Below are 144179 nucleotides of genomic sequence, written 5' to 3'. Positions count from 1 at the left end.
GACTATGTCCTGTGTGCAGCCTGGTGTCTTTAACAAGGTGAAGCTAACCTGAGGTGTGACAGGCAGATACTCACATTGAGTCACATAGGAGAGAGGAAGATGGATTTTTCCATCCTCCTTATATCGCCACTGATAGGTCATCAGTATGGGACACTGGCCTTTGCAATAACCCTCACATGGTTATGACTCAGCCATTACCACACCCGCTTAGGTATGGCATCATGACATTCTCAGTCATACCCAGGTGCTATCAATATACCACGTGTTCACCAAACAGTATTTTATTCTATGATTAGAAATGCTTTGCCATTTCTAACATCAACTTATATAGAGCTTCTAGGTCTATCACCAATGATAAGGAGTAGGTGAGTGATTAATTCAATACTCATATTAAATCATTTCTAACATTTTTTACCATTTTTATTTTCCCTTTCCTTTTTATGCTGCAAGAGACACACATGGCTACTCATTTGAAAGCAGATTTGTTGTCGAGGCATTTGTCAACAAGGTTAGGTGACGGGTCAAGATCCACGTTGACCAAACAAAGCCAAAAAAACAACAATGGAAACAAAATACATGGCTCTTGTTGTTAAGTTCCGCCAAGTCCAACGTATGGTGGTCCCATGAATGAGAGACCTCCAAGTCACCATGTTGCTTTCTGCGTGTCTTCTCTTGCTATTTTGGTTGTCTTTTTCCACTCTGGATCTCACAACCAATCCATTCGTCATCATGTCCTTTTCCTGTGGCAAAATCGCATCTTTACTTTGATGATGGGTATCGCAAAACTTGACATCAAATTAGTCACCCATCACTTACTCCTTACCGCCGGCTAACTCGACCTGCTTGGAGTTTTGATTAATTTCCCTCCTCGTTGCTGCAAGAAGTCGACAGGATTCTTGAATTAATTTGCGTGAAGACTGGTCCGTCCATCAGTTCCATTAAAGTTCGAATTAAACAGGGACTGGCTGTTCTGCCAAGAGGGAAGCCAACAGTTGGCATCTACTGGCTTAGTTCATTGGTGGTCTTGCTTCCAGACACAAACCAGGAGAGTCATCGAAGCCATTCTGCAAACCAAGCCGTGATGGATTGGCTGCCGTCTTCCCGCTGCTAAATAGCCAACTGCGTTCCTGACCCGGAGAACTTCCGAGATGCTAAATAAACTCGCAATCAAGCAAACATGGGATGCTGTGGGTGAAACAGAAGTTAATTTTAAACTAATTGACCTTAACAGTTTGCCAAAAGTGCCTGGAGAGGAATCGGGGAAACGGGGGGGAAGAAGCCCCGTAACCCTTTGTAGGAAGCCCATCGTGTCTCGGGCTTCCTCCTTCTCACCTCGCAGCACTACTTTCACGTTATTAATGTCAAGGTTCCGAAACAAAATTTGTCTTGGTCAATTAAATCAGACAGGGCTGTTTGTAATGTTCCTGCAAGTTGCATTCGGCACGAGAAGAGGAAAGGAATGGTGCAGAGCTAAGAAGACAACGAGCGCATCCGTACTGAAGAATGAATGCAGTTTGACACCGCTTTGACTGCCATGGAATCCAAAATATAAGGCACCCTTATCTTTTGATTCATTAATCTCAACCATCGGATCTGCCTTTCTCACTTGTTTGTGAGAGTTACAATTCAATATTTTTTTCTCCATCTTAAATTTACACCTGCAAAAAAGCTCAAAGGTCTGGAGAGGTATAATTATATTTTCTATATTTTTCCCCACGCACAAAGAGCCTTAAACACTGCTAATGAGACGGGATCGTAACCTCCCTCCATAATTACTTCAAAGGCATGCTGTCCATTCCTTTGGAGCCTCTACACACCGCAGGCTTTCGGCTTCAATGGCGGGTCAGTGGATCAAAGACAAAACGCCAATCTGCCCCATGACATGTATGAGATCGCGTGACCCCCGTTGAGATATGAAAACAGATTTTGGTTCAAACCTTTGGGAGAAATCTCACCACGCTCCTGGTTTCTCAATTAGCAAATGACCTCCTTCTTCCTGCCATCTTTTGACCAGAAAAAAAACACCTCAGTTGGTTTGTATTGACATCCCTCCACTTTCATAGTGAGTTAGGGATACTCGGCCTCCATCTATATATGGAAATAACACTGTGTAATGTGACATTTGTTCCTGGGTTATAGATATCATTTCCTAACTGGTTCTATCACAAAAAGGTTAGCAGTTCAAATTTGAGAGATGGGGTGAGCTCCTGCTGCCAGCCCTAGCTCCTGCCAACCTAGCAGTTCAAAAACATGCAAATGTGGGTAGATAAATAGGTACTGCTTCGGCGGGAAAAGGCAAAGAGACACTCCAAACAATCTTGCCAGCCACACAACCAAGAGGTGTTTACGACAATGCAGGCTCCTCGGCTTGGAAATGGAGAAAAACGCCTCCCTCGGAGCCAGAGATGAGCACCAGCTCTAGAGCCGGCAATGAAAGAAGAAGCCTTTGCCTTTGTTTGTGTATTTGTGTTTCACTGTATTTCCATTTGTAACAAGGCATTGAATGTTTGCCTCTGTTTGTGTATATGTTGTAATGCGGTCTGAGACTTCTTGCAGAGAAGGGCAGAATATAAATAAAGTGATGCTGGTAATAATAATAATAATAATAATAATAATAATAATAATAATAATAATAATAATAATAATCTGAAAATACATCACACAGTCCTAAACACTTGGGAAGTGTTCAACTTGCGATTTTGTGATACGAAATCCAGCATATCTATCTTGTTTGCTGTGTCATACAATGTCGTTGTGTCAATAATAATAATAATAATAGTAATTTAAACAGGGATAACACTTTCAAACCAGAAACAAAAAGTTTGTCAAACTTTGTTACATGGTATAAAGCTCTGGATTCTCAATCGTGATCCATGCTCACCAAATGCTAACCATAGAATTGTACTGGAGGACCTTCAATTGCATAGTAAAGTATTTTCTTTAAGGAACTTGGTCCTCTTATGCAAAAATATAAACTTCCACCAGATATTGATCCTAGAATTTCAGTGGAGGATTTACAAATGCCAAGAGAAACTGCTACGTCCTCCAGCACTATTCTCCAGTCAACCTTCAGTAGAAGTTGACCATGCTGAAGAAACTTGGGACAACTGGAGGGAATATATTATTAACAAACTCTGCAAAAGTTAAATCTGTAAACAGGGTTACATCAGCTGGCAGTCTGCATGTATGGATTTGCAACCAGGAGTATATCTGTAAACCAGAGTAAAATTATTCATGGCTCTCCATGGGTCATGTTAGGCCCATCATCAGTGGTTTCCAACCTTTGGTCCTCCAGGTGTTTTGGACCTCAACTCCCAGCAATCCCAGTCATCTTACCAGCCGTTAGGAATTGTGGGAGCTGAAATCCAAAATACCTGGAGGACCAAAGGTTGGGAACCACGGCATTAGATGTATGTGTTTTTCCAATGGGATATGATCTGGAAGTTCCTAGTGATCCCACAAATAGGTCAAGAGACACCAAGATGTATCTTCTCAACTTCTTTTGAAGCAGACACCTGGAGGACCAAAGGTTGGGAACCACGGCATTAGATGTATGTGTTTTTCCAATGGGATGTGATCTGGAAGTTCCTCGTGGTCCCACAAACAGGTCAAGAGACACCAAGATGTATCTTCTCCACTTCTGTGGAAGCAGACACCCGGAGGACCAAAGGTTGAGAACCACGGCATTAGATGTATGCGTTTTTCCAATGGGATGTGATCTGGAAGTTACTCATGGTCCCACAAATAGGTCAAGAGACACCAAGATGTATCTTCTCCACTTCTTTTGAAGCAGACACCTGGAGGACCAAAGGTTGGGAACCACGGCATTAGTTGCATGTGTTTTTCCAATGGGATATGATCTGGAAGTTCCTCGTGGTCCCACAAATAGGTCAAGAGACACCAAGATGTATCTTCTCCACTTCTGTGGAAACAGACACCCGGAGGACCAAAGGTGGGGAACCACGGCATTAGATGTATGTGTTTTTCCAATGGGATATGATCTGGAAGTTCCTCGTGGTCCCACAAATAGGTCAAGAGACACCAAGATGTATCTTCTCAACTTCTGTGGAAACAGACACCTGGAGGACCAAAGGTTGGGAACCACGGCATTAGATGTATGTGTTTTTCCAATGGGATGTGATCTGGAAGTTCCTCGTGGTCCCACAAATAGGTCAAGAGACACCAAGATGTATCTTCTCAACTTCTGTGGAAACAGACACCTGGAAGACCAAAGGTTGGGAACCACGGCATTAGATGTATGTGTTTTTCCAATGGGATGTGATCTGGAAGTTCCTAGTGATCCCACAAATAGGTCAAGGGATACCAAGATATATTTTCTCCACTTCTGTGCAAGCAGACAGTAGGCCAAGCGTCCTTCAAGAGATCAATCACCATTTTATCTCTCCGTTTCAAGTCCTCATTTCTTTCATCCTGCGCAGCCTGATAAAAAATCATCGCCACAGACATAAGCAAGGAGAAAGAGATAGAGCTTTATTGCATTAGCCTTTCTCCATTTTCCCCCTGCAAAAAAAAATTAAATTAAACTAAAGGCAACCCAAGACTTGAAACTGTACAGCAGCATTCTTTCACGGCCTGGACGCCCAAAGTCCCTCGATGCCTCTTTCCAATTCACAACAACAGGCAACAAAATTAATTATGTGATATTTCAGCTCCATGTTGCGTTAATGGCGCCGGATCGCCGGTGACATTTCCAACTTGTTAATCTATTTCTCTCGCTGATTGTTATCTCTGTTGCTCTGAAAAATGGTCTCGGGGTTCTGCATGATCCCCTCCCATTTTCCTCCTCCTAAATTTCTCTTTCATTTACTCATTTGAAAGAATAGGAAGAATATTAAAAGTCAATGAACAACAGGTCTGTTTGGATCAAACTTGGCACGGATACTCAATATGCCCAAATGTGAACACTGGTGAAGTTTGGGGGAAAATAGACCTTGACATTTGGGAGTTGTAGTTGCTGGGATTTATAGTTCATCTACAATCAAAGGGTCCCTTGCACCCCGCCAATGATAAAATTGGGCCAAACAAGAGGAGAGATCTTCAGTCTTCTCTGCCAAAGGGGTTCCTAAGACTGTCAGAAATATGTGTTTTCTGGAGACCCCCCTGACACCTCTTCACGACCCCACCCCAGGGGTCCCGACCCCCAGGTTGAGAAACGCTTGTGTAGATACACCCCAGAAATACTAAACAACAAAGGATGGTAAACAAGCCATAGCAGCACTTTTCCTGTTTGTTTTGACATTTGAAATATGTGTTTTCTGATAGTCTTTGGAGACCCTTCTGACGCCCCCAGGGGTCCCGACCCCCAGGTTGAGAAATGCTTGTGTAGATACACCCCAAAAATACTAAACAACAAAGAATCATAAACAAGCCATAGAAGCACATTTCCTGTTCGTTTTGACACTTGAAATATGTGTTTTTTGATGGTCCTTGGAGACCCCTCTGATACCTCCTTGTGACCCCCCCAGGGGTCCCGACCCCCAGGTTGAGAAACACTTGTGTAGATGCACCCAAAAAATACTAAACAACCAAGGATGGTAAACAGGCCATAGAAGCAATTTCCTGTTTGTTTTGACATTTGAAATATGTGTTTTCTGATGGTCCTTGGAGACCCCTCTTGTGACCCCCCCCCCAGGGGTTCCGACCCCCAGGTTGAGAAACACTCGTGTAGATGCACCCCAGAAATACTAAACAACAAAGGATGGTAAACAAGCCATAGCAGCACTTTCCCTGTTCGTTTTGACACTTGAAATACGTGTTTTTGATGGTCCTTGGAGACCCCTCTGATACCTCCTTGTGACCCCCCAGGGGTCCTGACCCCCAGGTTGAGAAACGCTGGTGTAGATGCACCCCAGAAATACTAAACAACAAAGGATGGTAAACAAGCCATAGCAGCATTTTTCCTGTTTGTTTTGACATATAAAATATGTGTTTTCTGATAGTTTTTGGGGACCCCTCTGACACGTCCTCGTGACACCCCCCCCCCGGGGTCCCGACGCCCAGTTTGAGAAACGCTGGTGTAGATGCACCCCAAAAATACTAAACAACCAAGGATGGTAAACAAGCTATAGCAGCACTTTTTCCTGTTTGTTTTGACATTCGCTCCTGATTAATACATTTTAATTTATTTCTCTCTTCTCCTGCGCTAGCCTTTTGTCCCCTGGTAACAGCTACCTTGCCTCACGCCGGGTGGGGAGTGCGTCCGGATGAAATACCGGGCCGTATTTCCTCATATCTCAAAACACACAATAGATCACCCCAATGCAGGCTGTGTGTGTGTCATTAACATGACGAATGGGCTCTGGCCACATATTTAAATGCATTCATCCCACATTAGTGTAAAATGAATATTAATATCATGGGGAAATGGGTCCTGTGATGAGCTTTCCGTGGTGTCTTTCGGAAGACGCTCCGGGCCGGATTTATGGTCAGCGTATACAATGGGAAGAGTCTCACATATATCTGCAAGGCAGTGTAGTGGTTAGTGCAAGCGTCGGGAAACCTTGAGCACTAAGGATGAAACATCCTTAGTTGGGAGCTTTAAATTTGGAGCTGAAACTGGAATCTGGGATTGTGTTGTCAAGTTTCGTGGTTCTGGGTCGTGTAGTTTCGTTGCCTACTTCTAGGTAAAAAGTCCAGAACATTTTTATCTATATATATAAAAGAGTGATGGCATCAGAGCAGCGGACAAAACAACAAAACTACAGGCCCCCCAAACTCGAAATTTGACAACACAACCCATCATTCACGGCTCTAGGTTGATACAACAAAAAAGAAAAGAAAAATAAAGTCCTAATTACAGGGAGAGGAATAATAGTTTTTATCCAATTGCTGCCAGTTTGAAGGCTAAGCTCCGCCCACTTGGTTTCCTAGCAACCTCCTCAGCCCAGGGGACAAGCAGAGTTAGGCCTCACTTAGGCCTCTTCCACAGATTATCAGATTTTAACTGGATTATATGGCAGTGTAGACTCAAGGCCCTTCCACACAGCTATATAACCCATTTAGAATCTCATATTATCCGCTTTGAACTGGATTATCTTGACTCCACACTGCCATATAATCCACTTCAGTGTGCATACTAAACATAAAGACAACCATACAACAGACATTCAATACCACCACTACATCAACAATTTCTCACCAACACCACTAGACAACGCCACAGCAACGCGTGGCCGGGCACAGCTAGTATATATATATATATAGATTGTTATTGTTATTCTTTTTGCTTCATATTTTAACCTGTTTATAACCTGTTTTTCTTTTAGGCCTGGCCCCATGTTAGCTGCCCCAAGTCCCTCCGGAGAGATGGTGGCGGATTACAAAAATAAATTATTATTATTATTTTATTGTATGACACAGCAAACAAGATAGATATGCTGGATTTCGTATCACAAAATCACAAGTCGACACACTTCCCAAGCGTCTAGGACTGTGTGATGTATTTTCGGATGATGCGTGCAGATCCCAGTCGGGTGGCCTTTTGCAGTTGGCTGATCGTAATTTTGTCAATGGCTATTGTTTCCAAATGCTGGCTGAGGTCTTTTGGCACGGCACCCAATGCGCCGATCACCATCAGGACCACCTGCACTGGTTTCTGCCAGAGTCTTTGAAGTTCAATCTTGAGGTCCTGATAGCAGCTGAGTTTTTCCTGTTGTTTTTCGTCAATGCGACTGTCACCTGGGATGGCAACATCAATGATCTAAACCTTTTTCTTTTCCATAACTGTGATGTCTGGTGTGTTGTGTTCCAGAACTTTGTCAGTCTGGATTCGGAAGTCCCACAGGATCTTTGTGTGCTCATTTTCCACGACCTTTGCAGGTTTGTGATCCCACCAGTTCTTTGCTGCTGGGAGGTGGTACTTGAGACATACGTTCCAATGAATCATTTGGGCCACAGAGTTGTGCCTCTGTTTGTAGTCTGTCTGTGCAATTTTCTTACAGCAGCTGGGGATATGATCAATGGTTTCATCGGTTTCCTTGCACAGTCTGCATTTTGGGTCATCAGCTGATTTTTCGATCTTGGCCTTAATTGCCTTTGTCCTGCTGTCTTGCTCCTGGGCTGCAAGGATCAGGCCTTCTGTCTCCTTCTTCAGGGTCCCATTCGTGAGCCAGAACCAGGTCTTCTCCTTATCAGCTTTTCCTTCAATTTTGTCAAGGAACTTTCCATACAATGTTTTGTTGTGCCAACTGTCAGCTCTAGTTTGTAGTGTGGTTTTCTTGTACTGATTCTTTGTCTGCTGTGCTTTGAGGAGTTTCTGATTTTTGACTTCAATCAAAGCAGGTTCTTCACTTTGCTTTACATATTCTGCCAGAGCATTTTCTTCTTTGACTGTTAGTTTTACTTGTAAGAGTCCTCTGCCCCCTGATCTTCTAGGCAGATATAGCCGGTCAACATCACTGTGAGGGTGCAGTGAGTGATGAATGGTCATGAGTTTTCTTGTTTTTCTGTCCAAATTGTCCAGTTTATGATGCCAGCAGTATATCTTATGACAGGTATGGCCCAGGTGTTTATGACCTTGATGGTGTTGCCTCCATTGAGCTTGCTTTTGAGAATTATTATTATTATTATTATTATTATTATTATTATTACAGAACAGGTAGATACTCACACTGAGTCACACAGGAGAAAGAAAGATGGATTGGTTATAACTCAACCATTACCACACTGATGGTGGTAATGGTGGCTTCCATATTTCCTCACAAGGGAGACAGAGTTCCTCAAACATTAGAAAGAACCTTTTGACTATAAGCTGTGTTTGAGAGTAGAATAGACAGCCTTGGACGGTGATGGACTCCTCTTCTTTGGAGGTCTTGAAAGAGAGCTTGGATGGCAATTTCATAGAGGTGGATTTTTGCCAGACAGGGAGTTGTACTCAATGAGCTTTGCTTCTCCTTGTAGTATGATTCTATGTTGCTATGAACAGAGAAAGGTGTAAAAAAATGGAGATTGATACATCAGACTTGGCGTTGCTGCTACTGTGATAGGTAAGCCACCTTTTGATGGCAGCAGAATTTCTACCTCCTTTCTGTGATTTGTGCTGATGCTTCCGATCTATCAAGTTGAACGTTTGAACCATATCATAACATGTGAAATGGAAAAAGGGAGGGCGGGTGGGGAAAGAAGTCTGCCAAAATTATCCTCGCAGCAATTTGGATGACCTTTCCGAAGCTGGGAAGAGCTGCTTTTTCTTGACACAGAAGGCAAAGGATGAAAAAGTTCTCCAAACCCAACGTTCATTTCCTGGCATTTGTAGCAACTGCCATCAAGAGGAGGAAAAAATACACACACAAAAAGACATTCGGCACGTTATTTCCTCCCATCAAACACGATATTCCCAGATAATGGCAGAACAATAAAAAAAATTACATAGTGGTAAAGTGTGCAGGGGAAGGGGGAGAGAAAAAGAAGAACACAAGGAGAAGTGTGGGAGGGGAGAGGACGAAAGGTTATTATAAATGTGTCGAGCTTGTTTATGGTGCTTTATCAGTAAGGGAGAGGGAAAGAGGGAAGTGCCGTTAGCAGGCTCTCAAAAATGGCTTGGCAGCTTGGCCCGGGGATGTAAATAATCTTTATATGCTCAAATTTGGGTTTCTAGGCACACACGCAGAGAGCAGAGCAGACTGAAGTGTCTCCATGAAGATATTGGCTGGAAGTCATGAAGACAGTTCTGAATACGCAACCTAGTTACATTCACAACTGATTTCCGGAAAACATAGGGATGGTGAAAGGCCCCCAGTCTCAATTTACTGGGCTGCAGCTTCTGTGAGCAATAGGGATTTTTCTTCCCAGAGATGAGGAAACCGTAGCCTGACTTTCCAGCTTCCAAACTTCCTGTAAGCAATCTCTGGGCCAAGATTGTGACTTAGAGTGTTCATGGAAGGAAGGAAACATCTGTCCGCAGCTTCCCAATTGAAGGAGGAACAGACCCTTCCTGCTCACAGCAGCTGCTACCCAGTTAGTTGGGATAGATAACAAACACTACAATCATCACATGGGGAAAATTCCCCCGTCATAGAACACTTTGCCCATGCAACCAGCATGGAATCCACTGGATCTCATCACACGACACATATCTACTTCTGGTGGGGATCCGTGACAGCTGTGTTGGAAGTGTGCTGCAAGGAAGAAATCTGAACACAGGGACTACCAATGTTCAGATAGGAAATCATGGGGACAGAGCAATGGATTTGCTCCATTTTCCCACAATTTGTCCTGCTGTCCCTTGCATCAAAGACATCCATGTGATTTTTATTGTGTCAGAAGCGACTTGAAAACATACGGCAAGTTGCTTCTGGTGTGAGAGAATTGGCCATCTACAGAGGTTGCCCAGGGGACACCCAGATGTGATACCATCCTGCTGGGAGGCTTCTCTCGTGTCCCCGCAAGCTAGAGCTGACCGACAGGAGCTCACACCATCTCACGGATTTGAACTGGCAACCTTCAGGCCAGCAAACCAATTCTCAAGTCAGCAGTTCAGGTGGTACAAGGGTTTAACCATTGCGCCACCACGGCTCCATGTGATGAGGTTCTAAGAGCCCCGTATCTGTAGAGGATACATTCCTGGCCAACTACAGTCACATTGAACCATAGATATGACCTAACACCATTGAATTACCTCACTTCAGATGCCAGCATACCTTATAGTTGCATTGAAAGACCTAGAGATTCTCAGGAACTCATCTCAAAAGATTTGCAGGATTTTTCTGAGGCAACGCTGATGGAAACGCTCCAGGAGTTGAGTGTGACGTCTGTAGACCGTCCACGTTTTGCAGGCGTAGAGCAGGGTTGGGAGAAGAATGACTTCATAAACAAACACCTTAGTATCTCTATGGATGTCCTGATCAGCAAACACTCTTTGCTTTATTCGGAAAAATGCTGCACTCGCAGAGCTCAGTCGGTGTTGTATTTCAGTGTCAAAACACTCTCTGCTTCATTCAGAAAAATGCTGCACTCGCAGAGCTCCGATGGTATTGTATTTCAGTGTCAAAACACTCTCTGCTTCATTCAGAAAAATGCTGCACTCACAGAGCTCAGACGGTGTTGTATTTCAGTGTCAAAACACTCTGCTTCATTCGGAAAAATGCTGCACTCACAGAGCTCAGACAGTGTTGTATTTCAGTGTCAAAACACTCTGCTTCATTCAGAAAAATGCTGCACTTGCAGTGCTCAGACGGTGTTGTATTTCAGTGTCAAAACACTCTCTGCTTCATTCGGAAAAATGCTGCACTCACAGAGCTCAGACGGTGTTGTATTTCAGTGTCAAAACACTCTGCTTCATTCGGAAAAATGCTGCACTCACAGAACTCAGACGGTGTTGTATTTCAGTGTCAAAACACTCTCTGCTTCATTTGGAAAAATGCTGCACTCGCAGAGCTCAGACGGTGTTGTATTTCAGTGTCAAAACACTCTCTGCTTCATTCGGAAAAATGCTGCACTTGCAGAGCTCAGGCGGTGTTGTATTTCAGTGTCGATGTTGACTTTTGTGGAGATGTGGCTGCCAAGGTAGCGGAAATGGTCAAAGTTTTCTAATGTTATACCACTAAGCTGTATTCCTGGCATTGCAGAGGGAGTAGCTGGTGCCGCTTGGAATTGAAGGTTGTTGTGATGTTGCCTTTCCAGGTTGGCTCCATAGTCCTAATCCAAGCAGTATGGACACTCCACCTGCTCCTGGACCACAAATGACATTCCTGAAACCAGTGGTGGACAGATGTGGAAGCGATCAAAATTCATGCAATGGCAAAACTGAATGTAATATGTGAAATACGTTACCAAGCTAAAGGTGATTTCCATTCCTAATCCTTGAAGGAGCTTATTGGCCACCTTGGAGCAAGACAGGCTGCCTTATCCAGGTTCCCTCCCTTTCCTGCCTTCCTTCTTTCTTCGCTTTCTCCTTCCTCGCTTCTTATTTCTTTTTTTACTGAGTGGCAAAGCTCGGGAGACGTAAATAGCAGCATCCTCCCAGATAAAACGAAACAGTGCTACATATAGGAGCGGGGGGGAGAGATAAAGGCACAGTGACCCAGACTCGTGAAGTGAGGAAAATCAGCCTTCTTTTAGGATTAATTTTTGAGGCTGTTTTCAAAGCTTCTTCCCTTTGGGGAATGAAAGATGCCGTTCTGTGTTTTTCAATGAGATGCTAAACATCTCTCACCCGCCTCTCTCTCTCTCTTTTTCGCTTCCCTACCTCCCTTCCGCTCATGCTTTTTCTTTGCTCTCGTTCTCTCTCTCTCTCTCTCTGTGCACTTCATTGGAACGATCACTTCGGAGATGTTCCAAATGGGAACCAAGCACTCACTTTCCCTTGACAACTTGTTTTCTCCTGCCAAACGTCTTTCGGATGTGTTGGACTGCAATGACCATTATCCTTACACTGGGGATGAGACAATTTGTGAATCAGGTCAAGAAATGACTTCAATGACATTGAGGAAAAGCGGATTCAGATTGTCCTAAATAAGAAATGGGAATCATGCGTTATTGGATTACTGTATATACTCGAGTATAAGCCTAGTTTTTCAGCCCTTTTTTTAAGACTGAAAAAGCCCCCCTCGGCTTATACTCGGGTGAGGGTCCTGGTTGGCTTATATTTGGGTCAGCTTATGGTACATTTATTATTATTTTTCTATTATTATTGGTATTATTACATTTATTATTTTTCTCTATTATTGTTGCTACTATTACATTTATTTCACTCTATTTTTATTATTATTAATACATTTATAATTCTTTGGAGGCTTTTAAGCAGAGGCTGGATGGCCATCTGTAGGGGATGCTTTGAATGCGATTTCCTGCATCTTGGCAGGAGGTTGGACTGGATGGCCCATGAGGTCTCTTCCTACTCTACTATTCTATGATTCTATTATTTATTATTTCACTCTGATCTTATTATTATTATTATTGCATTTATTATTTTACTGTATTTATTTTACTTGTATTATTTTCCTGTATAATTATTATTATTGTTATTATTATTATTACATGTATTATTTAGCTCAATTAGTATTAAAAGGATACATAAGCACATTTACATTGAAGAAGATGTGAATATTGATTTGATCAGAGTTGGACAGTCTTATCTTAAATTTGAGCTTTATGTAAATATTCAAAAACATTTAACCTACCGATGCCTCAATTAATGTAATTTTATTGGTATCTATTTTTATTTCTGAAATTTACCGTCCTCGGCTTCATATATGGCATTATTGTTTAAACTTTTTTTTTTCGTATCAGGAGCGGCTTTAGAAACTGCAAGTCACTTCTGGTGTGAGAGAATTGGCCGTCTGCAAGGACGTTGCCCAGGGGATGCCGGGATGTGTTACCATCCAGTGGGAAGCATCTCTCTTGTCCCCTCGTGGGAAGCTGGAGCTGACAGATGGGAGCTCACCCCACTCCCGGTCAGCAATCTTGCCGCCATAAGGTTTTTACCCATTGCACTACCAAGGATTCTGTGAAGAATTGAATTCAGTGGCTGAGAATATGCAATTTGCCCAGGGACACCCATAATGCATCTACACTGTAGATTTAATACAGTTTGATACCACTTCAACTGCCATTGCTCCATGCTGTGGAATTCCTGGCACTGTAGTTTTACAAGATCTTGAAAACCAAATGACTATTCCTATGATTCCATTGCATTAAACCATGGCAGTTAAGATGTCAAATTGCATGGATTTCAGGGTAAATGCAACCCTAGCATCAGTGTCTTACTCTCTGCAATGCTCGAAATGTGAGAAGTCATATTTTACGAGGTGCGCACTGAATCCGTACTTGGTGGCACGACGCTCTCCTTTTGCCCCCCGGTAGCTACACCTCTTTTTCGAAGCCAAATCAAACAAATAAACAAATGAATACATGCAGGATCATTAAAAAGCAGAGTCAACAGCCGTCCGTGTTATCTCTCTCCCAGCAGAGTGGGATGAGCCTTGTTCGCTGCAGGTGAAACGCACTTGTCTAGAAAGACAACACAAAAAGCCATGGCAGCTGGGATGAGATTTCGGATGAGAGCAAAGGGGGGAAAAAGAACAACAGTCAGGACAGTCTGAAGCTGCTGGCGCTAATCACGTATCATTTTACAAGCGCTGTTTTCTTGTCTTACTCATAGCAGCCGGGCGCTTTGCATAGCAAACACAAAATTAAATGCCTCTTGAGAGAAAAGGAGGCCCCTATCTTTTCCTCCCAGGGGAGCAAAGGTATCCTGGAGGTGAAGACAAAGCTAAGAGGCGAAAATACACAACTATATATCATCCCTTGCCTTGACTCCCGCAATCTTACCTGAACTCGCAGCAGCTGCATGAAGCAACAGAGGTTTGTTCTGCTGGCCATTTGGGATCAGCGGGATGACATGTCTAGTCCCTTCCTACCAGAATTGTGCAATGCAACAAGGAGTTGTGACATGAGTCCTTATGTGCTTGCCAAAAGGACAGGGGCCAGAAGAGCCGTCTTGCTATGTTCTGATCACCAGTAGAACAGACCACCACCACTCACTGCAGCTGCTGGCTATTATAGTAAACTGAAGAGGGCATGGTGGTTATGTCAGTGTGGGGGTCAGGGTGCATGCCGGGTGGGTTTCTTCAAACTTAAGATCATCAGATGAGGCCCTGCTCGCGGTCCCGTCAGTCTCACAGGTGCGGCTGGCGGGAAAGAGAGACAGGGCCTTTTCAGTGGTGGCTCCCCGCCTATGGAACGCCCTCCCCATTGAAGTCAGGCAGGCTCCCTCCCTCCTGTCTTTCCGAAAGAGAACAAAGACGTGGTTATGGGACCAGGCATTCGAGCATGAGTAGCAGAAGAAATGAGATATGAATATATGACCTACTGACAGACCCCACCTGGACATGGAAAGCGCCTTAAATGTATATTTAAATGTATAATTATGTGTATTTTAATGTATATTCTTAATTTTGTTGTAATTTTTAATCTTGATGGATTTTTAAATTTGATGAAAACTGTTTTTTGATGTGTGTGTTTATATTGTAAGCCGCCCTGAGTCCCCTGATGGGTGAGAAGGGCGGGGTAGAAGTGATGTAATATAATATATATATATATATATATATATATATATATATATATATATACACATCAATCATCTTCTCCAGCACCCTGATGAATTGGTTGCAATCGTCTGCCTCACCAATTCCTCTGTTCAAATGTCAGACTCAAAGACATCCATAGTCTGAAGTCCAAACATTTATTCAATATCTATAATACATATTTACAAAGCATAGCAAAAGCCATCGCTCTGAGCTGGCATTCTCTTCAGCCTCTTCGCTTGGCAAGCACCAGCTCAACACACACAGAGAGAAAAAAGCACATTCCTCAGTCCGAAGGAAGTTCCGACCTCCAAAGCCAGAAACCATGCCTGATAGGTCATAGCAATCACAACAGGCTGTCAGTCAAAACTAGCCTGGTTATGTCAGTGTTGGGGTCAGGGTGCGTGCTGGGTGGGTTTCTTCAAACTCCATCAATCATCTTCTCCAGCATCTGGATGAACTGGTTGCAATCGTCTGCCTCACCAATTCCTCTGTTCAAATGTCAGACTCGAACACATCCGTAGTCTGAAGTCCAAACATTTATTCAATATCTATAATACATATTTACAAAGCATAGCAAAAGCCATCGCTCTGAGCTGGCATTCTCTTCAGCCTCTTCGCTCGGCAAGCACCAGCTCAACACACACAGAGAGAAAAAAGCACATTCCTCAGTCCGAAGGAAGTTCCGACCTCCAAAGCCCGATAGGTCATAGCAATCACAATAGGCTGTCAGTCAAAACTAGCCTGCTGTTAACTGTTTCATTACTGAAACACACACTCTTGCAAAACAGCAGAAACACTTGATTTACAATTCATACACATACAACCATAATCCAACAGGTTATATTGCCATGCTTGTAAACATGGACAATAAGCAGTTATAAATGCATACATATAGCCCAGTGGTTCCCAAACTTATTTGGCCTGCCGCCCCCTTTCCAGAAAAAATATGACTCAGTGCCCCCTGGAAAGGGGGCGTGGCTTAGAGGAGTGGGCGTGGCTCCTGCTCACTCACTAAACATTGTAACCAAGGCATGATTCTGTCTTTGGCTGTTCTTCTCTCCCTCCGTGTCAACTGGTATGAAAGAAAGGGTGCAAAGACTGGGAATTAATTCATCAAGCAACCTTTTGGTCTAAAACTCTCCACGAGATCTAAGCCTGGGTGCTAAAATGAACCGAAAGCCAAGAAGCAGAATCTCTTCTGTCAATGCTTTCGTTCACGGCATCCCATGAAGCACTGAAATAACGCCATCATTTTGATGCATGCTCTACCCAGAGTCACAAATTTCCAATCCAAGGTGCCGGGCTTTTGAAAGAAAGTTACATTTAGCCGCAGATAGCTCATATTTACTGCAACGCTCGCCAGAGACTCGTGGACGGAAAGGGGCCGTGCCACGCTCGAGCGGGAGAAGTAAGTGGCAATTGCAGGCAGCCAGAGGAAAAAGCCGTCGCAATTCATGCATCACGCAAATGGTTGTATATATTAAAGCAACGAGGACAAGGGGTATTGATTTAGCACAAACACCAACTGTCCCAGGTGCTAAAACCTGGGGAAAATAGAAATCTGCGGCGGGCGGAATAACAACAGAACGGAAAATGATAAAAGGATACGAGTGTTGGGAAAGACACGTTGGACGCGCCATAAATTCTAATAATCCATATTTCTCGAAAGCCGCAGCTATTGACTCCAAAACAAAAGAGCAAGCATTGTAATGTAACAAATGTCAAATGGGATAGCAACAGGAATTCAATTTGCTCCGGCCATATATCAACCGGAAGCTTAACGTAATGGCACGTAGTTAAGGTTGCACCCTTGCTTAATAGCTATTACCAATCTTTGGGTGGATTTTTTTCCCCCGGCTGCAAAAACATAGAGCGGTGAATAATTGGCATTGCAACACCAGCATTACAACGGAAGGGGAGAAAAATAGGAAATGCCATTCACTAAATACGGGTTGGACCATTTTGGTAGATTGGGGGAGCAAATTTCCACCCTTGGGATCATCCTGGACTATCCAAATCAGGAAAAACAGAACAAGATAGGCCACGTCTGTCATTTGCCTAGTGATTTTCGAAGGTCCATAGGGCTTCAACCGTATGGAGAAACCAGAAACACTGTCCTGTTTTGTCTTTCAGGAATCGTAGAGTTGGAAGAGACTTCGCGGGCCAACCCCCCTGCCTTAAGACACTGTTGTAAGTAAATGAAAAGTGCTTTACTTCAGCAAAACATAAAGTACAGCACACTCCGTGGAAGAATGCAAAAGGGAGCAAGGTATTCTTAGGACAAATGCAGTTCTTAGTCTCTGATACAGTCCCAAATCAAATAACAGTCTTACTTCAGACAAAGAAACAGCAATAAATCCAGATGCAGACTCAGAGCAGGCACAAGGGGAGCAAAGGCTTTGGCATTAGAGTCAGTTTGTTACCAGCAAGAGCTGGCTGCACCTGCTTCTGCTTTATAGCTCTGGGTCCTCTCACAGCTGCTAGGGCAGTTCCTAATTACTCCTAATTACTCAGCTGCATTTCTGGCAACTATTCTAGCTGAATGTTATCTCTGATCTGTTTCTTTTCGCCTCTCCTGAAATGTGGGAACTTGCAAAATCTCTTCCTCAGATTCCAAATCACCCTCAGATTCATGAACACTTTCCTGCTCCCCTTCCTCTTGCCTAACAAACACAACGGCAAATATGATCCCGACTTTAATGATGAACTAAACTCTTCAGCCGATCACACAAGCCTGTGTGGGGAGGACTGGGGATTCGAGGCCCCAGTCATTGCGTTCTCTGAGCTCGCCGTGCGGAGATGCACCTCCTGCTGAGAAATCAAATTGAGCAAATTGGACGTAAGAAGGAATAATATTCGGAGAACACAGCCCTCCTTTCCCTCCCCCTTCGGTAATAATTGCAAAGCTCCCTTTTCACTTGAGTGGCCCTGTAACTGGGACAGCGTGGCATAGGGCAGGACGCAGGGGATCCGAGGGTAATCCAAATCCATGCGCCGAAACGGACAGTAATCCGGCAATAGGCCAACGCGGCTTAAGGCAAGGACTCCCACATCTGAGAGAAGGCGCTAAAGAGAGGTTTCCTGCCCAGCTTTGCATGTTATGGGGAAACTGGAGCACTTGCCGCTTGAAGCACAGAAACAGAGGAATCTTGCCTTGCATTCTGTGGATGTCGAACCGGGGAACCAATGAATCCGTTCTGTCTTCGAACGTGCGTCCACGGGGCTGTCGAATGGATGCAGTTTGGCACCACTTTCGCTGCCATGGCTCAATGTTACGGAATGATGGGAGCTGTGGTTTTACACATTCGTTAGCCTTCTCTTTAGCCAATGACATCGCAGAGGGCCACTTCATATAGCAATAGCCAATCTAATGACATCGCAGAGGGCCACTTCACCCAGCAACAGCCAATGCATCACCTAGCAACAGCCAATTCAGTGACATCACAACAGGCCACCTTACCTAGCAAAAGGCAATCCAATAGCATCGCAGAGGGCCACTTCACCTAGCAACAACCAACCCCTCACCTAGCAACAGCCAATCCAATGGCACTGAAGAGAGCCACCTCACCTAGCAATAGCCAATCCAATAGCATCGCAGTGGGCCACCTCACCTAGCAACAGCCAATCCAATGACATCGCAGTGGGCCACCTCACCTAGCAACAGCCAATCCAATGGCATCTCAGAGGGCCACCTCACCTAGCAACAGCCAATCTAGTGACATCACAGAGGGCCCACTCACCTATCAATAGCCAATCCATCACCTAGCAACAGCCAATTCACTGACATCACAGCAGGCTACCTTACCTAGCAACAGCCAATTCAACAGCATCACGGAGGACCACTTCACCTAGCAGCAGCCAATCCAGTGACATTGCAGAGGGCCACTTCACCTAGCAACAGCCAACCCCTCACTTAGCAACAGCCAACCCAATGGCATCACAGAGGGCCACCTCACCTAGCCACAGCCAATCCAATGACATTGCAGAGGGCCACCTCACCTAGCAACAGCCAATCCAATGGTATCGCAGAGGGGCACTTCACCTAGCAACAGCCAATCTAGTGACATTGCAGAGAGCCACCTCACCTAGCAACAACCAATCCAATGGCATCGCAGAGGGCCACTTCACCTAGCAACAGCCTATGTGGTGTACACAGGCAAACATATATACATGCATACCTTGACTTTGACTACCAAACCATGGCACCCTGCTCCATCCCTTCCCTGTTCACTAGAGGATGTTTTCCAAAGGCTCGTCATGTCATCCCATTGCACCCCTTGAAAACCTTATTTCCCAGTCCAAACAGAAAGCCTCTGTGTGTAAAGCACAGGGTTGTTCCATCAGGATTCTATCCCTCAGGTCTTTCAAGATTTTTTTCTAGCCCTCATGGCCATTCTTCTTCTCCCACGCCGGCTGACTAATCTCATATCAGCCATAAAGTCGGAGATGAATCAGAACTTGTAATCTCAGAGCACCCGTCTGCCTTTTTCCAAGAGACTGAAAAGCTTTCGGGGAGAAAGGGGAAATGGGTGCCTTTCTAAGCATGCTTTGCATAGCACCGGGGTACAAAATAACCAAGGCCACGGCAGCCCTCTAATTTTGCCTCCTTTTACCCCTTTGCATCACCTTCCTCCCATTTCTTCCTCGCTTTCAAGGGCATCCGCAAGAGTTCAGTCCAGCCTGGAAGGGAAGCCGGATTGACAGCCAACGGGAAAAGGTTCTGAGCTTCTGTTTATGGCCCATAAAGTTTTTTATGCGTTGCATTTAGCCCCATGTCTCTGCATTCGCGGCGGGAAATATATAACATTCTGCATCCAGTGCCACCATGGCTGCGAGCGGGAATATTTAAGCCTAATAAATAATAAGTATTAAGGCTTTCTTTCCACTGAGATGGGTTTTGGAAAAGAGAAATAAAGGACCACAGGGAGAGAGAGGAAAAGGATGTTTTCTGAAGTCCAGTGCTATCTATGTTTGCTGTGGAATCTGCTCCCAGCTTTCTGGAAATTTGCCCCGTTAAAAAGGAAAGCGAGACACCACCACATTTATTTGTTTGTTTGTTTGTTTACAGTATTTATATTCCGTCCATCTCACCCCGAAGGGAACTCAGGGCGGATCACAATGCACATATACATGGCAATCATTCAATGCCGTTAGACCTACGACGTATAGACAGACACAGAGACAATTTAACATTTTCCAGCTTCCAGCTTTATGAGGGTGTGCTTGATTCTGGCCACAAGGGAGAGCTGCTGCTTCATCGTCCACTGTGACACCGAGTCCTTGATGGAGTACTTCCTCATTCTTTTCCACACACTGCTGGAAGTTTTTATGGTTTTGATCAAAGTGTGCTTATTGTTTTATTGGTATATGTGATTTTATTTGTTTATGATTTGTTTTTATTGTTGAGTTTTATATTGCTTGTTGCCTGGGCTTGGCCCCATCTAAGCCGGCCCGGGTCCCCTCGGGGAGATGGGGCGGGGTATAAAAATAAAATTATTATTATTATTATTATTATTATTATTATTATTATTATTATTATTATTATTATTATGATGATGACACAGCAAACAAAGATAGATATGCTGGATTTCATATCACAAAATCACAAGTCGAACACTTCCCAAGTGTCTAGGACTGTGTGATGTATTTTCAGATGATGCGCACAGATCACAGCAAGGTGGCCTTTTGCAGTTGGCAGATCGTAATTTTGTCAATGTCTCTTGTTTCCAAATGCCAACTGAGATTTTTTGGCACAGCACCCAGTGTGCCCATCACCACCGGGACCACCTGCACTGGTTTCTGCCAGAGTCTTTGAAGTTCAATCTTGAGGTCCTGATAGCGGCTGAGTTTTTCCTGTTGTTTTTCGTCAATGCGACTGTCACCTGGGATGGCGACATCAATGATCCAAACCTTTTTCTTTTCCACAACTGTGATGTCTGGTGTGTTGTGTTCCAGAACTTTGTCAGTCTGGATTCGGAAGTCCCACAGTATCTTTGCGTGCTCATTTTCCAATACTTTTGAAGGTTGGTGATCCCACCAGTTCTTTGCTGCTGGGTTATTATTATTATTTATATTATTATTATTATTATTATTATTATTATTATTATTATTATTGTGTCACAAATTAGTTAAATTATCCTCCCCGCATAAAGCGGTACCTAAATTTCCTACTTGACAGATGCAACTGTCTTTCGGGTTGCTTAGGTCAACAACGAGCTAGGCTATTAATGGCTGGGAGCTCAATCCGACCTGGGCTGGCTTTGAACTCATGATCTCTCAGTCAGTTGTGATTTATTGCAGCTGGCTACTAACAAGCTGTACCACAGCCCGGCCTCGTTTGGGAATTTAATAATACTTGGCCATTATATACAAATCAAGATCCTATATAGGAGTTGGAACGTTACAATCGCAGGTATAAATGCGTAACCAAGAATTGCATATCTGCAGCTCATTCATAGAAAGATAGAGTTGGAAGAGACTCCAAAGGCCATCCAGTCCAACCCCCTTCTGCAAGGCAGGAAGACACCATCCAAGCCCTCCTGATAGAAACGTTACTTTAATAAAAACAAGGAAAATTCAATGGAAATGTAAGCACTCAAAGATTTGTAAGCACTCAATTTTCACTCTCTTGCTTCCACGGATGGGCGTGAGACATCCCATAGCAATTTGCCTCCGCTTTGCTACTATTTCTCTTAAGAGGAGGATATGATTGCATCCACTATGACCTGATTGCCTTTTATCCTCCCAGAAGCTGTATATAAGGAAGGGTCAGGGATGTGGGAGAAATGAAAGGAGAATGACTATATTAGTGACTAGTTGTGCCCGGCCACGCATTGCTGTGGCAAAGTGGTGGTGGTATTGGTTAAAAATAGTTGTGTAATTTTTATTTGACGTTATTTGTATTTTTAATTAATTTTATTGTAAGTTATCTTTTTATTTATTATATTTTATTATTTTCTTGTATTATTTTTAGTTATTTTCTGTTATTATAGTATTTTATTGTATTAATCTTTTAGTGTTTTTAAATTTTTTCAGTATTTTTTATTGGGTTGCTAGGAGACCAAATTGGAGGAGCTTAGCCTTCTAACTGGCAGCAATTGGATAAAAGCAATTATTCCTCTCCCTCTAATTAGGACTTTATTTTTCTTTTCTTTTTGTTGTATCAACCTAGAGGCATGGATGATGGGTTGTGTTGTCAAATTTCGAGGTTGGGGGGCCTGTAGTTTTGTTGTTTTGTCAGTCGCCGTGATGCCATCACTCTTTTATATATATAGATTATTAGCACATGAATGGCGAGCGAGCGAGGCATTTGCTCTGACATTTCAATCATAACATTCAACTTTTTTTATCATCACACGACACTGATTTTGCACCGTCCAGCTCAGCTCCCCCGGTCCTTTGAACCCCAAATATTCTTTAAAGTGTGCTTTTTCTTGTACCTTCTCTCCATTCCCCCCACCAGGCCGCTTTCGCCTTCTTCTTCTCTTGTTCGAATCTCTTAATCAAAGTGACAATCTGTCTTTCCCAGAAAGGGAAACGGGAGCCTTTGAACAGCGCTGCGGCTCCGATCCGCTCTCCGCTTTGATGTGGGATTTAAACTTGCGCCTTCAGCAATCTCCAATGCCTTGTGCGTGCGCATGTGTATACCCATTAGGATGTGGTTTTTTCCCCCATTCATATCTCTCACCAGAAAGAGCGGACTCGTGTAGAAGCTTGGCCCAATGAGTTTCCACAACTGGTTAGGAAGAAGACCTGCGGAGGTCAACTCTGTTGTGGTAATTTCTGAGCGGTTAGACTCAATTTAACCCTCTCTGAGGGAGATTCCACCAAAAACAGCAGAGTAGCAAAAGCAAAGCTTTCACATGCAACAGTTACTTACACAGAGTGAGCAAGAGAAGCCTTTGTCTATTTAGGATTGCAAGGGCTGCAGAGTCTCAATAAAAGTTCGAAAAGTATTTATTCATGTTAAAAGAACTCCATTGTAGATAGAAAGGCTTGGGAGCTGTCTAGTCTACTCTAGACTGGTTTCTAAGGGAAACTAAGAAAGGAAAAATAACAAACATCTACATAGTTACATCTTGCCAGGAGGGACAGCAAGATGCTGCTTGTTAGGTAGAAGAACAAAGAGAGAGAGAAAAAACCAAAATGGTTCCGACCTCATGGTCTAGTTTATTGGGGCCATGAAAGACATTCTGACCAATGAGAAGTTAGTGTCCCTGGAGAGTCACATTTCTACTAACTTCAAAGAAAGGGATGTGACGTAAACAGGATAGAGTGAAACACAGTAAAGCCTATCTAGGCATGCTTTGGAAACAGGGAAAGGATTCCCTCAATCTAACTCTATCATCTATCTAACTACATTTAGACTTGAGTAGTCCAGGATGATTTCCCAACAAACTCTAGGTCTTGCTCAACAATGAGAAGTCCATTTCCCCCCGCATATTCAAGATTATCTCCCACCCCACTATTAAAACCCATCTCTATCTTTTCTAGTACAATGTCATACCTTGAGATGAACAATCCACAAGCTTGAACTCTACCGAGAAGCCAAGATGACTCAACGGAAGTTATCATTCATTGGACATATCACAAAAAGACATGACACGCTAGAAAAGACCATAGTTGCTGGTTAAATTGAGGGAAAGTGGACACTGATCATAGAATTACAATGGAGGACCTACAAAATCCTCTCTCTAGGAATCTCTAGGTCTTCCAGTACGAATCAATGGTCAACTTCTGGAGGACCTACAAAAGCCTCTCTCTAGGAATCTCTAGGTCCTCCAGTACGAATCAATGGTCAACGTCTGGTGCCCTCAACTTCTGGAGGACCTACAAAAGCCTCTCTCTAGGAATCTCTAGGTCCTCCAGTACGAATCAATGGTCAACTTCTGGAGGACCTACAAAAGCCTCTCTCTAGGAATCTCTAGGTCCTCCAGTACGAATCAATGGTCAACTTCTGGAGGACCTACAAAAGCCTCTCTCTAGGAATCTCTAGGTCCTCCAGTATGAATCAATGGTCAACGTCTGGTGCCCTCAACTTCTGGAGGACCTACAAAAGCCTCTCTCTAGTAATCTCTAGGTCCTCCAGTACGAATCAATGGTCAACTTCTGGTGCCCTCAACTTCTGGAGGACCTACAACAGCCTCTCTCTAGGAATCCCTAGGTCCTCCAGTACAACTCAATGGTCAACGTCTGGTGCCCTCAACTTCTGGAGGACCTACAAAAGCCTCTAGAATTCTCTAGGTCCTCTAGTTCCAATCGATGGTCAACTTCTGATGGAAGTTGATCATAGAGTCATGCTGAGGACCTAGAGACTCCTATAGAGAATTTATTGATCCAATCTGTGAATAATCAAACCCACAAAAGTCAAGCCCACAAATATGGAGGACTATGGTGAAAGAAACCATAGGAGACGTTTCTGCTCCTTCATCCACCAGTTTCCACAAGGTCGAAGAAGGCTTTTTTAAGCCAAGGAGTAGCTTTTAAAGTCAGAAGATGATGAGATTGTGTTACTAGCCTCTCTTCTGCAGATAAAGCCTCTGTCATTTGCCTTCAACTGGTGAGTCTTATCTTTTGGGAACATTGGTGGTTAGCCATCCTCACCAGGCCAGACCCTCAGTATCCATGGTTCTTAGAACTCTAAATTCCGATACCAATTGCTCCTCTTTGTAGACCAGAAGTTGGAATCACTAAGTCCTCCAGATGTTGTTGGATAGCAAGTCCAATGCTCACCAGGTCAGGACTGCTGGGAGATGCAATCCATCTATATCCAGAGGGCAACACAAGTGTCGTAGACATGCTCTCATTTGCAACCAAGGCTATCATTGGTATCTAAGGCAGGAAAGGAAAGTCTGTTTACTACTGAGTCGCCGCATCGAGGTAAACATCATCTCACCACCATTGAGTTCACTCCCAGGATGAATGATCAGAGGCTTGAAAACCGAGACAAGCTGTTTTAGCAACCGGAATAACAAGAAGGCATCAAATCCCGGCACAGGCGGTAAAGCGATCCCATAGGCGACGTAGATCAAAGTTGTAGCCACTGTTAGCACCAGAAATTAAATACTATGAGCAAACAGCAGGCAAGGCATATTTGCAAGGCATATTTGCACAGCCCGGAAAGAACAATCAAAATAACTGCAGCCAAAGAGAGGAAATTGCGGGACCTTCTCATTACTCAGGCAAGGAATAAAAATCCATCGGCATGTTGGCCAAGATCCTCCATCATGTATAGTGTATATCTGCAATGTAGGGGGCGTCTACACTGTAGAATTAACACAGTTTGGCACTGCTTTCACTACCATGGGATCCTGGGAGATGTTTTGGTGCCCTCTGACAGGGAAGGCTAAAGACTTTCCGTATAAACTACTGTATATACTCAAGTATAAGCCGACCCGAATATAAGCTGAGGCACCTAATTTTACTACAATATAGTGGTATAGTAAAACATAGTAATATATAATGCTTATATTGTGCTATACTAACAATATACCATATATACTCAAGTATAAGCTGACCCGAATATAAGCCGAGGCACCTAATTTTACTACAATATAGTGGTATAGTAAAACATAGTAATATATAATGCTTATATTGTGCTATACTAACAATATACCATATATACTCAAGTATAAGCTGACCCGAATATAAGCCGAGGCACCTAATTTTACCACAATATAGTCATATAGTACAATATAGTAATATATAAGGGTTATATTGTGCTATACTAACAATATACCGTATATACCCAAGTATAAGCTGACCCGAATATAAGCCGAGGCACCTAATTTTACCACAATATAGTCGTATAGTACAATATAGTAATATATAATGCTTATATTGTGCTATACTAACAATATACCATATATACTCAAGTATAAGCTGACCCGAATATAAGCCGAGGCACCTAATTTTACTACAATATAGTGGTATAGTAAAACATAGTAATATATAATGCTTATATTGTGCTATACTAACAATATACCATATATACTCAAGTATAAGCTGACCCGAATATAAGCTGAGGCACCTAATTTTACTACAATATAGTGGTATAGTAAAACATAGTAATATATAATGCTTATATTGTGCTATACTAACAATATACCATATATACTCAAGTATAAGCTGACCCGAATATAAGCCAAGGCACCTAATTTTACCACAATATAGTCGTATAGTACAATATAGTAATATATAAGGGTTATATTGTGCTATACTAACAATATACCGTATATACCCAAGTATAAGCTGACCCGAATATAAGCCGAGGCACCTAATTTTACCACAATATAGTCGTATAGTACAATATAGTAATATATAAGGCTTATATTGTGCTATACTAACAAGATACCGTATATACCCGAGTATAAGCCGACCCGAATATAAGCCGAGGCACCTAATTTTACCACAAAAAAACTGGGAAAACATTGACTCCAGTATAAGCCAAGGGTGGGAAATTTCAGTAATAAAAATAGATACCTATAAAACTACATTAATTGAGGCATCAGTAGGTTAAATGTTTTTGAATATTTACATCAAGCTCAAATTTGAGATAAGACTGTCCAACTCTGATCAAATCATGATTCTCATCTTCTTCAATGTAAATGTGCTTATGGATCCTTTGACTAATCATAGAGTAAAATAATACATGTAATAATAATAATAATAATAATAATAATAATAATAATAATAATAATAAATAGAGTAAAATAATACATGTAATAATAAATAGAGTAAAATAATAAATGCAAAAATAATAATAAATACAGGAAAATAATACAAGTAATAATAAATAGAGTAAAATAATAAATGCAATAATGATAATAAGATCAGAGTGAAATAATAAATGTAATAATAATAATAATTTTTGTATTTTACTCTATTATTATTATTATTATTATTATTATTATTATTATTATTTATGACACAGCAAACAAGATAGATATGCTGGATTTCATATCACAAAATCACAACTTGGGAAGTGTTCGACCTGTGATTTTGTGATATGAAATCCAGCATATCTATCTTGTTTGCTGTGTCATAATAAATAATAAAAAAAATAGAGTAAAATAAATGTAATAGTAGCAAAAATAATAGAGAAAAATAATAAATGCAATAATACCAATAATAATAGAGAAAAATAATAAATGTACCATATATTCTCGAGTATAAACTGACCCAAATATAAGCCAACCAGGACCCTCACCCGAGTATAAACCTAATAATAATAAAGTAAAATAAATGTAATAGTAGCAACAATAATAGAGAAAAATAATAAATGCAATAATACCAATAATAATAGAGAAAAATAATAAATGCAATAATACCAATAATAATAGAGAAAAATAATAAATGTACCATATAATCTCGAGTATAAGTTGACCCAAATATAAGCCAACCAGGACCCTCACCCGAGTATAAACCTAATAATAATAAAGTAAAATAAATGTAATAGTAGCAACAATAATAGAGAAAAATAATAAATGCAATAATACCAATAATAATAGAGAAAAATAATAAATGTACCATATATTCTCGAGTATAAGCTGACCCAAATATAAGCCAACCAGGACCTTCACCCGAGTATAAGCCGAGGGGGGCTTTTTCAGTCTTAAAAAGAGGACTGAAAAACTAGGCTTATACTCGAGTATATACAGTATACCTCCCATATCTGATCTGATATGTCAATGAAGGCAGAGATAGAAATGGGTCATAAATACGGCAAGCAGCTCACGCTTCAGTTTCTTTGGCATCCACTACAAATCGGTAAAAAGGCTTCTTGTGTTCTGAAGGTTTGTCTAAAAGCCTGACAACATCTCTGTATTGAATCCCAACTGGACATTCCTCCTCTTATAAGCTTGCAGAGCAGGTTATCCCCGATGGCGGTGAGCTTTTATCTAGCAAAAAGCCCATCGCCTTGGGGAAGCCTCACCTTTTTACCTTTTTGTGTATGTTTGGGATTACGAAGGCTAACATTCTTCCTCCTTCTCCCCCGCGGCTGCTGTGAGTCTCAACCTGAGCCTGAAAATGTACCAAACACGCAACCTTTTGCTGGATATCTTCCAGCAAAAAGTCACTCCCAGTGGCACACTGTGTACATTTCGAGTCATGTCCAAATTACCATATATACTTGAGTATAAGCCGACCCGAATGTAAGCCGAGGCATCTAATTTCACCACAAAAAACTGGGATAACTTATTGACTCGAGTATAAGCCGAGGGTGGGAAATGCAGCAGCTAGGGGTAAATTTCAAAATAAAAATAGATACAGTAGAGTCTCGCTTATCCAACGTAAACGGGCCAGCAGAACGTTGGATAAGATAATATGTTGGATAATAAGGTGTGATGACTCATGGGCCATGTAGTCCCGTTCCCAGTACTATTGTGGCAGATGAAGAGGAAAACTTGGGTTTCCCGCCGTTTCAGCCAGAAGTGGAGCCCTTGCACCTGCAAGATGTTTGCCCACCAGAAGTCAGCCAAACAAGCCTTCAGCAGAAATCTCCCCCATTTTCTCGCCGGGATTATTATAATCAAGATAGAGGCGCTAGGGAGGCGACTCGCAGGAGCGCCAGGATAGCTGCCAGACAATTAGCTGATTAGGTCTGTTTCCCTTGGGAAACTTTAAGGAGTCATGCATCTGGACACAGTATGGGTTTCGTTTCTTGTTCTCCAGGGAAAGTGTTCCTTGGCGGGAAAACAAGATCCTATATAGGTGTTTGCCCACAAAGAAATCCTTGCGGAGTCAATTCGTCAACTTCGGGAGTGAGATCGTGTGTAGACTACGCTACTCCAGTTTCCAGGACCTTGTTCTCGTCCCAGCCTTGCCTTGCTCCCCGGACCTCGCCACGGAATTCGCCACGGACCCTATTCTTGTTCCTTGCTTTTGTTGCCTTGAATCAAGCCTTGTTGTCAAGAATCTAGTTTGCTTCCAGCTTTGTTTGTCAAGTTCCATGGACTAAAGGACCTTGTCATTTCCCCTCACTTTGCTTGGCAAAGTGTGTGTTTCGGTTACTGGATTACAACTTTGGACCTTAATATCTCATATTGGACATTGATTTCTTGGACTATATTTGACCTTCCCTGGAAGGTCTACTTTGGAACTATATTCTTCACTTGTTTTTACTGACTTTATATATTCCTTTAATAAAGATATTAGATAGATTCTGGCCTCTGCGCATGGTTATTGGTGTTCTGCAGCCCGGGTCCTGACATAAGGAGAGATTAAGGAATAACCTATTAAACATCAAATTAGGTTATGATTTTACAAATTAAGCACCAAAGCATCATGTTATACAACACATTTTACAGAAAAAGTAGTTCAATACACATTAATGCTATGTAGTAATTACTGTATTTATGAATTTAGCACCAAAATATCACGATGTATTGAAAACATTGACTACACAAATGCGTTGGATAATCCAGAACGTTGGATAAGTGAGTGTTGGATAAATGAGACTCTACTGTACCAATAAAATTTCATTAATCACGGCATCAGTAGGTTAAATGTTTTTGAATATTTACCGTATTTCAAAGAAAAACAATAAACTAGCTCTGTAAATGGAAAAGTAGGGGCAACAAAAACAATATGGTATCAACAATAACCTAATAATAATAATAATAATAATAATAATAATAATAATAATAATGTGATTTTTGATACGAAATCCAGCATATCTATCTTGTTTGCTGTGTCATAATCAAATAATAATAATTTTTAAAAACTTCATTTGGATCCCACCCTATCTCCCCATGGGGACTCAGGCCGGCTTCTAACATAGTAACAGGCAAACATTCAATGCTTATATAAACAATGCAGAGCTAGATATAGATCTATAATTATAGATACTAATTTCACATATGCATTTCCCCCTGAAACGTTTGCAATCCCCTCTGTGTGTGTGCATGCATTTCCCCTACAATATTTGCAAGCCATATATATATATATATACACACACACACACATATATATATATATACATAAATATACATATCTATCTAGACATGTCTATATATATATTTGTGTGTTCATTTCCCCCCCCCCCCCCGTAATATTTGCAAGCCCTATATATAGGTAGGTAAGAATATATTCATATCTATCCAGACATCTCTCTTTATATAGATAATTATATCTATATAGGATTTGCACCCAAAGTCCATTTCCAAGCTCTGAGACATTTCCAGTCTCCGAAGAGGGACGACGGATATCATCTGCTCTCGTTCTGGAGGAAAATCCACTCTCTAGATCAAATCTCTCAATTATGCAGATAAAGCACAATAGCACAGTCCCCCCTTCACTCCCAAATAATAAAGTCTCGTAAACACAGGCATGGTGGGAAGGGTAAAAATTAAAAAGGAACAATCCCACAACCAGGAGCATTAATTATGTGTAACGACGGACAGACAACTCCCCGAAGCGTTTGCATAATTACGCATGCTAATGGCTCCATCGCTTCTTCTCTCTTTTTTCGCCCATCGCATCTCACCGAGAAAAATTAATTGGAAATTCAAATGCCCGGGGTAAAACTAGTCTGGAATCGATGGAGGGAATGGAGGTCAATGAGTCAAGAGAAGGACTTTGGGTGCAGATGGATGTCCACAAACGCACACCTTTTAGCCCTACGTTGCCAAGATGAAAGCTGGTTTCTGAACGCTTCCATGTGGCTGCTGTTGTTATCCAAAGGGTAAGGTTATTATCACAGTCTAATGAGGTTTAATGGAAAGAGGAAGCATTCAAGTGAGTAAGCCTTTAGGACAAGTAGAATAGGTTCGCCACTCTTTCCAAGCTTGTTTTCCTGCAGCATTGGCCTCCATGCGGAGTGATCTTTATTGGTTGAGTGACCTTTATGGTTAGAGGAGGAGAATTTGTTGTTTTCCCTAGAATCCTAGTTCTCTGCCCGGTCGATCGCAAGTCAAAGCACACAAATCCAAGTCTCAAGCTTTACTCACAAGCCAAAAGTCCCAAGTTTTGCTCACAAGTCAACGTCCCAAGTTATACTTGCAAGTCAAAGAATGCAAGTCAATGATCCCAAGTTTTATTCACAACTCACAGCATAACTCACAGCACACAACTCAATATCCCTAGGTTTTATTCTCAAGTCAATGAGCCCAAGTTTTACTCAAAAGTCAAAAGTCTTAAATTATACTCACAAGTCAAAGAGCACTAGTCAATGATCCCAAGTTTTATTTGCAAGTCAAAGTTCCCAAATTTTGCTTGCAAGTTATACTCAAGACTCAAAGCACACAAATCAATGATCCGAAGCTTTTTTCACATATCAAAGGTCCCAGTTTTTACTTACATGTCAATACATGGACGTATTGGTTTTTGTAATGGGAGGGCCCTTACCGTTACGGTCTCCCAAAGTACTGAAGGTACTGAAAAAATGGAGGAAACGAAATCCATGCACAACCCTACTCTATAGTATACTGGGACCAATCTCAAGGTGGTTTTCGTAATGGGACTGCTCTTACCGTTACGGTCTCCCAAAGTGCCGAAGGTACCGAAGGAAACGGAGGAAACGAAATCTATGCACAACCCCACTCTATAGTATACTGGGACCAATCTCAGGCTGGTTTTCGTAATGGGAATGCCCTTACCATTACGGTCTCCCAAAGTATTGAAAGTACCAAAGAAATGGAGGAAACAAAATCCATGCACAACCCTACTCTATAGTATACTGGGACCAATCTCAAGGTGGTTTTCGTAATGGGAATTCTCTTACCGTTACGGTCTCCCAAAGTACTGAAGGTACCGAAGGAAACGGAGGAAACGAAATCCATGCACAGCCCTCCTCTATAGTATACTGGGACCAATCTCAGGCTGGTTTTCGTACCATTACGGTCTCCCAAAGTACTGAAGGTACCGAAGGAAATGGAGGAAACGAAATCCATACACAACCCTACTCTATAGTATACTGGGACCAGAGGTCATAATACGTAACAGCGTTAGGTTGTATCCCTGGTTTCTTGAAACCATAACTTGACCAGAACTAGCAAAGCCATCCTTGAGTTTTCCTTGCCTAAGAAAACCCTATGAAATGTATGGGGTCAACATAAGTTGACAGGCAACTTGAAGACATATACACACACATTGTGTAGGTATTCCGTCAAGCGCCTAACGGTCACAAACTCCTGCTTTAGAGAAGGAATACCGAAGGAGAAACATACACAGAAGAAAAGCTATTTCTCCTCAAGTTCTACCCACAACCTTCCTGATCCGTTTCATGTTTTCCCAACTCCATTGGAATGATGCATACCGGCCAAGGAATTTGGGGACGTTTGGTTTGTCATGGATAATTATAGCTCTGTGCATTTGGTTGAGTGGTCTTTATTGTTAGAGGAGGTGGAGGGGAATTTGTTGTTTTCCCTATAATCCTAGTCCTCTGCCCGGTCAATCAAAGATAATGCCTACTTCCACTCTGGCAGATAAGAATAACTCACAGCAGTCTAGAAGCTTACAAGAAAGCAATCCATGTTGTGGATAATTGCCCATTTGTATCCATTGTTCCTCCGTCAATGGCCCGGTCATTTGAGAGCCAAGAAGAGAACCATACGCACTGAATAATAGCACCGAGTTGCTCATAGGAACAGCACTGATCTTGCTCTTCGTCCAGGGTTTTTTGGTTTCGCTTATATAACAGCAAAGCTTTAACAACGTGCTTCAGAGCGGAACAGTCTTCTGAAAAACCATGCCCTCCAACCTTGTGCAAATTAAAAAGGAACTACGCATGCACGCCACAACCCAGTATGTCAGTACCAAAGATCGTTATCCAAAGCCTTGTACCTATCACGGATATGACATGCTCAGTGAAAGCCTTACACCCTGTTGCGTGTTTTTGTCATGATCGGCTTTGTAATAATGACATATTCCCCATTGACTCAAAAGCCAGGAGGGCATTCTTTTGATTAGAGGCAGATTTGGGAGGAAAGTGGTGCTTGTGTTAGGATTTGTTATCTAACAGCAGGTCTGAAGGCATCTCAGATGACTTAGAGATGTCAGGCTGAACTCAATGAGATGCCTTAAAGTTCAGGCATATACATGTCTTGCAGGTTTTGGAATCCATACATTGCTAGACTGCAACTCCCAGTATATCTCACCACTGACTATGCTAGCTAGGGCTGATGGGAGTTGTGGTCCAACCCTTCTGGAGACCCAAATGATTCCCATCACACTTTCCATAGCAAATTACAGGGACAACTTCCTCAGAACTGGGGTCTACATTTCAGGATGGCCAAATGCTTCTGGACCACTCTCTAATTTTTTAAATCATCATCATCACCATCATCACCATCATCATCATCATCATCATCATCATCATCATCATCATCTTTTTATAATGACTGGACCAGGTCTCACAATAATATTCCAATTTAACTCTTTTCTGCGTGTTAATGAATTAATGTGCCCCAGATGTCCACCTTTCACGGGAAATATTTATTTGCCTGCTCTAAAAAAAATAAGACACCCCCAAACCACTAAAATCTAATTCCGATAATAAAATTCCTTAATATTGAAAAGCAAAATCACCCTAATTATTTGAAACTCGTTAAAGTTTATGTTTCATTTACTAAATGAAGATGTCTTTAATTAACAAGATATTGGTTTCATAATATAACATCATTAATATTTTTAATGGTAGTTTATTATAAAAAAAAGTATCAATGTCATGATATCGGCTAAGGGAGGTGAGATGGACATCAACTACTAACTATGGTGGACTTTCCCATTGACTTTGCAATGTTTTAAGCAAGTTGTCACCAATTCGTGGTGGCAAACTGCAATGCCATGGTTTGAGGAGCATTGAAGGCACCTGATGGAGATACTTGGGACCACATATAGTCCAAGAACCACAATCTCACAGTAGTAACTATATCTAGGAGAGTCAATTTGTTCTACTCCGATATATCAGCTCTATCTTCATGGTAGACCACCATATCTGCTTGGAGAAAATACTTGAAACCTAGGAGAGATTTTTGACATAATTGTGGACTCTACTGATAGATTAATGGTCCAAATGACTATCAGGCTCCTCCTGAAGCCTAAAGAAAGTGTGTGGAAACATCAACCTCCATCAGATCCAACCACTATGGGAAAAGGATGAGGGTGATGATAGCTGAAGTCCAGAGGGTCATAGCTTTCCAAGTCTTGACTTGGGCACTTGATAGGTCCTTGACCATTGACGTCTTCCAATGCTTATGTGGCACTTCGGAGAAGGGATACTCAATACCTGAAACCTAGGAGAGATTTCTGACATCAGTGTGGACTCTATTGATAGATTAATGGTCCAAATGACTATCAGGCTCCTCCTGAAGCCTAAAGAAAGTGTGTGGAAACATCAACCTCCATCAGGTCCAACCACCACGGCAAAAGGATGAAGGTGATGATAGCTGAAGTCCAGAAGGCCATAGCTTTCCAAGTCTTGACTTGGGCACTTGATTGATCCTTGGCCATTAACATCTTCTAATGTTTAGGTGGCACTTTGGAGAAGGGATACCCAACCTGGAGTAGGATTTCAGCCTGTGCAAAACAGTTACACTTCTGGACCACTATTTGTGCATCCATAAACTGAAGATGACCATGTCACCATGGTCAAAAAAGAGATCTTGAACATGTATATGACACAAAGAATACAAAGAATCATCACACTTTCCTTTGTCTTGACCTCAGGACTCACAACAAATGTTAAATCATTCAACAAGGGACCCCGGGAAGTTTATTCGCCACCTTTGCAGTCTCTGGATCAATAATATATAAGAGTAATAATATTGTCCTTTGAGCAAAGCAATGTTTTATTAGCCGGGCAATTGTTCTCTTTCCCAAACAGAGGCAGCCTTATCAAGGTTATATTTACACTATGTATAAGATGTATATGCGTTCTTTATTTATTCAAAATGTTGTTGGAAAAAGCCCATCTCACAGAATTGGAATTGATTATGGATGCGCTAGCTGCTTCAAGGGGAAGAGTAGTTACAAAACACAGTAAAAATAAATAAATCCAAAATATAACCCTCTCTTAGCTTTGGTCATTCCGCCCTTCTGTCCGATTCTGTTTACAAACCAGAGTGACTCCATTTTATCCTGTCAACTCAGAAATCCCCATCCACCCCTGATATAATTTTCTGGAGAGATGTATCAGAGTGTGGAGACTGACTGATATACTATTTTTTTTTTTCTCGGCTTGATATCTTGACATCTTCCGGATTTAAACTGACATTGACATCTTCCGCGATTCCATTAGAGAGATACGTTTGCGTCGCACGGTTACTGCTTGCCTCCGGCGCCCGAAAGTTATGCAACACATCCACGTAGACACCAATCCTTCGGCATCCATGGAAACATTGATATGATGTCTGTAAACTATCTAATTATGGATCACTTGGTAAATAGTCACTCCATTGGGACCCAATAAATGACAACCGTGTCAGGAACGGGGCTTGAAGGTAGAGACAGTGACAGTTATAACATGGGTGACTTCCGCAAATGTGACCAAACTAGCCGTTGTAGTCTTCTAAGATCATGATCATGGTTTGTACTGTATATTAGACATGTCCAAAAAGTCGTTTTGAATCGTATATCGGAATTATTTCGGATTGTTCTCGCTTTTTGATACACATTCTGAGACATTGTCTCACAGCGCAACCAGCAATGTAATTCGAACCATTGTTGGCCCATTCTCTAATTGTTTCTTAATGTTTTATTAATTTCCCCCCCCCCAAAATTTTTAATATATTTTTTAAAATATTTTTTAAAAATTTTTTGTTTCTGAAACCTACCTTGAATGGGAGCTTAGCGCAGCCTAACATGGCTGCCGCTCCCCAGCCAATCAGAAGCTTCCACGATGGACACAAAGGTGGGGGCTAGTGTTGATGAGGATAGCTCAAGAAATGAGGGCGGGAGAGCCCTGTAAAAGTCCCCCCCCCCCGTTCCTTTTTTTTTTGGCGATTGCACATGCGCATCCGCCAATTTAGAAACATTTAGAATCATTACGAATTTTCGGAAATATCCGAAATTTTTGGGTGAAAATATTGGAAATACTTTCTATATCAAAGTGCCAGCGCCCCCTACTTTAGAAACGAGAATTGAAACATTTTTTTCATCGATCGGACATGCCTACTGTATATACTCGAGTTTAAGCCGACCTGAATATAAGCCGAGCCACCTAATTTTACCACAAAAAAAAACTGGGAAAACATTGACTCCAGTATAAGCCGAGGGTGGTAAATTTCAGAAATAAAAATAGATACCAATAAAATTACATTAACTGAGGCATCAGTAGGTTAAATGTTTTTGAATACAGTAGAGTCTCACTTATCCAAGCTAAATGGGCCTGCAGAAGCTTGGATAAGTGAATATCTTGGATAATAAGGAGTTGTAGTTCTGCTCTCAATTAGAGTTGTAGTTTGGACCTCAATGGGAGTTGTAGTTCTGTCCTCAAAGAGAGTCGTAGTTCGGTCTTCAATGGGAGTTATAGTTCAGCCCTCAATAGTGGTCGTAGTCCGGCCCTCAATGGGAATTGTAGTTCGATCCTCAATGGGAGTAATAGTTCAACCCCCAATGGGAGTTGTAGTTTGACCCTCAATGTAGTTTGGCCCTCAGTGGGAGTTGTAGTTCGGTCCTTAATTGAGAGTTGTAGTTTGGCTCACAATGGGAGTTGTACTTCAGCTCTCAATGGGAATTGTACTTCAGCTCTCAATGGGAGTTGTACTTCAGCCCAATTGAGGGCAGAACTTGTAGTTCTGCCCTCAATGGGAGCTGTAGTTTAGCACTCGATGGGAGTCATAGTTCGGCTCTCAATGGGAGCTGTAGTTTAGCACTCGATGGGAGTCATAGTTCGGCTCTCAATGGGAGCTCTAGTTTGGCACAACTAGAGCTCACAGGAGTCCCTAGCATTGAGCCCTGGCAATGAAAGTGGTGTCAAACTACATTAATTTTACAGTGTGGATGCACCCTTGGGGTCTCCATAGGTCAAGAAACCACCCAAAGGACACCAACTCCGTAGCGTATCCGAAGCCTACCGCGATATCGGGCTTGCTTATCAAAATTGCATGTTTAAAAAAGACTTCTGGGTTTATCTGAGTGACTGTTTTGAACTCCAAATGACTTCTCTCATGAATAATTTTATAATATATCATCTGAATTGCGATTTGTTATCCTCCCGACAAAGGTTTCTGCAGGCAATTGATATTTTTATGAAACTTCCTTCTCTAATTCGGCGTCGGTTTGAGGCTCGGCTCCGTTTTGAACTGAGGTTCTTGTCCGGGGGGTGGGCGTCTGACTCTTGTTCCTTTTGTCTCCTTGGCATCATTCCTCCTCAAATGAGCTCAAAACATCTGGAGGGTCTCGATTGTGGTGTTAAACGTGGTGGAGATTTCCAGACTGCTTTCCGAGTATTTTGATGTTTCTAAATTCATCATGGAAGACTTGAAGGTTTCTAGTGATGTCTTCTCCAGGTTTAATTCCCTCAGTAAATTTGAAGGATGGACCATATTGAGATCTTGCAGATCTGTGTTTCCTCCACAACGAAGAAAAATATGCACATTCCCGAATCCTTTTCTTCAGCCGTTTCACAGCCAGCACATATTTGCTTGAGAAATTCCCCGAGTTCTTTACTTCTTCAAAACGATCACGTCCAGCCTCTCCCTTTTGCAGAAACGGGCACAAAGGCATTGTTCTCACTCCAAACAAAACCTCCAAACGACAACAACAAACACACCCAGTCTCCCTTGTTCTTCATTTTCATGCATCGGAGCTCCCATTCCTCATGCAAATCCAATTTCATGCTTGCCTCCGTCGGCTTTAAGGTAACCATCCTCCAAGCAGCAACATCGATACAGTCCCAACCACTGGAAGAGATTACTCCTAGGAAAGGAAAGATGCATCTACACCATAGTATTAATTCATTCTGACTCCACTTTAATAGCTAAGCATCGATTCTATGGAGCTGTAGTTTGGTGAGGCACCAACACTCTTTGGAAGAGAAGACTACAGACCTTGCAAAGCTTCAACTCTTTTGGTACCATGGCATTGAGCCATGGCACTTCAAGTGGGACCAAAGTGCATTAATTCCACAGTGTAGAACAGGGGTTCCCAAACTAAGGCCCGCGGGCCGGATGCGGCCCTCTAAGGTCATTGACCTGGCCCCTGTCCTAAACCTAAGTCTACCTGGTCTTTGGACGTTTCTCTGCTTACTTACAGCCTTATGAGATCATCTAGATGGTCTTTGAAGATCTCCTTGCTTAGCTACGGTCTTATGAGACCATCTAGATGGCTTTTGGAGGTCACTGTCCTTGCCTATGGTCCTAGGAGACTGTCTAGATGGCCTTTGAGGGTACCTTTCCTTACCTATGGTTTTATGAGATTGTCTAGATGACCTTTGGGGGCCCTTTCCTTACTTATGGTCTTATGAAACCATCTAGATGGCCTTTGAGGGTCCCTTTCCTTACCTATGGTTTTATAAGATTGTCTAGATGGCCTTTGGGGGTCCCTTTCCTTACCTATGGTCTTATGAAACCATCTAGATGGTCTTTGATGGTTGCTTTCCTTATCTATGGTCTTCTGATGGCCTGATGAGATCATCTAGATGGTCTTTGGAGGTCTCTTTGCTTACCTGTGGTCTTATGAGATTGTCTAGACCAGGGGTCCCCAAACTAAGGCCCATGGGCCAAATGCAGCCCTCCAAGGTCATTGACCTGGCCACTGTCCTAAACTCAGACTTAGGTCAAACGAATTGAAGGCACTCAACAACATCAATCCTAATTTTGGACTATTTCATCATAGTCCGGGCCCCCAACAGTCTGAGGGACTGTGAATTGGTCCTCCACTTAAAAAGTTTGAGGGTCCCTGGTGTAGAAGCACCCCGAGTTGAGATACAATAAGACTAAAGTCTGAACGTGCCCTATCATATCATCAGATACCAAAATATTCTCTGTCTACAAGGAATATATCACAATATCAACTAACTGGGTCCACTGATGAACCATAAGCTTGCACCAAACACCTCTTCCTAAAGCAAGTCTACATTAAACACTTAAGCCAGTGGTTCTCAACCTGTGGGTCCCCAGGTGTTTTGGCCTACAACTACCAGAAATCCCAGCCAATTCACCAGCTGTTGGGATTTCTGGGAGTTGAAGGCCAAAACATCTAGGGACCCCGGGTTGAGAACCACTGGTCTAGGTCCTTCAATGCTATTGAACATCTAGGTCCTCCAATGCAATTCTATTATCAGCTTCCCATGGAGATCAACCACAGAGTCATGCTGGAAGACCCAGAAGTTCCTAAAGGAAACACTTCTCTAAGAACATATAGGTCAGGGGTTCTCAGCCTGTGAGTCCCCAGGTGTTTTGGCCTACAACTCCCAGAAATCCCAGCCAATTTAACAGCTGTTAGGATTTCTGGGAGTTGAAGGTCAAAAACATCTGGGGACCCCAGGTTGAGAACCACTGACCTAGGCTATGATGTTATAATATTATAATATAATATTATTATATTGTGCCGAAATAGACTTTGCTACCTAGCCACTGACTTGTTATGGGATGCTTCTCCTCCTTGTGTGTATGTGTGTGGACCACAGCTACATGAGCGCACACGGTCCGTTGGATTCTCACTGATGGTTTCATACGTTTTTCATGCGACCGAGCTTTAATATTCTATAACCGTGAGAGCAAAGTGGGAATATAATAAGGCCCACGGAGCCTAGTCCGGATGCATGTAAATATATGCTCAGAGATGCCAAGGCAGTGGAGATGGGGCAGCATGCTGAACGGTTCATTTGCTTTCCACAATGTGCACATTTATTCCTCAACCTGACGGAAAAAACTGGCAATTTGAAAACAAATCAAATGGGGGAGAAAGGGAAATTGACATATTCATCCAACCAGGCCAAAGGTTTTGATTGCTAAGCACAAATGTTCAGCTCAGTTTTACTGGTGTTGAATGAGGTTCACTAACACTTTTGTTCTGACAGGCTGCTCATCTCCACGGCAGACAAGTACAAGTACATTCGGTTTGGGATTTCGGAAAAGACGTGCAAAATCCGCTTCCAATTGTCCTAATTTGGCAGGAAGCGTCCCAATCGATCCGTCGTCGTCCCACTTGTAAACATCCCAGTTTCCTGCTTTCCCCTTTATTCTAAGGTGCATCTCATTGTCTTCAAAATGTTGGCCTTTCAGATGTTTAGGACTTCAGTTCCCGACATTCCTGACTATTTTCCAAGGTGGGTGGCACTTCTGGGAGTTGAAGTTCAAAACAGCTGGAGGACCCAAGTTTGGGAAACCATGATCTACACTTTTGTTTCGATGCTGGGTTGAACAGGATTGGTCTAATTTGAATTGGATGCAAGTCAGCAGTAGTGTCGCACCTCAGGTTAGCTTCACCTTGCTAAATACACCAGGCTGAACACAGGTTGAAGTCTTTTGTAGTTTATTAGGAAATAGGAAAATAATAGTTCTTAAAAAGCAAAAGTAAAGTTCCAAAAGATGGTTGCAAAACAAGGCTATAAAGAATAATCCAAGAAAAGTTTAGGCATAAAACAAGGTTCCATTAATGCATGACATAATCCCATGAACATGAACACACAAAGGCTGCAAGATAATCCGGGAAAGCAAGTGCTTGCTTCTTGACTCAAACGAGAAGTTGCTTTGACAAAGGTTCCTCTCTCAGCACACTCTTTTAATACCCTTTGCACAGGATGAATGCATTTCTTTGGCCTCTGACCTCCCTCTTGTTTGCTATTCTAACACTTCTGCGAATCCTGAATTCCAAACGGCCAGCTCGATCCAAAGATTCTGTTTCATCAAGGCCAGACAGCTCGTTAGCATTAGCATCTGTCTGCCTCCTTTCAACCCTGGAACATGTGATGAGCTCCTTGCCTCTCCATGCTTGAAAAGAGGTTGAAGTGTCCTATGAGGGGGAAATTTCTCAATGTCATAAGCTGGTAAGGATCTATTTAAACTGCTATATAATGCAGGAGAATCATATAGTGCAGTTCAGTGCAGTTAAACTACATTATATGGAAGCCATAGCGGACATCTAATGTGGGCAGTCTAAGGTAGAAAAGGGAAAAGCAAGAAAATATTGTCCTGAAGGTCACGGATCTACAAAATCAGAGATGGTAAGATTCTATTCAAAAATTTGAAGCTGTTGCCAGTAGTGAGATGATTTATTGCCAACCGTTTCTCAGCCCAGCTGCCCTCATTTGCTCAGTGTTTTCCATTTAAATTGGGACAGGGCCTTGCCTGACCTTTTGCTCTGGATGCTTTAAATTCGTCTTCTTTGTGTGAAATGCTTCTGCTTCCTCATCTTCCTCCTCTAAAGGGTTCACAATGGATTGGGCCCTTCTTTTGCATTACAGGTTGCATTACAGGTAGACAGACTCTATCGAGGAAGCCAAGTTCCTGGGTCTGCAAGACATGAACGGAATAGGTGATGCCTGGAGGCAACGTTAACAGAAGTCAATGATGAGTTGGTGGAAATTAATAACAAACAACTATGCAAGAACCGTCTCGGCCAAAATCTTCTTTACTTAACCTCCAAGGTTCCCCAACTGAAAATACGGCCGTGCTTTCAGGGTTGCAGTCCTCCTAATAAGGATTTTCGGTCTGTTTTCCTTCTGGCTCTTACATGTAGCAGAAGCGTGTGGTTTTTTTTTTCCCCTCCTTTTTTTCCTGCTGGATGCTGAATTAATTTACTGAGCAATAATCTACTCTCTGCTGAGTTAAAAGCCAAGAGGGTATTTGTTCTTTTGGTTCAAATATACTGGAGTAAGCAACAAGCCAAACACAAGATTGCTCTGCAAGATGTTATCAGCAGTTCAAAGTATCCTTCGGCAGCTGCAGGGTTTTGCGAAATGGCAGGCAGAGCCTCTCCGGGTGGAGATGGACGCATCTGTCTCTTTTCCTTCCCTGTACATCTCGTGTTATGAAAAGCTCCATTCCGTTTATGGAAAAGAATATTATGGATTTCATACCCGCTGATGTTTCACAGGGAAGTGGTGTTGTGGCTCAGCTGGAGCCTCAGAGTGACTCTGATGGGGATGATGGGATTCAGGTTCAAGATGATGGGATTCAGGTTCAAGATGATGGGATTCAGGTTCAAGATGATGGGATTCAGGTTCAGGATGACTCTGATGGGAATTATGGGATTCAGGTTCAAGATGATGGGATTCAGGTTCAAGATGACTCTGATGGGAATTATGGGATTCAGGTTCAAGATGATGGGATTCAGGTTCAAGATGACTCTGATGGGAATTATGGGATTCAGGTTCAAGATGATGGGATTCAGGTGCAAGATGACTCTGATGGGGATTATGGGATTCAGGTTCAAGATGATGGGATTCAGGTTCAAGATGACTCTGATGGGAATTATGGGATTCAGGTTCAAGATGATGGGATTCAGGTTCAAGATGACTCTGATGGGGATTATGGGATTCAGGTTCAAGATGATGGGATTCAGGTTCAAGATGACTCTGATGGGGATTATGGGATTCAGGTTCAAGATGATGGGATTCAGGTTTAAGATGACTCTGATGGGAATTATGGGATTCAGGTTCAAGATGATGGGATTCAGGTTCAAGATGATGGGATTCAGGTTCAAGATGACTCTGATGGGAATTATGGGATTCAGGTTCAAGATGATGGGATTCAGGTTCAAGATGACTCTGATGGGAATTATGGGATTCAGGTTCAAGATGATGGGATTCAGGTTCAAGATGACTCTGATGGGAATTATGGGATTCAGGTTCAAGATGATGGGATTCAGGTGCAAGATGACTCTGATGGGGATTATGGGATTCAGGTTCAAGATGATGGGATTCAGGTTCAAGATGACTCTGATGGGAATTATGGGATTCAGGTTCAAGATGATGGGATTCAGGTTCAAGATGACTCTGATGGGGATTATGGGATTCAGGTTCAAGATGATGGGATTCAGGTTCAAGATGACTCTGATGGGGATTATGGGATTCAGGTTCAAGATGATGGGATTCAGGTTTAAGATGACTCTGATGGGAATTATGGGATTCAGGTTCAAGATGATGGGATTCAGGTTCAAGATGATGGGATTCAGGTTCAAGATGACTCTGATGGGAATTATGGGATTCAGGTTCAAGATGATGGGATTCAGGTTCAAGATGACTCTGATGGGAATTATGGGATTCAGGTTCAAGATGATGGGATTCAGGTTCAAGATGGCTCTGATGGGAATTATGGGATTCAGGTTCAAGATGATGGGATTCAGGTTCAAGATGGCTCTGATGGAAATTATGGGATTCAGGTTCAGAGTGTTCCTGCTGTGGAAAATGAGGAACAGGGAGGCTTTCCCATGGCAGGGAATGGTGTTGATGATACTGAAGCTAGCCAGGTGCAAATTGACTCAGAAAGGGAGGACAGCTCTCAGTCTGATAGCATTCAGACAGACGCTAATGCTAATGAGCTGGCCAGCCTTGACAAAACTGAATCTTTAGATCGAGCTGGCCGTTTGGAATTCAGGATTCGCAGGAGTGTTAGAATAGCAAACAAGAGGGAGGTCAGAGGCCAAAGAAATGCTTTCATGCTATGCAAAGGGTATTAAAACGGTGTGCTGAGAGAGAAACCTTTGTCAAAGCAACTTCTCGCTCAAGTCAAGAAGCCTGTTCTTGCTTTCCTGGATTATCTTACAACCTTGTGTGTTCATATTCATGTGACTTTGTCATGTATTAATGGAACCTTGTTTATGCTTTATGTTTTCTTGGATTATTCTTTTAAGACTTGTTTTGCAACAATCTTTTGGAACTTTACTTTTGCTTTTTAAGAACTATTTATTTCCTATTTCCTAATAAACTACAAAAGACTTCAAGCTGTGTACATCCTGGGGTATTTAGCAAGGTGAAGCTAACTTGACGTGTGACAAGTAGTTGTCCAAGATGGGGAGAAACGACAAGTAAGTTTGTAAATATACCAGCTAAGAAAGGCTGCAGCAGCTTGCTTTTGCGGAAGCCTCCTGGGAAGGGCAAAATGCGTTCTGAACTCAATTTGCAGAAATAAAGGTAAGTCTAAGGGTGAGTCTACACCAGGAATGGGCAAACTTTGACCCTCCAGGTGTTTTGGACTTCAACTCCCACAATTCCTGGCCTCAGTCTGAGTCTGTTGTGGTTTGTAACGACACCAAGATGCATGGGCTAACTGGAAAAGTACGTGTAAGAAGCCGGTTGGCTGAGCCTATGAAGAGCTGGGAATCTGATTGGTTACTTTCTCTGCCACGCTGCTGGGGAACCGATTTGAGCAGGTTTAGCCCAGAGTGAATGTGTGTATGCTGACTGGAAACAGCCTGGAGAGAAGATGGCTGCTGACTCTCTGAAGCCTTGTTATTTCTAAGGCACTGAGGCAAATTTATGGACTTTAAAAGGACTATTTATTCCTACTGTTCTCTGTAAGCAATCAGAGAGACTATTGTAAATATCATTGCTCTGTTTGATCTTTTGAAGTTAGTAAAGTTCCTGTTCCTTGTTCTGCAAACCTGAGTGGCACGTCATTCCCGTGCAGGGTGACTTTGGGATCCCAGGTACACGTAAGAACTTCCTTTTAACATCATCTACAATCCGCAACAGAGTCAATAAAGATAAGGTTCCATGTTCGCGTTGGATCTGTTGACTGAACCAGGTTTGCTGTTATGATTTGATGATATCACTGTGTAATGTGGCAAGACAATAAAAGTGCAAAAGAGGACAGAGACGTACCTCATCTTTGGGTAGTTGAAGGAAAGGCGGGAAATAAGTGACACTAATTAATAATAATAATAATAATAATAATAATAATAATAATAATAATCTTTATTTATACCCCGCCACCATCTCCCCAACGGGGACTCGGGGTGGCTTACATGGGGCCATGCCCAGAACAATACAATATAACAGAATATAAATAGAACAACAAATCATAACACATTGAACAATACAATAAATGATAATATACACTATATTGCGCAAAATCAGAAGAACAATAAAACAAGGGTGGGCCACATGAACACTAAGTTAAAACTCAGGGTGAGAAAAGGAATAAGAGTAAAAACCACAGAGAACAGGGTCATAAAGTAGTGGTGCAATCTGGCGAATGAAATGGAAAATCCCAGGAAGATAGGAAGATAGGAAGATTGTTTTGTACCATCCAGGCTGTTTCCAGTCAGCATACCCATTGTCTTCCAAGTTGGGTTTCTGTAGGCTTTCCAAAAGGATTCTTTCCCAACCCAACTTGGAAGACACTGTTTTCCCTTGGTGGTCTCTCATTCCAGGAGAAATCCTGGAAACAGACAAGTTGTGTTGTCGGTGATATTCATATCAGAGACTCAGACCTTTCAAAAGTGCCAAGAATTAATCCAGGACCCCCCGAACCAAGCTTGAGACAACAAAACCAGAAAACACAGGGAGGCAAGCGTCTCCTGGCCTTGTTTCTGCTTTGAAAAGCAGATGGACCTAAAAGACCGAGCGCGGGAACGTTTGGCTGCCAGGATGACGCAAGCTCTCCTCTCGAATGCACAAGAGCCAGCCTGGAAGAATCAAGGTGTCAGTTTTAAGCACCTGCCGCCTTTTCTTTAAGCGGCTCAGGAAATTGTTTCTGCCATGAGCCGCTCTACCTTGAGAAAGGGCAGTGAGCGATATCCCCCTAAATCTTGAAATGTAATGAAGCGCCTTTTTAACATCACCTGTAATAATCCCACCGCAGTCGCCGCGGCACTCCATTTTTTCCTTAGTACGTCATCCATTCAGCACTCTTCTAAAACAGTGGGCACAGCGGGAGTCCTTCCGGTGGATTTGATCTCATTTTCATGTGGGTGGCTCCTCCATTTCCTTCCTCCGGTTTCTTATCTTTCAGATTTAATCACATCCTTTGCTCTCCGTACACTTTCTCTGCTCGTCTCTCCTTCCTACTTCTCCTTTCCTGTAAGTCTGGTGCCAAAGAATACGCCGTGTAAGGTTATGCAAGGGGCTGCGCATGCGCACCCGGTTAAACCACCAAACTGCAGAACTTGGCAGTTCAAATCTGCGGGACAGGGTGAGCTCCCGTTGTTAGCCCCAGCTTCTGCCAACCTAGCAGTTCGGAAACATGGAAATGTGAGTAGATCAATAGGTACTGCTTCAACGGGAAGGTAACGGTGAGATTATTTATTTATTTATTTATTTATTTATTTGCAGTACAGTAGAGTCTCACTTATCCAACATAAACGGGCCGGCAGAACGTTGGATAAGCGAATATGTTGGATAATAAGGTGGCACTAAGGTTAAACCGTCAAGCTGCAGAACTTGGCAGTTCAAATCTGTGGGACAGGGTGAGCTCCCGTTGTTAGCCCCAGCTTCTGCCAACCCAGCAGTTCGAAAACATGGAAATGTGAGTAGATCAATAGGTACTGCTTCAACGGGAAGGTAACGGTGAGATAATTTATTTGTTTATTTATTTGCAGTACAGTAGAGTCTCACTTATCCAACATAAACGGGCCGGCAGAACGTTGGATAAGCGAATATGTTGGATAATAAGGTGGCACTAAGGTTAAACCGCCAAGCTGCAGAACATGGCAGTTCAAATCTGTGGGACAGGGTGAGCTCCCGTTGTTAGCCCCAGCTTCTGCCAACCTAGCAGTTCGAAAACATGGAAATGTGAGTAGATCAATAGGTACTGCTTCAACAGGAAGGTAATGGTGAGATTATTTATTTATTTATTTATTTGCAGTACAGCAGAGTCTCACGTATCCAACATAAACAGGCTGGCAGAATGTTGGATAAGCGAATATGTTGGATAATAAGGAGGGATTAAGGAAAAGCCTATTAAACATCAAATTAGGTAATCATTATACAAATTAAGCACCAAAACATCATGTTATGCAACAAATTGGACAGAAAAAGTAGTTCAATACGCATTAATGCTATGTAGTAATTACTGTATTTACGAATTTAGCACCAAAATATCACGATGTATTGAAAACATTGACTACAAAAAATGTGTTGGATAATCCAGAATGTTGGATAAGCGAGACTCTACTGTAGTTCGAAAACATGGAAATGTGAGTAGATCAATAGGTACTGCTTCAACGGGAAGTTAATGATGAGAGAATTTATTTATTAATAATAATAATAATAATAATAATAATAATTTTATTTTTATACCCTGCCCCATCTCCCCGAAGGGACTCGGGGCGGCTTACATGGGACCAAGCCCAGACATCAGACAATATAAAAACAAAGCAATAAAACAAATCAATCAACAATAAAACAAATCATAAAAGATCACATACAATAAATATAAGGATAAAATCTTGGGTTGGCTCCAAAAGAAACTGGGCCAAAAGTGCAAGTTGTGTCCGTATCATCAGGGAGGGGTAGATACCAAAACTATTGTACCCATATTTACAGTATTTATATTCCACCCTTCTTTCTCACCCCGAAGGGGACTCAGGGCGGATCACATTGTACACATATAAGGCAAACATTTAATGCCATATAAACATAGAACAGAGACAGAGACAGACGCAGAGGCAATTTAAACCTTCTCCAGCTTCCAGCTTCCTGAGGGTATGCTTGATTCCGGCCACAGCAAGAGCAGCTGCTTCATCATCCACTGCGACGGCAACTTCCTCATTCCAATGGCGGCTGGATGATTTTTATGGTGTCGTAAATTAGCCTCCCCACATATAAGTGGTACCTAAATTTCCTACTTGATAGATGCAACTATCTTTCGGGTTGCTTAGGTCAACAACAAGCAGGGGCTATTTTTTATTTTAATTGTCGGGTGCTCACCCCGACATGGGCTTGCCTTGAACTCATGACCTCTTGATCAGAGTGATTTATTGCAGCTGGCTATTAACCAGAGTGTGGCATAGCCCGGCCCCAGAATTGGCTGTCTACAGAGACGCTACCCGGATGTGTTACCATCCTGCTGGGAGGCTTCTCTCATGTCCCCGCAAGCTAGAGCTGACAGACGGGAGTTCACCCCGTCTCACGGATTCGAACAGGCAACCTTGAGGTCAGGGACACAACCTTCAGGTCAGCAGTTCAGCCGGCACAAGAGTTTAACCCATTGCGCCACCAAAGCTACTAAGCACACAGAGAAGCTGTGGCACAGCTGGCTAGTAACCAGCTGCTATAAATCACTACTGACCGAGAGGTCATGAGTTCGAAGCCCGGGTCGGGTTAAGCCTCCGACCATAAAAAAAAAAAAAATAGCCCCGGCTTGCTGTTGACCTAGCAGCCCCGAAAGACAGTTGCATCTGTCAAGTAAGGAAAATTTAAGGTACGCTTTATGCGGGAGGCTAATTTAACTAATCTACAACACCATAAAACTGCTCACGAGGAAAAGAAGAGGAAGAACAGCCACCAATGGACGGTGAAGCAACAGCTCCCCCTGTGGCCGGAATCGTGAAGCTGGAAAGATGTTAAAAATGCCTCTGTGTCTGTCTAAAACTGAATGTTGTTTGTCTGTTGGCATTGAATGTTTGCCATATATGTGTTCATTGTAATCCGCCCTGAGTCCCCTTCGGGGTGAGAAAGAAGGGCGGAATATAAATACTGTAAATAAATAAATAAAACTCATTCAAGTTGAAAAAAGGAGCATGATATATCAGAATTTCCAAAATAGACCAGGAATGGTCAAATTAGACATAATACGGATGTCCAAAAGGCAGTCAAAGGGGTGTTGTTGTCTCTTAGATCCCTTTCCAAGACTTTTGGGTTCTCCGGCCTGTCTCCATCCCTGGTCTGATCCGGTACGAAGGCTTATGTAAATGTCTGTCGCTCATATGTGTCTCTGAGGAAAAGACACACTGGAGAGCATCCTCCGAGGTCAGGAACATATGAACAACTTAACCACAGCTTCATGAACATCTGCCAGATGGCACGCAGAGAACCTCAGGGGACTCGTGACAATAGCGCTGCAGCAGGAGACATGGTTTGCCTGCACTGTATCCAAATGTTATGGTTCCTATAAATCCCGTCATACCTGATGGTTCGTTGCACAAGGAAAGGACACATCTCTGGCATGGAAAAGATGCCCAGAAGTTGAAGCATCCCTTTTCTTTGGACATCTATGAAGTCTACTCCATCTCATATGGCATCTAACTAAACAGCCCGGCTCAAGCTGTCAACCATTTGTCAACGTGACACTGAGTGACGGATCCGAACCGACGCCTGGTTGACGAGGCTGGGACATCTTGAAGGCCCGTCCTGTCTCCGACGGCCTGCCGGTTTCGCTGTGCGGCATTAATCTCCTGTGACAGAGAGCGCGAGTGTGAAGAAGCCAGCTGTGCGGGGCCAGCTAAATAGGACAATGTGTCATGCGCTCCAAAGAGAGCATGAAGTTCGGCGCAGGAGAAAACGCCTCAAAAGAGACTCTAGCGATGATGGGAAAAGGTCATGGACACGTTCCTGAAACACGAAAGATGGAGTCAAGAGGTTCTGTTGGGTTGGAGAAAAGAAGGAAGACCAGAGATTGGACAGCCAATGCAAACCCAAACGCAAGACAACCAAGAAGACTTGTTTCCATGATCTCCAGACCCATCATCCAATCCTCATTGTCCACCAATCCCCAATCAACAATGACAGTGGCCTTTGAAAAGAGAGTAGTGAGTCTCATACTACTCGAAAAACAATGGAGTTAATTTCATCAATGAGTTATTTGGAAGCTCTATTGCAGTGACCATCAGGAGCTTTGAGCATTTGAAGGAAAGTTCATCTTGTCACTGGCTCTCCAAAAACACACAGATCTCCAACAACAAAGAATCCCATGACACCTGGAAGACAACCACGTTTTGCTTTGACGCAGACTTTCATGGGCTGCATCCCATCTGCTACACACATCTGGCATCCCATTGGTCAGTCCCAACTAGATTAGGCCCGTTCAATTAATAATGGAATAATGAGTCGAGCTCTGTGTTCATTGTGTTATTATAGGGCGCCAATTTAAGTCAGCGCCAATTTATGGGGACCTTATTCTGGGAGGAGAGAGCATAATGTGCCCAACGCAGGATTCCATAGTGGGGATTCAAACTACAATGTCCGAATTTATTTATTTATTTATTTATTTATTTTCTTCTTCTTTGTTCACATAGTCATTTCCGACTCTTCATGGCCTCATGGACCAGTCCAGGCCAGAGCTCCCTGTCGGCCATCACCGCCCCCAGTTCCTTCAAGGTCGAGCCAGTCACTTCAAGGATACCGTCCATCCATCTCGCCCTGGGTCGGCCTCTCTTCCTTTTTCCTTCCATTTTCCCCAGCATCGTGATCTTCTCCAAGCTTTCCTGTCTCCTCAGGATGTGGCCAAAATACTTCAACTTTGCCTCTAATATCCTTCCCTCCAGGGAGCAGCCACTGGGCATTATTTCCTGGAGGATGGACTGGTTGGATCTTCTTGCCAAGGTCCAAGGCACTCTCAGGATTTTCCTCCAGCACCAGAGTTCAAAAGCGTCTTTCTTCGCTTAGCCTTCCTTATGGTCCAGTTCTCACATCCATAGGTCACTATGGGGAATACCATTGCTTTGACTCTGTGGACAACGCGTTGCCAGTGTGATGTCTCTGCTCTTCACTATTTTGTCAAGGTTGGCCATTGCTCTCCTCCCAAGAAGGAAACGTCTTCTGATGTCCTGGCCCCAGTCTGCATCTGCAGTCATCTTCACGCCTAGAAATATAAAGTCTGTCACTGCCTCCACGTTTTCTCCCCCTATTTGCCAGTTATCAATAGGTGTCGTTGCCATGATCTTGGTTTTCTTGATGTTTAACTGCAACCCAGCTTTTGCACTTTCTTCTTTCCCCTTGGTGTTAAGGCTCCTCAACTCCTCCTCACTTTCGGCCATCAGAGTGGTATCATCTGCATATCTGAGGTTGTTAATGTTTCTTCCAGCAATTTTAACTCCGGCCTTGGATTCCTCAAGCCCCGCCTGTTGCATGATGTGTTCTGTATACAAGTTGAATAGGGAGGGTGAGAGGATGCAGCCCTGGTGTCCGCACTCCTTTCCCAATCTTGAACCCATCTCCTGTTCCATGGTTTGTTCTGACTGTGGCTACTTGGTCTTTATACAGATTTCTCAGGAGACAGACAAGGGGACTTGGTATCCCCAGACCACCAAGAACATGCCATAGTTTATTATGATCCACACAGTCAAAAGCTTTGGAATAGTTAATAAAGCAGAAGTAGATGTTTTTCTGAAACTCCCTGGCTTCCTCCATTATCCAGTGGATATTGGCAATTTGGTCTCTGTTTCCTCTGCCTTTTCTGAACCCAGCTTGGACCTCTGGCAACTCTCGCTCTTGCTGGAGACTTGCAGGATCTTGAGCATGACCTTCCTGGCATGGGAAATAAGGGCCACTGTATGGAAGTTTGAGCATTCTTTAGCGTTTATCTTTTTTGGTATGGGGATATGAACTATTATATAGTGCCTAATTGATTGCAAGGAGTGACTCTGCTTGTGGTGATTTCAACTCGCATTGTTGCTGAGTATACCAACTCCTGAAGAAGGGGATTTTCTCCCCGAAACAGGGTACAAAAATACCCGGGAACCCCTGTAGACTTGGGACTTTATTTGGACTTTACTTACGAAGACTTTCTTGAGAGCGGTGCTCCATCTTTATTTTCTTCATTCCAGTAGACAGCAACATGACCAACCGTCTGTTTACTTTGTTTGGAAGATATTTTCATTGACTATGTATCCCTGAAGCCTATATACATTGGAACCAATATCAGACTTGGATAACTTTTGTGTTAGAGCTGTTGCTCCTTTTCATTTTGTCTGGTACTGCCAAATTGAGCTTTGTACGAGGAACTTTAATAATACTATATGCTATTTGGACATATTTGTGCATAGACCATCTTGTGTTTGTGTAGATACAAGTATTCTGGGATTTTGTATAGTACTAACCAGCTATGCCACAGCCCGGCTCTTAGTCCAAACACTCTATCAAATTGTCCAAACACTACCAATTGACCCCAAACCTGATGTAAATCCCACTGATTCCATGGGCCTGCTTTATCTGGGTCTACTCTTGTCTTCCAAGATCCAGAGGATGGGCTATTCTTAAGTCCACTCCCAGGGTTGCATATTATCAGGCACGACGGAGGCAAAAGCATCTCCACGGCTGTACCGAAAGCCTCCCTTCCTCCTTGGAGGCTCCCAAAGCCAAGACATGGCTGCCGTGTCCCAAGGCCTTGCAATTATCTGCCAGCTGTTCCCCCTTTTCCCCTCTCTGAGGATTGACAACATTCATTCGTGTCTGGCCCAGTGACTCCCTTTGATTTACACTTCAAATGCTTCCCGGCCATTCTGTTCCTCCGCCATCCCTTGTGGCACAGTCACCCTTTGCTCCCTCTTGCGCTCGCTGAATATCCATGAATCACCCTCCGAATAATAAGCACATTTATGAGCGAAAGGCAAACTCGGAGAAGCAAAGTACAAAGCTCTCCAAAGCTGATTTGGGTCCTCGGCGGGGCTTCCTATTAGGGTTTCCGTCCCCGTTGCAACCATCCTAGAGCATCCAAGGTGATTGATAGGAGCCGATTCAAATGAGTCAATGAGCCAATCCATTAGTAAGCCCTACCCAAAGCTTGGACTATTGCCATCCAGCCGATTTCCATCCTATTGTTTCCTTGTTCTATATCCATCGAGGCAGTGAATTCAGACAGGTTTTAATTTGGTATGTCATGGAGCTTCCCAAATTGGATTCAGTACCTTGGAAAGCTCCTTCGAAGCCTTAGATCAGGGATCCCCAAACTAAGGCCCGGATGTGGCCCTCCAAGCTCCTTGACCTGGCCCCTTAGGGTTGACCTAAGTCTACCCAGTCTTTGGAGGACACTTTGCTTACCTATGGCATTATGAGATTGTCTACCTGGTCTTTGAAGGTCTCTTTGCTTAGCTACGGCCTTATGAGACCATCTAGATGGCTTTTGGTGGTCGCTTCCTTACCTATGGCCTTATGAAACCATTTAGATGGCCTTTGGGGGCCCCTTTCCTTACCTATGGTCTTATGAAACCATCTAGATGGTCTTTGGAGGTCTCTTTCCTTACCTATGGTCTTAGGAGATTGTCTAGATCAGGGGTCCCCAAACTAAGGCCCATGGACCTCCTCATTGACCTGGCCTCTGTCCTAAACTTTAGACTTTGGATTGACCTAAGTCTGAAATGACTTGAAGGCACACAACAACAACAATCCTAATTTTGGACTATTTCATCCCAGTCCGGCCCCGCAACAGTCTGAGGGAACATGAACCGGCCCTCCACTAGATGATCTCATCAGGCGATCAGAAGACCATAGATAAGGAAGGGGACCTCAAAGACCATCTAGATGATCTCATCAGGCCATCAGAAGACCATAGATAAGGAAGGGGACTTCAAAGACCATCTAGATGGTTTCATAAGACCATAAGTAAGGAAAGGGACCCTCTAAGGCCATCTAGACGGTCTCATAGGACCATAGGTAAGGAAAGCGACCTCCAAAAGCCATCTAGATGGTCTCATAAGGCCGTAGCTAAGCAAAGAGACCTTCAAAGACCATCTAGATGATCTCATAAGGCCATGGGTAAGCAAAGAGACCTCCAAAGACCAGGTAGACTTAGGTCAACCCTATGTCTAAAGTTTAGGACAGGGGCCAGGTTGATGGCCTTGGAGGGCCGCATTCGGCCCGCGGGCCTTAGTTTGGGAACTCCTGGTCTAGATGCACAACAACGATAGGATTCCGGATCCTCTTCCTGATGATAAGATTTCCAAGTACCTCCTGCCCTTTGAAGAGAAGAGATTGTGAGGCAATTACTGTGTTTCTATCCCCGAGATGCCTGATCTAATAATCTACCATGTGTTTGATTAATCAGCTTAGACACACAGCCATTGTATACTCTCAAAATCCCTCGATTGCCATGATATTTTGAAGGGATTTTTTCCCCCTCCCGTTTCCACTCCACCACCCGCCTTATTGCAAACTCTTCTTTGTTTGCTAACCCTCTTAACCAACACATGCTTGGGTGGAAACATACTTGGAAGAGGACGGGAGAAGACCTGTTATGGTTGGAACATCTTTCCATCTCCTGGGCTTAAGGTCTCCAACAGAATCCTGGGATCACTACATCTTTCCAAATATTTTGCGAAACGACAACTCTTAGGAAGTGGAAAGTTGGAGCCATGGTAGTTAAAGTGGTATCAAACCACTACAAAAAAATGCAATGTGATATATATATATCCTGGAGAAAAGGTGCCATCGACAAAAAGTAGGACGTTATTGAGATTTCCTCACTGCTCCGGAATATTTGCATAGCCAAATAAGTGTTTTATTTCTCGTCTCAATCCCATCATAACAGCTGTTTTCTACTGAGGATCAAAAGCGGAGATTATCTGGTCTACTCCCATGTAGGATGGGAAACATCTGCTCCTCCAAGATGTTGGTAAGCCATTAAACCCAGCCATCTTCTGCTCCTGCAGCGGAGAATCCCCGCGTCTGAATGAACATAATTATTAGGAAATCTCTCAAGGCCAAGACTGATAGAACTTAATTATTAGGAAATATTTCAAAGCCAAGTCGGAACGAATATAATTATCAGGAAATGTCTCAAGTCCAAGTCTGTAGCTAAGGTCCTACAAAAGGAAAGCACGTCATGAACCTTCACATCCATGGATAGTGTGGTGAAAACTTTTACCGATGTGTTGTTGAACACTTTCATGGCTGGAATCATTGGTTGTTGTGAGTTTCCGGGCTGTATGGCCATGCATTCCCCAAGTTGGATTTGAATGTGGACATAAGTGGTGTGCATTTGGGACTTATCTTGTCCAGTTTCATGTTCCGGCTTTTGTCTGACTTTCCAAAATCGGAAGGTCAGACGTTTGTTTTGTTTTGTCTTCTGGGCTGAAAGGTCTGTTTTGTGCCGCCTACACACCCGGGCTTCGCAGGGCCTACAGCCGAGCGCCGAGTAAGGCCTGGGTGTATAGCCCAAAGCCTGTACCCGTAGGTCCAAGAGGTTTAAGCCTATGGGTGTAGGCTTTGGGTCTACATACCCAGGCCTCGCAGGGCCTACAGCCAAGCACTGAGTAAGGAGCATTTATTACTTGGCAATTGGCTGCAGGCCCTGTGAGGCCCAGCTGCGTAGGCACAAAGACCGCACCCGTAGGTCCAAGAGGTTTGAGCCTACATACCCGGGCTTCGCAGGGCCTACAGCCGAGTGCCTTACTCTGCAATCGGCTGCAGGCCCTGTGAGGCCCAGGTGTGTAGGCACAAAGACCGCACCCGTAGGTCCAAGAGCTTTGGGTCTACGGGTGCAGGCTTAGGGCCTACATACCCAGGCCTCGCAGGGCCTACAGCCGAGCGCCAAGTAAACAGTGACCCTTACTCGGCAATCGGCTGCAGGCCCTGTGAGGCCCAGGTGTGTAGGCACAAAGACCGCACCCGTAGGTCCAAGAGCTTTGGGTCTACGGGTGCAGGTTTAGGGCCTACATACCCAGGCCTCGCAGGGCCTACAGCCGAGCGCCAAGTAAACAGTGACCCTTACTCGGCAATCGGCTGCAGGCCCTGTGAGGCCCAGGTGTGTAGGCACAAAGACCGCACCCGTAGGTCCAAGAGCTTTGGGTCTACGGGTGCAGGCTTAGGGCCTACATACCCAGGCCTCGCAGGGCCTACAGCCGAGCGCCAAGTAAACAGTGACCCTTACTCGGCAATCGGCTGCAGGCCCTGTGAGGCCTGGGTACGTAGGACCAAAGCCTGCACCTGTAGGTCCAGGAGCTTTGGGCCTACAGCTGTAGGCTTTAGGCCTACATACCCAGGCCTCGTAGGACCTACAGCTGAGCGCTGAGTAAGGAGCACTCCTTACTCGGCAATCAGCTGAAGGCCCTGTAAGGCTTTGGGCCTACACACCCGGGCCTCACAGGGCTTGCAGCCGATCAATCTGAAAAGCATGCTTGGAGCCGATACCAGCTTCTGCTTTTTGTTTCGAATGCATTTTTGTTTTGGGGGCCTTTCTGTTTCGTGCCATCCGAATGGACAGCGTGAAAAGGAAATACAAATGAAACAAATGCAACAAATACCGTGCGCATCCCTAGTGGACATGCTTCGTCGGACCAAAAATGTCCAACTGTTTGCCTTGCAGAACTTAAACTTGCATACAAAACACTCGCGGGCCTCCCGCTGAGCTTTGGAGCCGAAGCCTCAACTTGACTAATGGCACCAATTTGCCCCGAGCAGGAGAGCCAACAACAACAACAAGAAGCCTGTGGACCTTTTGTTTGCTCTCTTTCTCTCCCAATGAGGCAAAAGAAGAAAGAAAAGAACCTCCCTCCCCTCTTGTGTGGCTTGGTTTCAACAATAAAGCAAGCGCTGGAGACAATGCAAAGCAGGAACGGGCGGAGGGGAAGGAGGCGGAGTGCAATGGCAGAACAATGAAATTAAAAGGTTTTCTGACTGGATGATTCAGGCACCCGGTTCGGGTGTCAGGCCTACAATTAGTCCGCTTGACGTTCTCTGCCGGTTGTGCATGACAGACAGATCAATCTGCAGCCTGTTCTAAGCGGACATCTACGAAACGAGGCAGCCAGGTTCCTTATGCCATCGCTTTCAACAGCCAAGAATATATATCTTGGCTTATCTAAATTTGACCAATGGCTGAGGATCTTCCTCACCTTCCACACCCACTTAGCACAAGTGATACCAATGACCTAACTTGTTTACTCTGAGCTTTCTTCTCTCCTTGGAACTTCCTGGAGAAAGGCACCAGCTCACAGGAAGGGAGAGGCAAAGCCACATAGGCAAAAGTTTACTATTTTCTGGCTTATGGTCCCTTCACAGGAACTTTAGTCAAAACGTCAGCTCCAAACAACTGGGACAACTTATCCATGAGTCAGTGTGAAAGGATGTTTTATGGGCAGTAAATAAAGAGCAACACTAAAAAAGAAGAAGAAGAAGAAGAAGAAGAAGAAGAAGAAGAAGAAGAATTCCAGACAGGAAACAATCAGGGCCAGCTAACACCTCCCAACAAAGGATTCCCCCAGGCAGGAAGCAGCCAGGCTTTGAAGCTGGAAAAAACCATTCAGTTAATCAAGGTGGCCAATTGCAACATTCACACTTGCCTCCAACAGACAAAGAGTCCTTCTCCAACCGTGGACATTCCACAGATATATAAATCCCACTTCTGAGGATGCCTGTCGTAGACGTGGGTGAAACATCAGGAGAGAATGCTACTGGAACATGGCCAGACAGCCTGGAAAACTCACAGCAACCCTGAACATTATTCCACAGATCTATAAACCCCACTTGCTCAGTTTCCAACAGACCTCACAACCTCTGAGGATGCCTGCCGTTGATGTGGGCAAAATGTCAGGAGAGAATGCTTCTGGAACATGGCCAGACAGCCCGGAAAACTCACAGCAACCCTGAACATTATTCCACAGATCTATAAACCCCACTTGCTCAGTTTCCAACAGACCTCACAACCTCTGAGGATGCCTGCCGTTGATGTGGGCAAAATGTCAGGAGAGAATGCTTCTGGAACATGGCCAGACAGCCCGGAAAACTCACAGCAACCCTGAACATTATTCCACAGATCTATAAACCCCACTTGCTCAGTTTCCAACAGACCTCACAACCTCTGAGGATGCCTGCCGTCGATGTGGGCAAAATGTCAGGAGAGAATGCTTCTGGAACATGGCCAGACAGCCTGGAAATCTCACAGCGACCCTGAACATTATTCCACAGATCTCTAAACCCCATTTGCCCAGTTTCCAACAGACCTCACAACCTCTGAGGATGCCTGCCATAGATGTGGGAAAAATGTCAGGAGAGAATGCTACTGGAACATGGCCAGACAGCCCGGAAAACTCACAGCGACCCTGAACATTATTCCACAGATCTATAAACCCCACTTGCTCAGTTTCCAACAGACCTCACAACCTCTGAGGATGCCTGCCGCAGATGTGGGCGAAATGTCAGGAGAGAATGCTTCCGGAACATGGCATCCTCAGGGGGAAAAGGAAAGGGAATTGTGGGAGTCGAAACCCAAAACACCTGGAGGGCCGAAGTTTGCCCATGCCTGCTATAGCGAGAGTTCTTGCATTGAGCAGGAGGTTGGATTGGATGACCTCTGGGAACCCAAAGCTGGATGTTTGCAACCGTGTTGTTCCTTCTTCGACAACGGATCCCGCTCTGCGCCTTTTTTCGGCTTTTCGGGATCGTGTTTTGGAAAAAGACACTCCAAATAAGGCCCCTCGTTTTGCAATCAGAGCGCGGGATGCCAATGAAGGCAAGGGATGCAACTCGGCCCCATTTGCATAATGTGTTCTTATCACAGGAACTGCTTTTTTATTTATTTTTAGTGCGGCGTTCTATCTCGGCTCGTTCTGAAACGTTGTCAGGTAAGGAGCCGTTCTCAGGTTACCTGAGGCTTCTTGATGACAGCCCTCTTGGGAGGGGAGCAAAACAGGAACATGAAATGGAGTCGCACTGAATATATATATATCGCGGCCCTATGAGATTCCAGGTAAAAGTGGTACCTATTTATCTACTCGCATGTCTACTTTCAATCTGCTAGGTGAGCAGGTGAGCTGAGGCTGATAGTGGGTGCTCACCCCAACCTGGGCTCGAACTGTCGATCATTCGATAAGTTACACATCCCAAGATTCCAGGTAAAAGCAGTACCTATTTATCTACTCGCATGTCTGCTTTCACTCTGCTAGGTGGGCAGGTGAGCTGGGGCTGATAGCGGGTGCTCGCCCCAACCCGGGCTCAAACTGTCGATCATTCGATAAGTTACACAACCCCAGAATCCAGGTAAAAGCAGTACCTATTTATCTACTCGCATGTCTGCTTTCACTCCGCTAGGTGGGCAGGTGAGCTGGGGCTGATAGCGGGTGCTCACCCCAACCCAGGCTCGAACTGCCGACCTTTGGATAAGTTACACATCCCAAAATTCCAGGTAAAAGCAGTACCTATTTATCTACTCGCATGTCTTCTTTCTATCTGCTAGGTGGGCAGGTGAGCTGGGGCTGATGGCGGGTGCTCACCCCGACCCGGGCTTGAACTGCTGACCTTTTGATAAGTTACACATCCCAAAATTCCAGGTAAAAGCGGTACCTATTTATCTACTCGCATGTCTGATTTCAATCTGCTAGGTGAGCAGGTGAGCTGGGGCTGATGGCAGGTGCTCACCCCGACCCAGGCTCAAACTGAAGTTACACATCCCAAGATTCCGTTGCATTGAGCCACGGCAGTTAAAGAAGAATCAAACTGCATTAAACCTACAGTGTAGATGCATCTTCCATTTCAAATGGCTCCCAATGTTAGGTAAAAGCGGTACCTATTTATCTACTCGCATTTCTGTTTTTGATCTGCTAGGTGAGCAGGTGAACTGGGGCTGGTGGCAGGTGCTCACTCCAACCTGGGCTCGAACTGCCGATCTTTCGATAAGTTACACAACTCAAGACTCCATTGCATTGAGCAGAGTCAAACTGCATTAAACCGACAGTGTAGACGCACCTTCCTTTTCAAATGGCTCCCAATCTCATTTTGCTCAGTCTCATTTAAAAACCATTCTGACTGTAATGAAAAGAACAATTAAATAGAAGGGGAAATATTATTCCGCCCTTACAGATCAGGCTAAATAATCTGTCTGAAATGACTACCAATCGTAATAGAAAATTATTACATCGTTAGGGATCTTAATGCTCAAAAAAAACCATAAACTGTTTCCAGTTACTCAAAGAAATCCTTCAAAAACCGCATTAGTGTGGCAATTGAACAATCCATCCTCCCGTTGTTGAGGCTTCAATCCGTTTCTGAGTTGGAACAAGTACCGTATATACTCGTATATAAGCCAACCCGAATATAAGCCGAGGCACCTAATTTTACCACAAAAAAACTGGGAAAACATTGACTCCAGTATAAGCCGAGGGTGGTAAATTTCAGAAATAAAAATAGATACCAATAAAATTACATTAATTGAGGCATCCGTAGGTTAAATGTTTTTGAATATTTACACAAAGCTCAAATTTAAGATAAGACTGTCCAACGCTGATCAAATCATTATTCTCATCTTCTTCAATGTAAATGTGCTTATATATCCTTTTAATAATAATAGAGTGAAATAATACATGTAATAATAATAATAATAATAACAACAACAACAACAAATAATACAGGAAAATAATACATGTAGTAATAAATAGAGTAAAATAATAAATATAATAATAATAAGATCAGAGTGAAATAATAAATCTATTAATAATAATAAAAATAGAGTAAAATAAATGTAATAGTAGCAACAATAATAGAGAAAAATAATAAATGTATCAATACCAATAATAATAGAGAAAAATAACAAATGTACCATATATTCTCGAGTATGAGCTGACCCAAATATAAGCCAACCAGGACCCTCACCAGAGTATAAGCCGTGGGGGGCTTTTTCAGTCTTAAAAAAGGGATGAAAAACTAGGCTTTTACTTGAGTATCTAAAGTAATATTTTTGCTGCTGTTGTCACGTATGAAGAAGCCCTTGTTGATTTCTTATTTATTCTTACCTTCTATTTCTTTTTTTATGTCATTTTGATTGTATATTAGATTCTTAGTGTCAAAGCGTAACTGCAATATACCCAATGTGGTTTTGATTATATGCAGATGGCTTTGAATACCATAGAGTCATGCGGAAGGACCTAGTAAATGCCTAGAGAAATGCCTCCTTGAAGTCTCCAGCACAGCTCTGTGGTCAACATAAGACACAAGACTATGAAATAAAAACAGGACATTTTAAAGAAGATGCATGACCCTTCTATCAATCTGCAGCTCTAAACAACTGATCCAGAGATTGGATGATATCTTTCATCAAGCCTTTCCTCTGTGAGTTCTTCCAAATGGAAACCTGAGAAATTGCAGACTGGAGCCTTGCAATGGTGCCCAACAGCGCCCTCTGCTGGAGCCTTTGAGATTCAACTTGTTGGGAGAAAAATGGTGCATTAAAGCTTGGAGTAGAGAAGGAATCACTGGGCAAAAGCACACCTAGGGAGGAAGAAGCTTTGCTCTTTCATGGCCTTGTTCCAGAATCATTCTCTCCTGACATTTCACCCACATCTATGGCAGGTATCCTCCGAGGTTGTGAGGTCTGTTGGAAACTAGACAAGTGGATTTTATATATATATATCTATATATATAAAAGAGTGATGGCATCAGGGCAGCGGACAAAACAACAAAACTACAGGCTCCCCAACCTCGAAATTTGACAACACAACCCATCATTCACGGCTCTAGGTTGATACAACAAAAAGAAAAGAAAAATAAAGTCCTAATTAGAGGGAGATGAATAATTGTTTTTATCCAATTGCTGCCAGTTTGAAGGTTAAGTTCCACCCACTAGCAACCTACTCAGCCCAGGGGACAGGCACAGTTAGGCCTCACTTAGGCCTCTTCCACAGATTATCAGATTTTAACTGGATTATATGGCAGTGTAGACTCAAGGCCCTTCCACACAGCTGTATAACCCATTTAGAATCTTATATTATCTGCTTTGAACTGGATTATCTTGACTTCACACTGCCAGATAATTCACTACAGCTGTGTAGAAGGGGCCTCAGATAATCCAGTTCTAAACAGATAATATAAGATTATAAATATACAGTAGAGTCTTACTTATCCAGTCCAACCCAATTCTGCCATGCAGGACACAATCCAAGCACTCCCAACAGATGGCCACCCAGCCTCTCAATACTGCTACTACTACTAATAATAATAATAACAACAACAACAACAGCAACATCATACAATCCTAAGGTTTGGAGTGACCCCTAAGGATCATCCAGATCAACTTCCTTCTACCATGCAGGAGGACACAATCCAAACACTCCTGACAGATGGCCATCCAGCCTCTACATAATAATGATGATGATGAAGATGATGATAATAATAACAATAACAATAATAATAATAATAATAGAAGCATAGAATCCAAGAGTTTGGAGAGACCCCTAAGGGCCATCCAGTCCAACCCTTTCTACTATACAGCAGGACACAATCCAAGCATTCACAACACATGGACAACGTATAAATACTATACAATACTACACAGGGACATAGACCCCCTCTATCACAGTACACAAACAACCAAATGCATACTAAACATAAAGACAACCATACAACAGACATTCAATACTACCACTACCTCAACAATTTCTCACCAACACCACCAGACAACACTACAGCAACATGTGGCCGGGCACAGCTAGTATATATATATAATGTGTGCAATAATGTCCAGGGTGAGCCGGGCTGTGGTGCAGCTGGTTAGTAGCTAACATTACATTGTAATATTATATAATACTAATAATACAGTATAATAATATTAATTATATATTATTTATTACATGTAATATTACTAATATTGATATAGTACAATACAGTAATTTAATGCCAGTATTGTGCTATGTTAATAATATAATATCGTATGTAAATTTAATTTATAAGCCACTTTGAGTCCCCTTTGGGGTGAGCAGGGCAGGATATAAATGTAGCAAATAAATAAATAAATCACTACTGACCGAGAGGTCATGAGTTCGAAGCCAGCCCACATCAGGGTGAGCGCCCGACCATTAAAATAAATAGCCCAGCTCACTGTTGAACTAAGCAACCCAAAAGATAGTTGCATTTTCCTATCAAGTAGGAAAATTTGGGTACCGCTTATGCGGGGAGGCTAATTTAACTAATTTACAACACTATAAAAATATCCAGCAGCATGAGGAAGAATGAGGAAGTACTCCATCAAGGACTCAGTGTCACAAGTGGACGATGAAGTGGTAGCTCCCCCTGTGGTCGGAATCAAGCATACCCTCATGAAGCCGGAAGCTGGAAAGTGTTACATTGCCTCTGTGTCTGTGTCTGTATGTTGTATAGAATCATAGAATCATAGAATAGTAGAGTTGGAAGAGACCACATGGGCCATCCAGTCCAACCCCCTGCTAAGAAGCAGGAAATCGCATTCAAAGCACCCCCGACAGATGGCCATCCAGCCTCTGCTTAAAAGCCTCCAAGGAAGGAGCCTCCACCACGGCCCCGGGGAGAGAGTTCCACTGTCGAACAGCCTTTCTCACAGTGAGGAAGTTCTTCCTGATGTTCAGGTGGAATCTCCTTTCCTGTAGTTTGAAGCCATTGTTACGTGTCCTAGTCTCCAGGGCAGCAGAAAACAAGCTTGCTCCCTCCTCCCTGTGACTTCCCTTCACGTATTTGTACATGGCTATCATGTCTCCTCTCCGCCTTCTCTTCTGCAGGCTAAACATGCCCAGCTCTTTAAGCCGCTCCTCATAGGGCTTGTTCTCCAGACCCTTCATCATTTTAGTCGCCCTCCTCTGGACGCTTTCCAGCTTGTCAACATCTCCCTTCAACTGTGGTGCCCAGAATTGGACACAGTGTGATTCCAGGTGTGGTCTGACCAAGGCAGAATAGAATAAGGGGGAGCATAACTTCCCTGGATCTAGACGCTATTCCCCTATTGATGCAGGACAGAATCCCATTGGCTTTTTTTGCTGCCGCATCACATTGTTGGCTCATGTTTAACTTGTTGTCCACGAGGACTCCAAGGTCTTTTTCGCACACACTGCTGTCAAGCCAGGCCTCGTCCCCCATTCTGTCTCTTTGATTTCCATTTTTTCTGCCGAAGTGAAGTATCTTGCATTTGTCCCTGTTGAACTTCATTTTGTTAGTTTTGGCCAATCATCTCTCTAGTCTGTCAAGATCGTTTTGAATTCTGCTCCTGTCTTCTGGAGTGTTGGCTCTCCCTCCCAGTTTTGTGTCGTCTGCAAACTTGATGATCGTGCCTTCTAACCCTTCGTCTAAGTCGTTAATAAAGATCCTGAACAGAACCGGGCCCAGGACGGAGCCCTGCTTGTGGCACTCCACTTGTCACTTCTTTCCATGATGAAGACGACGCATTGGTGAGAATCACCCTTTGGGTTCGTTCACTTAGCCAATTACAGATCCACCTAACCGTAGTTTTGTCTAGCCCACATTTTACTAGTTTGTTTGCCAGAAGGTCGTGGGGGACTTTGTCGAAGGCCTTACTGAAATCCAGGTAGGCTACATCCACAGCATTCCCTGTATCGACCCAACTCGTAACTCTATCGAAATGGGATTGTCTAATGGGATTGAATATATATAAATACTGTAAATAAATATATATAAATATATATATAAAAATACTGTAAATAAATAAATAAATAAATAAATAAGAACTCTTGTCTGTTTGAGGCAAGTATCAATGTTGCAATCGACCACCTTGATTAGCTTTGAATAGCCTTGCAGCTTCAACGCTTGGCTGCTTCCTGTTCTTTGCCCTTTCTATAGAATCCCTAGAGGACAATGACAAAGAAGAGACAATAATAGCAAACGATCTCTGAAAGGACAATATATTGTGATGGTGGTTTCTGCAACCTAGCACCCTTCTTGAAGAGCAGGACCTCCATCCAGGCTTGGAAGGAGCTCTCCAAGGTGCTGAACTCTGTTTCTAGCTACGTCAGTGGTTCCCAAACATATTTGGCCTGCCGTCCCCTTTCCAGAAGAAATATGACTCAGCGCCTCCTGGAAAGGGGGGTGTGGCTTAGAGGGGTGGGCGTGGCTCCTGCTCAAGAGGGTGGGGCTGAGCCTCTCCCCTAATCCAAGATGCAGGGCTGGGAGGGGGAGGTGGGCGGGGCCACAAATGGGAGGCCAGGGCTGGGATGGGCGGAGTTACGAGCTCTGAGGCAGGGCTGAGCTTCTATCCCTGTCCTGCGGCGCCTGCCAGGATACAGGGGGCGGGGCTAGAGGAGGGGGCGGGGCCTCTTCCCAAGTGTTCTAAAAGCGCCTCAGGGGAGGTATACAGAGGCTCAGCCCTGTCTCGGGCTCTTGGGAAGAGGCCCCTCCCCTAGCCTCGCCCTTTAGTCCTAAAAGGCCTCTCAGGACAGATATAGAGGCTCAGCCCTATCCAAGGCTTGGAAGGAGGCTCCGCCCCCTTCCCTAGCTCTGCCCTCTGTGTCCCAACAAGCGCCTCAGGAGAGGTATAGATTCTCAGCCCTGTCTCGGGCTCTTGGGAAGAGGCCCCGCCCCCGCCTCTAGCCCCGCCCTTTAGTCCTGAAAGGCCTCTCAGGAGAGATATAGAGGCTCAGCCCTATCTCAGGCTCTTGGAAGGAAGCTCCGCCCCCTTCCCTAGCTCTGCCCTCTGTGTCCCAACAAGTGCCTCAGGAGAGGTATAGATTCTCAGCCCTGTCTCGGGCTTTTGGGAAGAGGCCCCGCCCCCACCACTAGCCCCGCCCTTTAGTCCTAAAAGGCCTCTCAGGACAGATATAGAGGCTCAGCCCTATCTCAGGCTTGGAAGGAGGCTCCGCCCCCTTCCCTAGCTCTGCCCTCTGTGTCCCAACAAGCGCCTCAGGAGACGTATAGATTCTCAGCCCTGTCTCGGGCTCTTGGGAAGAGGCCCCGCCCCCACCACTAGCCCCGCCCTTTAGTCCTAAAAGGCCTCTCAGGACAGATATAGAGGCTCAGCCCTATCTCAGGCTTGGAAGGAGGCTCCGCCCCCTTCCCTAGCTCTGCCCTCTGTGTCCCAACAAGCACCTCAGGAGAGGTATAGATTCTCAGCCCTGTCTCGGGCTTTTGGGAAGAGGCTCCGCCCACTCCTCTAGCTCCGCCCCATGTGTCCTAACAGGCACCTCAGGTGCTTAGCCCTGTCTCCGGCACTTGGGAAGAGGCTCCGCCCCTCCCCTGGCCCCGCCCCCGTGTCCTAATAGGTGCCGTCACCGCCCCCCTGGATCACTGCAGCGCCCACCAGGGGGCGGTAGTGCCCACTTTGGGAATCACTGAGCTAGATGTCTCACCTTGGAGAGTTCCCTTGAATCTAATGGAAATCCGGAATGGATTCGCTGCACCTTAACATGCAAACCCTGGTCCTCCGGAAGTGCTCTTTGGCATTTCCTTGTCTCTCTCTTATCCCTTCCTCTTTTAAAACTCTACTCCAAAATCTTTCCACAGACAAACTCCCCATCGAAGCCACGGTGCTTTTCTCAAATTGGAAGAAAATTGGTTTTGATTCAACAAAGTTCCGAGTGGACGGAAAACTGCCTGCTTAGCATGCGCGTGAGTCAACCGCCTTTGTGCCGCCGTAGCGTTGCATTAGCATATCCTTCCCTCCCCGCTTTTTTTAATTAAGCGAGTGTTGCAAATTGTTTTCCTGTTAATTATTTCAGCTATGGACATTATTATTTTCCCTCTCAGAGCGCAGCGCCCGTTTCGGAGGGTTCATCGTCCTGCTGACGTCTGCAACCCCGTTCGGCGTGGTAGATAAGGCTCCGTCTGCCATTGTCTCGCCCGTTTATAATTGGAAACATCCTGTCGCAAACAATCTCCTGAAGCGCTGATCTGCTATCCCAGAACAGTCATATTCTCACTTCCCTCTGTGGCTAATTTCACACAAAAATAGGGCCCGCCGACTTCTAGTGTTTAACAAAAATCTATCTATGGAGATGTGGATGGGAAGGAGGTCGGATTCCTGTGGGTGAAGCTGCAGAGATAAAAACAAGATGCAAGGGAAGCGGAAGAAGGGAGACGGGAGGCATCAACATTCGGAGCCATAGGTCGGGAGAGTAATTTGTGCTCAGAAGGAAGACCTGTGGAGTTCCATGTCAAGGTAAACATTAAGTCCCGTCGTATCCAGTACTCATCTCCATTTCTAAGCTGAAGAGCCGGTGTTGAGCCAAGTTCATGTGGCTGGCATGACGACATGGAATGGCATTACCTTCCCTATTGATCTACTCACATTTCGAACTGCTAGGTTGGCAGAAGCTGGAGCCAACAGCAGGAGCTCACCCCGCTCCCTGGAATCGAACCGTCAACCTTTCGGTCAGCAAGTTTAACCTGCTCTGCCACCGAGGGCTCCTCTGCAGTGTACGAGGGCTATCCAGAAAGTAGATTACGTTTTGGAATTAAAAATGAACAAAGTATAGGAGAAAACATTTACCACATGCAGTTGAAAGCCACACCCAAATACCACTTCTCAACATAGTCGCCATTGAAATCCAGGCACTTACCATAGTGATGAATGAGCTTGGCAACCCCTTCCCCACAAAACTCTGCCACTTGCGTCCTCGACCAGCCAGTCACCCCTCTGGGGGTTGGTGCTCATCTCCATTTCTAAGCCGAAGAGCCGGCATTGTCCATAGACACCTCCAAGGTCATGTGGCCGGCATGACTGCATGGAGCGCTGTTACCTTCCCGCCGGAGCGGTACCTATTGATCTACTCACATTGGCATGTTTTCGAACTGCTAGGTTGGCAGGAGCTGGAGCTAACAGCGGGAGCTTACTCCGCTCCCAGGATTTGAACCTGGGACCTTTCGGTCTGCAAGTTCAGCATCTCAGCGCTTTAACACACTTCGCCACTGGGGCTCCTCTTACTATGTATAGAAACACTTAATAAAAACATTTTTAAAAAACTTTTTAGATTCGAGGAGCTAGTCGTCCGAAAATACATTTTCCCCACTTCTGCCGTTAGTACATAGCACTGAAAATTGGAAAATAGCAAAACAGCCTTGAGTAAAGTTTAAAAAAAACAATTGGAGTGTACAGAAGGCATCTATTAAACGCTGACATGAAGAAACCAATTGGACTTGTGCACTGAGTCTGCATGCAATTTCCCCTCGTTTCTGCTTCCCTTCTTCGGACGGTTTGCGATTTTTTCCCCGGAGCATCCGCACTTTTTACAGCACTTTGGTCGTCTTCCCGCAAAAAGGCCTCCATCGTTCCATAAAGAAGCCCAAGGACTTCCGGCGAATTTGCTGTGCCGTTTCCCCCGGCCACCCAAGCCTCCTAATAAAGATCTCTCAAACAAGATGCTAATGCCGGATTATTCAGGTAATCTCAGCCAGACACTTCCCAAGGTACGGCCGCTTATAAATAATGAATCAGGCCCTTACTTACGGTTTCCCTCGCCCTTTGGGTTCACCTCGAGGCGCGGCCAGGAATACAGATTTCAAGGCAAGGAGCTCCATTTATTCATATCCGTCTGTATTTACTGTATGACTGTATTTACTAATTTAGCACCAAAATATCACAATATATTGAAAACCTTGGCTACAAAAATGTGTTGGATAATCCAGAGGCTTGGATAAGCGAGGCTTGGATAAGTGAGACTCTACTGTAATAATAAAAATAGAGTTAAATAAATGTAATAGTAGCAACAATAATAGAGAAAAATAATATATGTAATAATACCAATAATAATAGAGAAAAATAATAAATGTAATACAGTAGAGTCTCACTTATCCAACATTCGCTTATCCAAGGTTCTGGATTATCCAAGCCATTTTTGTAGTCAATGTTTTCAATATATCGTGATATTTTTGTGCTAAATTCGTAAATTCAGTAATTACTACATAATATTACTGCGTATTGAACTACCTTTTCTGTCAAATTTGTTGTATAACATGATGTTTTGGTACTTAATTTGTAAAATCATAACCTAATTTGATGTTTAATAGGCTTTTCCTTAATCCTTATTATCCAAGATATTCGCTTATCCAAGGTTCTGCCAGCCCGTTTAGCTTGGATAAGTGAGACTCTACTGTATTTACGAATTTAGCATCAAAACATCGCAATGTATTGACTACAAAAACATTGACTACTAAAAGGCAGACTGCATTGGATAATACAGAATGATGGATAAGCGAAGGTTGGTTAAGTATAGATACACAGTAGAGTCTCACTTATCCAAGCTAAACGGTCGGCGGTTCAAATCCGGGGAGCGGGGTGAGCTCCTGCTGTTAGCCCCAGCTTCTGCCAACCTAGCAGTTTGAAAAGATGCAAATGTGAGTAGATGAATAGGTACTGCTCCGGCAGGAAGGTAACAGCACTCCATGCAGTCATGCCAGTGGCCACATGACCTTGGAGGTGTCTATGGACAATGCCGGCTCTTGGGCTTAGAAATGGAGATGAGCACCAACCCCCAGAGTCGGACACGACTGGACTTAATGGCAGGGGAAACCTTTACCTTTACCTGACCTTATAATACCTCACAACGTCTGAGGATGGCTGCCATAGATGTGGGCGAAACGTCAGGAGAGAATGCTTCTGGAACATGGCCCAATTGGCAAAGAGGCCCAGGCTGCCCACTCTTTGCGGAAGGAAGGACAAAGCCGCCTTCCCTCCCTCTGTTTTGTGGAAGAGACTCAGCCATTTCCCACTCCTTTTTCCGCCTGCCCGTCAAATCTGCCAAAGCTCTTCTTTTGAATTTCCATTAAAAATAATCATACACGCCGTTCCACTCCAGCGGGCCCCCTCGCGTCTCCGGCCCACTTTCCCATTCAGACTCCCTTCCTTTTTTTCCTATTTCTTTTCCCTCCCCTCCTTCCCAGCACCATAATCATTTTAAACTCGCTTTTTTTCCCCACTCACTCCATTATTTGGGCAATTTTGGGCAGGGTTTGATTGTTGCTGAGGTTTACAAAGCAATTGGGTTTAACTTTGGAGATCAAAACCAGAAGGAGCCGTGGGGAATGGAGTCAGCCTTTCAGTGAACTATAAATCCCAGCAACTACAACTCCCAAATGTCAAGGTCTATTTTCCCCAAACTCCACCAGTGTCCACATTTGGGCATATTGAGTATCCGTGCCAAGTTTGGTCCAGATCCATCATTAGTGGATTTCAGAATTCTCTCTGATTGTCGGTGAACTATAAATCCCAGCAACTACAACTCCCAAATGTCCAGGTCTATTTTCCCCAAACTCCACCAGTGTCCACATTTGGGCATATTGAGTATTCATGCCAAGTTTGGATCAAATCCATTATCATTTGAGTCTACAGTGCTCTACTGGATGTAGGTGAACTACAACTCCCAAACTCAATGTCCACCAAACCTTTCAATATTATTTGCTGGTCATAGGAGTTCTGTGTGCCAAGTTTGGTTCAATTCCATCATTAGTGGATTTCAAATTACTCTTTGATTGTAGGTGAACTATAAATCCCAGCAACTACACCTCCCAAATGGCAAAATCAATCTCCCCTCAAACCCCACCAGTATTGAAATTTGGGCATATTGGGTATTTGTGCCAAATTTGGTCCAGTGAATGAAAATACATACTGCATATTAGATACTGTATATACTCAAGTATAAGCCTAGTTTATCAGACTTTTTTAAAGCCCCCCTTGGCTTATACTCAGGTGAGGTTCCTGGTTGGCTTATATTTGGGTCAGCTTATACTCGAGAATATATGGTACATTTGTTATTTTTCTCTATTATTATTGGTATTATTACATTTATTATTTTTCTCTATTATTGTTGCTACTCTTACATATATTTTACTCTATTTTTATTATTAATACAGTAGAGTCTCGCTTATCCAACGTAAACGGGCCGGCAGAACATTGGATAAGCGAATATGTTGGATAATAAGGAAAGCTTAAGGAAAAGCCTATTAAACATTAAATTAGGTTATGATTTTACAAATTAAGCACCAAAACATCATGTTATACAACAAATTTGACAGAAAAAGTAGTTCAATACACAGTAATGCTATGTAGTAATTACTGTATTTACAAATTTAGCACCAAAATATCACGATGTATTGAAAACATTGACTACAAAAATGTGTTGGATAATCCAGAACGTTGGATAAGTGAGTGTTGGATAAGTGAGACTCTACTGTAATACATTTATTATTTCTCTCTGATCTTATTATTATTATTGCATTTATTATTTTACTCTAGTTATTATTACATGTATTATTTTCCTGTATTTATTATTATTATTATTATTACATGTATTATTTTACTTTATTATTATTAAAAGGATACATAAGCACATTTACATTGAAGAAGATGAGAATCATGATTTGATCAGAGTCGGAGAGTTATCTTAAATTTGAGCTTGATGTAAATATTCAAAAGCATTTAACCTACTGATGCCTCAATTAATATAATTTTATGGGTATCTGTTTTTATTTCTGAAATTTGCCACCCTCGGCTTATACTGGAGTCAAAGTTTTCCCAGTTTTTTTGTGGTAAAATTAGGTCCCTCGGCTTATATTTGGGTCGGATTATACTCGAGTATATATGGTATTTACATTATGATTCTTGTAGTTTTACCAAGTTCTCTCTGCCTCACCAAACGATAACTCTCATGATTACACAGCATTGAGCCATGGCAGTTCCCTGATGAACTTTGGTATAATCTGACTTTTTTCTCTTGTTAAGCATTCTTCCTGAACTGAATCACCAACTTGCACTGGATTCCAGCAACATAACTGATTACCCTCGAGATTAAAACAACTCTTTAGTGTTGTTGGCTTTTTTTTTTAGGAAAAAAAACTAACCAGGCAAATGTGTTAATTATTTACTTGGTTCCCTTCTCTAACCTTATTAGGCCAGGAAATGAATGGGGATATTGATCCCTGCATTGGAACCTGGAGGTCGAGACAAACCCTGAGCTGCTTTAATGAGGATTTCAAAGCTTCTCGCCCTTTCTGCCTCGGAATCCAATAGATAAAACGTTTGGTTAACTCAGTGGTTCCCAAACTTGTTTGGCCTGCCGCCCACTTTCCAGAAAAAATATGACTCAGCGCCCTGGAAAGGGGGCGTGGCTTAGAAGGATGGGCGTGGCTCCTGCTCAAGGATTCTTCTCCCAAGGCTGGCAAAGTTGACACCGCAACGAGAACAAAGAGTGGGGCATTTTTAAAGAGTTTCCAAGGTTAAGGCCCAATGAGAGTCAGAACGGGCAGAACTTCACATGGGAAGGTTGCTCATTAGTGCGCCTGAGAGCCAAGCGCCGACTTCTTCTCACACCCTCCCTTCGACTCCTATCCCTTGCGAAAGACAAAACAACAACATCTGGCAAACCCGACCTTGACTGGTCCTCGGAATGTTCCCCAATTACCAGATCCTCTGTAAGCACAACTTCGGGCACCTGCAAAGCCAACTGGCTTCAATCCAAGTCTTGAGAAGGCCCAAAATCTGAATCAAACTCTGAATCAAACTCTATTTCCTACTGACAGCTGAGCTACAACAACCACATTCCAACCATCCAGAAGAAGGCCTTGCATTACGCATCAGTGCAAAAGGCGAGCAAAGTATTCGTGGCTTGGCAGGACCGAGTTCTTCTAAAATAAATCATATCAAGGATCTGAAACTGGCCTTTCCAAGTTTGTAAACATCCGCCTCGGCCGCGGGACTCGGTTCTTTATTATATTGTTCAAAGAGACAGCTTGCTCACGCCTGTCATGTAAAACATGCTGGTAAGGCGAAATGGTCCATTTGTATTTAAATTATTCCATTTATTTTCCTCTGTGCAATTGACAGTGAAATGCCTTTCCTCCGTGGGGTAAGGCGAGGAGAAGCATTGTTTTGTCATACGCACACCGGCATGCGTTTATTTTTCCTCAATTGTTTTCCTCTCTTTTTTTTTTCTCGGAAAAGGATTTCCAGTCCTTTGGACATTTTGGGCTGCCGGAAATGGCGCTGCAGGGTTTCCATTCATGTGGCGTAATGATGCCACAAAAGGGCGGTAATTCCGCATTACGGAGACAATGCGATTCGAGACAGTGCCAATCACGCTGGGGCCATCGCACATTCCTGGAAACAATATCTCCAAACAACAACAAAATCCGATCCTTTTGTTCAATTACATGGGATTCGCCTCCGATTAACCCACAACTATCATCTTGAAACATAAGCTCGACTCCAAAAGAAGCTGTGCCAATTTTGGGTCACTATCAACCCCTCTGGGGTTACGTCTACACTGTCGAATTAATGCGGTTTGACACCACTTTATAACTCTTACTGCTCTTGTAAGATGTCTTAATATGCATCCTTAATATGGCATGATTCAATGCTATGGAATCCTGGTAGTTGTAGTTTCCTGAAGTCCAAGGATGCACCTACACAGTCGAATTAACACATGAGAGTTATAGTTTTATGAAGTCTAAGGGTGTGTCTACATGGTAGAATTAATGCAGTTTGACAGCACTTTAACTGCCATGGCTCAATGCTATGGAATCAAGAGAGTTGTAGTTTCATGAAGTATAAGAGTGCACCTACACAGTAGAATTAACACATAAGAGATATAGTTTTATGAAGTCTAAGGGTGCATCTACATGGTAGGATTAACACATGAGAGTTATGATGATGTTTTTTACTGGGATAATTGTTTTATTGCTTTGTTATTGTTATTTGTTTGTTTTATCGGGCTAGGCCCCATGTAAGCCGCCCCGAGTCCCTTCGGGGAGATGGGACGGGGTATAAAAATAAAGTTGTTATTATTATTATTATTATTATTATTATTATTATTATTATTATTATTATGGTTTTATGTAGTCTAAGGGTGCATCTACACAGTAGAATTAACACATGAGAGTTATAGTTTTATGAAGTCTAAGGATGTGTCTATACAATAGAATTAACACATGAGAGTTATAGATTTATGAAGTATAAGGGTGCATCTACATGGTAGAATTAACACAGTTTGACAGCACTTTAACTGCCATGGCTCAATGCTATGGAATCATGGGAATTGTAGTTTTATGAAGCCTAAGGGTGCATCTATATGGTAGAATTAACACAGTTTGACAGCACTACAACTGCCATGGCCCAATGCTATGGACTCATGAGAGTTGTAGTTTTATGAGGTCCAAGGGTGCATCTACACAGTAGAATTAACACAGTTTGACAGCACTTTAACTGCCATGGCTCAATGTTATGGACTCATGAGACTACACAAGAGTTATAGTTTTAAAACTACATGAAAGTTGTAGTTTTATGAAGTCTAAGGGTGCATCTACACGGTAGAATTAACACAGTTTGATAGCCACGGATCAATGCTATGGAATCAAGAGAGTTGTAGTTTTGCTAGATCTTGAGCCTTCTTCGCCAAAGAGGACTGATACCTCCCCAGACTTCTAGCATTCCATAACACTGAGTTAAAGTGGTGTCAAACTGGATTAATTCTATAGTGTAGATGCAGCTCTAAGTGGTGCAGATTCACCGCCATATCCATGGAGTACTTGAACAGAAGATCCCTTTGAGTCTGGGACTGGAGGCCAAAGAGGGGGAAAGATGCCTCGCAAATGGGAATTCAATTGCTTTAACACAGAGACTATTTTACGGCCGCCTTACTGCTGGCGTTTCTTATTATGGATTTGATCGAATTTCTCAAGGCGGGGGGATTTCTCTCTCGGTGGGGCAGAGGGGGTGGGTTTGCAATCTCCAACATTGCTCTTGGCTTATTTATGGCTCCTATAAAAAAAGCTCCCATCTGGTATATTTTAAAATAAAATCATTTATTCCCCCGGCTTGGTTGGCAGGGGTTCCCTCGCTGGCCGGAGATTACGGCCTCGCAAACTGTCAGCGGAGTCGAAGAACAAGTGTGATTTAAATTTCCAATGCGGAGGCTCAAAGCTTATTTGGTGGAGGCATTTCGGATAGAAAGAGCACTCCGTATTCCAATTGTTGCTATGGTTCACTAGGCTCACTTGCAAGTGCATCTACACTGTGGAATGAATGCAGTTTGGCATCACTCGAATTGTATATGGGACCATGGGAGTTGTAGTTTGGTGAGGTACCGCCACTCTTTGGCAAAAGAGGCTGAAGACCTTGGGAAACTACAACTCCTAGGATTCCGTCACACAGAGCCATGGGCTTTAGTACAGCTGGTAAATCACTAGCAGTAATAAAATCTATCAAGCGAAAGTGGCCAGTTCGAAGCCTGGTTGGGGTGAGCACCCAATTGTCGAGCCCAGCTCACTGTTTACCTAAGCAGTTCGAAAAAAGCTTTGAGTTGTAAGTAGAGAAATTAGGTACCGCTTATTTATTTATTATTAATTATTTACAGTATTTATATTTCACCTTCCAGTAATAAAATCTATCAACCAAAAGTGACCAGTTCAAAGCCTGGTCGGGGTGAGTACCCGACTGTCGAGCCCAGCTCACTGTTTACCTAAGAAATTTGAAAACACCTTAGAGCTGTAAGTAGAGAAATTAGGTACCGCTAATTCATTTATTTATTATGATTTATTTACAGTATTTATATTCCACCCTCCAGTAATAAAATCTATCAAGCGAAAGTGGCCAGTTTGAAGCCTGGTCGGGGTGAGCACCCAATTGTCGAGCCCAGTTCACTGTTTACCTAAGAAATTTGAAAACACCTTAGAGCTGTAAGTAGAGAAATTAGGTACCGCTAATTCATTCATTTATTATGATTTATTTACAGTATTTATATTCCACCCTCCAGTAATAAAATCTATCAACCAAAAGTGACCAGTTCGAAGCCTGGTCGGGGTGAGTACCCGACTGTCGAGCCCAGCTCACTGTTTACCTAAGAAATTTGAAAACACCTTAGAGCTGTAAGTAGAGAAATTAGGTACCGCTAATTCATTCATTTATTATGATTTATTTACAGTATTTATATTCCACCCTCCAGTAATAAAATCTATCAAGCGAAAGTGGCCAGTTTGAAGCCCAGTTGGGGTGAGTACCCGACTGTCAAGCCCAGCTCACTGTTTACCTAAGAAATTTGAAAACACCTTAGAGCTGTAAGTAGAGAAATTAGGTACCGCTAATTCATTTATTTATTATGATTTATTTACAGTATTTATATTCCACTCTCCAGTAATAAAATCTATCAACCGAAAGTGGCCAGTTCGAAGCCTGGTCGGGGTGAGCACCCAATTGTCGAGCCCAGTTCACTGTTTATCTAAGAAATTTGAAAACATCTTAGAGCTGTAAGTAAAGAAATTAGGTACTGCTAATTCATTCATTTATTATTATTTATTTACAGTATTTATATTCCACCCTCCAGTAATAAAATCTATCAAGCGAAAGTGGCCAGTTTGAAGCCCAGTTGGGGTGAGCACCCAATTGTCGAGCCCAGCTCACTGTTTACCTAAGCAGTTCGAAAAACCTTTGAGTTGTAAGTAGAGAAATTAGGTACCGCTTATTTATTTATTATTAATTATTTACAGTATTTATATTTCACCTTCCAGTAATAAAATCTATCAACCAAAAGTGACCAGTTCAAAGCCTGGTCGGGGTGAGCACCCAATTGTCGAGCCCAGCTCACTGTTTACCTAAGAAATTTGAAAACACCTTAGAGCTGTAAGTAGAGAAATTAGGTACCGCTAATTCATTCATTTATTATTATTTATTTACAGTATTTATATTCCACCCTCCAGTAATAAAATCTGTCAATCAAAAGTGGCCAGTTTGAAGCCTGGTCGGGGTCAGTACCCGATTGTCGAGCCCAGCTCACTGTTTATCTAAGCAGTTCGAAAAAAGCTTTGAGCTGTAAGTAGAGAAATTAGGTACTGCTTATTTATTTATTATTATTTATTTACAGTATTTATATTCCACCCTCCAGTGATAAAATCTATCAAATGAAAGTGGCCAGTTTGAAGCCCAGTCGGGGTGAGCACCCAATTGTTGAGCCCAGCTTACTGTTTACCTAAGCAGTTCCAAAACAGCTTAGAGTGGTAAGTAGAGAAATTAGGTACCGCTAATTCGTTTATTTATTATTATTTATTTACAGTTTTTATATTCCGCCCTTCTTTCTCACCCTGAAGGGGACTCAGGGTGAATCACAATGCACATATATATGGCAAACATTCAATGCCATTAGACATACGACATATAGACACAGACACAGAGGCAATTTAACATTTTCCAGCTTCTGGTTCCAGCTTCCTCAACCAGCCAGTCACCCCTTCGGGCAGCTGCGCATCGTCGCCAAAAAGCTGCGTTGAGGACGCAAGCGGCAGAGTTTTGTGGGGAAGGAGTTGCCAAGCTCATTCATCGCTATGATAAGTGCCTAGATTTGAATGACGACTATGTTGAAAAGTGGTATTGGGTGTGGCTTTCAACTGCATATGGTAAATGTTTTCTCCTATACTTTGTTCATTTTTAATTCCAAAACGTAATCTACTTTCTGGATAACCCTTGTATAACAACAACAACAACAACAACAACAACAACAACAACAACAACAACAACCATTATTATTACTCCAATCTCTAATGGAGATTCCTACTTTAGTCTCTTAGCTCAACCCTTAAACCATTATACAATGCTGGCTCATCTTTTCCTTTATTCCGTCACCATTTTCACCTCCCGCAGCTTAAACCCTCCATTTATCTATACCTGTGGAGAGCAGGAATTTATTTCCTCAAATGGCTGGAAACTGGTAAAAAAAAAACCAGAGGGGGGCCGAAACGCAACCGTAACGAATTGTTTTTACAGAGCACGTTAATATAATGCTTTACGGTTTTAATCACATCGCCGCGGAATCGTGGCACCGCGTTTCGAAATTAATAACAAGACATAATATCGAATGCGTTTACACAATGATGTTTTACAGTTATGGCCAATCCATAATGCAATTACAGGGCGGCAATGAGGAATGGAAGGAGAGGATGGGAACAAAAAGGAGCTCAGAGCATCAGACTCAACATCCCTGGGCTTTTATTTATCCTTGGCTTCGGAGGAATTGGGAAAAGACACCTTTCCATTCTGCTCACTGTTGATATGTCTTTCCATAGCAAATCTTTAGGTATCCAATTGATTTACTGTAATGAGGTTCCTCCTAAGTCGAATCTTGATATTTGAATCCATTGGTTCATTTTCTAGAGCAGCAGAGAGCAAGCTTGCTTCATCTTCTACATGAGAAGATGAAGAAGAACCTTGAGATATTCAAGAATGTCCCTATCAGGTCCCAGCTCTGTCTTTCCATCTCCAAGAGTGCCTCCTGACCTATCTGTGGCTCAAAATCAAAATCCAAAAACCTACCCTAAACTTGTACATGGGGTCAACTTATACATGAGTATATATAGTATGCTTTAAAAAAAAAGGAAGAGGAGAAGCAGAAGAACCAAAAGCAAAAACAGAAGAAGGAGAAACAGAAGAAGAACCAAAAAAGAACCAAGAGAACCAGTAGAAGAAGAAGCAGCAGCAGAAACAGAACCAAAAGGAGAACCAGTAGAAGAAGCAGAAATAGAAGAAACAAAAGAAGAACTAAAAACAGAAACAGAAGAACAACCAGAAAAGCCAGAAGAACAACCAGAAAAACCAGAAGCAGAAACAGAAGAATCAGAAGAAGAACCAAAAAGGACCAGAAGAAGAACCGGAAGAAGAAGTACTACCTGAAGCAGAAACAAAAGAAACAGAAGAAGCAGCAGAAACAGAAGGAGAACCAGTAGAAGAAGAATAACCAGAAGAAGAAATAAAAGAAACGGAAGAAGAAGAAGCAGAAACAAAAGAATGAAAAGAAGAACCAGAAGAGGCACCAGAAGGAGAACCAGAAAGAGAACCAGAAGAAGAAGAAGAAGAAGAAGAAGAAGAAGAAGAAGAAGAAGAAGAAGAAGAAGAAGAAGAAGAAGAAGAAGAAGAAGAACCAGAAGAAGAACCAGAAGAAAAACCAGAAGAAACAGAAGAAGAACCAGAAGAAGAACCAGAAGAACCACAACAAGGAGAACCAGAAGAACCAGAACAAGGAGAACTTGGAAAAAAACAGAACCAGAACCAGAAGAACTAGGAGAAGAACCAGAAGAAGACGCAGCAGAAACAGAAGAACCAAAAGAAGAACTAGAAGGAGAACCAGTAGAAGAAGAAACAGAAGAAAAACCAGAAAAACAACCAAAAGAACTAGAAGAACTGGAGAAAACAGAACCAGAAGCAGAAGAAGAACCAGGAGATGAACCAGAAAGCAGAAACAGAAGCAGAAGGGTTGTTGTATGTCTTTCGGGCTGTGTGGCCATGTTCCAGAAGTATTCTCTCCTGACGTTTCGCCCATATCTATGGCAGGCATCCTCAGAGGTTGTGAGGTATGGAAGCAGAAGTCCAACAACAACACAAGAGAGGTTGCAACCTATTTAAAAAATGCATTGCTTTTTCCTGGTAGGTTCCAGGAAACACAATTCAATGTTATCCAATTTTTTTGGACAAGAAGGGCAGGCCAGATGTTGCTCACTCCTGCCTTACAATTCTGGTCCAGAGGAACCATTAAACCTTAACCTGAAAATGGAAGCTGAAAGCGAATATTAGCGACCGTCTCCAGGCCTAACGGGTAGCAGGGAAAGGTTGCATCTTGTGTCCCATCCTTCTTGCTGGCAGAAAACACATCTCTCCGAGGAGGCATGAACCTTATAAATTACGCACCAAATTAAAATAACTCTCGCCATGCTTACAGGGAAGTTTATTGGTTCGTAAATCGTGCTCCGTGAATGACGGGTGCTGACTCAGGGAAAGCGAGCCCAAAGCGAGCATCGTTCATCACCGCCGGGAACGTGCGCTTGAACAGCGACATCTTTGCATCTCCGCTCCCGTCGTGGGGTCTAGCTAGAGGAGATGCGCACTTTTTTTTCCTAATTTTCATTTTACTGCCTGATTGAAAAATATGAATCTGAAAGGGAGGGAGGGAAATAGTTCCCCATTCCCTTCTTTTCTACATTGCCACAGCCCTAGGAGGTTATTTAAATGGCAAACTTCAAAGCAGGAATATCATCGCGCTTCTTGACGGCGGAAAGAGCCACATGTTTCTCTCCGCATGAGTCAGAAACATGGATCCAACCAAATCGTGGAACATTGACAAAACAGTCTCCATTCACTGACTTCCTAGTCTTACAAATACAACTGCAATGCTACTGTTTTCTCCCTTCTGCATCTACACTGTGGATTTAGTGCAGTTTGACCCCACTTGAGCTGCCAAATCTCATGATTCCTGACATCAAAGGGGACTTCCTGTAGCTCTTGGGTTTTGTCACCCAGCACCTGGATACTCCTGCCTTGCAACCCATTGGATTTCCTGTCTGCAGCATGTTTCCTACTAGATATTCTGTAAACTCTTCTGAGGAGAATGCAATTATTATTATTATTATTATTATTATTATTATTATTATTATTATTGTGCGGTTTTCTGGCATTGTATATTTCTGCTGCTTCTGTGGCTGTTCATTTGTATTTTGATTCCGTAGCCCACTTGTCAATGGATATCCAGAATCGGCAGCATCCACCACAGTCCTTTTTATCCTGGGCAAAGACCGAGCCAGTATAGACTTCGTTTTGGTTTGTTTCTCCATAATACTAATGGGTTAGGCGCTCTTAGTTCCACTCCTCAGCTGAGACCTCTCTGGCTTGGTTGAGCCTGCCGGTAATAAACAGCAGACAAAAAATCAGTACAAGAAAACCGCACTACAAACTAGAGCTGACAGCTGGCACAACAAAACATCGCATGGAAAGTTCCTTGACAAAATTGAAGGAAAAGCTGATAAGGAGAAGACCTGGCTCTGGCTCACGAATGGGACCCTGAAGAAGGAGACAGAAGGCCTGATCCTTGCAGCCCAGGAGCAAGACATCAGGACAAAGGCCATTAATAATAATAATAATAATAATAATAATAATAATAATAATAATAATAATAGAAGACCTGGCTCTGGCTCACGAATGGGACCCTGAAGAAGGAGACACAAGGCCTGATCCTTGCAGCCCAGGAGCAAGACATCAGGACAAATGCAATTCAGGCCAAGATCGAAAAATCAGCTGATGACCCAAATGCAGACTGTGCAAGGAAACCAACAAAACCATTGATCATATCCTCAGCTGCTGTAAGAAAATCGCACAGACAGACTACAAAGAGGCACAACTTTGTGGCCCAAATGATTCATTGGAACTTACGCCTCAAGTACTAATGAGCACGCAAAGATACTGTGGGACTTCCGAATCCAGACTGACAAAGTTCTGGAACACAACACACCAGACATCACAGTTGTGGAAAAGAAAAAGGTTTGGACCAGTACAAACTAGTACAAGAAAACTGCACTACAAACTAGAGCTGACAGCTGGCACAACAAAGCATTGCATGGAAAGTTCCTTGACAAAACTCAGCCGCTATCAGGACCTCAAGATTGAACTTCAAAGACTCTGGCAGAAACCAGTGCATGTGGTCCCAGTGGTGATCGGCACATTGGGTACCGTGCCAAAAGATCTCAGCTGACATTTGGAAACAATAGACATTGACAAAACGATGATCTGCCAGCTGCAAAAGGCACCCGACTGGGATCTGCACGCATCATCCAAAAATACATCACACAGTCCTAGACACTTGGGAAGTGTTCGACTTGTAGTTTTGTGATACGAAATCCAGCATATCTATGTTGTTTGCTGTGCCAGGCTATGTTGTTATGTCAATAATAATAATAATAATAATAATAATAATAATAATATAATTTTTAAACGTTCATCCTTTTTTCCAAACCTGTTGACCAAAAGCAGCCCACAGGTGTTATTCAACCTTCCTTTTCTATCTGAAGGGGATCGAGAAATACACCTGCTTAACTCAGAGGCAAAGGGAATGGACTCCCTGTTGAGTGTTTTGATTTATTTGGAAGGAAAGCTCCTTTTAATTATAGACCAAAGCTCTTGGCGGAGCAACTGCGTCAGTTCTCCTCCAATGACTGGCGGATGACGACAAGACGGAGGAGAAAAGCGGAAGGCAAGAGAGTCCGCCAGTCATGGGAAAGTCCTCCTTGTCATCTTGCTAACATCAGGTATGGGCAAACTTTGGTCCTCCGGGTGTTTTGGACTTCAACTCCCGCAATTCCTAACAGCCGGTAGGCTGTTAGGAATTGCGGGAGTTGAAGTCCAAAACACCCGGAGGACCAAAGTTTGCCCCTGCCTGGTCTACACTGTAGAATTAATACAGTTTGACATCACTTTCACTGCCATGGCCATCCATCCATTTAGAAAGTTGCGTCAGACACCTGGGAAGACGATCATCCGATCATCCGTCTGTTGTTTCCCCCGTCGTCGTCCTTCTAGCATCTCACAGAGATGAAAAACAAAATGTAAATTCAGCAACAAGTGAATATTCATAAGGCCAAACTTCACAAGACGACTCCTTTATATTTAGAACTCTATACTCCAGGGTCGCTCTCCCCAAATCCAAAAAGGAAGCATCGCTTTGACAGCTATTAGCAAAGAAGCCACTCCATTACGGCGTTTTGCGGGAGGGCGGGCGCCCAAACTGGGACACTTCCAGCTTTTTGCATTAATGGGTCCCAAGAGATCCCTTCCTCCAGCCACATTCCCAACCAAAGGAAGTGGCATATTAAATCTCAGACGACAATGACATCAGTATTATTAAAGTATTATTCTGTGATATATATCTATATATATAAAAACTAGCTTTGCCCGGCCACGCGTTGTTGTGGCTTATGGGCATCCTATGTTGGCCAGGTAGAATAGCAGTGAATAGCCTTGCAGTCTCAAAGCCTGGCCGTTTTCTGTAGTAGCTGGAGCTGTTTGTTGTATGAACGTAGAGGCATGGATGAGGGGTTGTGCTGCCAAGTTTAGTGTTTCTGGGATGTGTAGTTTTGTTGTTTAGTCCTAGGCCGAAATGTCATTACCCTTTCTATATATATAGAGTGATGGCATCACGGCGACCCACAAAACAACAAAACTACAGGCCCCCTAACCTCAAAATTTGACGACACAACCCACCATCCACGGCTCTAGGTTGATACAACAAAAAGAAAAGAAAAATAAAGTCCTAATGAGAGAGAGAGGAATAATTGCTTTTATCCAATTGCTGCCAGTTAGAAGGCTATGCTCCTCCAACTTGGTCTCCTAGCAACCCAATAAAAAAATAATAAAAAACACTAAAAATAATTTAAAACACTAAAAAATTAATACAATAAAATACTATAATAACAGAAAATAACTAAAAATAATTCAAGAAAATAATGAAATATAATAAAAAGATAACTTACAATAAAATTTATAAAAAAAAACATACAAATAACGTCAAATAAAAATTACACAATTTTTAACCAATACCACCACCACTTTGCCACAGCAACGCGTGGCCGGGCACAGCTAGTATGTATGTATGTGTGTGTGTGTGTATATGTATATATATATATATATATATATATATATATATATATATATGTAATGTACGTTTGTAGAACTGAGTAAACAACAAAACCACTGAACCAAATCACAGCAAATTTGGCCACAAAAGACATAGTCATCCAATCTATGTCTTTCAAACAAAAAAACCTGGAAAAGAAAGTCCAAATTAGAGAACAAGGAAGAGCCGTTTTCAACCCTGGTTGCTGGTCAGAAGGGTAGGCCCTGCCCCCTTTCGGCCCCGCCCAGTTCATCTCCTAGCAACCCCCTTGGTCACAATGGTGCCGGGATACAGCCAGGGTTCAGGCATTTGAGGCTGCAAGGCTATTCACTGCTATTCCACCTGGCCAACAAAGGAGTCCCATAAGCCACAGCAACACGTGGCCGGGCCTGCCTGTTGTGACTCAGCTGGAACCTCAGATCGACTTTGATGAGGATGATGGTATTCAGGTTCACAATCAGGTTCAAAATGTCCCTGTTGTAGAAGATGAGGAACAGGATGTGCAAGTTCATTTTCCCACAGCAAGGAATGTTGTTGTTGATACTGAAACTAGCCAGGTGCAAATTGACTTAGAAAAGGAGGACAGTTCTCAGTCTGATAGCAAGCAGGCTGACAATAACAAGCAGGCTGACCTTGATGAAACGGGCTCCCTAGATCGAGCTGACCGTTTGGAATTCAGAGTTCGAAGGAGTATGAGAATAGCAAACAAGAAGGAGGTCAGAGGCCAAAGAAATGCTTTCATGTTTTGCAAAGGGTATTAAAGCAAAGTGTTTGGAGACAAACTTTTGTCAAAGCAACTTTTCGTTCAACCAAGGAGCAAGCTCTCGTTTTCCTGGATGATCTTGCAGCTCTTGTGACTTTGTCATGCTCTAATGGGATGCTGGTGATTCTTTGAATTATGCTCTAAGGCTTTATTTTGTAACTATCTTTTCGGACTTGACTTTTGTCTTTTAAGAACTTTTTATCTTCTATTGTTTAATAAACTATCAAGACTTCCACCTGTGTGCAGTTTGGTGTTTATAGCAAGATGAAGCTATCCTGCCTTTCTTTCCTTCCTTCCTTCCTTCCTGTTAGTGGATGGGATGGAGCAAAAGCATTGCAATTGAGATATGTGTGGGAAGGAGAACTATTTCTGCTAAATACACACCTTTGAAACATACCACCGGGCTCACGGGAGACTTGGCCAGGAATTCCTAAGTTATTTATTGCCTTTCCCCTTTATCAGCAAAGCTATTTCCCAATTTCCCACAAAGATAAAGATCTTACTTTATGGCTAGGATTTGGTGACCTTAGCGGGACCTCAGCCTCCGACCAAAATTGGTCCCGGAGAGAAAAAGGTGGTGGCAGCGAGGCTGGTTTCCTTCTCTTCGTTTTGAAATTTTATATATATATATATATATATATATATATATATATATATATATATATATTCCGTTCCCCGGCGTGAGCACAGTCTCGAGGGTGAAGTTCCTAAGCCACTTGGTTTGCAAATAACGGCATTTTAAAGAAATATTATTCAGAGCGAAACAACACCCGCGACGATGGGGAGGAAGGCAATGGAGCAAGACAATGCCGAGAAACCGACATTAAAATTCATGCCAGACATGGAGCTGCTTCCTTCAAACAAGATGATCCAATGGAATAAAACATGCTCTCGGATCATGTACCAAATAAAAATAGTCCCTTCGGGGGAAGTTCTTCTTCCACGATAGGAAATTATTGGGCCAAATTGTGTGTTACCTTAATAAAAAAAAACATGGATGTGCCAAGCTTCAACATCAGGCATGGGCAAACTTGGGCCTTCCAGGTGTTTTGGACTTCAACTCCCACCATTCCTAACAGCCTACATAGATGTGGGCGAAACATCAGGAGAGAGTGCCACCCAGCACAGTAATTACAACATAACATTACTGCGTATTGAACTACTTTTTCTGTCATTTTTTTTTTTGTATAACATGATGTTTTGGTGCTTAATTTGTCAAATCACAATCTAATTTGATGTTTAATATGCTTTTCTTTAATCCCTCCTTATTATCCAAGATATTCGCTTATCCAAGCTTCTGCTGGCCTGTTTAGCTTGGATAAGTGAGACTCTACTGTATATTGAAAACACTGACTACAAAAATGGCTTGGATAATCCAGAAACTTGGATAAGCGAGGCTTGGATAAGTGAGACTCTACTGTACTTAATTCCTAGACCCAGTGGATAACAAAGGCCCTCTTTACAAATATCCGAAAATAAATTTTCTCTTGATTTGGGTTATTGCAAGAATATTAAAATCCCTGCAGCTGAATGTATTCAATTAGTTTTTTTTTCTTCATTGCATTTTTAAATATATATATAAGTTTTATTCCATCTCACCTTTTTTCCTAGAAGGTGCAATATCGAGGATGGCCATGAGAGGGCACTGCCTCTCCCCGCTGGGATTCAGAGACATCTGGAAAAAAGCATCAGAGGCTTTGTTGTGCAACCCTTTGCTTCTGAGACACAGCAGAGCAAAACCTTGCTTTCCACAACAAGATTTCCCTCCCTGGAAAGCATCTTGGGAATGCGTGGAATTTACAGGCCCCAGCCCTGCGATATACACACATGGCACAAACAAGCCGGCCTCCGAAAAGCCTTCCTGGAGAGCAACAAACAAGGGAAAAGGGGGTTTCGAGGGAAGAATCCTGCTTTAAATCTCGGGATGGGCCAACTTGGGCCCTCCAGGTGTTTTGGACTCCAACTCCCACCATTCCCAACCCTTCCTTTTGCCCCTTTTGCGGAGGATGAAATAATCCCTCTTTCTCTCTCCTGTGTGACTCTGTGCGAGTATCAGTCCTGCGGGTGTTTTGGACTTCAACTCTCACAATTCCTAACAGCCTCAGGCACCTTCCTGCTGTGAGTTTTTCGGGCTGTATGGCCATGTTCCAGCAGCATTGCCTCCTGACATTTCGCCTGCATTTGTAGCTAATGGGGGCTGGGCTGTGGCGCAGGCTGGTGAGCAGCTGCTGCAATAAATCACTCTGACCATGAGGTCATGAGTTCGAGGCCAGCCCATGGAGGGGTGAGCACCTGTCAATTAAAAATAAAATATAGCCCCTGCTCATTGCTGACCTAGCAACCCGAAAGATAGTTGCATCTATCAAGTAGGAAATAAGGTACCACTTATAAAAGTGGGGAGGCAAGTTTAACTAATTTACAACGTTGGAATGAGGAAGTGCCATCAGAGTGGATGATGAAGCAGCTGCTCCCCCCTGTGGCCAGAATCGAACATCCTCTCAGGAGAAGGTTAAATTGCCTCTGCGTCTGTCTCTGTCTCGGTTCGATGTGTTTATGGGCACTGAATGTTTGCCCTATATGTACATAATGTGATCCGCCCTGAGTCCCCTTCGGGGTAAGAAAGAAGGGCGGAATATAAATACTGTAAATAAATGAATAAAAAAATAAATAATGGCATCTTCAAAGATCTGTTGGAAACGAGGCAACAAATGCCTCCATTTACGCGCACATGTTTGCGCATCTATATCATGGGTTTCCGGTACGTTCCCCCCCCCCCCCCCCCCCGCTCGTTCTTTCTTGCCAGAGAATGTGACCCTGCCAAATGCTACGGCTGGCACTTCCCACCGAACGTGATAATGTTGCTCTTATTTCCGCGATGGTGTGATTTCTTAAATCCTCCGGCAATGCTCTCGGCAGCAGACACAACTTTCTGCTGGTGTCGCCCTCCATTTCTTGACAGGTTTTTTGCACTACAATTCCCACAATACCCTCGGCAGAAAGGTCACTGCAAGTTGTACTCATATACACACACACACATATATAAATATATACGTATATATGCATATATATATATAGCTATGTGTAAGCATGTGTGTATGTACACGCTTGCACATAGCTATATATATATGAATATATACATATATATTTATATGTGTGTATGTGTGTGTATATGAGTACAACTTGCAGTGGCCACAATCCCCTTGGCAGAAAGGCCACTGCAAGTTGTACTCATACACACACACACACATATATGCATATGTATATAGCTATGTGCAAGCGTGTGTGTATGTACATGCACACAGAATAGTATATATACGCAGCATTGACCGATGTGAATATGTATATATTTATATGTGTGTGTATATATGTATATGTACACATACATATATGCATACACACATAAGGATATATACCCAGCATTGTCCAGGTGTATATACACACACACACATATATATACACACAAAATAATGTATATAAACAGCATTGCCCAGGTGTGCCTATTTATATATCTGTGTGTGTGTGTGTATGTGTGTATACACACACATACACAAAAACATATATACCCAGCATTGTCCAGGTGTATACACATACATATACACACAGAATAGTGTATATACTCCGCATTACCCAGGTGTGCTTATGTATATGTGTGTGTGTATGTGTGTGTGTATATACACACACACATGCATATATATACACACAGAATACCGTATATGTTCATCATTGCCCAGGTGTGCATATATATATATGTGTGTGTGTGTGTGCATATATACACACACACACATATGCATATATACACACAGAATATCATATATGCTCAGCATTGCTCAGGTTTGCATATGTATATATCTGTGTGTCTGTGTCTGTGTATACACACACATATAAGCATATACACACACAATAGCCTTCCCATCTCTAGTCTCATCTCAATCTAAATAAAAGTGATTTGATGACGATGATTCCAGGCTGTCCCAAGGTTTCCCAAGGTTTCACATTTTTTGCCCTGAACTCTGAAGGCTTTGGATGCTTCTCCCGACCTGGCAGTCCTCATAGACAATATGAAAAAGCAAATAAAATGTTCTATGTGTGTGAGAGAGAATAAGGGATTGTATACAGGTCAAGCTTTGTGCCGAGAGAGCCTTCTTTTCCCACCCGCCTCCGTGGAAGGAGAGGGTGCGAAGGCCTGAAGGCCTGGCTGGGTGGACATTCCTTCTGACCGCCCTTGGACTTTGGATGCCCTTCCTCTGCGGCCTCCCCGAATCAGGAGGGGAAATATCCCCGGGGAAGAGAAAGAGGCAGAGGGTTCACGTGCCAAGCGGGAAGCAATGTTGAACTTCCTGCAGCCGGAACAGCAGCTGAAAGAGATGTGAGAAAAGGCAAGAGCGGTGGACAGCAGGCATTTGGAAGACCATGCAGAGGGTTTCCTTGCACTGATCCTACAGTGAGACATTAATAACACTGTGTAACAAAATTTGAGATTGCCCTGAGATTCCTCCCCTCGTCCTGAAGATTGGAGAACCAGATCCTAGGATCTGCATACATTGACCTGCAGAAGTTCTCCTGAGTTTTGGAGAAGATGCCAAGGACTGAAACGGCAGTCTTCTCGATGCAATTTGTTCACTCGTTGGAGCTTGGAAGTAAGTATTTATTGAATTTCAAGGCAACCCTCTTGCCCTGAGATTCCTCCTCTCATCCTGAAGATTGGAGAACCAGATTCTAGGATCTGCATACATTGACCTGCAGAAGTTCTCTAGAGTTTTGGACAAGATGCCAAGGACTGAAACAGCGGTCTTCTTGATGCAATTTGAAGTAACTATTTATTGGATTTCAAGGCAACGCTCTTGCCCTGAGATTTCTCCTCTGGTCCTGAAGATCGGAGAAGAAGATCCTAGGGTTTGCATACATTGACCTGCAGAAGTTCTCCGAAGTTTTGGAGAAGATGTCAAGGACGGAAAAGCAGTCTTCTCAATGCAATTTGTTCACTCGTTGGAGCTTGGAAGTAAGTATTTATTGGATTTCAAGGCAACGCTCTTGCCCTGAGATTTCTCCTCTCGTCCTGAAGATTGGAGAACCAGATCCTAGGGTTTGCATACATTGACCTGCAGAAGTTCTCTGGAGTTTTGGAGAAGATGCCAAGGACTGAAAAGCAATCTTCTCAATGCAATTTGTTCACTTGTTGGAGCTTGGAAGTAACTATTTAATGGGTTTCAAGGCAACACTTTTGCCCTGAGATTCCTCCTCTCACCCTGAAGATTGGAGAACCAGATCCTAGGGTTTGCATACATTGACCTGCAGAAAATCCTAGGGTTTGCATACATTGACCTGCAGAAGTTATCTGGAGTTTTGGACAAGATGCTGAGGACTGAAACGGCGGTCTTCTTGGTGCAATTTGTTCACTCATTGGAGCTTGGAAGTAACTATTTATTGGATTTCAAGGCAATGCTCTTGCCCTGAGATTCCTCCTCTCATCCTGAAGATTGGAGAACCAGATCCTAGGGTTTGCATACATTGACCTGCAGAAGATCCTAGGGTTTGCATACGTTGACCTACAGAAGTTCTCCGGAGTTTTGGACAAGAAGCATACATTGAGTTTTAGTTGCCACCATTGCCATTGCAATCTGTTTGGGATGAAGAGACTTTGCTCAGGATCCCGTTAGACTGGAATTGGAGGCTGGATTTTTTTTGAGCCCCGATAATATTCTTATCTGATCCAAAGCAGTTTTCTGTTGTCGTCTGCAAAACAATCCCGCTGGGTGATCCGGCACTCAACTTCTCGAACATTAAGTCCAACAGTATCCCCTGATCTGCTTAGCCGGAACTGCTTAGCAGCGATCAGATTGCAATAGCTGTGAAGTCAAGGAAGGATCTTTAAGACCGGTCCAGATGTTGAGGGTATTTCAGACCACACCGAAACTAGGACAGGCGAGAAACTTCAATTTGCAAAATCATTTCCACACCCTTGGATTCTTGGAATGGATTGAACAGAGCCTCGGAGAAGCTAAGCTTCCTCGGTTTCCCTAGGGCAAGGGTTAGGGTTGAGGTGTGGCGATTGAGATTTCGAATGAGGACTTACGTAAGACTCATCTGGAACAGAGAGCGGCCACATGCTTATGGGGATTGTCGCCCCCAAAACATCTGGCATCCTGAAAACAGTGCAATCGTATGTTCGTTGACACATAAACCCTATGTTTGATAGAGCCAATAGTTTCTTTTTGGTACGAATCAAGGTACAGGATGAACATTAACCCATGCATGTCGACCCATGTTTTGTAGAATGATTTTTTTGTTTATATCTCTAGTCTTATACATGAGTACACACAATACAATCAATAAAGTTTTAATTACACGTGTCGATGTCAGGCATCGAAAGAGCCCTTGGCGAAGCTGGAAACCCGCCAGTTCTTCAGAATGGCCTGGAATTATCAATTGTTTTGAATCCCATTCTGGGCATAAATCCAATAAATAGTTACTTTCAGGCTCCAAAGAGTGAACAATTTGCATTGAGAAGTCCGCTGTTTCAGTCTCCAGCATCTTGTCCAAACATCTGGAGAACTTCTGCAGGTCAATGTATGCAGATCCTAGGATCTGGTTCTCCAATCTTCAGGATGAGAGGAGGAATCTCAGGGCAAGAGCGTTGCCTTGAAATCCAGTAGTTACTTCCAAGCTCCAAAGAGGGAACAACTTGCATCGAGAAGACCACCGTTTCAGTCCACAGCATCTTCTCCAAAACTCTGGAGAACTTCTGTAAGTCAATGTATGCAATTCTGAGCTGGCAGATCAATAGTTTGATTATGGAAAGCAATATCCTACAATCCTTATCGTCTCAGTGGCTTTGCCTATGGTTTCCTCATCTGCTCCTCTCTCAGCCCTGATGGACACCAGCCAACGCAGATGAAGAGTGATTTCTTTCCCGACTCCACACAATCAGGGCAACGTCAGCAGGATCTTTACTTTGTTGTCAGACCTGAGACGGGGATGACACTATCTTCCAACAGCTGAGTTCAGCACACCTCCGCCCTGTTGACGGTCCGCCAGCTTATCTCTGGCACGGTTCCCCCAATTTCCAGGCAGCTTTTCAAAGCCTCACCAAGGAGGAAGCATGACACTCTCAAGAGAAACTTGGATCATGTTGAAGCCTAGTTCCAAGATGTGTTGCACTCTGTGTTTGCAGGAGCGCTCAACAGAGCCAGCCCAGGATTCAATATTATTGTATTCAATGTAATGAATACAATAGATGTAAGAGGTCCATTGAAAGAGTGCATCTACACCAGTGGTTCTCAAACTGTGCTCCGCAGAGCCCTTAGAGCTACACGAAGGCCGGGCTATGGCGCAGCAAGTTAGTAGCCAGCTGCAATAAATCACTACTGACCGAGAGGTCATGAGAGCAAAGCCTGAGTCAGACTGAGCTCCTGACCGTTAATAGTCTAGCTCGCTGTTGACCTAAGCAGTTCGAAAAACAGTTGCATCTGTTGAGTAGAAAATTCTAGGTACCGCTTTATGCAGGGAGGCTGATTTAACTAATTTATGACACCATAAAAATGTCTGCAGCATGTGGAAAGGAATGAGAAAGTACTACGATCAAAGACTCAGTGTCACAAGTGGACAATAAAGCGGCAGCTCCACCTATGGCTGGAATCAAGCATACCCTCATGAAGCCGGAAGATGGAAAATGTTAAAGTGCCTCTGTGTCTGTCTGTATGTCGTATGTCTAATGTCATTGAATGTTTGCCATGTATATGTGCATTGTAATCTGCCCTGAGTCCCCTTCGGGGTGAGAAGGGTGGAATATAAATACTATAAATAAATAAATATTAAATTAATGCAGTGTATGTTGGTGTATTTTGTTGTTAGTGTGAAATGTTAGATCAATAGTTTGCTGTTTGGATTGTGCATCTGTGTTCCGGTAAGCTTTCCAGCAGCAGAGAAGTTAATTGCCAGCCAGCCCTGATTGACTGTCTGCTGGGCCAATAGGTCAAGCCTTCTGGTTTCAACAGCTTGGACGGAACATCGGGAGTGGAATGTGGGAGTCGCCTGCTTGAGTGGTTCACAGACGTTCGGCAAAGAAAGAGGACATGCTTTACCCTTGCTGGGGAAAGTATGAGTCCTAAGAGCAATGGACTTTGTAATTGTATATAGATGTATATAATAAAGCCTTAGAACCGCTGGGATCAGCAGAATTACGACTGTGGTGTCGTTTGTCGGTGCTGCTTTCGCTGGATGCTTAAGTGGTCTGACGAGAGGAGTTGGTGAGGGTCTAGACTCACCAATAAATCAGGGTGTTTCAGAGATAATTAACCCCCTGACAGTGTGACACCATTTTGACTGACATAGTTGAATGCTGCAGAATCCTGGGAACTGTAGTTGTACAAGGTGCTTAGGCTAATTTGACAAAATGTGCTGCCAAACTACAACTCCCAGGATTGCATAGTATTAACCTACAGCAGTTCAATTCTACAGTTAAGATGAACTTTGAGGGTCTATTCACCCCTTCTCTACAACAACATCATCACCATCATCATTGCCATGGCTCAATGAGAGTTGTAGGGGGCCGGGCTGTGGCACAGCTGGCTAGTAACCAGCTGCTATAAATCACTACTGACTGAGAGGTCATGAGTTCGAAGCCCGGGTTGGGTTAAGCCTCCGACCATAAAAAAAAAAAAAATAGCCCCGGCTTGCTGTTGACCTAGCAGCCCTGAAAGACAGTTGCATCTGTCAAGTAGGGAAAATTTAGGTACGCTTTATGCGGGAGGCTAATTTAACTAATCTACAACACCATAAAAACTGCTCACGAGGAAAAGAATGAGGAAGAACAGCCACCAATGGACGGTGAAGCAACAGCTCCCCCTGTGGCCGGAATCGTGAAGCTAGAAAGATGTTAAAAATGCCTCTGTGTCTGTCTAAAACTGAATGTTGTTTGTCTGTTGGCATTGAATGTTTGCCATATATGTGTTCATTGTAATCCGCCCTGAGTCCCCTTCGGGGTGAGAAGGGCGGGATATAAATACTGTAAATAAATAAATAAATAATAAATAGTTGGTGTCTCACCAAACTCATATTATACCATGCTGGATAATGTACTCATATATCCATGTGCAATACTCCAGTCTGACAAATAAGTCGCCCTTCAAGATATTGCACAAGAAGGGAAAGTTTCGATGCAGTCTGATCCGTAGGTGGTTTTTCCAGATGGACGTGTCCTCGTGTGATACGGCCCTCACAAGATGAGTAAACATTGCAAAGTCTCCCTCCATGCCAAGGAAGCCTGACTCTCATCAGGAGACAAGATGCTAATGTGGATATTAAGGGCCTTTCGTGTCAAAATCTATCTCTCTCCCCTCCCGCCCTGCCTGTGTTTTTATTTGCTTTGGAAATATGATAGTCTGTATTAATTACAACCGTCTGCCTTTCTGCTTTGAGAAACTCTGCCAGAAATCTTTTCCTCTCTCTTTCTTTCCTTTTTTTGTAAAGAGGATCAAACAGACTTCTGCTGTTCCTACAGCGTTTTCGAACGGCTATTTTTAAATCTGCTGCGACATTATCTCCCCCCGAAAGCATATGGGAAACGGTTAGCACAGACAAGAACAATCCCTGGCATTTCGGAGAGGAATAGTTCTCGCTCTGTCCTCATTTTCCACCCAAGATGCACGTTTGCTCCCGCTGAAGGATTTGCCCACACCGTATTACAGGCAGCGTCTCCGTTCCATTACAAATTGAGCCATAATTTCTCCCCAACCACATACTGTTTGGAGTTTAGGCAATATCACGCTACAATATCAAGCCTTTCAAGTTCCTATACTGCTAAATCCCAAGGGAAAGAAGCATGTACACAATGTACCCAGAGCATCAGAGTTGGCACATCTAGAGATGTCTGCTATTGTACAAAAATATTACTTGAGGATGGAAACGTGGTCTAATTTCAATGCCAGGAGGAGGCAAATTGTGGCACTTTGGAGGGGACAACAAGTAGCCTTCAAAGGATGCTTCAAAAGGTGGATTACTGCTTCTGAAAGCCTCCAGAAGCAACAATTTATAGGTTGGAAGACCTCTTCTATTCATGAAGAATACCCATTTTTAAGTGAACTTCTGATCATTCAAAATTAGAAGTCCTTGAAGAGTCCTGGCACATAAACGTGGTTTCCGCTTGCAGTTCTAGACCAAAGAAAATTGATTTTTAAAAAAGGAAATGTTAACAAAAGAGCAGCAGTGGATACTATTCTTGCATCCTAAAGAGTAAAAATTAGGAATGCATTTGGATAACATGAAAGCGTTTCTGTCGGAAAGCTTTCGGACTTGTCCCAATGTAAGTCCTATGGCAATGATGGGCAATCGTTTGCACTTGGTGTGTCAAAATTCACCAAAAAACCTAGCATGATTTGGGTGGTGTGTCACTTTGAGGGAAAAAAAACATAATTTCGTATACTTTATGTATACTTTATGTATACTTTAAATAACAAAAATGTATAATTGTAATATATAACTGTATTTAATAAATCAAAAACTGTTTACTACCATTATTTCCATGTACAACTATCTATGGTACCTCTTGCAGTTTCCACGCTGATTTCTCTCTATTCTAGTTTCAATGTAGACATGAATAATGAATAATATAATAATATAATAGTAATAATATGATAATATACTACAATAATAATAGAATAGAATGATATAATAATAATAATAATTTTATATATATATATATATGTGTGTGTGTGTGTGTGTGTGCCCGGCCACGTGTTGCTGTGGCGAAGTATGGTGGTATGGGAAATAAAGTATTGAGGAATTGGTGGTAGTTAAGGTAAAGGGTAAAGGTTTTCCCCTGACATTAAGTCCATTATAAATGGGTTATATAGCTGTGTGGAAGGGCCTTGAGTCTACACTGCCATATAATCCAGTTAAAATCAGATAATCTGTATTTTATAGGCAGTGTGGAAGAGGCCAAAGTGAGGCCTAACTCTGCCTGTCTCCTGGGGTGAGTGGGTTGCTTGGAGACCAAGTGGGCGGAGCTTAGCCTTCTAACTGGCAGCAATGGGGGAAAAAAACAATTATTCCTCTCCCTCTAATTAGGACTTTTTCTTTTCTTTTTGTTGTACGAACGTAGAGGCATGGATGAGGGGTTGTGCTGCCAAGTTTAGTGTTTCCGGGATGTGTAGTTTTGCTGTTTTGTCCTAGGCCAAAATTTCATTACCCTTTTATATATATAGATGTAATGTGCATAATTCCCATGGAATAAACAACAAAACCACTGGACCAAATCACCCCAAATTTGGCCACAAAAGACATAGTCATCCAATCAATCTGCATGTGACAGCATGTCAGCAAAAATGGCTAGGCGTGTCAGTGCTGACACGCGTGTCATAGGTTGGCCATCACTGCCCTATGGTGACCCCATGAATTTGGTAGCGTTTTCTTAGCCAAGGAATATTTAGAAATGATTTCGCCAAGAATTTCCTCACAAAAATACCTGGCAACCAATTGGAATGCCAAACGAGAACCGCAAATGTCCAAAACATGTCTATTTGTCCACGAGGAAGAATAGACATCTGGGCGCCTTTCAGCAGAACAGAGGATCCGGGGGAAGAAGGAAGCAAAGCTTGGAAATGTGACTTTTATTTGGATATCTCACAATATGTCCCAGGATCTGTAAATATGCTCCATTAAAGTACTCTTTATAGTCCAGTTCCAGAAGACACAGCTCAGCTAAGGACTAAGTGAGATGGAATGCCACTTCCATGGACAACCCACATAAATTACAGACAGGAAACTGCCAGAGGAAAGAGCGGTGACCCTTTGTGAGCTTAGACTCCTAAATGAGCATCAAACACACGGCCAATTCGGCAGCTGTGTGACAAAGCAGAAGGGAAGGGAAAGAACTTTGCAGGGGTATTTTTGTCCCTTTCTCTCATGGTGACAGGGTCAGTGGTCACCATCTCCTGCCTGATGTAAGTAAGGCCAAAACGCTGCTCAAACGGGAAATCAGACCTTTGCACTTTGGGGTGGAGTCGGCGCCCCAAATGCAGCTGTTTCCTTAGGACAAATTTTGAAAAAGGAAAGTCCTCTCGGAATGGGCCAAGTCTTCAGAACAATGGCACCAGATTCATGAAGACATTTGACCTTCTAAGCCAACTTATTCTCCAAATTTATCTCCAATTTAAGGTCCTCCAGCTAGGTGTGCCCTTAGAGGAAAAATTAACACAATTGTGATTTTTGTAGCAAAAAGTGTAGTTTGGCTTCCGCGAGATTAACTGATGAATCCAAGCCAAGATTTGTCATATCCTACACTGATGTGTCATTGCATTACAATGTACTGGCTCATTCTCAGCTGTAGACTTCCAAAAGTCATAGAATTATAGAATTGTAGAGTTGGAAGAGACCTCACGGGCCATCCAGTCCAACCCCCTGCAAGAAACAGGAAAATCTCATTAAAAGCACCCCCAACAGATGGCCATCCAGCTTCTGCTTAAAAGCCTCCACCAGACTATTTTCATGGGAGACAAGCTCACCTGACACCAAAGGCAAGTTAAACAAGGTCCTTCAGATGATGTTGGACTACAACTCCCATCAGTCTTAGCCACCATAGGCAATAGTAATGTGTGATAAGAGCTGAAGTGCAATGACTCTGGAAGATCACACTTTTTTCATCCTTGCTCTTAGATCAGTGGTTCCCAACCTTTAGTCCTCCTGGCATTTTGGACTTCAGCTCCCACAATTCCTAACAGCTGGTAAGATGGCTGGGACTTCTGCAAATTGAAGTCCAAAACAACTGGAGGACCAAAGGTTGGAAACCACTGTCTTAGATGAAGGAAAGTAGGAAGAATGCTACTATGCCCACAACTGAACGTGGTGCTTTGAATACTTACCAGAGGATCCCTAGCTCTCAAGATGAGAAAGCACAACTGAAAAGACATTCTACTTGGAGTGCCGAGGAAATGAGTGCTAGTGATTAATACGAACTTGACGGCATCTTTCAGGAGCAGAAAACAACCCTGGTAAAAAATTCACTCATCAAAATGCAGTTAAAACTGAAACTGGAACAGATTCCCAACAGCATTAAGCAGATTTAATGAAGCAAGCATGAAGAAAGCACATTGACTCGGTTTGAAAAATAGTTGAAAATAAAAAAAAATACTTGTAAGGGAAACATTCTGTTAGGGATTCATTGGTTGCATTTATGAGTTTGCATGGTTAGTTAGGGTCAGAGCTAGAGTAAGGGTTAGGATATGAAAGAAAGGAAGAGATGCAGTTTTGATGTATTAAATAATCTGTAACATTCTGCTCAGTTTCTGTATAGTTATTCATTTTTATTATATGTCTGAGCCTCCAAGAATGCTACACATTGGAAAGCTTCAGTTCTAACAGTTTCAGCAGTAGTATTTGGTAAGGAGATAAGATGAATAAAGTGTTGCAGAGGAACCACAAGAGCATCTAAATCAGGCATGGGAAAACCTGGGCCTTCCAGATGTTTTGGACTGCAACTCCCACCATTCCTAACAGCCTCAGGCCCTTTCCTTTTCCCCCTCAGCCGCTTAAGCGGCTGAGGGGGAAAAGGAAGGGGCCTGAGGCTGTTAGGAATGGTGGGAGTTGCAGTCCAAAACATCTGGAAGACCCAGGTTTTCCCAGTTTCCACAACTTAATGCACCAATGGACTTTTAACTCACATTTGTAACAATGACATGGCCCCAAAATAAGACTAATCTGATAATTTTTTTGATAATACTTGACAAATAACTTACGTGGCCAGAGGTTATGGATATCTTTAAATGGTGCTTGCTCTAAGTTTTTAAAATTGTTGGATTTGATATGTCAATTGGGTTTTTATATTGGGATATGATGCTTTAATTGATTATGTATTGCTGTCCGATGTATTTGTATGAATTGTATGAATCTATCTTGTTTGCTGTGTCATACTATGGTGTTGTGTCAAAATAATAATAATAATAATAATAATAATAATAATAATAATAATAATAATAGAAAATACATCACACAGTCCTAAACGCTTGGGAAGTGTTCGACTTGTGATTTTGTGATTTTATAAGTTGTACGCCACTTTGAATCCCACCCATGGGAGAAAAGCGGGACAGAAACAAATTAATAATAATAATAATCCAGCATATCTATCTTGTTTGCTGTGTCATACTATGTCGTTGTGTCAATAATAATAATAATATCCGAAAATACATCACACAGTCCTAAACGCTTGGGAAGTGTTCGACTTGTGATTTTGTGATATGAAATACAGCATATCTATCTTGTTTGCTGTGTCATACTATGTCGTTGTGTCAACAATAATAATAATAATAATAATAATAATATAGTAGAGTCTCACTTATCCAACATAAACGGGTCAGCAGAATGTTGGATAAGCGAATATGTTGGATAATAAGGAGGGATTAAGGAAAAACCTATTAAACATCAAATTAGGTTATGATTTTACAAATTAAGCACCAAAACATCATTTTATACAACACATTTGACAGAAAAAGTAGTTCAATATGCAGTAATGCTATGTAGTAATTACTGTATTTAGGAATTTAGCACCAAAATATCACGATGTATTGAAAACATTGACTACAAAAATGCGTTGGATAATCCAGAACATTGGATAAGTGAGTGTTGGATAAGTGAGACTCTACTGTAATAACAATACAGCATATCTATCTTGTTTGCTGTGGCATACTATGGTGTTGTGTCAAAATAAATAATAATAATAATAATAATAATAATAATAATAATAATAATAATAGAAAATACATCACACAGTCCTAAACGCTTGGGAAGTGTTCGACTTGTGATTTTGTGGTTTTATAAGTTGTACCCCACTTTGAATCCCACCCATGGGAGAAAAGCGGGACAGAAACAAATTAATAATAATAATAATCCAGCATATCTATCTTGTTTGCTGTGTCATACTATGTTGTTGTGTCAACAACAACAGCAATAATAATAATCCATCTCTTCTCATTGGGATCACACAAAGCATGTCTTGGGAGAATAGGTCTCGTGCTTCTAGCACAGAGTTTTGAATCTGTCATCAAACAGCAAAGTCTAAGAATCCTTAAGATGGAATTGTCAAAAGGTGGCAAAACAGATACAACAGTGGAGCTGGTTGAAATATAACAATCCCAAGAGTCCGCCTTTAGTAAACTGAAAATGAGTCCGACAGGCAGACATCCTCCCCCACTTCCCTTTCAAGTACAGGAAAGACACACTTCCAGCATTTATTCAACCAGTTTCCTGTTATACCTGAGCTGTGAATGCAGTCTTTTTGTTTACAAATTGGGAGGACTAATTTGTTGTATTAAGATGCGCTCGCCAAAGAGAAAAGGAGGGAATGGTACATAGAGAAATGACTCATTCTTCCTTTAACAAGCCATATATTATCAGGCAGAGATTCTTACACTGGAAGAAGCTTCTTTTTTCCCAATAGAAATACAAACTTAGACCTAAGCTGCCTTCAGAAGTTGTTGAGCAAAGAGACCCAAGGGGGACATACACCATTGTTGGAAAGCAGCTGAAGGGGAAAAAGCCAAATATGCTTACATGTATTTACATATAATGAACTTCCCAAGTTGTGTTTTCCATTTATTTCTTGTGTTATTCTCTATCTTCGCACTTGTCCAACTGATAGATGTGTTTTTAAAAAAGAAGAACAGATATACACCTTCTATAATCCTATCTGTACAGATTAAAGGCAAACCTGCTCAGTTAATATATCGACACCATACGCACCTTCATGATTTTATGCATACTCCATATGGCTACAGGACTAAATGAATCTGTACATTTTTACTAGTGTTCTATTAAAATCCATCATGAAATGCCAGCATTTGAAATTCCTTTCATGTCGCATTTGGAGTTTATTGCAATACTATTTTCCCTTCCTGTTTGATATTTGATCTCCTGAATTGCTTAAGAGGACGGCATTTCGTAACGCGGCAAACAATCGCATCTTTTGACAAAGTTTATTTCTTAGTCACAGTCGCATATTATCAGGAGGAAAGAGCAAATGTAAAACCACCCCTTCCCATTTCCTGTTGAGAAAGACTTGAACAATACTGTACACAATAAACTAAGGAATTAAAGAAGGTTTTCATCCAACGGGAAGGTTTGTCAGTGCTGGGAAAGGCCGGTCTGTACCTTCTTCTTTGCGTTGCCACCATACTAGAAACAAGATGGAAGCCCAAGAGGTTTGGTGCAAGATACAAAGACAAGAAACACGGAGGGAAGTCCTTACTTTTGGAGCACAAGCAACGACAAAGGATACGACTTTAATACAAGAGGGAGAAGGATGTGTTGGAGTGGCAACATTTAGTCCCAAGTGTGCCCACGATGAGAAGACCAATGACAGAAAATGGTAGATGGCACAGTGGAAATCTGATAGAAGAAGATCTTATATTTCTTGGGTTGCTTTCTGATCCTCACAGAAGAATCTCCAAGAACCAGAGCAAAGTCCAGAGTCTCATCGCCTGCTCCTGGCCTATTTCCAGAACGTTATCCCTTTAAGAAAAATATCCAAGAGTCTGCAGATAAAACAGAAGGAGGGGAAAGAGACTTAGAAGAAGTTGGTGTCCATCAGGATTTTGTCAAAAGGTATTTGAAGGATTATCCTCTACAGTGGAAACACTTTACCCCTGGAAGATAATCTAGAAATGTCATTGGGTTCAGAATTCAATGGCTCGTGTGCTGGGAGATATAAGCTGTAAGCATGTTACACATGTTTGGACATATTGTCATTGCCAGCCGGTTTGGATCCATGCCCAATTCAAAGAACTGGATTATTGGGAAAAAAATAAATCCTGTATGGCTTTCCTAAACGTAGATAGCACCGACTCCTGAATATATCAAGTCATCCCTCCCCAATTATAATACTGGAAAATAGACTATTCATAGCAACATGCTGTGGGGCCTTCTCTGTAGTTCCTTTCCATAGGAACTGCATCCAAGACACGTTAAGACATGGCTTTAATGAATAACTACTATATTGACATGGTCTGAACCTAGGTTTATGTGCAATGGTTCCTTGGAAGAATGGTATTAAGTAACTACAGTAGAATCTCACTTATCCAAGCCTCGCTTATCCAAGTGTCTGGATTATCCAAGCCATTTTTGTAGTCAGTGTTTTCAATATATCGTGATAGTTTGGTGCTAAATTCGTAAATACAGTCATTACAACATAACATTACTGCCTATTGAACTACTTTTTCTGTCAAATTTGTTGTAAAACATGATGTTTTGGTGCTTAATTTGTAAAATCATAACCTAATTTGATGTTTAATAGGCTTTTCCTTAATCCCTCCTTATTATCCAAGATATTCGCTTATCCAAGCTTCTGCAGGCCCGTTTAGCTTGGATAAGTGAGACTCTACTGTATATGTTTTAAGCTTGACTAATGTATTTTATGGATTATTGTTAATGGTTTTAGATGTGTTGCTGTTTTTATTGATCTGTTTGGCATTGCATTTTTCCAGTTGTTGTAAGCCGCCCTGAATCCCTTTGGGTGAGAAGGGCGGGGTAGAAATGTTGTAAATAAATATCAATAAATAATAAATAAATCCAACTACAGACTGGGCGGGTATCCCTTTACCCACATCATTCAAGAACGAAACCTTATTCAACTTCCAGAGATTCAATTAAGCGCATTTATTCTCACTTCCCTCCCACCCCGCACCCCGCACCCCGCACCCCCCAGTGGTTTTGACTCTGTGTTTATAGTCCTGCTTGTGTTTTCAGTTAAGCTTTGTGTCTATTGGTTCTGAATTGTTGTAACCCAGATTCCTTTCATTCCGAACCATCTTGGGAGCTATTATGGGTGAAAGGAGGTCTTTAAATACCGTAAATGCATTAAATGGCATTGCTTGGTCCTTAACTCCTGCTGGAGCAGTGTTTTGGCAGACTAAATTGAAGGGTTTCTCTTTCTTTTGTGAAAAATGCATTTACTGAAAAGAGGATGGCCCTGAAAAAAATTCTGAATATGTGAGCATAAAAGAACAGATTGTTATGAGCTGCTCTCCTGCCAGCCTTTCTTTTAAACAAGCAAGTTGGATGGATGTGTGTTTGTCTTGCTTAGGTTTGTCAAGAACGATAGTCAAGGCCTTTAAATTACATCCTCTTTCTCTATCCCCAGATCTCCCATCTCTGTCACTTTGTATGAACCAAAGATCATGCTCTGTCTATTTCCTCGAAACTATGGGTTCGTTCTTACATTGTCAGTGCTGACTCCAAATACTCACACAGCAGAACTTAAAAGAGAGCTGTGATCAAGATATACAGCGTATGTTTCCCTCACCTCACTGCCCTCTTATACCTGCGATTAAAATTACAGTTTACATGACAGATGTGGTTATGAACCTTCTACTTCAACTGCAAATAACCTCCATGCCCTGTCTTACTAGTAAAGTAATGGATTGGGATGTAAACTAAAGTGGAACAGATGTATTCAGGAACTCCAGTATGAGCATTCAGATGGAATACTAAATTATGGCTTAACACAATGAGTCCGTAACTGGGGAGGCTCCATTTCTGTTTCTGCAAAAATCAAAGTATGCATGCATATTTGTCTGTCTGTTTGTACCACGCGGGCTGTTGCTAGGTGAAGTGACCTATTGTGATGTCACTGGATTGGCTGTTGCTAGGTGAAGTGGCCCTCTGTGATGTCACTGGGAAAGAAAGGTGAGATGTATAAAGGAAAAGGTGGGAGGAAAGAGCCACAAAGAGAGCCTGCCCACTATTACCAAAACATTGCCATGGAGACATTATGAGGTTAGCCTTCTCACAGCTGGAGAAGGGAGAAAGTAGGCAGGCAGCAAAGCTCTGTATATTTAGTATTTTAGTATATTTGAATGCTAAACAATGATTAGACTGGAAAAACTAAAATAGCTTTGCAGCTGGCTTGTTTCTGCTAACCGTAGTTAAGACTAACCACTGTTTATTTGGACTGAAATGTAAAGCAGGCTGTAGTTAATCTGAAATGGAAGCATAAGGCTCTAAACTTTTAATGGTTGAGCGGTTACTGATGGTGAAATATAAGTGCCCAGGGGGAGGGCTAGGTTTGTGTGCAAAACACTAAATGATGATTTAGTGGTGCATCCAAACCAGCCCAATATACCATTCAAACATCTTACAAGATGTAAAATACCAGGCTGCAGCCCATCGCATGACATTAAGTCTGGAACAGTTTAGGGCTATCAATTCAGAGATTGCTGTTGTAGAAATGATAGAGGACGTTGTTTATCATTCGACGCGTATAGGTAAATTGTCGATGCAGAACTCGCCTCTCCAAAATAAAGTTGCAATTTCAGCTGGAATACCTGCTGTGACTGAAAACTAGAAACAGGTAGGAAATAAACCTAATTTCAGTGATCTCAGAGTGAATGCATTTGTGGCATTTTTTAAAGCCCTCTAAAAATGACATTAAAAATCAGTTCTGTTTAATATTTGAAGTGTCTGGTGTTTAATATTAATCAAGCCATTAGGGTGACAGTTTGGGATGATATTACTTATCTGCCACACTCGAAATATGAAATCGCAAGGAGTCAATAGTCCCAAAGCTACTTGACCCCGGTAATTGGGGAAAGTGTGATATATTGACTGCAAAGTGATGTATAAAATGCTGTCTAATAGACCTTCCCAATTAGAGGTTAGGATGTTTTCTATTAGCATGATAGTCATTTGTAGCAAATGGTGAGAATATGGCAATAGTTCCTGATCCAAAGAAGAGGGGATCCATTGAGCAGAACGAGGAAACATTACCTCTGGAATAGAAATGCTGGAATCCTCCAGCTAATATTAGTAAATAGAAGGTCAGCTGCAATCCTCTCCTCCTTTTTGCCTTGTTTTTGTGTTGTATTTTGAAATGGTCCTATAACTGGTCAAATAAATAATAATAATAATAATAATAATAATAATAATAATAATAATAAACGAAATATGAAATCCAGCATATCTATCTTGTTTGCTGTGTCATACTATGTCGTTGTGTCATTATTATTATTATTATTATTATTGTTATTATTATTATATGAGTGATCAACCTGGTTAGGCAATTCTACAAGTGTTTTTCGACACTATCCATTACCACTCATTTTCCCAGCATTTCTTGCCTTTATTGGCTTGTCTACTAAAACCTTAAAAATAGAACCCATGCAAAATAAAAAGGCAAATGCTCCCATTTAACGTGACCTGCGTAAAAGCAAAAATAACTGTGTGGATGTCTTGTTTGTCAACAGCAACTGTTTTCAGCCTTCACCTTCGCCCCCTCCTCTCTCTGAACAAATCTTTCTGCCAAATGAATGTCAAAAGTAATTAATTACACCAAGGCGCCTTGGAACATCAATTCCGGTGAACGTTCATATTTGGATAATGAAGCCCGTCTGGATTCAACGTTTTTAATTGCCTCTTCTATGCTGTTTTAAGGAAACAAGAACAGGCTTTCTCAACAGCAAAGGAAAAGGAGAAAAGAGAGATAGTTGCTTTTTATCTTTGCTGTTGCTTCAAGGAGTTAACATTTGGTTCAAATTCTTTTTCCAGAAGTGAAACACGTTTCCATTTTGATGCTGAAAACAATGCTATTACTTCTCCCAGGGTTCCTCTCAAGAAAAAAACATTGTATTTTATCTAGAGAGATAATAATAAGGGGTAAAAATCAACAAGGAGTGTGAGGTTCATGTAATAGCTAGGCTTAGAAGTTGCAAGGCTATTGCAAGGCTAAAGGAAACAATCAGGGCCAGCTAACACCTTCCAACAAAGGATTTCCCCAGGCAGGAAGCAGCCAGGTTTTGAAGTTGCAAGACTATTCAATGCTAACCAAGGTGTCCAATTGCAACATTTATACTTGCCTCCAACAGACAAGAGTTCTTTCTCCCACCCTGGACCTTCCACAGATATATATAAACCTCACTTCCCTAGTTTACAACAAACCTCACAACCTCTGAAGATGCCTGCCATAGATGTGGACAAAACGTAAGGAGAGAATGCTCACAGCAACCCAGTGATTCCGGCCATGAAAGCCTTTGACAAAACATTCATATACAGTAGAGTCTCACTTATCCAACATTCGCTTATCCAACGTTCTGGATTATCCAACGCATTTTTGTAGTCAATGTTTTCAATACATCGTGATATTTTGGTGCTAAATTCATAAATACAGTAATTACTACATAGCATTACTGCCTATTGAACTACTTTTTCTGTCAAATTTGTTGTATAACATGATGTTTTGGTGATTAATTTGTAAAATCATAACCTAATTTGATCTTTAATAGGCTTTTTCTTAATCTCTCCTTATTATCCAACATATTCGCTTATCCAACATGCTGCTGGCCCGTTTATGTTGGATAAGTGAGACTCTACTGTAATAATTTCTGTAGTCATGTGCATGTAGTATGTGTGTGTCAGGTATTTGTTAGGTTAGTGTGTTTTCTTGATTTAATGTTGTTGTATGTTGTAGTGGCTGGTTAGATAGCTGCTTAGTTCTAGCAATATATATTATAAAACTGGCTTTTTGTATTATTTCTGATTTTTTCTTTTCTTTATTTCTTAATAAAATAAAAAAGACAATGCAGTCCACCAGCCTGCGGTTTGAAGTTTCAGGTAGGTTTTTGTTGCCAAGGTGTGTTAAATTGGGAAACGGCTGGCACAGAGCCAGGGTACCCTTCCACCACCTGCCTGGCACCTCTTTGCCAATTGCTGTCACAGATGGAACTGCTTCCCACTCGCCAATCTCCCAAGTCTCTCCCTTCTAGCTCGCAGGCATGCTAACAGAAAATATAGGCTGCCGTGAAAGCGAGGCGGCTGATGAGCTGTGGAAAAATCCTAGGCTTGTGTCCACAAGCTGTTCCCCTTCATGAAGCGGGGGCCGAGGTGCTGCTCCGGCATCCTGCGGGGAGCAGAGTTGACTTAGGACCGGTTGTCTGTTCCATCTGGCTGCTCGCTGGAAGGGCAACGGTCTCCTCACTTAAGCTCCGCTCTAATAGGGAGCATGCAATTAACGGCGCTGCGCAATTATCCCAAAAGGTCAGGCCCAGAAAGGTTGAGGACTTCTGGCTTCTAATGGCACAGATGGACCTCAGCTCTGGATGTGCAGAGCGGAAGCACCGTGTGGTTTTATGCAAGCAATTCAAAAGCTGTGTTGTGGTTTTAAACTGAAAAAGGTCAACCTAGTACTTTAGTTTAAAAACAATGTAAGAACACAGCAAAACACAGAACCGTGCAAAGACTTCATTTGCCTGATTTAAAAACTGATTCTGCGTATCTATCTGCATCCATTATAGGTCTTTGTGATGTCCAAACATAAGAAATACTTTCTGCATATGGGTTTAACTTTCAGACATAAGGTTTGGAAGCCAAGCACTATGAAGAATGGCCTAGGGAGCTGGGCATGTTTAGCTTGGAGAAAAGAAGGCTGAGAAGGGACATGATAGCTATGGTTAAATATCTGAAAGGACGTACCATTGAGGAAAGGGCAGGCATGGATTCAAATTACACAAAAAAAGATTCCACATAAACATTAAGGAGAACTTCCTGATGCTAAGAGCTGTTTGACAATGAACATAGGAAGTAGTAGAGTCTCCATCTCCGGAGATTTTTAAACAGTCTGTATGGCCATCAGTTGGGAGTGCTTTGATTGTGCTCTTCCTGCATGGTAGGATATTGGACTGGATGGCTCTTAGTTCTATTCCTACTCTATAACTCTATGATTCTGTGTTGATTTTGCTGCATGAACTAGCCTTTCATTTCATCAAAATATAGAATATTGCTATCAATAAGCAAGCACAGAATCTACTTTCAAAAATTAGTGATTTCAGTTATCAGACATTTTTCAATACAGTCCTTGCAAGAAACTGTAAGAGGTCAAGTAAGGGAGAAACTCACCAGGTTGCTAGCGTTCAAGGCGGTTCACAACTTCCCGAACGGTGACTATAAGATTCTCATTCTCCTGTGGATTCGCCAAGATGATGTTGTGCAGCCGATTCATATATGCATCTATAGTGTCCATTGTGGGGGTTTCTCCACTTCCTATAAGACATAAAACAGAGATAGAATACAACAGGGAAGAAAAAAACTGCAGCAGTGCTATTATTACAAGAGAGGCAAATGCTAATCCAAGAGATAACAACTGAGGTCTTTCAAAGCACAAGGTACTTCAAATGAGTACAGTTCACGTAGGTCCAGCATTTAAATAATATTATGATAAAGCCAAAGGACTGTTTTATTCTTTTGTCTAGGCCCTGTTAATGGGCTTTCAAGGTTCAACAGCCATTGCCATACAACCAATAGTGAGAGAAATTTGGCACAGCCTACTTTAAAATTCAAATTCGTTCCCACAAGCAGATCTCAATACTTAGTTCCCAATATTTGACCTGTAGCATGCAGCCATGAAAGCTATAGACTCCCAGCCAGGTGGGATCCCCAGAGGCTATTAAGATTTACCTGGTAATGGGACTCCGGCAAAGGTGCTGGCCAAAGCCTGCCGTAAGGTCTCCAGATGTTGCTGGAGCACAGTGTTGCGGCTGCGCTCCTGTATCACATCCACCTCCAGCTTCTCCACTGCCGTGCGCATGCTCTCCACATGCTTCTGCAGGGCAGCATTCCTCTCCTCAAACTCCATGTTGGACTTGCGTAGTTGGCGCAGTTCAGCTTCCCGTGCTGTTTAGAACCCACAAGAGAGAAAAGAAAGACAGATTTCTAGTCCATTTCTACAGACATGGGGCAGGGGACCTATGCCTAATGTTATACTCACCTTTGCTGTGGTTCAGGAACTCTTCTGTGAAGATTGGGATGTCAAAAACAGATCTCTCCTTCGTATCAGTTTCCTTCTGCAAACCAGACAACAACTGTGTCACACCCAGGTCATTATTGGCATGATAAATCAGTGCAAGCACAAGGTGGGCAACCTATAATCCTCTGGATCCTGGACTGCAGCTGCCATCATCCTTCTTCACCAGATAGCACCGATGGGAGTTGCAGCCCAACAATATTTTGGGGACCACCGGTTGCCCTACTCTGCTTATGTATTTTAATTTTAATTATACTTGTATTTTAATCTGTAATGTGTTGTATTATGGTTTAATTGTCTTATTATGTTTTAATTGTTATTATCGACTATGTCTGTGGACTCTCCACAGATATATATTAACCTTCCTTGCCTAGTTTCTCCATGCCTCACAACCTCTGAGGATGCCTGCCATAGATGTGGGCAAAACGTCAGGAGAGAATACTTCTAGAACATGGCCATACAGCCCGGAATACATACAACAACCCTATGTCTATTTCCTTTTTGCCCTAATGTACCTGTATGTTTTATACCTTGTTGTTCGCCACTTAGAATCCCCGACGGGGGAGAAAAGTGGGACATAAATTAATAAATAACAATAATATTACAATCACAATCCTGAAAAAGGTTACACAAAATGAACACATAAAACTACTCTGGAATTTCCAAATTCAGATTGACAGAGTTTTGGAGCACAATACTCCTGATCTCACAATCGTGTTAAAAAACAAAGTATGGATCGTTGATGTTGCAATCCCAGGCGACAGCAGAATCGACGAGAAGCAACTGGAAAAGCTTACATGATACCAGGACTTAAACTGCAAAGACTCTGGCACAAGCTAGTAAAGGTGGTCCCAGTAGTAATCGACACATTGGGTGCAGTGCCTAAAGACCTTCTCCAGCACTTAAAAACAATCGGCTCTGACAAAATTACCATCTGTCAGCTGCAAAAGGCCACCCTACTCGGATCTGCACTAATTATTAGCCAATACATCACATAGTCCTAGGTACCTGGGAAGTTTCTGATATGTAATCCAATACAACAGCCAGGATAGTGATCCTGTTTGCTGTGTACTCATCTTGTTATGTATCAAATAGCAACAACAACAACAACAACACTGTATCCAAAGAATGGATGGCCCCTTCTCTCACTCCAGAGCTTGCCGGGAAACTTGTAAAAACAAACTATTCAAAATGTATGAATTATTGCCTGAGTTTTGCTTCTGGCTCTTCTCCCCCCCCCCCCTCCCCTTTCATTTTCCTTCTATGTCACGCTGTTTGAGACTGTGAGCCTCACTCAGCAGGCAGGAATTGTCTTATTTTTATTGATAATGCGAATGCTACTTTGGGGAGACCTTTTGTGCGGAGAAACGGCACAACAACGTCTTTTAATAAAACAAACAAACATTAAGTGGAGGAAATGAGGCATGTTAGCAGCATTCCTTTGTTTTGCCCATTAAATGCTTCACTAAAGCGGCACCTACAAGGTGAGATGGTAAGCAAACTTGCCTAGAAGTAAGTCCTAATAAAGCTAATACTTTTAAGAAAATGTGCTGAAGGCTATACTGTTTTTGCTTTACTCCATCGAGGGTTGGTTTTTTTTGAGTTTCGGAGACACACACCAATGATATAGAATAAATGGTGGCGCGGTACAAATTCTTTAATCATCTCCTACATCTTCATTTTCCTTTTCCGATTGCAGGCAGTTGCTTCAGGACAAGCATCCATCAGGGTCGCTTATGTCCTCTTATGAACACATATGCTCAGTTCGATGGCACATGGAGGAGGACGCTTGCCCTAAATCACCCAGAACAGAGGAATGGCCAAGCAAAAGGTATCTCCAAAGTGCTGTTTGGAGGCATTTGCTGAAATATCATTCTAATGAGGCTTTATCGTCCCCAGCTGTGACCGGTTTAGAAGGGAGGCCTGAAGAAGGCCATCTGCTCCGTTGTCGGAGGTCACTCTTTCAAGGACAGCTCCCGCCTTGAGTTCTGAGGGCAGTCGCCACATTGATTTATCTCTCGCAAGGAACAATAAAAAGGAGCTGAAGGACCAAGCAGGCATAACTCTGAAGAGCAGTGCTCAGATCCCTTGACGGGCTTTTCTCACCTTTAATTTGTTGTGTCAAAGACGGAGGCTTCTGCTTTTATTGCGATGGTGTTTGCCCTATTTCTCACACCTCAGCTGGCTCTGGAAGGCACTATTAGCCAAGCTAAAGATGGGTGAAAATATAAAACACTGCCTTCCGGCCTCCAAACTCCCCATAGGACTAACAGCACATTTCCAGGAGTCATTAAAACATCCATTCAGAATAGAAGCCTCGGGGTTACAGATTTATAGATTATCCTAAAGCAAAGGCTACTTCTTCCAGATTTGTTCAAAAGCCCAATGAACTAAGTAGAGAGGATAACAAGTTAATTTGAGAAGGTTGAAACTACAAAAGCCATGGGTCAATAAGTCCATTTTTTCTTGCATTGTTTGCCGAATCCTGGATCTTCCTCATTTTTCAACAGAAGTTGGCTGGGAAAGGTCACTTTAGCGTAATATTGATGTGGAAAAAAGGTCTATAATACATGCTTCAAATCCAAAACACTCACAGCAACCCAAAAACAACATTTCTTCGTGTTCCCAAAGCCCTACAAGTCAGATAAGGAAGAACCTAGGCTTTCGCTGCGTGCCTTTGTAATTATGAAACACAGCGTTCTTCTTTTGTCTGCTACGCTGCAGCATAACAATGAAACTGTTGGGGAAGGAAGGAGATAAGGAGATAACTGGAACATCTTGGCCAAGGCCAGCATGTGTTTAGAAATCCATCCCCAAAAGGATACCAAGCAGAAAAGGCCCCTCTCTCTCTCTCTCTGGCTTTCGCCTATGCCTTTTGTATTGGAACACCTTTAGGCTGTAAATGAAGTGTCAAACATGATTTGGGGGCCAAGCCAGAAAGCTAAGTGGTTAAGAGCCTGAGAGGGAATTCAAGCCGTTAAAAGCTTGGTGCTTCCTATTGGTGTGCGCCTCGTAAAAGAGGTTTGGTGGAGGTGAACAGAGAGCGGCTTGGCCACTGGCCAAGGCAGACAGCAGCTCTGTAGAACTTAGGAAAACTCTTTGTGTCCCTGTCTAGCAAAACCAACTATTGCTATATCTTCCAATAAAGGAAAAAAAATCAAGTTACTAAAGTAGATGTAAAGAGGCAAAAAGGATATGGAGTAGTCAGTGGGGGCGGATTTAGAAGGAGTAGGATGTCAAAACTGTTTCCTGTATCACTCCCACCATCTATCAAATACAGACATTATTTGGAATGAGGGTTTTTATATAAAAACATTACACGTAATCATCGTCCATGGCAACAACCCCTTTAAATATACCTACAATACTAATAGTTTGAAAGATAAACCCATCTTGTAACACAGACTCTTACAGAAAGTACTTCTGCTCAGAAATGGAGATCTTGCTTTGCATAAAGAAGATCCCAGGATTAATCCCTGGCATTTTTAATTTAATGTACTCTAGCAGCAAGGACACAAAAAGACTTGCTTGAGCCATTGCTGACTTGTACAGATAGCACTGACTTAGACCAATCATGGCTTTGTCTCTGTAAAACACAGCTTCTAACATTTGCTCGAAATCAAGAGGCCATTCTGTAGTGTAAAGCCTTCTATGGGCATTTATAGAAGTAGTAGGGGAACTTCATTTCCCCCAAATTAGAGGGTCCCAACAAAGATTTCCTCCATTGATATCCCACTGTCTTCACTCTACTCTGGGGAGGGGAAAACTTCACTTAATCATAGTTGCTCTTCAGTTCAAAATGGTTCTCAACATCAACAAAAACCTAAAATATAATTATGTCAATAGTACATCACTGCCCATTTTATTTCCACATAAAGAACAATCTAATGAACAGCTGTATAATAAAATATGTAATAAAATGGTATGAACACCCTGCATGCAAGGAGGCAACAAAACCAATGCTTGCCTAAGGCAGCAATATAATTTAAGCTGGCCCTGATGAAAACTGGTGCTAAACCTTGAGAACGCACAACAAATGACTCCTCCAGACTAAATGGTTTTGGGGGAGGGAGAGAATGGGCATTTCATTTGCTCCCTGAAGGACAGAGACTCACCACTCCCTTCTCGGAGGCTGTTAAGCAATTAAGAAGCATTGCTCTGCCTCTAAAAGGCACAGAAGTTCTGCTTAGCAGAAAAAGAGTAATGAAAACCATCAGCACTCTTCCATTATTGAGTACATTACGCCAGCGTGTAAAGGATCCTCCCGAGGGCTCCTTGGTACTTAAGCCACTCCAAGTCTCACTCGTGGGATTAAAATCATACGGATTTGATTACCACTTCACTGCAAAGGTCTAATTTGTTCGGGCTTAGCATCGTCGCGTCATTTATCACAAATTAGAAAAGAAACACTAAACTGACTGCTTCGTTCCTTGTCCTGAAAATGTGACAGAGGGACTTTTGTACCGACTCCATGGGAGGGAAAGATAACTCACTGAGAATTCCAAATGGGCCCTGGCTTTAAGCCTCCAAAATTATCCTGATGCTATCAACAGAGAGAGATACACTTAAGAAGAACGGGGAGTTAAGAAAGGTAATTTTCCTTTAATTAAATCCATCTTGCATTTGCACTGCCTGCTCCTGTTTTGTATAACACCCACTCATATGATCCTGCTGTTCTTTCAAGCAATGTCTGTGGCAGAAATTGTCACTCAGCCTTATTTATTTATTTATTTATTTATTATTTCATTTGCATGCCGTCTTTCTGCTAGGTGGTTAAGGGCTTAGAACAGCCACATTTCTACTCTTATGGGCAGCTTTAAATTTTCCTGCTAGTCGGGAAATTTGTTACTTGTGCCTTGCTTACACTGGACAGCAAAATGCAGCAATCTAACTTTTAGGTTACCGAGTGTAACTAACTTTGACCACAGGCCCACCTCCACAAACTCCAGATTGGACCCCCAATCCAGGCAAGTGATATATTTGGTCAGAGGACGGGGAGATCTTGTTAGGAACTGCTAACTCAGAAATGCAGCCTTGCAAAGGAGGAGGAATGCCATCAACAAAGCAGTGGTGAAAGCCAACAGATGCTCAGCAAATTCCCCCAGGTTTTGTTCTTCGTCTTTCCGTAAGCTCTCTACAGCTTCAAGGGCTTAGGCCAAGATGAAATCATAAGACAATCCCAAATGCAATGGGGTGGAGCAGATATCACCTTCTAGGCTGCCAGAATATAGCAAAACTGCCTATATCAGTTTAATAACGCCAAGAAGGATACTACGGTCTGTAAGAGGAAAGGACACTACAATGCCCAGGAGAATAAAAAGGTTGCATCCTGCTTCAGTTCCCTAGTATAAGCAAACCGCTATGGCAGAAAAGGCCCTTTCTGTCTCCACACCAGGTCAGAAACCAGACTGTCCAAATAATACATATTATCTTAAGACCACCGGGAGCCAAAAAAAGCCACCACTTTCTGAGCCGGGCAGACCAAAAATTCTACATATCCAGACTAGGTTTATTTTCCTTTCTGATACTTAGTGAGCACCACATAATCCACATGCTGCTCATGTTATCCCCTTCTAAGGCTGGATACTTGGTGTTACAAAAGGTTAAGATACTGGCTCAGCAATCAAACTGAGGAAATACAGAGAATTAATCCATAGCTCTTGCCTGGGTCCAAAACATACCACTTCACATGATTTAATCTGACACTTGTAAGGACGTGCGTATAAATTACATGGGGATTATTTACTGGTGCATTCCTTCAAACTCCCAGCTTCCACTCTTCAAGGGGGGAAAGTCAACTTTGGATGCATCAAAAAGAGTAAAGTATTTACCTCATGGTTATGAGCAGCCTGCCGCGTGCCTTCTGAAACAATCAAACAAAGGCACAAAATTAATTTTGAAATAAACATTTAATTTGCTGAGTTGCCTGAAGACACTCTACGTGCTCTTCTTTAGTTATACCATAAATTCATAATAGAACAGCAATTTAATGTGCTTCTTTAATGAGAAAGTGTTATGTATTTATTTATGTCATATCCTGCTATGAGTGGCAGAGCCACTGCAGATGGAGAGAGCGCAGACAAAGCTATGACGTTGCTCCCTATCACATTCCCCTTCAGAGAGATTGGAACAGATATCAAAGTTTGTTCCTATGGGTTTCTCAGTCCAGAACATCCCTTTACTCATTGAAATTAAAACCAACCATTCATCTAATATCTAAACATAAAGCGTCATGCTAAGGGATGCTAATGATTCAGGGATTAATACCTGCACTTCATACCTGATGCACCTTATTTATATACCATATATACTCGAGTATAAGCCGAGGCACCTAGTTTTACCACAAAAAACTGGGAATACTTATTGACTCAAATATAAGCTGAAGGTGGGAAATGCAGCAGCTGCAGGTAAATTTTTAAAAATAAAAAGTACATTAATTGAGGAATCAGTAGATTAAATGTTTTTGAATATTTACATAAAACTGTAATTTAAGATAAAACTGTCCAACTTGGATTACTTATATACTCGAGTATAAGCCAATTCGAATATAAGCCGGCCAGGACCCTCACTCGAGTATAAGCTGAGGGGGACGTTTTCAGCCCTTAAAAAGGGCTGAAAAACTTGGCTTATACTCAAGTATATACGGTATATATAAGTGAAAAATGTAAATTTGTCTGGCTGTTTTTGCCACAAATGCTTTTTCTAGGGGAACTGGTCATCTGGGATGTCACTGAGAAAGATAGGTGACATGTGTGTAAAGGGGAGGGAGGGAGGAAAAAAGAAAGGACAGAAAGGAAAGAAGAAAGGAAAGGAGGATAGTTGTATGATGGAAAGCAAGGGATGAAGCAAAGAGAGGGAGAAGATGGGTGAGGGAAACGGAGGAAGGAAAAAAAGAGTAGGCAGGCAGTAGTCCCAACAACATCCAGAGACAACACCGGGTATATATGCTAACAGGCAAATTCCCTTGTATCATGCTTTTACCCCTGCATTCCTACTGTTTACACGCCAGGAAAAAGACAAGTCTTGGCTGTTCCTGGCTGTCCGTTTGATGCTTGAAAAGCTACTGTCAATGAATAATACATCCAAACACATTGCAGATATGCCACGGGAAAAGGAAAAACTAGAATGGCAACCCATTCTTTATGACCTGTAATAAGTGAGGGTGAAATTGATTAGTCAAGAGTTCTGGTAGAGTTGTGTTACCTTTCGGATTCTTGTTGTAAAGGTCAATACCTTGTCTATGTGTTTTGCCTTTTTGTCGTGCTTGAGCTTTCCTGCTAAAGACCTTATACGCTTCAGTCTTCTGGTACTGTTCCAATTCCCTCATATAGCGTTCTTTATCTCTATCTGCTTCATCAAGGTAGCGCTGTAAATACAGAACAGATGATTGCTGTTTTTCTCCTCTCAGCTTGTAAAGCAAATGAACTATGCAAGTGAATTTCTTCTACAGATTTTAACTACCCAAACAATCAGAACAAAAATCAACCAAAATTTATGTATTTATTTACTACCCTTCTCTCCTTGTGGCTCGAGGTGGGGTATAACATGGTTAAAATAGCAAGATAAAACATAGAACAAGGTAAAACAAAGATCTGAATCAGAGATTTCACCGCTTTCCTCTTTATATCTCACTATACTTTTTTAACCATGAGAGGGGGTTTTCTCTTCTGTCGATCCAAACATCAAGAACATATAGAAAGAAACCTCAGTGGCTTGTCCTTGGATGTGGAATTCCCAAGCACTGGGTAAATGTCAAATCCAATTTATTTCAGAGTAGAAAAACATCCTATCTGCACTGACATTAAGCCAGTACACACCAATTTCAATGCCTTTTGTATTTAAATAGTTCCCTGGTTTTATTAAAGGTTCTTAAATGCTGCTACCCACCCAACATTCTTGTGGAAAGCTAGGAAAAAAAAAACAAGGAGATTTAATCTGAAGTTTAACGGCACACAAACAAATCACATCCCTCTCTGTCTGTTTGGGAGGAATCGAACCTAGAATTTTTGCTTCAACAACAGCTATGTGACTGAATAAAAAGTTCTAAAGAAATCATCCCAAATGTTGCCTGGAGCATTCTGTCACATTTGCTTAATGAACAGGGTTCGGTTGCAGAAGACTTCAAAGGGAGCTGTCAACGTGCAAAGAACTTAAATAGTAGACACAAGCTAGCATGGAAATCGTGGCAGGCTTTCATATAAAAGGCCCCTCTTTCTTCCTTCTGCACCTCCCTTTACACTTGCTTCAGGCTTCACAACTTATCCTAGTTTATATCCTTTATCTAGAAACTGCTGGAGACAGACAGGTGTGAGGGAGGAGAGGGGATTTCTTTTTTCAGGGGAGGGTTGGCAGGTAAAGGGGCCTAAATACCCCAAAGGCACCAAATCCTGACTGATCTTGGAAACTAAGCAGACTCAGCTCTGGATGGGAATAGTCAAGAATGCTAAGGTTATATTTCACCTGCAAAACCTGTATTCCTTGCCTATTTTTTCCCATTGATTATCATTGGCGCATATTGGTCTTTTTATATGGTTCTTCTTGTTTTTATAAATTGGTCTCCTGTATCATGTGCTTGCAGAACTTCCATAATAAAGTCCCAATTTAGGCTATCAAATGCTTTTTCTATGTCTAGAAAGAGTATCGTTAATTTCCTGCTGGGATATTTATCAAATACAACAGTGGTTCTCAACCTGGGGTCCCCAGATGTTTTTGGCCTATAACTCCCAGAAATCTCAGCCAGTTTACCAACTGTTAGGATTTCTGGGAGTTGAAGGCCAAAAGCATCTGGGGACCCCATGTGGAGGACCACTGAAATAAAATATGTTTGCATTATAAAAAAAACATATCTAATTCTGTATCTGGAAAAGTATATGAAACAGTACCCGTTTTTCCTCAGGAGGAAGCTTGCTCCATTCGTTTCCCAGCATCCTGGTGATTTCTGGGAATGGGACCTCAGGCCTCTTGGCTCGCAGCTGCTCCCTCCGCTCATTCATAAACCGTACATATCCTGTGAGGGGAGACTTAGGAGCATTGCTATCTCTTAAGGGTTTCTTCCTCTTCCGGCCTTTGGACCAACCTCCTCTCTTGGTTCTTTGCTGTAAGAGGCGAGAAAGAAGAAGGTTCTATGTAAGTTATCCTTTCCTTGAAACCTTCCATACATATTCATTTAAAAGTCAAAGGCAGGCTTTGGGGCTAAAATTATGGGTTCTTACATGACCAGTGGATACATCAATGGCCATTCTGTGGAGAGGGGAAAGCAACCATGTTGATCCTGACCACCTCCAGAGAAAGTAGGGGATCGGTGTTTCTTTGAGATTGTTTTAGGATGGATTACGCTCTGGCTTTTTGCCACTCAGAGCTGATAGCTTCTTTTTCATCTGTGACAAAAATTCTGACAAAATGCATTTGCAGAAAAACACAAGTGATTGTGTTATAAGAGGTCATGGGTTGCACTTTCTCCATGACCAAAATCTGTAATTTACTTATGCCCTGACAGATGAGAAGTGACTGCATTAGTTTAAGGCAGAGAGAAAAATAGGAAATGAAACCTCAGATAATCTACTTGAAAATGACATGAATGGATAGAGACTTTAGGCGGAGGAAGTGAAGTTAGATTTCCGCCTCTACTCTTTGCTCACCTCCTCCTCAGGCCTCGGCTCGCTATTTTCAGCTTTATTAGATGACTCATTCCGTAGCAGTTGAGCTTGTACCAAGTCCTCTGTGAAATCTGGATTGTTGGTAGATTGGGAGGCATTGCTACTGCAGAGTCCTTCCGAGTGATTCAACCTAAGGGGGTGAAATCGGCAAAATTGTCCCACTATCGCCAGGACAGAGTCGTCTAGTTTACTTCTAGATACTGTGCAATATTATAAATAGCTTCATAATGGGCACTGTGCCATTAGACAAATAAAACTAATCTGAATCTAATGGGAGATGTATTTAGGAACATCGGTTAAGCCAATTATTTTAGGAAACCCAACAATGAACCAAGCATGCGTGAGCCAAATTAGAACAGTTACGTACCCAGGTGGGACAACATCATTGCTCTCTTTTGAGCCATCATCTTCTGGAAAATGGGAAGGGGGAGATGATGTGCCCATTGGGTTCTCCATTATTGCTCCTAGAGAAACAGTAGAAGCAAAAATGCATTAATGCGTTTTTTTTCTTCCTCTTTATAGTCTATCAGGCAGAATTGTTCCAATTTTAAACATCTCCAGCCTCAACATCACTTATTGCCAAGGATATAAATCTAGGAGTGTAGATTTAAGGCCCAATCTGTGGATTGCTCAACTCCAATTCATTTCAATTGGCTGTGGGTGACATGCTGAAACGAGCCCCACTGAATTCATCCAAAACTATGCACTCTCCATCTGTAGTGCCTCATACAAGTGAAGAGAATGCACTCACGCTGTAACTACGTTAGTGTTCAATAAAGAAATCCCACAAACCATTACAACCTGCAGACATTACGCTTCTGTCAGAGTCTTATTCACATTTTCAGGAGTGATCATAGATCATGCCCTACTAAGTGCAACCAATTTACAACACTTGTCTTTTTTAGACTGCACTACATCTACAACAAATCCAAGTTAGCACTACACTTCATAAAAACATCTGAAGGCTTACAACACAGTACTGCAAAGTGTGATATCACTTTACCTTCACTTCGCTCCATATATAATAGTGAAAGGGATTCTAGGACTCTCCATATGTTGGCTAAGGTTAATGAGAGATGATGTGCACCCATTTTTGAAGGGTTATATGTCTTCTTCCTCTCCTTGTATTGCCCTATAAAGTGTCATGTCATCAACTGTGCTATATAAATACTGCGAAACAGGGCGGGAACTGAGCACTCCAATCTAGTGAAGCCAAAGAAGTTCTCTAGTATGAGCGATGTGAGCAATGTTGGTCGGAAAATCAGAAATCTGATCAAAGATAAACTAGAGACTCTATTAGGAGCAGGTACATACTTCCCTTCAAATCTTTGGACTGCAGCTCCTATGAGCCCTAGCAAGCAGAACTCCATAGTGAAGAATGATGGGAGCTGCAGTTCAACATCATATAGAAGGGTGCTTAAGTACCATCCAAGATGAAGGGTCTGAATAGGGTAGATGCTACAGGAAACAGTGCAAGGCTCATAGGGTAGGGTGTGGGGCTGCTCTAGCATGATGTATTTCCAATTCAAAAGCAATTCACTTTCACCCCTGCATCCATCAAATTGACACTGCAAAGGTGTAATTCCCTGAATACAAATTCAGCCCTCACTCTACTTAGCAACATCCTTAGTATAGTACCTAGCAGGCCAGCACTTTTTCCCCTTTAAGGGATCCAATATTGGTACCCCAACTACCTGCAGATTTATATCCTTTGGCTATCAAGGAATGTTTTCAAAGACATAAGAGGGCAACAAAGGGAAGAGGAAAAGAATAATTGAATAATTCACAGGAATGGCAACTACCACTTGCGAAAAAGAGTCAGATGGGATTTTATTGCTACGGTGACATTTGCTTTGCTGAAACTACAGATACTGTTCATTTCAGGTGAAATTCACTGCCAATGTCTCAACAAGCTGCACTGAGATGAAAGGAGAGCCTTGCAAGCACATTCCGATGCATGTGCTTTTTCTGTTGGCTTGCGAGATTTATTTATGTACTGCAAGAAAATATATTTCACTGCCCTTAACCTGTTCAAATCTCTCTCACACACACACACATTACAGACTAAGAAGGCTTAGGCTACAAAGTGTGATAAATACATCTCTTTGGGTGTACAACCAAGATACAGTTTTCTTTTAAATATGCATTTGGTTAATGTCCAGACTGGCAGATCAATGGAAGGTCTTGGTGAAACAGATGCTCCACATCAATCTCGCTGCCTCCAGGGAGAGATGCTACATGAGACCATCTTTCATTTACATTTCGAAGAAAAAGGATGATGTAAGCCATGTCAGTTCTACTAAGCAGGCCCATCATTTGCCAAAGATGTAAGGAGGCAGCCTAACTCCCTGTTTCCCTAAGACAGGAAATAGAAATATCTATAAATTAGCCACAGACCTAGGTCACAGGTTGAGTGCCAGAATGATGGAAACAAAGAGAAGAGTTGTCATAGATGGGAGATGATCCTACAGACGACTTGTAAAACACATTTCCCACATTTTTATTGAAATCTGGGGTGACCATAAAGGGTGGGTGGGTGGGGAATTCAGCTACTTCATTTCTGTATGTCAAAGAAGAAAACATCTACCCATTAGAGACTGTCAAAACCAAAATAAAAAATTCAACTCGTAATACAGTTCTGCAGGTTTTGCACCATTTATTTACATTCTGGCTGGAGCATGAACAACTTGCCCTGTAAATGGAATTTCAATTCATATCACAAGGGAGAAGTAGAGTTTATTTTCTTACAAATGAATTTGCTTGTTTGAGGGATGTACTTTAGATCTGAAAAGCGAGTATAACCCATAACTATAAAGCTTTAAAGTGTTGCAAGAAAGAAACTGGATTACAATATTACATATTTCCAAATATACTTCAGTATAACAGCCTTTACTAAAGTCAAGGACATCTTGAAAATTCCAGCCTTCTCAATAAAGAGGCATTATTTTCTCTCACAGAAAATAACATAGTCGACCTGATGGTCAAGGTACAACCTCTCAGTCCTTGGCTCATTTTTGGCGCATTTACCTTCCAGCTGACACCTTCTCCCTCCACTTTTTATTTATTTTTATTGAGTACTAGGTTCGGTTGGTGACACCAAAGTTTCAGTGGCTTAAAATTTTACAAGGGAAGCAGCTGGATATCAGCTTTAACACCATACAAAATGGACCATATAAACACGGAAGTCAGAAGAACACAGGCAATGTTATTTCTTTAAAGCTTTGTTTTATTTAATCCATATGGCTGGGTCCTGAAAGTAAAGTTCCCAAAGAAAAGGTCAAATATTTGTGAACATGCCTGGGTAATGAAGCTATTCCAACAAACAAAAGGAAGGGTGGGGGAGAGTTTCCGCCGGATCAAACTGGAAAAGGATAAAAATGTGAATAGGATACCAGGTAAAGGGTTGGTAAGCTGTCATTTTAATTTCCAAAATGTTTTTAGTCATCATGGGTCTCACAATTGAACTCACAAATACCATGTTGTGAGTAAAGATAAATTCAGCCACAAAAATATTGCAGAAGGACTCACAAAAACAAACAAACAAAAAAGGGGAAAAAAAGATATTTTCACTGATGAGTTGTTCATCAGTATAGGTTACCCTCTCAAGTCCCAGAAGCCATCGGTTCAGATGTTGGCACACTAGGTCCAACTCAGAGCTTTCCTTCCTTCCTTCCTGTATATTTGTCAGGATGAGAAAAATCCTGAACTGGATCCCAAAAGGAAGTAGCACCTTTTGCCCTTGGAAACTCTGTGGCACTGCAGGAAACTGCAGCTGTGAATAGCAAATCAACACGTATAAGAACTGCTAGGACCACAGCAAAAATGTTAAAATAATGGCTTAAGAGCCAAACCCCTGACTTGTCTTTCAGTCACAAACTATACGTTTCGTCTCTCAACTGCCTATTATATATAATTCAATGAAAATTCCACAGAATGTACGGCAAGGTGAACACTAAGTGGACAATTGCAGCATTTGACTCTTTTAATGGCTCAGTAAATATTACTCTGCTTTGAAACTCAAAATCCCATTGTTTATAGAACCATCGGGTCTTACCATTCCCATTAGCCATCTCTGCCAGGTTCCCATTAGTATTTCCATACTATTAAGATTCCCTTTTTTTCAGGGCTCTTCTGACTAACCACACTGGACCACAGTATCACACTTATAACACTGCTCTATTTTTAAAGCACAAAATGCCCTATACTGGTATTAAGTAGGATCCAATACCATGCAATCCATTTTCACCATCCTATGGTTGGAAATGGGATTTTTTGTAAAGCACAGTATCTACTTTGCAATGGGATTTAAATACATGAAACTAGCAATATTAATATTGCTCCTTTTTCTTTATAAAAAGTGCTCCTCTTTACCATTCATTGATTAAAGTGGGCTGAAGTCCCATGAACGTTCATTCTACAATATGTTTAGGTCCAGCAAGAGTCTTTGTTGTTCTCAATTTAAGATGTTTGTTCAACTTTTTAATATTAGGTTTGACCTGCTCTGTATTAATGCAACGGCTTCTTCTGGGTATCGTTCAGTTCCAAAGCTATAAGCTTTTTGGCCATGAGCCATGAGTGAGAAATGGGATTGCTTAAACGAGGAGCAAACTTTGAAATAAGTTCTCATTCCTAGTTCTTCTGGCATCCATAACAATGATATGGTTAAACTTGCAAAAAGCATCTCACTTGTGGGTATATCTGGCTTCACTAGAGAGAGCAGTCTATGCGCAAAGTTCTGCACTGGAAAATGATAAACGTGACTGTGTTTTTACTAACAAAAAAGGGAGGTACAGCCAATTCTCGGTTTCATACCACTCATCAGCCTCTCAATTTTCATGGCTGCTGGCAAAACAAACCAATACGACTTATTTCTTAAAGCCAGTGCACAAGCCATGAAAATGGAGCACTCCTTTATCTCCTCATGAGCATGCTTTTTGGCAAGCCTTCTGCTCAAGTCTCTCTCTACATGCAGGAGATCACACAACATCTTAACACCCTACGCAAACAACAGTTTTGATGTATAGTCTATGAACACTCCACCTCCTGGGAAGAAACGACGGTTCAATTGCTCTTTTGGTTCCTTGAAAAGATGTGAACCAAATTATGTGTTACATGGGCTACAATTCAAACACAGATTGCAGCATGGACTAAACTATAAAGACAAAGACTCTGATAATTCCCACAAAGCCAATGCTTTCTTTAAGTACCAAAATAAACATAATAACAATAGTCAAAAACAGACAATGTTCTCAACGATTTCACAACTAAAGAAGAGAATGGGCACTCAGGTAAAAGTAAAGACGAAGTACCTCTCTCACTCAGACCATCAGGTTTTACACAACTTTTCTGACTTGGTTTAGGGTTTATATGTCTTATTGTCTTGAGCTCCCGCCTAACACTTGAGATACACTTTAAAATATGCCTTAGAAGACTGTATAACACAACTTAATTAAGTTCAGCAAAAAAAATCTAAGGAAAGTTCTTCTATTCCTGATTCCAGTGATCAAAACCATACTGCCTATTTTGATATTCCTTCAAAGTGCGTGAATCTGCCTGCCAAGGCAAAATATGCCCAAATGATTTGGCTGGGCACCGCGCCATAAGTGTTGTTCACAATTTCAAACAAGGCCTCTGAAGCATTTCCTGTGACCCATTTTCACAAACTGTCAGTGCTACTCCTACCCCACAGGCAGATTCCTAAAGCCTTCCCTCGCGAATAGAGTTGTACAACTAGACATTTTGTTATTATTAATATAGTGCATCATTCTACTTTGATGTCTGTCAGCTACGTTGCAATTAGACTTGAACAGGAACAGACCTCCAAGTTGGTAGATTCATCATATATATTTAATTTGAAGTTTCTCATTTTTAAAGCTGTGGGTCACTTTTAAAATAACCAAATTTTGAAAGGGGGGTGTTCAAAAACTCAGCCCTGATGATATGTCTCAATATAAAGCTTTTTCAAGAGATGGCTAGCTTCTTTTTATTGAGTCTAAGAACTGCAATTTTGGGATATTATGAAACCCCTAGGGATATGATTCTGGCTATGCTAATGTAAATAGTGCACTAATTAATACACAAAATAAACACATTTGCAGTAAACAGTGTTAATGTGAAACACTTCAATTTTATCTCTTCACATTGAATAAGCTGCTTGATCTTACTTGGAACATTTTCTGGTTGCTATGAGCCACAAAATCATCACTAGGCACAAGGCTGTTGCCTTCATAAGTGTGCTAAAACACAACCCTCTAAAAGCCCCTTTGTCATAAACTGCCTAATTCCACTCCTGAAATAATACCAGAAAATCGCTGGATTTGCTGCCAATTACATATGTACAAAAGATAGGTGGTGCCCAGATTGACAGTTAAGATGAAAAACATGCCACTAAAAAAGGAATGAACAGGAAGCTGGCAGCAAAAGGGAGTTCAGGCTCACTTTTGTTCTAAGCTCACTTTTCATTCCCTGTGTCTTCACCAACATGAAATCCCTCTGGCATCAAATTATATCTGTGAAGAAGAAAGAGAAAGCTTGTAGTTGAAAAAGCTCCAAATAAATTATTTAGGGTTTATACAAAATACACCAAAGAAACTCATTTAAATTCAGAAAGAATCCTGATCTAGAAACCTTCATTTTTAAGAAACAGAGAGCTTATCAAAGAGTGATTCTGGGATAACCAACTTATTCATCTTGTGTACACTTTCTGGACATTTTTCACAGAATGCTGTAATGCACATATCTCCAACAAGAAAACCTCAGAAATTATCTGTTGTCCAAAGAGAAAGAGAGCTCTATTTTAGGTTACACAGGACAAGGACTATAGCTCAGTGATAGAAATATATTTTGTATGCAAAAGATTCCAAAAGATTCACACACTGGAAGGTCTGGAAAATGCTGAGAAAGTCTATAGATTCTACTCCGGAAAGTGACTGGTGGTCCTAGTAGATGAGAGGAAAGTACATAGAAAAATGCCCTACCAGAAGAAACCAGCAGCAAATGTCTGCAAAACATTGTTATTTACATCTATGCCTTACTTTTCAGGATCTGCATTCTAAAAGAATGCACATTAATTACCCAAGATAGAAGATGGCAGGGATATAATGTGGTTGGATATACTTTCAGATCCTCCAGAACCTGGCAGTTCATAAATTCCAGACTATTCTACCCAGAGATACTCACATAACCAGTCTCTAATTTACCATAAGGTCTTCCCATATATGGGAAGGTTTGGAGATCATCAAACACAACCAAAATACATCCAGGATGCCATCTTGCTTCCAAACAACATTGCATTTTCTTACAATGGGCAGAAATCTCACTTTTGTACCCTTGTGGGTTTCTGGAATGTTTGTAGCGTCTAATAACCTTTCCGATGCTACCTACTAAAAGGAAATTTTGGTCAATGATGCATAATAATGATCGTTATCTACTCATGTCATTATGCTCTTTGATGCTTTGTAGAAAACATAAGCCACCCAGGTCAAGCTGATACAGACTGGAGTTCTGGAGTAGGACAGGGAATCATTTACACTCACATCCCATCCTATCAACCTCTCTGACGCATCTCGCATCTGAACTATGGATCTCTGCCGAAAAGAGAACAAAACACTGCAAGCATCGCACTGAAACTTAGGCCAACTTGACTTGAGTTGCCATGGTTGTTGGAAAGCAAGATTTCAAAGTATCCTGTGAAGCAATCACCTTTGGCTTGAAGACGCCAGTTCCTAAGCAACTGCACACGTCGATACACGCGACAGCATTCCTGGCTGGGCTTTTTCATTAAGAGGGTGCGAGTGTAAAGCCTTTAAAACTGATGCCAGAAGTGTATGTCAGAGCAGGCTTGGCCACAATGCCATTGCCTGTAGCAGCATGGAGGAAGGGGAGAAAAGAAAGATATGGGCAGAGAGACAATTACAACCCATATGTTCAAAATCAAGGCAAATATATCTGGAGAAAAAATCTGAGTAATAAACCAGTCTTCGCCCTCCTTCCTCCTCTCCGCCCTCAAAAGTGAGTCTGTATAGTGAGTCACTTGAAAAAATGGAACACTTAGTGCTAGAAGAGAGACTAAAAAGACATAAATGGAAATAGGAAAACTCTTTGGCACAGCTCAGAAATCCTTTGGTAGGCAAGATGAATTTCCTTCCTACATCCATGCTCTTTTCCTGAAACTTCTGTTCTATGTTCTTTCTTGTTTCTTAGCATACTAGAGCTCTGAACTGGGAACAAACACAGAAATATGCTCTCCTCAATTTTAAAAAAGGGCAATGCTTGTTTTTATGGATGGATTCCGCAAATGTACTTCCTTCTGAAATGATTGCTTTCCAGTTTGGGAACAGGAGGCAATTTAAACAGAAAAGAAGACCAAAGCAGGAAAACACATCAAACACACACAGGTTTATGGCACCTTCAATAAAAATACAAATTACAAAATAAATGTGCTGAATAATCCAATCAAACTAAACACAGTGGGACAGAGGAAAACAGGTACCAGCAATCCAATTAATCCACCCACACTATTATTGCGCTTTCTTCACTGAAATGGACAATCATCTCAGACAATACAATACTCAAAAATGACTCCCTAAGTAAGCAATCATACTGAAAGGGAGAGTAGTGACCTAGCACTTAAATTTAATCACAACCAAGTGTATCAGATTCCCATATTTAGCTTGCAACTTCAGAGCTAATGATACAAATCTTTAGTAGACATCCCATTTTCATGGCCAAATGCGACTGAATGACAATAATTTGTTTAGGATCCAGATGTGTATAACTACATAGCTCTTTTAGATTGCCTTATGTTATTCTTAATAGAAACAAGAGAAATGGTATAATGGTATAATGATGTGAGTGTTGAAATAGGTCTCTAGGAAACCAGACTTTCAATCTCCACTCAGCCATGGAAACTTACTGGGCCACTTGGGTTAGTCTAACTTTCTCTATCTTAAAAGACGATGATGGCAAACCTCCTCTGAAGAAATCTTGCCAAGAAAATCCCATGACAGAATCAACCTATGTTGGATTCAACACTAAGGTATTAAAAAATAATTCGTAATGGTTAGTATCGGGTGGTCACAAAGCAAACACAGATCTTCACTAGACAGAAGTGTTAGTATCCTTCACCTTCTCTAAATCCTTCTACAGCACAAATATTACTGGTTAAGAGCTCTTCATACGTATGCTGGTAATTCTTTTTCTATACAGTTTGCATCAAAACAGGCTTGCATTTCAAGATTCATTTTTAAAAATCTGAAAAGTCTTAAAATATAGACTCAGAGAGATCACAAGAATTCAAGGCAAAAAGGGCTTCCTTTTATTTGACTTGTTGTCAAGCAAACCCACTACATTTGAAAAGTAACTGCTTTCAAGTATTAATTAGAAACTATTTTTACAACAGGAAATTAAGGGTTGTCAGAATATTAAAGAGAAATGTGTGGGTAACACAAATAATGCTGATGCATACCGTCATCTGAATTAACATTGGAAATGTTTCATTTATAGCACCCTCCAAAAGAAGTACAATTTCAAACATGCCATATTAAGAATGTTTTACCCCTCAAAATACCCAATATGTATTTTTTTTGTTATGACCTTGACTTAGAAACAGACAAGTCCACTGAACCAAATTAAGTAAAGCTACAAAAGAAAACCTGTTTAGCCTATGTTTCTGTGGCAAGCTTGGTCAAACTCTCAAGTCACATTTAGAAAAGTTAGAATTATCACCTTTCGAGTGGAGGCTGACTGGAAGGGGACAAGGCCAAAGCAATGAATCCAAAGGGAAGGCAAGCTAACACTCCCACTGTAGGCTTACACTTTGATTAAATCAACTTGTCTGAAATGAAAATAGTTTGGAAATTCCTACTGCAAGTCATGTTCAGGACTAATTTAATTCAAGATATCAATTTTCAACATTATCCAATATAAGCTATTATAATGATCATTTATGTATACAGAGCCATCCATGTACATGTTGTTTTACAAGGAAAACAATGGCAAAACAACAGCCAGCCTGGGCATTGTTCGGCCTGGGCATTGCATTTATTGAGGAACATTCTAATTAGCCTTTCTTTAGCCTTTACTCTCAATATTAGACACAAATAAAATAAAATAAAATAAATAGAATTACAATACAATTGGCCTTCCATATTTGTAGGTTTGCCATTTGGGGATTTAATTATTGATAGATTTAAGTAGTATGTTCTCTCTAGGAATCTGCGGATCCTCCAGTGCAACTCTATTATCAACTCTGTCAAATGCTGACAATAGTCTCATGCTGTAAGACCTAGAGATTCATAAAGAAGTGCTCTGACTGAACATTATATAACCTCCTCAAAAGACTGAAACAGCAGATTAAGAACTCCCATATAAAGTTAAAACTGTACCTTAAAAGCCTGGGCATTATATAGTGATGAAAAGCAAATAAAGATGGAGGTTGGGAAATGGAGTGCCACATCCAAGTCCTCATTGAATTCCAATGACTGAGGACTAGATGCAGCGTTTCTGAGGCTCATTACAATAGTCAGACAAGTGCATATGAAAGCAGACAGCCTTGATACAATTGTTTTGCGATTCAAGTACCAAATTCTTTCTGAGCTTCTCCAGTAACTTTCTCAGAAATGCTGACGATTCAGAATGGAACAAAAACAACAACAAAAACATTTAGGCTACAATAGCTACAAAGATTATGAGTGTTTTGAGTGGATAACAAGATTGTTGCTCAACTGTTAACATTAGGGTTTGATGATATTTAAAACCCTCTTTAAGTAATCTTAACTTTAGAAGAACATAAATTTAGCTTTTAAGAAGCCTTTTGGCTTAACTCCAATTGCAGAGAAGCGAAATCCCTTATTGGAAAATTTAGGAAAGCCAAGTAGTAACAGCAGCAGTCACTGCCAGCCAAAGTTGCCCAAGAATTCTCTAGCAAACAAATTCAGAGGAGTTGAATGACAGCAGGCTTCAGCTCTGCTTAATCTGGGGGAAAGGAATGTAAAGCTTAGAGATATCCAAAGTTTAAATCAAGCCTCAACAATACTATTAATATTCAGGCTCCAGAAGCTGTTGCCAAACATCTGCAGAAATGTTTCAAAAACCACGCTCAACCATACACTGCTTTCCCCAGTATTTTCACCCAACCCAGCACTTCTAATGTGCAAAGCAGTAACCCAACAAGGAGTGAAAACAAGAATGTCACTACAACATCAATTGGCCCATCAAAATAACCTCACTTTTTATTCTTCTCTGCACTACTCCCTTACCAAAGCCTTCATCTCTTCAAAGTTTTAAAACAAATTTTGAATAATTCTGTCTCCGTTACATTGTCAGAATGCCACCTTTATTTCTATTGTAATGCCAGTGAATCACAGTGCACTAAAAGCATTGACAAATAGCTATGATGCATGTTGCACCACCGCACTGACTACAGTCACAGTTCCTCATTTTAAAAGTCTACAGACGGGTGTCTTTTGCAATATCTGCATCTAAGCTAACATAGACTTCCTAGAATTCAAACTAATTATTTCCTCAAAATTTACTTTCATTCACAGATATGTATTAACTTTCAAAAATAGTAAACATCTCCCAAACACCATAACTCTTATAAATACAGCTGTGTGCACTTACTACAGAACAGGCCTGCACAATCTTCCTTCCAACTCCCAGAAGCTTGAGACAGCTATACTAATTACCAGGAATTCTGGGAGCTGAAGTTCAAAACACCTGGAGGTCCACTGGTTGTGCCGGCATGCTCTAGAGCAGTGTTTTCCAAACTCTGCTCCTCTAGGTGTTTTGGAATTCTGCTCCCAGAAATCCAGACGCTCTAGAACATCTCTGTATTAAAGGAGGAAATGGGGATCAATCATGTGTTTGCCACCAAGAGTTCTCCCCTAAATAGGAAGTCAAAACCATGCCTACGCATAGCAAAATGGATAAAAGATTATACTGTAAGTGTCTTGTTGCTCTACCAAGAGAATTTGGTTTTCCATCAAGGGCAATGTGTTCAATGCTTAGTCTTGCCTGATGCTCATCCTCTTAAATATTTCTCCCTGAAATTTTTGCCCAATTCAAGATTCCCCAGCACCTGAAACAAAACCCATTTCTTCTTTGTACTAGATAACTAGCACTTTCATAAGTTCTCAAAATAGAAGAGATTCAGATTTTCAGAAGTCTCAAGGGATCAAGTGCTTAAATACTATCACTGACACATTAAAATGTGGCTTTTGATTCTACTACGGAATTGTTCCTTGGAAAATAGTAACCTCTTATTTAACAAGAGACAAAACATGACTATGTTTTATTTGAGAATCATTTTGAGATTTTGATACAATCAATCCATGAAGAAACACTTGAAGAATCCACTTTAAAAGCTACTGCCAAGTGACTCCTCTCCAGTAAAAGTTAAGTGTTAATACTTGTAAAGAAGTCCTTCATAATATAGCAGATCAAATTATTTCTTAAAGTGCATACTCTTCTCTAGAGCTTTACAAATGATTGCAGTAATCCCCCCTCAAAATGAGAGAATGTTATATGTCTATTTTTGTTTTCAAATAAGTAAAGCTTTTCCCATGAACCCACTACTCGGCTTCGACACCCAAGCTTTGCTTAACCCACAGCACCATGATCTATGCATCATTTGGTCTGGATCAATGCCATGAGAAAGGGCATTCTTCCAAACCTGTGACCTCTCCCTGGTTCATGGGGAGACAACATTTTTATTGAGAGCATAAGCACTGTTGACAACATGGAATTTGGAGGAACAGGAAAAAAAAAGGGCTGTTGTTTTGAGACCATGACTCACTAAAACGCTCCTCAATATTCTCTAAGGTTCCTCTGCCACCCACCATCCTACGATCATCATGCCAACGTTACACTTTTGGTTTAAAAAACAAGTGTTCTCTCTGACTGCATGTCCAGTCATTAAAGCACTGCAGAAATGAATGTCTTTGCCACCAGGAACAAAATAAATATTTTAAAAAGAAGCCTTTTGGTACTTGATTTTTTTTTTTGCCAGCTAGGAAACTTTATCACAATTCAGAAAGCATTGAAGCTAAATGTTCATTTTCAGGGACAGAAATTTAGATCCAATGAAAAGTCTTGAAGCAGTCAGCAAACTTTCAAGTTTTGCATAGCTCTTTACTGGTTTGATGTTACAAGTGAGGAAAGAGTAGAGATTGCTATTAAAAATATGAAGTTGATATACTATGGTCTGATGCAGTGATTAAAGACACTCATTTTATTGTCTAGGAGTTCTCAGTTACTACAACTATTGGCCACTCCAAAGGAAATCTGAAAGAACAATGTGAACTGTATGTTTTACACTTCTTACAGTGAACAAACCTTTCACATCACTCTGACAAGCAAACACAAATCTGGTTTCTGGACTGTACTGCTTCAGACCAGAATTTGTCTGTATAAACTCCCCTGTATAAACATTCTCCAGCACACTTGAAATACTATAACTGTTATAATCTTATCTGGAAAATGATAATTTTCCACATTCAAAGATGTTTGAATACAATGGAGTGCTTGGTCATAAAGGATCTTACACACAATGCGATATCTTAAAGTCCAGAAATAGAATTATAAACTCTTCTGTTTATGAGAAGTAATCCAAAGGGGTCTCAGAAATTGAAAGAAATAGTACACTTGAACACAACTCCATATTTGGGCATATACTGAACCCAACATAATATTACTTGTCAGCATGAAACAGACAAAGAAAGAGTGTACACTCATGGGTCAGAAAATCGGTTATATGGTTGTTCAACATTTTCTATTTAAATACACAAAAATAGCTAAAAACAGTATACAACTGTTTCAATGGGGGGGAAATGCAAAATGCAAAAATGGTTATCAATGACCTATACTTCAAAATAAAAATTTGAAATCTCTTATCAAAATAGTGAATGTTTACACACAACAAATACCTAGTCATGACTTACCAAGAATGAGCTTTTTACTAGTACTATCAACCCATTCATTTTGGTTTCATTCCTCCCCTTACATGGGCAAAAGAATAAATACCGAAATAATTCTTGTTACACGGAAACCTGGCATCTCAGGTTATGCCAACAAGAAGTCTGTTTTCTTCTGATAAATGCCATAAGTATAAGTCTAGTGAATACATTAATAAATTTGACCAGTCTTGTAATCTGGGTTTGTTCTAGAGCAACAAATGAGAATGAAAGTTAATATGAAGTTATTTTTCTCTAGTTTATTTATCCTTACAACTGACTGTGAACAAGATAATAGGAGCAAATGGGCTGTTATGTTTGTGAATCTGGCTTGTTTACATTAAAATTAGAATGAGTAGGCAATCCTGGCTCAATAAAGTGTGATAATGCAGCCAATGTAAATCTAAGACAGTGCAAATCCTTTAAAACAGAAAACTAAAGTAGCTCAAAGACTGCATGCATTATTGTTTGAGACTGAAATAACACATTCTAATATATGCATGGAGCAGTAAACAATTACAGTGACAATCTGCTTGATATGTTTGTAATGAGAACCAATAACTGTAAAATAAACATGCTGTCAGGTGCAAAATATTACTAAAGGCATCCAGAAAAAACAATTCAAAAGTCCTGGAAAAAGAACAATGGGATCATTGTACTGAACAATTAAGAATGACAATTCAGCCCTTGTAGATGCCTGGGTTTTATGAACACACACACTTTGGCCCAGACCCACTGGAAACTATGTCTAGTCATTGGTTTTTCAAGAATACAAGAGCTCCTGAGAGTATTCAAACAGGAACTTCTTGAATAGTCTCATGGAAGGAGCCTCTTCTAGAAACTTTGGGAGATAACATGAATAGAAACACCTCTTCTATCACCATGGAAATGATTGCATGGTCTTCCTTTTGCTTTGACCAAGAGCAGTAATGTCCCTTTTCAAAGAACAAAATAAAGAGAGAGAACTCCATCTGTGGCTATGTACTGTCTCATGGCCCCTTTGTGGGAGACAACAGCTCTATTCAGTTGTAACTATGGCTTGGCATTATGTGCATGATGCATGCTTTCATACTCCAAGCTAGTAAGTAACATCCTCTTTAATTCAAACCCAACATTGCCATTACATCTTAACCAAACAACCATGGTTTATGCTTGTCCAAGGCAAGTGACACCACAGTTTTCTCTAGCACAAACCGTTACTAGAGAACTAGCTCCAATGATAGTACTTATACAACCTGACATTTGTCCTTCTGCCAACTTAAAAAGATAGCAAATCATTTGGTTGTAATGCACATTACTGCACATATCACTTTGCTGCTCATTAATCAGTATCATACTACATAAGCTTGCATTACCATCCTATCCAATTATCATTCCTGAGGCCTTAATGAGTTCAGAATTCACACCTAATCTACTGAAAAGCCCTGTCATTTCTGTGCCAGTGCAGCGACCATATGCTGCAATTCTCACATAACCGTTCAGTTACTCATGGCTGAGCAGAAATTCAAGTAAATCTCTAATGAATAAGCCACAATGCTGGTTCAAAATTCAGTGCAATGCCATATCCAACATACCCTCTAAAATGTCCAACCATTTGCAGTTTTCTCTATCCTCCATCCCATCCCTAGTTGTTATAACATTTAAAAACCACTCTTTATTTGCATATCAATACCTACAGTGCTCTTTTGAGCTCACAGCAGTGCAACTAAGCTCTGGGAACAAGCTGAATGGTTTTCATGCATACCGTTATTTTCTGTATGCTTTGAAACCTTTCTAATAAACATATCATTAGAACAGCTCCCTTGATAATTGCTTACTAGATTAAGCTTTTATAACAGAATTTAGGAAACTCTACAAGTAGCTACAAAATTGTTACATAAGCTTGGATGAGAGAAAAAAATCAAGAAAAGAGCACCAAAATACTCACTGGAAGGTGAGATAAAAGAAATGTAAGTGAAATTTGTTTCATATGAAACAGGCCTTATGAAAGAAAATAACGGGTAACAAGAATGTAAGTAGCTCCCTTCAAATGAGAAAGTTACTTTTACTGAAAAAGGTATGGATCTCCCAACATCACTGAAGCTGTACTAAACAAAGGCACAGCTTTCAAATTAGCAGCTTATCAGTTGCTAGGATGAAAAACAGTGCAATACAACAAGAACAAAGCCATTCAGTACCATCATCTGTTCCAACACAATGTTTCTAGTCTCCATTCAGAGAAAGGAAATGTTCTCAACTCTCATCACACCACATAGTTATTGCCAGTTTGCAATAATAGCCAACTATTATAATACCATTCTTCTACATCAAGGACTTTAGTCATCACTTTTAACTTTTAAAATATCTGTATGCATGGCAACTTGTCAGATATCGGGACATGAAGTAGAAAATAAAGACATTTTCTGCCATCTTCTGAATCAGTATCTTTATCAATGACTTTTGTGTTGAAATGTAATGGTTTTCAAGACCAATATTGTTTTAAAAAGACAACACAATACTACAACTTGTACGTAACCTGCTAAGAATAAAGCACAAAGGCCTTAGAAAAAGGGCAGCAGAAGCTATTGGGTATATGACCGAGGACAGGCAAAATGAAAAGAAGGAATTGCAGTTATAATACAGCATCAACATTTAACCTCAAGGTAAAGTGAAAAGCAATAGGAAAAGAGGAAGGCCACAGTACAGGTGGATTGATTCAATCAATTTCATGACATGAACAGGAGCAGTTGGTCTTGGGGTCTTTCATTCAGAGTTGTCAAGTCAACACTGACTTGGCAGAAAACAAGAAAACAAATATACTCATTGGAATTACTATGACTGTAGGAACAAGAAATTAAAAGCAACCCTTTACACCTCCACGCTGGAAACTAGGACTGTGAGAAATGTGTTCAAATTACAGGAAAGGATATTCCACTTGAACAGCTTTTACAGTCAGGAAGTTCTTCCTAATGTTCAACAGTGGAACTCACTGCCTCAAGATCTGGTGGAAGCTCCTTCCTTGGAGACTTTTAAACAGAGGCTGGATGGCCATTTGTCAGGTCTGATTGTGATTTACCTGCATGGAAGGGGGTTGGACTAGATGGCCCATGCAGTCTCTTCCAACTCTATTATTCCATTATTTCTTCCCATAGGAGTTCAGGGGAAAAGATAATATGCATGGCTCTGTCCCTCACAAATACCTGACATTTATTATAGACATAGCAGATGCCCAGGGAGCCCAGGAATTGCCTCCACCCAGTATGACAAGGTCACAACAGAAAAAACTAAAACGAGGAAACAGGCTTAAGCTATCTTTACCAGCAAGGTATTTCTCATAAAAGCTACTCATTTCTGAACATATGGCCTAGTTTTAGCATCATTAACATTGTTAATTCTATCTTTATCACTAGAACCACCTCCTTGAACAGTAAGAACTGAGGATGATAGAAGTCATTTTGTGGGGGAAAAGGGAGGGAACCAAGAGTGACGAAAATATATTGGATATTCATGGCAAATCATTCATGTGAATCTGTTGTGATGAGCTCAAAACCCTGTCATGCATGCCTCGGTTTCTGTGAGGAAAAATCCAAACTCATTATGAGTCTGCCAGCAATTTCTGCTGATGGAATTTCAATCACACAACACAGTCAATGCAAGCACATTCAATCTGTGCAGGAAAAAAATGGCTGCATGGATCAAAATAAACCCCCAAAGTGTTTAATGTATTTCAAAGTGAGATGCGAAGAAACTAGCATCTGCTTTCTACTAATTTTTGCAGCTTAACAATAGGACAGTAAATGCAGCAGTGGGGAAAAAGAAGGAAATACTTCTAAAAAGCTACAACTGAGGAATGGAATCAGTGTTCGTCTGCTGGTTCTGATGACATATAGTTTCTTTCCATATATAAACTGTGAACAATCCTAAAACCAGGCCAAAGCATCTGAATAATGAAAATGGAGACCTGTCCAAGATTTGATTGGTGTATTCAATTACATGGATCACTTTGTGGACATGGGAAAAATCATCCTAATGAAGAGAGGGAGGAATAAGGAGACTCTAGATTAGACTTTGCCAACTCTCAAATTTCTGAGTAGAGTGCCTAGAGAGGTTACTATCCTTCAAGATAACATCTGAATGGTTGCCAAGACCTGTAACATTACTGTGAAGGAAGGTGAAAGAAACTGAGGGCAATAGGGTAAAGAGGAGACAGTTTATAAGCAACTGTTCCAAAGGACTGAGAATTTGAGGAATCAAAATGACACAGTCATTGCCCCAAAATAAAAGATTGTCAAATATCTTCCAGAAGACCACTTACAAAGCAATACATTTAACAACCCCTCTGCTTCTACCCTCACATTTCTGATTAGGCTCCCCACTTGACCCTTAAAGTGAAGAATTCCCAAGATAACTGAGCACAGTCATCCTTTTGTGAGCAGGACCATATTACTAAGCAGTAGTTCAAAGGTGAATTATTTACACTCTTTTAAAGCACATCCATGGAAGGATTCTCACAATCCTACACTAATCCCTGACTTAGTTCAGATTGACCTGGAGTGTTCTCACAAACATTCATGCATTTTAAGAACATGATTTCCAGTCTCCAAAGGATCAATGGAATTAGTCCAGGCCAGTAGGGGAATGGCTTCCCACTGCTTGCTATTACCACCACTGCTCCTTACAGCAAGGATAGTCAAATCTGCCAGCCCAAAATAAAAATTAGTCTTGCATTTTACTGATACCATGCTTAAAAAAAGCAAATCATGGATAAACAGCTTTGTGAAACAAGAAACTGGCATACCAATGGGGACCTAAGGATTTGAAAGAAAGCCAAGGGAATTAGTAAGAGAAATAAGCTGTCTAAATTGGAGAAAGCCACAAAAGTAAAATCCCAGTACTGGTGTAAAAATAGGATTCAGCATCCAACTCTGCTTTGCCAGCATTTAGTTACATTTGATGAAAGCTCATCATTGTGGCACACTCAGTTTTCTCCTCCTCATCTGACCCCAATTTTGCAATCTCTAATATTTGAAGGCTCTGAAGAGATCTCCCGCTTCACGTTTAAAAGCTTAGCACAACAACACAAATAAAGGAGATATTAATTGGAATGGAATAAGAAGGAAAATCATGGCTCAGTGGCAAACAACATGTTTGACATTTAGAAGCTCCAAGCTTCAACGTGACATCAGGAAAAAATGCTTGGGAAGAAGATATATGAAACCTGGACAGCCAATGCTAGTCAATAACAATACTAGACTATGCTGAACAAACAGTCTCCATGTTAAAATACCTAAATATCCTAAAAGCACCAGATCCTGTCTGATTTTGGAAGCTAAGGCAGATGAGCCCTGTTTGGAAAGGAGTCAGCGCTTTAGGCTATATTTCAAAGGAAGGAACTGGCAAAACCATCTCTCAGGATTCCTTGCCTAAAAAGCACCAATGAAATGTATAGTCACCATAAGTCAACGGGGGACATGAGAGAAGCCTGCCTAAAGGATCGTGACACATCCGGGCATCCCCTGGGCAACGTCTTTGTAGACTGATTCTCTCACAACCAGAAGCGACTTGCAACATGCAACCAAACAAACCAACCAACAGACATTTTCAGGACCAACTATGACAATCTCAATCAACATCGAATACATGTCAGCTGTCAAAGAACAGCTGTTTTATAATGAGAAGTTGCTGTTGTTGTTTTAAAACTGTGTTTTCAAATACATTGCAACTTGTGCCCTTGGTTTGCTTCTGACATGACAAATAAATACCATAAGTCAACAAGAGACTTACACACGCACAATCTGAGGCCCCTCCCCCCAGCAAAAATATAGTACTATAAAATACAGTAGAGTCTCACTTATCCAAGCTAAACGGGCCAGCAGAACCTTGGATAAGCGAATATCTTGGATAATAAAGAGGGATTAAGGAAAAGCCTATTAAACATCAAATTAGGTTATGATTTTACAAATTAAGCACCAAAACATGTTATACAACAAATTTGACAGAAAAACTAGTTCAATACGCAGTAATGTTATGTTGTAATTACTGTATTTACGAATTTAGCACCAAAATATCACGATGTATTGAATACATTGACTACAAAAATGCATTGGATAATCCAGAGGCTTGGATAAGCGAGACTCTACTGTACTAATATTGTGCTACGCTTATAAAATAATATATTGTATATACATATAATATTGATAATACCATAATGTAATACAATATAATACTACTAATAATATATTATATTGATAATATATTCTATATTACATGTAATATTACTAATAATACTACAGCAAAGTAAAGTAAAGGTTTCCCCTGATGTTAAGTCCAGTCGTGTCCGACTCTGGGGGTTGGTGCTCATCTCCATTTCTAAGCCGAAGAGCCGGCGTTGTCCGTAGACACCTCCAAGGTTATGTGGCTGACATGACTGCATGGAACGCCGTTACCTTCCCGCCGGAGCGGTAACTATTGATCTACTCACATTTGAACCTGGGACCTTTCGGTCTGCAAGTTCAGCAGCTCAGCGCTTTAACACACTGAGCCACCAGAGGCTCCCTACAGCATAGTAGTATAGTACAACATAGAAATATATAATGGGGGGGATGGGTGAGATGGGCGGGATATAAATGTAGTAAATAAATAAATAGTAATTATTGTATTTACAAATTTAGCACTCCCGGCGGGCGCTTGGTGCGCAGGAGGGTTTGCTGTGTGTTGATAGGGATTTTGGCAGGGCCCAAAACACCTGGAGGGAAGGCCCAAGTTGGCCCAGGCCTGACCCACACTTCTTGCACGCCTCCTCGCTTGCTGTCAGCCTGTGTCCATTTGCTTTCCTTCTTTCTCCTCCCGCACAAAAATAACTAACCTGGCGCAGAAGAGCTGGGCTTTGTGTGTGGGGGGAGACTCTCCTTCCCCCTCACCCCAGCTCAGCCACCTTCATTCATCCTCACTCTCTTCCGCTTCCTTCCTTCCTTCTCCCCCCCTCAAAACACAACATGGGCGCATCACCGCTCTCGTTCCCCCATATCCATCCGCCTTCCTTTCTCCCTCTTCACAAAACCTCCCACACAAACAGTGGGATTAGAGTCTCTTTTTCTGTCCGGTTGGAAAAGCGTGCCTTTGGGCACAAAATCCGCCCTTTTTAAAGCCCAAAACACCAACGGCTTCGGCGGACTCATTTCCGACAGCGGAAGGATTCCGCAGAGAGGCAGGTGTGATGCGTCACTCCTTTCCCTCAACGAACGGTGATGAGCGCAACGCATGCCGGGAACAACAGTTCTAGTGCCTGCATTGTGTGTGCATTGCACCTCGGAAGGCGCCGATTGGACAACGAGAAGCCACGCCCCCTACACCACGCCCCTTTTCTAAATAACTCCGCTAGTGCCCGCTTTGTGGTACCCGTATCGTCACGACTCCGGAGGCCGCTGATTGGACAAAGATAAGCCACGCCCCCTTTGGTAAAAAAAAAGATGCCGTATTTTATACATACCTTTCTGGTTCCATCCATTGATTGGACAACGAGATAGCCACGCCCCTTGAAGGAGATTGACAGACAGAGAGGGCGAGAACTGCGCACGCGCACCAAAGTTTTGGACCAGCCGCCTCCGCAAGAGCAGCAGTAGCAGCAGCAACAGCTGAGCGCGCGCCAGAGAGGAGGAGGGCGCATGCGCACGGGTTCTCCCTCCCTCCCTCCGAGTGACGGTTGGTGGCGCGCGAAAGTGGGCGGAGCCTGGCGCGAGCCCTTTTTTATTTATTTCTTTTTTTTTTCCCTCGCGGCGACCGGTAGTTCTCTCAGGAGTTGGCGAGTTGCTGCAGCTGAGGCGGAATCGCTTCTCTCTCTCTCTCTCTCAGAACAGGTAATTATTTATTACTTAAAGACATATATATATATATAATATGTATATTATATGTATGTGTATATATATTTATATGTTTTAATAGACTTCGTTGTCGTCGGTTGAGGGACAAAACAACAGGCCTTGAGAATAACGGGTTTTTGGTTTCAAAGAGCTGAAAACTCGAGATAAATTAGACGCGAAGGGTGATAAAAATAGGCTTTTCCACCTCCTCAGTCTCCTTTTTTGTTCTTCGTTTCCTTTAATGCTCTGAGGAAGAAATCTGAAGGGTTAAATGCCCATTCTTCAGCCCCTGCCGACTCCTTTCTCCTTCAACTCCGTTTTTCTAAACTTGGATGGAAAGTTTGGGCTTGGAGCGAGGAGGGCTCCACCCTCTCTCTTTCCCCCTCTCTCCCTTTAAAGAGAAAACACTATCCGGGAGAAAGCAATGCTACAGTAGAGTCTCACTTATCCAAGGTTCTGGATTATCCAATGCATTTTTGTAGTCAGTGTTTTCAATACATCGTGATATTTTGGTGCTAAATTCGTAAATACAGTAATTACTACATAGCATTACTACATATTGAACTACTTTTTCTGTCAAATTTGTTGTATAACATGATGTTTTGGTGCTTAATTTGTAAAATCATAACCTAATTTGATGTTTAATAGGCTTTTCCTTAATGCCTCCTTATTATCCAACATATTCGCTTATCCAACGTTCTGCAGACTCGTTTACGTTGGATAAGCGAGACTCTATTGTACTTTGAGGTGGATCTGGAATTTGTTATTGGGCTGCCCTAAAGAGATTATTTGGGTGCCCTAAAGAAGGCTCAGTCCTGGGACCAGTGCAGTCCAACATCTGTGTCCAACTTGAGGATTTGAATATTCCCAGATTTTTATTAGAAGAGATTTCTTGGACCGGGTTGTTTTGCCTTTTCCGGGCTGTATGACCATGTTCCAGAAACATTCTCTCCTGCTGTTTCACCCACATTTATGGCAAGCATTCTAAGAGGTTGTGAGGTATATTTCTTGGTCCTCCAGTGAAACCCTATGGCCAGCTTCTTCCAGTCATGCTGGAGAACTGAGAGAGAACACTGTTCTGGGAATCTCTAATCCCACATTATCTGAGTGTGGACTCAGATAACCCAGTTCAAAGCAGATGTTGTGGGATATTCTGCCTTGATATTCTGGGATATAGGGTTGTGTGAAACGTCCCTATGTCAATGGTTCTCAACCGGTGGGTCCCCAGATGTTTTAGCCTTCACCTCCCAGAAGGCTGGTAAACTGGCTGGGATTTCTGGGAGTTGTAGGCCAAAACACCTGGGGACCCACAGGTTAAGAACCACTACGCTAATACATTTTGTTGTTGAAGGCTTTCATGACTGAAATCACTGGCTTTCTGGCTGTGTGGCCATGTTCCAGAAGCATTCTCTCCCGGCGTTTCACCCACATCTATGGCAGGCAGAGGTTGTGAGGTCTGTTGGAAGTGAGCCAAGTGGGGTTTATATATCTCTGGAATAATGTCCAGGGTGGAAGAAAGAACAATTGTCTGTTGGAGGCATGTGTGAATGTTGCATTTGGCCACCTTGATTAGCATTGAATAGCATTGCAACTTCAAAGCCTGGATGCTTCCTGCCTAGGGGGATCCTTTGTTGGGAATACCTGATAGCTGATATATGGGTTTCTGCCTTGCCTGCTGTCCTCAAGGAGAGACCCAGTAGGAAAATTTCCCAACTGTCCTGGAGGAACAAATCTGAAAATATTCTCTCCTCTCTCTTTGCTGGCTTCAGATCCATGCTTGCTTTTCCATAGTGAAGGGCTGTTGACTTGGAACTTACAAAAGAGATTTCAAATTTTGGTTGCTGAGTGAGGGTTGCAGGGAGATTAATAGGTACGAAAAAGTTCTTCTTGAGGAAAAGAAGATTTGGCCACTCTTTCATCATACAGTCTTGATATAACTTTGAAAGTTATATAACATCACTCAAGAGATGTGGAACTGTCTCCATTATTCCTATTCCTTTACCTTGTATCTCCCTGCTGTTCGTGCTTTTCAGCTGACTAGTGTCAAGCTGCAAAAAGGCAGGCAGAACTACAGAGTATGTGAGGGTCAAGGCCCTGAACATAGCAGAAAAGTAATTCATGCCAGAGTTCCTGGACATTTTTATTTCTATTGGAATGCTCTCACCATCACCCCACAAAGGAAATGCATTGGTCTCCAGTTTTAGTTCCTAGGTCCTATATGTAAGCTTTATTGCTTCCTTCACATAGTGGAAATGTCATATAGGAAACTTGCAGACTTATTTCTTGGAATCGGATAACTTTCTTCTGTTTTAGCTATTGTCTCACAAAATACCAGCGTAGTCCCAATTGTATTGATTATTTTAAATATTCATATGATTTTCTTCCTCTGCAAGATCTGCACATCTCGTGAAGGAATGGGAAAAGAACTTAAGAAGCTGCTGCTGGACTAAATCTTTCAGGATTAATGTACATGGTTAATATTGGGAGATGGCATTGGCATTCCAGATGGGGGTTTTGAACAGAGACTGTTCATTAATTCACCTCATATAGGCTTCCTTTACTTGAACTTTCCAAGTTCCTATAGGGGTAAGAACTGGAAAAGAACTTTTGGGTCCCTAGTTGCTGCCTTTGGGTTTGAGTTTTTGTTCTGTTGTGTACAATCCTCATAAAAATTAGATTACGCCTCCTGTATATTCGAAACATTCCTTCAAACTAACTCTTATGAGGTAAGTTGTAGGGCAGTGTGAATATTGATTTATGCTGATATTAACAGCGCAACCTTGTTCATGTCTATTTGGGAATAACTCCACTCAGTTGTGAAATTTCATTCTAAGCAAGCCTCACTAGGATTGTAGGTAAAGTGATGTTTGATACTTATTAAACTTAAAAGAGTGACGTGTGAATTTCTGTTTGAAACCTTTCTGCTATTGATTCACCTTGCTACAAGCTACTATCTGCCTTAGCTCTCCTCCTTTAATATATATGCAGTAACTGGTCTGCAGTAAAGATTAATAAAGAAAATGTTAAACACTTTAAACATTGAAAAGCGGCATTATATAAATACAAAATATTTATGCACATATTTGTATTCTTAACCTTTTAGTTCTTACAGATATAAAATAACAAAGCAGCATGTGCTGAATGCCTTGAGCATCTCCTTCCTCAAGAGACCATTTCTCCTCTTTTGCACTTCTCTCCTGCTCCCAGTGCAGTCTCCTGTCGAGCTTTCTGGGAGCAAGCAAGAGCATCTTCAAAAGTTTAAAACAAATAAATATGCAAAGAGATACTTTTATTTTCAAAATATAGAATCCTATTCTATATACATTGTTTCACTTAAATGTAGAGGCTACACTTTCAAGGAGCTGCACATTGCTATTGTTTTAAGTTTTTCTTAGGTAGGTTTTCTTTTTTCCTTGACAATATTACTTTAAGAATGTTTTCAGAGCAAAATAGTTGCTGATGAGTTGTGCAGATCAAGGTTTTTCCTGGCAAAAGTTTGGTCTCCAGTGTGTTTTAGAAAAAAAACTTTTGCTTACTGAAGCACTGAAATATGCTAGAAATGAATTATCCAGCAAGCTGAACTTTCCATGAGTAATCTCCCACCCATTTACCTTATTATCAGGGAATCCAAAAATAAAGATTGCTTGATTCATTTGCTTCCCAAATTCAGATGATTTAGAACTGGCTTTGAATGGTAGATAAAATATGTTCTGATGCAATATGTGAAAAGTTCTCAAATAGCTGTAGATAAGATGTTTTGTTTTGTAAGTGCTGACCAATTTTATTATTATATTTTATTTTTTTTATGGAATACTGCTCACTTACTTGTTTGCAAGTTCAATTGAACCCAGCTTTGAATATTGATACGGTTTGGGGGATATTGACCTTGAATTTTGGAAGTTGTACTTCACCTATGTCCAGAGAGCACCATGAACCAAACGACGATGGATCTGGACCAAGCTTGACACACAGACCCAACATGGCCAACTTTAAACTGGTGGGGTTTGGAGGAAACTGACCTTGACTTTAGAGCAGGATTTCTCAAAGTGAACCGCATCCTGAGGTGGTCCATGGTTCCATCCCCCTTCTTCCTCCTCTTCCCCCTCCAAGCTTTCCCTCCTCTTTCCTGCCCCTCCCTCACTGCCTTTTCCCCTTGGTCTCTAAAAGCCTTTTTTCCTCACTTTCTTCACTGCCTAAATCTTTTTTCATCACTCTCCTTGTGTCCAAAACCCTATTTCCCTCCTATCGCTCAGGGGGTGCTTTTGTTGTGTTTTTCCTGAAAGACAGAAGGGAGTTGGACTGGATAGACCCTGGGGTCTGCCACTGAAATACTGATAAGTTGGTCAAAAGGTTTCCCCATGCCTGATATATAATATAAACATTTATTGGGGCCCCATGAGTAACTTTTGCTTCAAAAAGAGTTCTGTGGCTGGAAAAGTTTGAGAACCCCCGATTTAGAGAATTGTAGTTCACCTACATCCAGAGAGCACTGTGTACAAAATGGACAATGGATCAGGACCAGACTTAGCACACATACCCAACTTTGAATACTGGTATGGTTGGAACAATGACATATGATGATGGAAGTTGTTGTTTAACCACATTCTTACGCATTTTCTAATGGGCCCATTCTTAAAATCCAAAACCCAGCAATGAATAGTTTTAACTAGTCTAAAATAAAATTTATTTATTTATTTACTTCATGTATATACCGTCTTTCTCACCCCATGGGGGACTCAAGGCGGCTTACAACTCCAGCTAAATCCAATGCCGCATAAAACATAATAAAATACATCCCATCAATCTGAAACGTATTCCCATGTGGATTTGTAGATTTAGGAATATGAAATTGTCATTTTACAAACATGATATTGTGATAACAAATTTTAAAATGCCTTGTTAGTCTTAGTCTCTTAGTCTTTTCTACCATGTGGGGTTAATAAGGTGCACTACCTTTGGGGATACTGTTTGGTAGCATTTAAATCACCTGTTCTTACCCTTAGATACTGTTGGTAACAGTTGCCATGCAAAACGTTATATGGGAGCTTTGCAGATTTGAGGTGAAAATCTGAATTGTTAGAATCATTAGATGTACTCTTAAGACATCTACATATGGTAAGTTTATGCTGCATCCCTTTCCAGAATAGATGTCTTTCCCATTTTATATATTGTGAGAAAATTTAATGTTGATTTTGTTGTTTTGATTATTGTGCTGCTTTCATCAATGACAAGCAAGCTGCCTTGCTTATTAGTGTTGATATTTGCATGCAGTCAAACAGTATCTTGCAATTTGGAT

At 41.9% G+C, this 144179-nt stretch overlaps 1 protein-coding gene across 6 annotated transcripts; it reads right to left on the bottom strand.

The window, feature by feature from the left end:
* Positions 1–76500: 76500 nt before the first annotated feature.
* Positions 76501–138045, bottom strand: hmg20a (high mobility group 20A). Of its 6 annotated transcripts, none has more exons than XM_062963429.1 (10): positions 137890–138045; positions 117461–117557; positions 117076–117223; positions 116320–116532; positions 114641–114803; positions 113269–113300; positions 107402–107477; positions 107092–107307; positions 106534–106677; positions 76501–80135 (listed from the first exon to the last, which is right to left on the bottom strand). In XM_062963429.1, exons 2-9 carry the CDS (start codon positions 117547–117549, stop codon positions 106541–106543), a joined length of 1074 nt encoding a protein of 357 aa, XP_062819499.1. In that variant the 5' UTR covers positions 117550–117557; positions 137890–138045; the 3' UTR covers positions 76501–80135; positions 106534–106540. The 6 variants fall into 6 exon arrangements, with proteins under 6 accessions (XP_062819499.1, XP_062819498.1, XP_008117388.1 ...); XM_062963428.1 differs by lacking the exon at positions 76501–80135 and adding an exon at positions 93556–93813; XM_008119181.3 differs by lacking the exon at positions 76501–80135 and adding an exon at positions 95249–95837.
* Between the last annotated feature and the right edge of the window lie 6134 nt (positions 138046–144179).

The sequence above is a fragment of the Anolis carolinensis genome, unplaced genomic scaffold (genome assembly GCF_035594765.1).
Source record: "Anolis carolinensis isolate JA03-04 unplaced genomic scaffold, rAnoCar3.1.pri scaffold_11, whole genome shotgun sequence".
NCBI lineage: Eukaryota > Metazoa > Chordata > Lepidosauria > Squamata > Dactyloidae > Anolis > Anolis carolinensis.
The sequence above is the reverse complement of the archived record's forward strand: the minus strand, read 5'-3'. Positions and strand labels throughout refer to the sequence as shown.

Excerpts from the sequence above, each read along its gene's own strand:
- hmg20a (XM_062963429.1), bottom strand. The coding sequence starts at position 117,549 with ATGGAGAACCCAATGGGCACATCATCTCCCCCTTCCCATTTTCCAGAA. Across the intron at positions 113,301-114,640 it reads TTACAACAAGAATCCGAAAG|AAGGCACGCGGCAGGCTGCT; the intron begins GTAACACAACTC and ends TGATTGTTTCAG. Across the intron at positions 107,478-113,268 it reads AGGCTGCTCATAACCATGAG|AAGGAAACTGATACGAAGGA; the intron begins GTAAATACTTTA and ends TCTGGTTTGCAG.